Source organism: Lycorma delicatula, chromosome 11, assembly GCF_047948215.1.
Source record: "Lycorma delicatula isolate Av1 chromosome 11, ASM4794821v1, whole genome shotgun sequence".
Lineage (NCBI taxonomy): Eukaryota > Metazoa > Arthropoda > Insecta > Hemiptera > Fulgoridae > Lycorma > Lycorma delicatula.
In genome coordinates this window covers 29,871,230-30,015,408 of record NC_134465.1, presented here as the reverse complement: position 1 = coordinate 30,015,408, position 144,179 = coordinate 29,871,230, and the positions used below count along the sequence as shown (strand labels likewise).

Genomic DNA, 144,179 nt, shown 5'->3' with positions numbered 1-144,179 from the left:
CTCTTAACTAAAAGTATGAAAGTTTTAGATTATAATTATGTCAATATTCTTTGTGTTGTCATTAATAGTGGAGTTATTAAAGTGTAAAGTAGAATATTTACTTGTATTGGACAAAATTACATTAATTTAGGCATAATGTAAAGAAATGTTTCCACCTGGCTAAGAAGAAAAGTTGCCATAAACACCAGTGCGTCCACCATGATATATCCAGAATTTAAGATAAGGCAATAAAAGCATGTTTGCTATCATTTTTTTCTCCTACCCATTGATATGAAACTTTCCTATAAAATAAGTGATATTTTGCATAATTTACTACTTCATATATAGCTCCAATAGGATGGGGTTCGGTTTATTGAAATTACCATCTTGTCAAGCCTCAGTGGATTAAAACCTTTTGTTTTATAACAAGTATAAATATTATCTGTCGTATGATTTTATTATAGTGTTTACAGATTTATAATTATTGTTAATCAGTCAGGAGAAGCACAAAGACAAAGTAAGGAGTTAATAAAAAAATTATTCTTGTTAAAAGTTTATTTTCCTAAAACTCTAGTATGAAAATTTGGGACCCTTGATTGTAACTTTCACAGCAAAGGGTAAAGTTTAATTTCCAGTATGTATATTTTAGAATATACATAATAATTTATAATTTTAATTTATGTATATATATTTAGCGACACCATTTTTTTATATCAGTATTTTTAATATTAATTTTTTTTTTGTATTAATATATCCTCGATTAATTAAAAATAAAATTACAATAATGAAACATTGTTATTGTTATACAATTCATCCGCTCAGAAAGTTTTCCAAATATGTCTAATATAAATTACATAGAGTATAAAATTAATTTGGGTTTACTGGGAGACAAAAATTTTTCTTTGTTGATATTTTTACTCTTATTTTATAAATTCATGTTTTCATGATTTCCCTTTAAGTGTTTGGGTTTTCCTCTTTTTATACTGCAGATTTATATTTTTTTATTACATTCAATGTTTGTGAATATCTTAGTTACCCTTCACTGTATAATATTTATTTTCTTTTGTGATAATTAAATTAGTATATATGGTAATTCATTTAGTTTTTGGCCATTGTCTTTTGAAACTTATTTAAATTAATAGATTTATTTTTATTATTAATACACATTATTAACCCAAATTTTTAATTTTATAAATCAAAATTTGTTCTTAGTTCCTAATAGGAATGCACAAACTCCTTTCTGAAATGAAGAGATAAAATTTTAAGTATATTTAAGAAATGAATTTACATTTAAAAACATAATATTATATGTGTAGTTAATAAAAACATACCTATTGTATGTGATATTTGAAGGCATTCCTAATAGGTTTTCTTTTTCTTCATAATGTTTGGAAAAACAGTTTAACCAGTATTAGCAGTAAGGTACAACTGTATAAGTAGATATTATTCTGAGCGATTGATTAAACATCAATCTGAAGTTTTATAGAAACTAGACATTTATAGAATATCCTTCGTACTAATTTAAACAGTGTTTTATATGTTATTGTTACAAGTTTTGAACCATTTCTGAGTTTTTTTGTTTGTAGAAAAATTAATTTGGATATCATTGTTAAGAAGAAATTTACAGCTTTTATTATTTTCAAATAAGATTATTTTGTCTAGTTGGTTATTAATAATTCATGTTTTTGAGAATATTTTACATGTGCTTAATTTGTTTTATTTACATTATTCATGCTTTGCCGGTTTTTTCCAATAATATAAACTGAATTAAGCCATTCCACTAAATGAATTACCTTCGTTTTATAATTTTACTGATTATAACAATAATACAGTAATCCATTTTCCAGTCAATACTTTTTTTTTCAATTTATTTGTTAATTTACAGTGGGTATAATTTATTCGTAAAAATGTTTAAAAAAATTTTACTATAAGTAATCATTAAATGTACAATAATTAAAATTATACAATTTAAATTTTTTTGATTAGGTGGTGCTTTGTTTTATAAAACTATTCTTTAAAAAAGTATTATTTTGTTGATAAAGTTACTTTTAAATATAGTAGTGTTTAATTTTCAAGTTAGTTAATGTGGTAAAATTTAGCAAAATTAGAATAATCTAGGCAGAGCACATTTCAGTTACAGGAATATTTCAGACATAAGACATTTTGCTATATTAAAATTAGTATGTATATATATTTTTTATATAATTTAAATCATTCACCACTTTCATCAATGTTAATGTTATGATCGGTTTTTTTTCAACCTAATTGTCTATAAATTGCCTACTTTTTGTTTTCTCTTGTTGCTTGTGACCTCTCTGGACCATGTAAAATAACTTTTCATGATCTCATTTACTTTCTTTTTTTTCGCAGTATTCTTTCATTCTCTTGTTGCGCAATTTTTTTTTGTTCCTCAGTCCACACTCTAGATATTTTCTTTTCTTTCTCTCTCTGGAATCTTAAAAATTTAACATTATTTTTAAATTTATTTCTATCTTGTTATAGAGCCTTTGTAACTTTCATCTTCCCCATATTCTTCCTAACATTTTTAAATCAGTTGTGTTACATGTATTTACATTGTTACTGAAATGTTCAAGTAGCCTCTTTCAGTCTGTTGGACTGCAGATCTTTTAGTTTTGTGTGGACCAGGTGTCCTTAAGATCATTCATATCTTTAGAATGGCATTTTTTAGTTTTTCTTAGTTTAGATATAATTCCTTGTCTTTTCTTTATTCATTTTCTTCCTTTGTAGGACCCAATATTTTCCTTAAAATTTGTCTTATTTTGTTTCCATGTCTTTTCTAATTACCCTTTCTTGTTCAGTGTTACACTCAGATGCATATAGAACTTCTGACTTGTATTACAGAATTATGAGATATGTTCAGTAATTAGACAAATTGATGTAGAGAAAAAATGATTTATTCAATGGTACATAGTCTCTAGCAACATTTAGATACTTGTCTCACTGTACTGTGAGCTTTCTGATTCCTGCAGCGTAGAAGTCATTTACCTTGCTGTTTAACCATTTGTGTACCACTATTTTGACCACTTTGTTGTCGTAGAACTTCTTGCTGTGTGAAAAGTGTTTAAGCAAGCTGAACAAATGAAAATCAGATGAGGCAAGGTCGTGGCTGTAAGGTGGATGTGGCAACACCTTCCAAGCCAACTTCTGAAGCGTTTCTCCTGTTCTCTGAATGATGTGGGGATACATGTCATGCAAGAGAATCACACCTTTTGAGAGAGCACTGTTGGAGCATGGTTGTTCTAAATACGAGTCGCTATGGGCCTCACAAGTAACAGAAGACAGTCAACTTCATTCAATGTATTGGCTGACAAATGAGTTTTGTATTTCTTTTCCTGAAATTTCTTAGATTGATTTATTCCGTTGTTTCATCAGTGTTTTCTGAAACAGCCAAATTGTCTGCAGAAGCTAAGAAATTTCTAGATTTTCTTTTTTACATTTAATTCTTATTTTATTCAAATCTTTCTTTTTTATTTGTTTTTTCCATTTTTGGATTACCGTTTCTAAAACAAATAGAACCAATTGAGTAGGACTGGAAATAAGCTATCTCCTTGTCTCATATCTGTTTTGATGTCTAAAAGTTTAGCTGTCTCTTTTGAAAAATGTAATTTTAGATTTTGAATTTGTCAGTAGAAGTTTGTCTAGCAATAAAGTCAAAGGCTTTTCTGAAATCTACAAAGATTGTTACTACTCATGGCTTTTTACTTCTTATTTTCCTACCTTGAATTATTCATTTTAAATTAAGAATTTGCTGTAAGCAGGATCTTCCTTTTCTAAAACCCTCATATTGCTCTCCAATTTGATCTTCCAGTCTTTTCAAGAGAGCTATTAAAATATCTTTATGTAGTTCACATTCACTTCTTATGTAGCGGATGAATCAAAACCACTTTCCAGTTCTCTGATGTCTATTGTTTTCCATATTTTTTCCAATAAGGTTTTTAAATTCTGGATCATCTGACATTTTTCCACATTCCTGCAATATATACTACTTTTTTATTTATAATTTCAATTCTTTTTCTTTCTTGACACCTGAAAATCAAGTTAAGAAAAGAAACGTAGTGTACACACTGCAACTGAATGTATCTTTTTACATAGTAAGAGTCATTATGAGCAGAAATAAACAATAAAAATTTTCAGTTGGAGTTAGGGTTTTTAGAGTATATATTTGTGTATTTCTACTGATTTGTAGTCTATAACATAATTTTCAATAATAGACTTTTCGCACCTGAAGTTTTATTTATTTATATAATATATAGTACATTAATGAGATTTTGCTAATGTCATAAAATTAAAAAAATTTTATTACACACAAAACCTTCTGAATTATGCTTCAGTTCAATTTTTCTTTTGAGAATCTGGTTTTATTGTTTCTATGAATCTGGTTGTATATTTGAAAAATATATAGGTTTCATTGTTTTATTATAATTTGGCAAGATAACATTTTATATCCATAAAATTGATCTTATCCTAACTTTCTTTAATAAACTATAAAAAAGTATTAAAGTGCTGATATATCGTAACTATCATATCATTACAAAAAATTAAAGTCCACTGTTATTGTGGTAAAGGTTATGATATATGATGTGAATATAAATAGTCATTATAAAATTTCATGGAACATACATGATTTATATGTAACCTATAAAAATTAATTTGAAAATTCTGTAAGATTAGCAGAGGGAGTAGGAATAGGTGCGATTAAAATATAAATATCATCATGTTTTCTGCTTTTTTTTTATTTAAAGAATAATTGAAACTTGAAAACAAGTAGTTAAAAAATTTGAATGGTATGAACAGCTAATAATTTCTTGTTAGTATTTCTGGTTAAATTATGTATTATTTTTCTGGCAGTGTATTTCATTTGATGTATTTCGGTGGCTGTCAAAATTGTAATAAAAATATATACATATATTATAAAAAAAATATTTTTTTTCAAGGCATTATTATTATTTTATAAATCTTTAGCAGTAGTACTGTTAGCATTATTATCATTATTTTGCTGCATTCCTTTTTTGTTATTAGCCAATACTCCTAATTTTTTTGTTTAAATGAAAGGATATGATGAAACCTTTCAGGTTGATGTTGCTTAGTCTTTTAATTGTAAATTTGTAAAATTGATTCTAGCAGGTAAGATTTAAATTACAAATAATAGATTTTGAACAACGTGCAACGAACTGGTGACATCTCATAGTGTTACAATTCAGTGATGCTTTGATAAACAACGAATTTATAAACTTTGTTTCATTCATAATTTACCTTTTTAATGAAAAAACATTAATTATTAAATGTTGGGAAAAATCTTGTCTGATAAGATTGCTGTAGATATGTTATGTTTGTTAATTTTCATTATATTTTTATTTACTTTCGTTTATATGTTTTGCTCTTATTTTATTTTTTCTTATGATTGGATAATTTATTGTGTTGCGCAAAACATAAACGTAACTTGAAATAGGTGTTAAAACTAGTAACTTTTTATTAATCTAACTTAATGTAAATAAAAAACTATAATGGCTCTAAATAATACTGCTGTACTTATCTCAGCCATTACACATTCAATAAATACAGTTTTGAACATTCCAAACAGTTCAGGTTGTTAAATTATAATTGCTTGTATATGTATGTTGTAATTTAACAAGTTTTCCAGTATTTGACATGATATCCTTTGTTTTTTTAAATTTATCTGAATGCTCCTAATTTTCCTGTACTGTCATTCTTGTTTTATCATTGGAATCTTGTAGTCTTTCATCTATACCTCTTTATTAGAAAAGTTTTTTCTTCATTTTATTTTTCTTCAGAATAATGGCAAAAAAGTTCATTGTTGACTTTCTTGATGGTTACGGATGAATGACAATATCATTATATATTACTTTGAAATTTCTATAGCTTAATTACTTACAAAAAAAAAATTTCTAAACTGCATATGGTAAATTCATTTCCTTTTGCTGCAGGAACATATTTAGCACACTTTTTATCCAAGCCATTAGACCTTTTTTGTAGAAAGGATTATGCTGTTGGCAGAACTGACACTATTTGGTCATTTCAGTTGTTTCTGAATACTATATTAAAAAATTAAAACTTTTCATTTTTTATATTGTAAAACTAGCTCTCTTGATGAAAACAAATACACATAGTGACATTGTGATTAGTTAAAATAATTAGTTCTTTTTATCTAAAGAATTGTTTAGTTTTCTGGGTTTTTTTCATCAGGTAGGTTAATTTCACCATTATTTTTATGAGCAAAAAATGTATGGATTTAAAAAATAATTGTGCAGAAAGTCTTACCTTACTGTTTTATAAACCAGAATGCAAACATAAGCTAAGTAACTGGACATTGGTTTATGTTTTCTGTTATCAACAGTTGACTAATCTCTATCACAGTAGTTTAGAATCCAGACAATTTCAGTGTTTTGGAACTTAATAATTGAAAGGTTTTTTGTGTCTATTGATTTAGCATTCAATAAAATTACATTTTAACTTAACTTTGACTGTAAAACCCAGAAATAAAAATAGGTACTTATAACAACTCCCATAAGTACTTATAACACCAATTATAATTGCTAGGTAAGGACGCTGGTGTCATGATTTTCTTTATATTTGTTAATTATGTATTTAATAACCTGCGAGTGAGAATAATTTACTTTAAAACTTGTAAATATTAGCGCATACAGCATAAAGATGATTCTGGTTATTCTAATGCGATAATATTACACTAGAATGCATGTACTACAACAGGCCACACAGTTATTTTAGTTATCGCATCTATAAAACACTAATCTTCATGTAATTCTTAAAAGTAATCCACTTCTGTAAAGTCAATTGCCTTATCAACAGACATGAACACAATTGAATTGGTCGTCATGCGTGTTGAAAACTAATAGTTTAATATAAATCTATTGCAATTAAAAGAAATGGCAACTGCTAATTTTTTTTCTTTATCATGTCAGTAGAATTTAAAACCAAAATTAAGGTATTTTATTTTATTGATATAAAACCATGAAAAATATGGTAATTTGGTGAAGAATCTTTATTTGAAAAGTATTGGGTCAGTGTCTAATTTTTATAGTTTGGTTAAAAATTAAACCATCAGACAAATTTAATGTATTAAATTTTTTTTTTGGCAGCATAATTATTGAAGAATAATTAGATTTTTTTCTGTACAAATGGGTTACTGTATTTTTATTTTATTTTTTATTAAGATTATTTTTAGGTGCTTTTTTAAAAATTAATTTTATGTAGGAAGTAAATTTAAAAAGTATTTAATATAATTTTATTTATTATTAATATTGAGATGTATATATTTATATATTCGAATATTATTGTATTCGAATTTGTTGTTGAAATTTATAACATTATATAATATATATATATATAATAATTATATTCTATTTAATATGTATGTTGATATATATATATATATATATATATATATATATATATATATATATATCTCTTTGTAGAATTCCATCTTTAATCTATATTTTTTGTTTATTTTTTCAACATATATATATTTATATATATAACTTGGCTCTGTGCTGCTGCGCATGTTGAAATATATATTATAGCGAAAGATAATCATATATCTATATATTACTTTATCATTATTATTCAAAAAAATATTTTATTTCATCATATTAAATTCGGTAGCAATAATAAAAAAAATTAATAAAAATTATGTATGTACGAGTCGATGAAAATTATAACAAGAGTAGGGATTTAAGAAGCAATGTGAAATTTAAACATGTCTTTTTTTATTTTATTTTGTAATATATTATTGACAAATATTTAATTTATTTAAAATAGAGTAATTAATAATTCATTCCATCCACTTTTGTAATTAATATATATGTGTATATTCAAATTATTTTTATTTTCTTTATATGTTTATGTTCATAAACTTGTTTTATAAATTTATTTTATTTTTTATAAATTTGTTTGTTTACAGCAGAATGAATTAGATTTTTGTTATTGTTGAAAATGTCCAATGGACATATAATATGTCTGTGTGAGAATGAAAAAACATCTCAAATATGTGGATTAATTCCTTTTGAAAGCCTTGCCCTTTACAAATTGTGTTCAATAACGTATATCAAAATTCATCTGGGTAATCTTCATTTTGGAATGAACTTTTACTGCTTAGCATCAAATTATAATGAATTATTTATATAAAGATTTGCTTTTCAAGAGTTTTGCTAAACTGATTTTTTTTTATTTATTGAGTACATTGGTAATGTTCTTTGTTTTAACAGCATGAACCTTCTCTTACAACTTTTAGCATTTCAGATTTAATCTTTTTTATCAAGTTTCTAGTCCTGTTTCATAAATCTGTTATTTCAAATTAGCAAAAAAATTAATTCAGAGTTACATGCTGTAAAACATTCTCATATTTTTAGGATGCAGGACAATTCAAAGGTTTTACTTTGTATAAACTTTACTTTTTATAAACTGACTTTTACTTTTTACTCTTTTACTTTGTATAAACTGCCTTCTTGAATTAGTATGCTAATACGAGATTATATCAGAAACTTCCCAGACAGATCTAAAAAAAATAAGCTTTAAAAAAATATTGTCCCCTTTTCAAAATGGACTTCTCGAGAACATATTTGGCAATCTCAACATCTCTTCTATTGTTATCTTTTTGTCATTGTTTATAATAATTTTCATTGCCTTTGTAGTGTCAAATTGGCTGCCTTTAAGATCATTTTTGGAAATAAACCAAACCCATAAAGATTAAGAGTACAAAGGGATGCTACTTCCATCTTATTTTCTGTCAAAAACTGTCATTTTGAGGAAGATAAAGATCATGTTTTCATGGTGCTTCACACCCAATTTTGGTTTTTCAACACTACTAGATTTTTTATTGTCCATCATCACTCGAGCACCTCAAAACATTAGTCAAAAAGTCAAAATTAACTATAACACTAGGTATAACATTCTGTCAAAAAACACTAGCATGAACTTTGAACCTCTTTTTGGAGTGAAGCTGTAAACCCAACTTTCATTACCCATGACACAATATTAGATATGAAATCTTGTACATGTGAGTTCAGCTAATTTTATAATTTGAGCACATTCTTTGGATTGTGTCGTTACAGGTTGGTACTAATACAGGATTATAGAATTATATTTATTGACTGAGCAGTTTCAATAACGACCTTCAATATTCTGTTAGGATTCATTATAAAATACAGCCAAAGACCTTTGAAAACACCTCATAGGGTTTTTTTGTTTTTTTTTTAGAAAGGTGTCTGTAATATGTGAACCGACATCTTTTGCTTTTAAATTTATTATCTTTCTTTTGTCAGATTTATCTGTAGTTTTGTTTTATAAAAATTGCAATTCTGGGTCATCTCCTGAAAAAAAATTTCTATTCATTCTGTTGTATACATTTAATATGTTTTTACTTTTTATCTATTTATTTTATAGATATTTTTATAAACATTTTAAGTAAATTCTGCCAGAATTTATTTTTAAATGAAATTTTTTTATAGTAAATTCAATACTCATTTCAGTATATAAATAAATAAATAATTTGAAAAACCTTTTATAATGAGAGACTTTTAATATTATTATTAAATAAATATAAAATGGTTTATTTATATTTTATTATATACATCATTATTGTATTTTATCTTAAGAATAGGCTCAAAAATGTATTATTTTATAATATTTGTATTATTTTTTCCTCTTTATATACAAATATATGTACTGTATGTATATATATATATATATATATATATATATATACACACACATACAAACTAAATGTTAATTTATATATCTTAAAATATATATTATAAGCACAAAAACAATTAATATACATTATGTAGATTTTTATTAGCGATAAATGTTTTTGTGTGTAATTATGTATTTAAAAGATTTATTTCTGTATCATATTGCATGAACTATATAAATGTTATATATTATAAATATTTATTTAGAAAACTTTTTGCAAAATTATTACTGTACTGTATTGTATTATATAAAATAAACGTATAATTAACTTAATAACAATTCACATATAAATTAAAAATAAACATACAGTATTTCTTTGCCAGATCTCATTGTAATATACTAATGTTATAGTTATTATCGTATTACCTAATTGCCTTAGCTGTTTCTATATAAATATCCACTTTATTGTTATTTTTTATTAAAATTCTTTTAAAATTAATTAAATAAATGAAACCTGAACAGTGCAAATGATAATCATATTTTATTGAGCACGTTTTTTTTTTTTTTTTTTAGGTGTAATGTTGAATTGCTTAATGTTTATTATTCCTTTTATATTCTATTATTGTTAATTTTAAACAGTAATGTATTTCAAGACTTAAAATACTGGTCACCATGCATTATATTCATGTTAAGAGTTAATTTTTTTAAAAATAACAGCATTTTTATATTTTGACAAATTAGTGTCCGATTAACTTCCCCTATCCTCATATTTAATTCTTTCTTTTTTTTTATATAAAAAAAGATGTTTTGGTCAGTGGTCATTGTTGCCATCGGAAATTAGATTTAGGATATTGTCTTAAAAAACAAAATGTTTTAACTGATAAGTTAAAACCCAACTTGTTTTGAATAATGGCAATGCAGAAAATACTGCTTGATTTGTTTTACATGCCATTCCATGATGTATGAAAATTATTACTAATAGGAACAAACTATGATATTCTGAGTAATCTTTAATTGTTCAGTAAAATAAAAATATGCAATAATATACACACTTTGATACTTTTATGTCCTGCAGATGTTTTCTTTCCTAAACCTACATAAAATATAATAATTTATTTAACAGTCATGCAAAATTTTAATTACGTTTGTTATTCATGTAATTTACTCTACACTCTTCTTTATGAACTACCTTTTGCCACAATTTATGTTTTAAACAAAATTTTGATAAACTTGTAAGTTTTAAAATATAACCTGTATAACTTTCATTTATATTTTATTGGTTACTAAACATAAAAAAGGATAATTACTTAATAAATATTCACTTTAGTAAATTTAAACATAATTTTACTGTGGCATTTATAATAAGTTATTTGAAGAGAGTATTTGTCACTAGTAAAAAAAGATGCTTTTATTAGCATCAAACTGAAGAAAGCAGTAACATGGAATCATTTTTAAAAAATGCAGATTTTAATTTTATACAAAACTTGATTAGAAAAATTCTCTGCACAATTTACATATCTTGGATTTTTAAAATAAAATAAATTAAAAAAATAAATATTGCATAATCATTACACAAGTAAATACAATATTCATTACTTATATTTGGTTTCCTAAAATACAATAATTATATATAAATTAATGAAAAAAATATGCATTTTATTAGTTAATAAACTCATTTAATATGTTGCCTTATATTTATTGTTTGAAAATAAATAAAAAATTATTTTTGTGTTTAGTTAGTATAATTACATTATTTTGAATAAACAAAATTTTTGTCTATATATATTTTTGTATCATACATATTTGTATTAATTGTTCACGGATAAATTGGTTCAGCACGTTAAGGATTCTAAAAATCTTTGGTCAGTGGTTTTTAATATCCGATAAATAATTAAATATGTGTTCCAAGATGTGATCTGAAAGTATTGACTGATTAAAAAGATAGAAAAATATTTATTATGTATCGATTTTTGCAGTATTAATCTCTTTCAGAGAAGGCTCCTTATGAATCTATGCAGTGGTTCCTGCCATCAGTAGAAACTATTTGTGAATCTTGCAGCTGATAGCTGCTATGTCGTATTTTTTCTGCATTTTGAAAAATGCTTATCTAGTTTAATTTTCATTTTTAGGAAAATGTAAAAACCTCGCCTATAGCTACATCTGATGGTAAAAATTGAATTTTTTGGACTATGGGATGATGTCATGTTTGGATAGAATTTTTGTCAGAAAAAAATTAGTTGAATGTGTTGGAACATTGTCATAATAGAATTTCTAATCGCCTTGGTCATTAATTTTTATTTTTGCCATGCTTAAATGGGAGAGCACCTTAATGACTATTATTTGTCATTATAGTTGTCTCCTTAAAGCATACATAGATGAATAATTGCCCTCTGTCCAAAATAGTTTTTACCTGGCTGTGAACTTACCAACTTGTCGCTTATCACAAAGAGATTGTAGCCTTAGATAATTATTGATTTTCAAAAATATTCATTAAATTCAATGCAATTTGTTTTTGATTTTCCATTTGCTTCCCTGTCAGAAGTCTTGTTGTTACTTTTCTTTTCATATTTAAATTAGCAGTTATATAAATCAAGACGTTGACATTCCATTATTGTCAAGAGGGTCTATATCTAATGGTGTGTGTAAATTTTTCCTGTCGCATTGTCATTATGGTCTATTGAAGGATATCTTCACACACTTTAGTGTATGTAGGTCTGTTTTGTTCATAATGAAATCTTATGAGACAATTAAAACTATACACATATTGGCTGTCTTAGCCAAATTTGTTGGAAGTATCCTTCCAGCACTTCAAGCTTATACTGCACCCACCTTTTTACTGCAACCAGTTTTATTTTCAGTAGTCATTTTATACATTTTTTTGATTATTTTTCAATCAAAAAGTTAATAAAGACTGATGAATTCTGTTAGTGGAAAATAATGCAGACTTATATAAAATTATTAATTTTTAATATTTATGCAGTTCAGTTGAGTCCTGTTGGGTTGGGTTTTCTGAATGGCTTTTTAAATTTGTTTTTTATATTATTGAAAAAAAATTATTACTGTAATTTTCTGTGTATGTGGAAGAAATTTAAAAAAGTAATAAAATCTTTAAAATTGTATTGTGATATTAAAGCGAAGATGTATGATATTTCATTAAATTTAGTGAGGTGAAAAAACTATACTGATTATATATAATACAAAAACCATTGCTCTTACCTCAAAAACAAGCTCTTTCTGCCTACTTTCAAAAACTGGAAAGGGAAAGATAGTGAACTTTCAGAAATTATCAAATGAATTAATAGTTAAGTAGCCAATGATTATATTAATTTTATTTTTTCATGCAATTTTTTGGGTAAATGCTTTTTGTCTTATAAAGAGGGTTTTTGTTTAAGGTGTTTGGTTCTGAATTTTATTTTTTCTCACGCCGGTAAAGTTTCTAATACTGGTAATTCTTAACATGTGCTGAATTAAGATACTCTATAGTACAAGATTTGGCAGCTGATTTCTGCAGGTATCCACTTTTTCTTGTAATGAAACTCTATTTAAACGAATGATTAATGATAATTTAATACATTTCTGCTGGGTTGCTTATCAAAAATTAGCCGCAGTTACCTTTAATTAAGTATATTGTAATTAATTTATTTTAATGAATTGCAACTGTATTTTTTTAAGTGAATTAAATGTCATTTGAAAGAAAATGATGTGAAGAACATAAAAAAATAATGGTTGCCAGCTCTGTCAACTGCAACCTCCAAGTGACCAGGTGTAAAAATAGGTATGTTACTTAATTATCTACACTCATCGTGTTTAAAAAAAAAAATGATTTACCAAATTTTTAAAAAATGTTTAATTTTCTGTACATAACATATGGTTGCCTGTAAAAAAAAGGCCACAAGTAATGATTGCCATTATTTGAACTAATTACTTTCAGTCTGGATGAATGTGAACGAGATAGAAGGGATGCCAACTGTGTAACTGCTTCATGTTAAATTAAAAAACATTATTACTTTTAACTACACCAATTGTGTCCTTGTTTACAACATGAAGCAGCACATGCATTCTTGCTTGTTCACATTCATCCAGATTGAAAGTAATTAATTAAATTAATGGCAACCACTACTTGCAATCATTTTTTTACAGGCATCCATGTCATGTACAGAAAAAAATTAAACTTCGATTTAGTATATAATTTTCTTGAAAAACACTGTGAGCATAAATAATTAACAATATCATACCTGTTTACGCCTGGAAACTTGGAGGTTGTGGCTGACTGAGTGCTGGCTACCATTTTTTTTACATTCTTAACATCATTTTCTTTCAAGTGACGTTTAATTTACTTATAATACCTTAATTAAAGGTAATTGCAGCTAATTTTTGCTAGGCAACCTGGCAGTAATGTATTAAATTATGATAATTCATGTATTTAAATAAGTTTCATTAAAAAAAAAAAAACAGATGCCTGTAGAAATCAGCTGCTGGATCCTAAGACTACTAGTTTCTCTACATTACTGTTGAAATAACGTTTGTATATCCATCAGCTGTTTAGTTAATTAACATTAATTTAGGCCTAAATATATATATTATCTCATGAAAGTTTTTATTTATTTTGAGTTAATATTTTTTGTTTTCAAATAGTACTTTTAACATTTTGCCACTGAGGGTTTGAGTACAATAAGAAGTTTTAATGCTTCAAAATAGTCGTCCTGTTTGATAAAATTTATATACATATATTTATTTTACCATGATAAACTTTTTTAAAGTCTTATAACATTATTCAATAATTTATACAATCTATACCATAAAATTTACAATTGCACTGTGCCATTATTAAAAAATGTTGGATTAATGTTTTATTACTAATTTTATAATTTTCTGTTTTTTAACCACCTAATTCAACTAAATTTCTGTAATTTTCTCTCTGTCTGTGTGTGTGTGTGTTTGTGTGTGCGCACGCACATGTGAAAATTGTAAAAATAGATTATGTATTTCATTCAGTTCTAAGCTAGCAGATAAAACAATATACCTGTACCTCGTTAACATTTTTATTTTCTTAATAGCAGAGATTTATGTTAATTGTGGGTATTTTTTGTAATTAATTGCATGAACCTGAAGCATATGAATGGAAGTATCAGAGAACCCCTGTTTTTCAAATTAATTGGGATTTAAAAGGTAATTTAATAAAGTTATTAACCACTTAATAGTAGAATATTATTTATGGGTAAAAAATGATACACGCACACTAAAACTTCATCTGTTTTACTTTAACAAATGTATGGAAATAAAACTATTTATTTCCTTAATTATTTATTTATTACAAAGACCAAATTATATATTCTCCTTTACAATAGCCCGTAATCTGCGTATAAATGAATAAATGTTATCTACATTTACTAAATAATATTTAAACTTATAGTGTCTGTTAAAAATTCCATAATAATTAACAGGTAAAACTCTTGAGAATTTTAATTACTACCAGTAATAAATAAGCTTATTTTATAGAGTGATATTTTTGGGTATAATGTTTTTTAAATTCGTTTTAATTGTTTAATATTTATTTTAATCTTAAATTCAATAATAGTAACTAAAGTAATTCATGTTTTGGAAATTTTTTCTATGAGGCTAGAGATTAATGACATGCAATTCCAAATGTAAAAAAAAGAAAATACTGTAATGTTCTTGAAATATATTTTATTGATATATTTATAAAAATTATAACAATTAAAACAAATCTTTTCTTCTATATACACAATTTTTTCTAATCACTTATAAAATATTGTTAGATTTTACGCTTATTCACAAAATTATATTGTATAAAAATATATATTTATGTATTATAAAATAAATGAAAAAAAAAAAAAAAACAACAAAAAAAGCAGACTGTATACAATTATTTGTTTTTAGATATCTTTTTTTTTTGTTAATTCATATTATAATTATTAATAAAGTTATTTAGAAACCATTTTTAAATAATTATTTTAATTCTTGTACAATATTTACATGTATAATTATTATAAAATTTCTTCTAAGTCATTTACAACCAAAGTTATATTATATTATGAAAAACTATATATATACATAACTTATTTAAAATTTAAATCTAATAATAATAATACTAATAATTTGGTATATTATCTATTAAAAATAAATTTATTCCTACCATATATTATTATTAATAATAATGAAGATAGAATTTTAATTTAAAATGAAATATATAATTTTATAAATCTTGTTATGTGGCAAAAAATAAGGAATATAAAAAAAACTTAAATGTCTTCCTAGATATTAAGCATAAATAATATATTATTATACATGTATATCGTCATTATAATTATTAGAGATTTGTATATATTTATGAGCACATTTTTCTTTCTCTTTTTTTATCACTAGCAAGCACTTTGCTTCTGTATATATATATATGAATTTAAAAAGTATGATCATGATTGATGAGTATTTTTTAATATTGATAAATATTACTCCCTCCCTCTCTCTCCCATCCCCTCCTCCCCAAATCTCTCTCTCTCTCTCTCTCTCTCTCTATATATATATATATATATATATATATATATATATATATATATATAGAGAGAGAGATAGAGAGAGAGAGAAATATAGAAATTAAATAGTCAGTTTTGTTTATGGAATGGTTACTAATTCTAAAAATAAAATTTTGAATATCTAATGTAGGAGATATAATGAAATAATATTACAAATTTTATTCAGATTATTCTGTGCTTTAAAAGAACAATAGAAATTTTTAATTGGTAAAGCTATTCTTTAAAAAAAAATTCCTGTTATATTTTATTAGTTTATTTACAAATTATACTATTATATTTTGAGTCTAATTGTAGTTTTTTTTTTTTACTAGGATATGTAAGGTTAGATTTTGTAAAAAATAGGAGGTCTGGCTTTACCCAGTAGGCACCCTCATCTATTAGTTGAGATTTTTGTTCAATATTGTAATATTGCAGTAATTGGGCAGTTCCATAAGCTCAAAAAAGAGAGTTATAATCTTTCTGAGATTAAGGAACTAGTCACCTTCCAATTGCAGATATATCGTGTCATTATACAAGAATGGCAGAGTGGGCTGATGCATTTTCCATGGGACTCAAACAAGGAGAAAAGGATAAGCGAAGAAGAAGAGACATCAGTCATAGATGGACTTTGTCTCTGATTACGGTTTTACTGTCTAGTTCAGAATATTTAGGTTGTTAGTAAATCCAATAGAATTAGCCTATTCAAAATCTTTTAAGTTTGTTAAGAGGTTAGATGGTAAGTTTTTTTTTTGTAAAATCTTTTCCATATTTCCATCTACAATATAATCAACCTTCTGCTAAAAGACTTCTGTGTGTTTCCGCAAATGTTTGAGAGTATGACAGTACATGTGCTTCTCTGTGAGAGATCTACAGATGTAGTGGATAGAACAAAAGTTAAAATTACAGATACAAGTGTACACGGAGGCTGTTTTTACAAAATAATAAACGTATTTATCAAACAATTAATAAAATTTTTATAGAATTTGGGAAAAACTTATTTAATTTTTCTGCAGCTGTTAAATTTCTGTTTTTGCAGATAAGGACAATTTACTTGTAATGTATAATTTTGGTGTTTATTACTTGATATTTAGGCAAATTTCTTCAAGCATGATTTCTTCCAAAGTCATTAATTCATCAGTCATTATAGCAGTACATCAGCCTCTCTTATCTTTAGCAAGTTTATGTCTGTTTACAATTGATTCTGGAATCCGTTTATCTGTGCATAATCCAATGACCACTTTCTCTTTAAAAGTCATATCAGTTGGTTTACCAGTAATAAATTCATATAACAATTGTGCATTTACAATAGCAGTATTTAGTATTGATTCAAATGATTTGGTACCACTTGACAGTGTATCGAAATGGTGAGTTATATGATGCTACTTGACCTGACAAATAATTTGAAATAACTTACGTTGATTTTTATAATTGTTGATGGCTTTTGGACTACAGGTCTACACCTATTGGTGACTGAAACCATTTCTGGTACAGACTTGGTCATAAAGAAAAAAACATCTTGTTTGTCTTACCATTTTCCAATGATAACTTTGTTACTATTTTCTAAAGGAACCATCTCTCCTAATTGAGTTTCGTATTCAGTAAAGCTTTTGGAACGTGCTTTCTGTTTTTGCAAAGGATTCCTGTCAAACGGGTTCTTTGGCTATTTAATTTCTGTGCGTTACACAGAAGTATAAAAATTGCCTGTAACTAATTATTTTCTGGAATCGAGATATGGCTCCATTAATGTTGCATGTCCACCATTGGTGCACAACTTAAAATTTTAATGGCATATTTATATGTCTTTTTTTCCTTTACATATTGCCTGAATACAACTCTCCCTTTAAATGGCACCATAGATTCATTAATACAAACCTGATCTCCAAGAATAAAGGCATCAAAAAACAAATTTTATATAATTTGTAATAATAAAATATCTCCATATGTATTATAAAGTACCTCCACAATTGGAGATATTTGTGCAGTCTCTAAGCCCTTCAGGTTATAATTCATTGTCACTGAAATTTATCGTACTTAAAATAGCCTTTAATCTACATCTAGTTAAATTACATATATTGACGAAATCATTTTTGTATAACAAAACAAGACTAGTAATTTCTGAGTATTAACTGAGCCCATCCGTGTTAAAAGCTAACTTTTAGTCATTGTAGCATTGTTTTTAATATTACCTTCACAAATCCCTAAAATATTTTTTTGCACAGCATACTTATTTGTGTTCTCACAAATAAGTCAATAAATCGTCATTAAGAAATAATTCATAAAAATAATTGGCATTACACTTGACCGCTTTGAAATGAAATTATGATTAATATACCTGGCTGTCTGTAAAATATAAATTTATTTAGTTTACCGGTTGGTTCTTTCCAAATAACTCGCTACTACTCAGGTAATCTCATAAATTCTGTTTCATCTAAATCAACACACAATTCATCATCTTCATCTAAACATGATGAACTGGACTGTATTTGTGAAACCCTAATGTTAGTGTGTGCTAACATTAGGGTTGTACTACTCTGTTGATTGCTACATGATGGCCCAGCATCTATTGTTAGATTAGGAGCAGTACTAATACTTTTTATTTGTGGTTTATAATCTGTTATCATTACTATTACTAAAATCAGGATCATTGTCTGAGTTATCATTAAAAAGTCCAATTCACTGCCATCACTTTAGATTTCAGTATTTATAAAAAAATAATCAAACTAAATTATATAAACATTTTTAATTCTAATATGTTTTTAATAAAAAAGTTCTCTTCTGAATTAACTAATGAATTTCAAATTACTTATGTATTTTTTTTTTTTACATTAAAAATATAAATTTAAATAATTGAACTTGAATTTTTAATTCGCTGAAAGTCACTTGCATCTGGTCAGTTTTAAGAAGTAAACAATTAGGGTTGTCAACTGAACAAAAACTAAGATAATTTTTTTTTCTTCCACTTTCATTGCATGTAAATGTTCCAATATTCTTTAACTAGATTCCTCTTTTATTAATTTTTTTTTTTTAAATTAGTGATACAAGCTATCGTTTGCTTCTTTGTATGTAATGCTACTCCCTATGATTTTTTTTTTTAAATTTATTAGATTAAGTTTAAAAACTGCCTCATGAACATTCAAATGAAGAGTGGAAATTCCAGAAAAAGTACTTTTAGGTACGTAGTGTATGTTGTTTACCACATAACTTTGTTCAGACTCTTATAGAGTTTTTTTTGTGTCTTAACTAGTCAGTATTTTTCTAATAGCTATTTTATTTAGTCTTTCTTGATTTATATTGTAAAATAAAGTTTGAAAATCAATTATGAAAAATTATAGTTGCACGATTCTCGATAGGTAAATACATGAGATGTTAGTAAATATATAAGTATATTTTATCATATAATGTTAACATGTCTTTATTTAACATGAGCCCTGACCTCAAATGTTAAAAATGTGTATGGGAGATAGTTAAATTACATATTTGTTGCAGCGTTTACTTGTGCTGGTCAGCAACACCGAACCTTTTATTGAGAACATGTTGTTTCCATCTTTCCTAAAGATGTTCTGATTTTCCTAGGAATTTTGCTTAGGTTGAGATTCATTTTCCATATAGATCATATTTTTTTCATTACCCATCTATTTCTCATATTCATGTCCTATTCTCTTCACTAAGGGATTTTTTTGAGTGTTTTTTTTTTTTTTTTTTACTAGGTACCTACTGGATCTATTCCAAGGATCCAGGAACCCTTAAAAAGTTTTTTTTGTATGGTTTGGTAATTAAGGTCCATTTTGTGTATCTTATCTAGTGCCTATTGTCCACTACTGTATGGAAAGCCCGACCTGCAGTTAATATGTTTATCAGATAAAAAGCAGGCTTGCAAATTCATTTACTGCAAGTCATTTGTAATAATGTTAAAAAAATAAGATTCAGTAAAATTTTCAAATCTTATGAGAAAAAGATCCTTTATAATTTTCCCTACAAAATGAATGGCCTACGGATATATAAAATTATTGAAATATTTTTTTATTCAAAATTATTTAAGAGAATATTTTTTTTTATGTTTTTGGTTTTTTTATAATACTTTATTTCTCATCTTTTGATCTGAGAAATTTTATTACATCTATTATTACAATTTTTTTTATGTAAAAAGGATAATTTATTTTTAATTATTTTTTTATTTCAGTTTAATTTTAATCAAACCTATTTAACTTGAAATTTATACATTTTAGAGCTTTGAAAACTTTTATTAACTGGTTTTCCTTCCAGATTTAAATTTTACATATTTACTCAAATGATAATGGTATTAAAGAATTTTTAATGTTGTTTAAAGTCTTCCTTGAATTTATTATTTACATAATTTTTTGTTATAATATTAAAAGAAATCTTTACTGCCGTTAGGCCTATTATTGTTACTAATTTAATATTAGTATTATTATTATTTTTATCATTACTTTTTTCATTTAATTTATAATGTTTGTGAATCTGAAATAAAACTACAGGAATTATTTATACTGTGCATGCATGTAATGTGTTACAAGTTTATATCGTTACATTCTTTTTATTATTATTGTTATTATTGGAAAAAGAAAATGGTTGTGAAACTTTTTTTTTATGTGTATTGATTGAATTAATGTTGTATTATTATAATAATTATATATAAAAGATATTTATACCTGTGTATTTAATTATTAGATGAAGTGCAATAATAATAATAATAATGATATTAATGATATTAGAAAAGTTATATATATATATATATATATATATATATATATATATATATTATATTATATTATTTTATTCAATCCATTTAAGATATTTAAAAGTTATAGTGTATTTATATAATATTATATATATTATATTTTATAATATATATATATATATTATATTATATTATTTTATTCAATCCATTTAAGATATTTAAAAGTTATAGTGTATTTATAATATATATATATATATATATTATATTATATTATTAATACAATTTATTATAAATGTGGTGGGGATTGATACACATTTAGTATTATTGTACACTGTAAGTATGATATTCTAATAGTAATTAATTATTGCATTCCATTTATTTCTACGTAAATTGTTTTGTGCAAGAAGTATAGATGTATTGAGTGTAAGCAGATGTGTGAGGTGTGCGGGGATATACACACCTGTGTGCATTTGTTTGTGCTATTCTTAATTTGTTATCTATTAGTAATAATTATTTTTATTATTATATTAATCTTTATAATATGGCTTTATACAATTTTTGTGTAAGGCTATAATTTATAAGAAATGACAATATTTTAACAACCTTAAATATGTACTCTGTAATCTTTGTTTTAAATATAAATGATACTTGAATATGATTTTTTTCCATAATATATTTTTGTGTAAGTTATAAACCAGTTATTTCTTGGATTACCTAGATAAAATATTATTAAAACAGTGTTTGATCTGACAAGACAGTTTGTTATTTAGATTTAAGATATGAAATATGTAAAGTTGAATTTTATATTTAATTTTGATAGGGAAAAATTAAGTTTTCATTGTAAAGTCACTTCAAAGTCAAATTAAAATTTTCTCTTATTTTTTTCAATATTCACCAAATTGTATTTCAAATACATGGGTAGCTAGAGATAATTAATATTGAAAAAAATATAAAATATGAAATTGGGATTACTTTATTGGATAGATTGATGGAGATTAGTAGCTATTTAAAACAATTTTTTTAGTTGCCTCAATATTTAAATTGTTTCTGTGCGATATGTTGCTTATAACAGGGTGTTTTATTTTTAATTCTCTGGTGATCTTACTAAAAATAGTCTGAAGTAAACCGGAAATTCCAAGTTGTACCTGATAGGCATCTTAACTACTAGTAAGATTTTGTCTAACTCCTTTCATTTCACAGGCATTGTTAAACACCCCCTCACAGTAACAGTAAAGATAAAGTTGTCTTGCTAACTAATTCTCATGTACCTATCCCAAAACAGAAATAGTCTTGAGAAAGGGGATGTTCAAGGGAGGAGAAAAACAGTATGTAGTAAACGGCCTATTATCCTTCATCAGCAACAGGGAAAAGTTTCCCCATGTATGATGTTGAAAATAGTCAAATAATTTTTTTTTTGTTCAGTTTCTGTGTTGGAATTACTGGTATTAATTATTAATGCAGAAACAAATTTGGTTTTAGAATTGTTAATAAAATTTGAACAGATTAAGAATTAAAAAAAAAAATTTCTGTACATACATCTATTATTTATATGCACAAATTTCTGTTTTTTTGGGAAATTGTCAAATACGATTCATTTATTTTTTTCTTTACAAAACTGAAAATAATGAACTTGCTCTGACATGCGCAAAACAACTAAATGAATGACAAAATGTTTTGAAGAGATATATACATTATTATTATTATAACAATAAAATAGTTGATAAATTTCTGTTTAGGAATCTTTACTGAGCTTTGTTATCCTTAACTCTTCCTAAGAGAAATCTTTACCATTTTTTATTCATATTCAATATTTTTTCTGGTATGCAGTTAAACACATTTGCATTCGTAATTATGCTTAAACTGATCGCGTGACAGTGTTGATCTAGTTCATAAAATCAGAATGAACTGGTAGTCCTAGAATTATTGGTTTATATCATATTTTTTATATTATGTAAATGTAAGGTATGATTGTATGCTGTCATATTTTGATCATTCTTATTTATAATTTGATTTTGTTTCATACATATAATGTGTTTTTAAACATTATATATATGTTATTATTTTTACATAATTCATTTTATAAAATAATAGTCAGTAATAAGTACAAATATTATTGTATAATCATTAAAAAATTATCATAATTTGTTGGATTATTAGTTTAGGTACTATTATAAATATATAATGTGTGCTAATAAGTTTATATATGTATAAAATATGTATTTATAGAATATTGTTTTAATTTTTGTTTTGCTCAGTCATTAGTTACAATTGGTAATTCCCTTATTAGTAATACTATTTTTAATAAATATTGCTGTTTATATAAATTAATGTTAATATAAATCAATAATAATATGATATAGTCGTTTACTTTTTTAACGTATGTCAAATTATTACAACATATCAATTTAGATAGATAATAAAATATATAAATATAATTATTTATTAATATATTCTAATGTTGAATTATATATTTATATAATAATTGTAATTTGTGAGTTTTTATTTTTTAAAAATAGATTATAATTACATTATTTTTATCTTTTTTTTTTTAGTTTTACAGTTTTCTTCTATTATTATATTATTATAATACTAAATTATAAAAAATCCTAGACATTAATCTTAATGAAACTATTAATATAAAGTACGTTTATTAATTAGATGCATAGTTTACTAAGTATTATATTGTTAAAATACAACTAAATAAAATCCTTCTGAAAATGGAGGGTGATTAAAAGGGACGTCTTCAGTAGGCGTTAATAGACAAGATGTGAGGATGTTCATTAGCAGGAAATAAAAAAATGAAATAATTCAAATTTTAATTAAATATTCCTTTATTTAGAATTATATATATATATTACACTAAAATAGTGATAGATTTTTTTTTTTTAGGGAAAAACATTTACTGGCTAATAGATAAACAATATTAAATTAGTGAGTGTTATAATATGTACCTTATTTACCTTGTTCTTATATATATAAATATATACACACACATTATGTCGTATTATATTAACATAAATAATATTAATAGCCTAATATTTTTTAGTGAAATTTTTAATTATATATATATATATATAAATAACTATAATTGTGTCTTAGGCCATGTCACATTAAAAGGAATTAATTTTTTCTTTGTTAAACTATATTTATATTTATTCTAAATAATATCATATATCAGTTTTATCGTAGATCAGTTTTTTATAATATATGTAAATTTCATTTTTCATATGTAAATTTCTTTGCATATTCTCTTATAAAAGTGAATTATAATATAATTTTTGGCCAGACATCTTTTTTCTTCGAATATATTAAAAGTATTTTTATTCAATATACATATATATATATATATATATATATTTACTTTATATATGTATTTTTTTAATTAAAGACTTAATATTTTTGATTTGTAATAGTGGCATCACTGTTATTGTTTATTGTTGTTAATGGTGTGTTATGATGAATTACATATATACATGTATATGTATAATATATAAATATGTTATGTGATGTGTAAAATATATATTTAAATTTGTGGTATGTGTCATGCAAAATAATACTATTTGTAATTGTTTTGTAAGACTATGTTTTTTCTCTTTTTTTAATGGGTTGTAAAAATAATGTATTTTGAGTCAACAAAGTTTTTTTGTGAATAAATGTTTTAAATTATGTTTTATCTTTTTTTAAGAAAGTCCTGGATTTGTCATTATTTTCCTTACATCTGTTCTTTTTTCCCCTTTTGGTGTGCAATATTCTGCCAAAAATAGAAAATCTGCAGGCAATGATTTATAATTGCATTATTTTGTTTATTAACATAATTTGGATTTTTATGAGATGTTTTATGCCTATTTCTAATGTTCTTATTTTTTATTAACACTTTGACTGCGGAGTAATTTTGTGAAGGGAATACAATATGAGAGGGTATAAGTGTTCTTTACTGTTGTATGCCTTGCAAAACTTTGATTGCCTGTAAGAACTATTTTATGTTTGTATTCCCTTAGTAGGAAGAGGTTGGGTTAGTAAGTTGTTAGTCAGCACTGGTTTTATACCTTCTTGGTGGCATTTCGTTTTATACTTATCATATTCTGAGACCATTTCCTAGTTACTCTGAGCCCTCTATTTTAATTCAATTTTTTCAAATAATGATGCATTACCTCATCCATTACACTAAATAAATCTCATTCTAAATTTTCACAGTAATATGTTGACAATGTTGTGGAAAAAGTTAGTATTACCCAAAATAGAATTATACAAAAAGCAAATTATGTTTTGATGGATCAATGTTACTTTGGTGAGAAAGACTTCATTAATACATTCTTTATTTTCATTAATACATCTGCAATGTAAAAAAATAAGTGCTCTTAAAAATAATTTTAACAGCTGATTGGTTCTCTGTGCTTTTTTTGTATTGTGGATCTAAAGTTCCATATTCAAAAAGTTGTAAGAAAATTTTAAACAGATTTCACGGTTGTTGACCATTCATTCCATTTACTTGACAACATTTACAGTAGTTTAAAATTTACAATTTAGAATATATATAGTTGTCTGCTGGACAACTCTGTATATATATATAAACATACTCACAAGTGATTCAAAAAGTCTCATTTCATAGAAAAACAAGGTTTATCACCCAACATTCACTTTGGTTCAATATGTTTTCCATTTGTAATGCGAATACATCCCAAGTGAAGTCGATTTCATCCAGTCTGTAGCCAGCATGTTACAGCTGCAGCATTAATTCAAGGCCTCCTGGAAGAAGAATGGGCTGTACAGTCTTTGTTTCTCTGTCACTTATTTGGTAGTTATGGATGTTCACTTTGCCACGGATGTGAAATGTTGACTCATCACTAAAAATGTATTATCTGCAATTCTATCAGTTATTTCCACATAAAACTTCAGCTGTTTAATTTTTTTGTAATCTGTAATGTGTTAAAGCCATGATTAGTTTTATGGCTTAAACTGCAGTCATTTACGTAATACGCATGTCGAATTGATTTCTTCAAACTATATGCAAACCTTACTCTTGAGTTGTTACACAGCAGCTTCAGGGACATGTAAACATCCTTGGGATTTTGTATGTTTAACAGAGCAACCTGTCTCGAAAGTTTGGTACCAAGAGTAAATTATATGCTTACTAGGAGGCTTCCTACTGTAATCTATATATATATATATATACCATGAAAAAATTACAGTTGAACTGCATTTGCATATATTATCATACAGTTGTAAATCGTGAAACCAAAACACACAGTGAGCACATACCACACCAGTAAGTATATCCATTTTTAACTATACTGGTGTCTAAATTCGGTAGTAATGAACTATGTGAATCAAAACTTTTTGTTTTGCTATGAATTGAGACCTCAACTGAATTTGTAAGTTATCTAAATAAATTTTTATAAGTTGTGAAGTTCCTTTTGAATCACCTGATGTATGCATGCATATATATATATATATATATACACACATATGTATGTCACTATATATCACCTGATCTTTACAAAGAATGTGAAAAGAAAATTCCCTAGATGTTGTAAATAAAAGGAAACGAAAGAGGTGAAGTTCCTCACCACTTTGTCAACAAAGGTGTCTTTTTGTTCTTCAAATGGAACAAGAAAAGAAACAAAATTTGACTGTACCTTACAAAATTAAATATCAAAGGAAGAAACCATAGAAAGCCAGTAGCTGCGTTACACTATAGCAACATGTTTGAAATAGACAAAAATGATTTAGCATGCCATCTGTATGAAAGGAAACTACTTCGTTAATATGCAAACTTGTGTATTTTGTATGCCAAGATCATGAAGGATTACCAGAACTTTGACTGGAATCTTGTTTTAGGCATACCAGAAACATTAATACAAAAATATATAACAATATTTTATTTAGAAATTACTGAAGAAAAAAACAATGAAGGTTATTAAAGAGTCTGATTTGGGCGTAACAACTATTGTAGTGTGGCTACTCTACAGGGGTCAAATCACACTTGGTGTGGTCTAGTCTACTTTTTTCTGTTTCCTTTACAAAAGTCATCACCTGCAATATTTTAGAAGTCTTTTTAAATGTTTAAAGCTCTTCTTTTTCTAATTTGAAATGGATGATTTCTCTTTATTTACTGTGTAAAATTGTATTTAAAAAAAGCTGTTAAATGTATTTATTATCAAGCTGTGCTAATCAGAACAAAAAAAATTAACAAATTTGTGTAAATCTCATAATTCCATACTTAAAGTGAAACTTTTAAGTATGGAATGAGAAGGTTTTGTATGCAGTGGTAGTGTTGTGCAATTTCATGTATCTTAGAACGTACTAAAGAAAATAGTCTCTCAGAAGATTTAATGCAATTAATAATCTTATTTACTATTAACCTCCCCAATTACCTCTTTACTCTTTCTCTGCTAAATACCTCCAAAAGTATTCTACTAGGTTTAAAATTTAAATAATTTGTCCATTTTTGTTTAATACAAAATGTGTTAGGCTAAACAGTCATTTAGATGATGCATTTCAAAATACACTATTAAACACTTAAGTGCCACGTGAGTCCAACGTGGATTCACAGAGTAACAGATCTAATGGCTGTGTGAGTTGAATGTGTCACCACATGTTAGGTTTAGTTATATGGCCGTGTAACTCCACTTTGGTTTCATAGTTCCTATTAAAACAATGGCAAGTGAAAGAGCATGGCCAGTATGTCATGAAACTGTTATTGACCTGTTGATAGCGAGTCCACACTGATGTCACATGGCTATTACTGTATGATAAATGTAATGAAATAATGCAGAATATCAGTATTACAATATGATGTTATTTTTATTGACAAAAACTATACAAAAGCAACTGCAGAAAATCTGCTTGAAAATAAAATATAGATAATAAAATTTCAACTTGAAAATTACAAAAAAAATAACTTTTCAGACAAAATATTTATGTACACCAAAAAAACATTCCAAGCAAAAGTGTTTTTCACACACCACACATTTATATTTGGTTTGAGTAGTTTTTCGCATGGCAATCTTCCTGCCTTCGGCCTTTGACTTTTCTTCATAACATTTATGACATCGCCTTCTTCCTTGTCTGCCAACACTGACAAGGCGGTGAGGTTGGTCTACTGGTGTCGGAGGAGGAGCAACGGCACTAACGTTGATTCCTGTCAATTGTTTGACTAATTCTTTGAATGTGATGATTTGCATGTTCCATTTGTAAGCTGATTGTATAAGTATAGCGCATTTACTACATTGGTTCCAAGAAGCAATTCCACAGCAAGTTTTCTGTACCACTTCTCTCCACGTCTCAGAGATGAGCAATAACTCTTGATTTTATCCGAACTATCGATGAATGCCTTTCCTTTGTTGTATTCTATGACACACTTCGGTTTCTGAACAGGATTGTTTCGTCTCTGAATTTCTATCATATCAGTGTGTTTGGTTGTAAACATTAGGACATCTTTTCTGTCATGCCATTTTGCTTTCAACAGCAAAATTTTCCCCTTTTTGAAGTTTTCTTTTAATTACACTTGTGGATTATTCTTTCTGTTTCGTTTCAAAGTACCAACCAGGTGAGTGTTTTGTTTTAGTAGCTCATGGACTAGTGCTACTGAGGTGTACCGGTTATCAGTGCAGAGCGTACGCCCCTTATCTAGTAGATCGGTCATGAGAGCCATAATTACTTTAGTAGCAACAGAGCTTTGACCTTTATCATCTTCACAAATGATGTACTTGGAATCTGCGGAAGAGGGTGATTATTATTATCAATTTTGTCAGTAATACTAGGACTAGGCCTACCTGTTTTTTGAATAAACATTCTCTTTTTAGATGGTGGTTCATCTTCCTCTTCTTCAGACTCAGGCTGATATGCGCCGAAAATTTCATCATCTTTTTCTTTATCAGACAACAAATCCTGCCACAATTTTTGTAAATCGTTTTCTATTGATTCATAACTTCTACAGAATAATAAAGATTGAATACATAACCGATATGTAATATAAAAATTGTAAATGCAGAATAACACGGACTTGAACACAGAACTACTTGTAACTCAAACACTACTAACTCAACTGGTGAACATAAACTAAAACAGCAAATTATATTCGACAACATGCTGTGGTGACGCATTGGTATCACGAGGCCAATCATAATGTTTTAACTGTTACTGGCTGCGTGAAGCCAATGCGTCACCACCCAAAAAAACAATCGCTAAAAACGTATTTTTTACTCAAATGAGTGACCGTTATTACCAACTTTTTTGTGATACTGAATGAAATTATATGAAAAAAAACATTGGCCATTAAAATTGTTTTCCTTCCTGTATAGGAAGTAAAACAGCGTAAATTAACACTCAAAGTGTTAATTTAAGCTGTTATGTTAATTAATAAAATATATTCAGGCTGTTGATAGTTTTTGCACAATGCATGAAATTACAGTTGACCAACAGACACTGGATTTTCTATTCCGTACTAAAATATTCCATTTCTTGATATCGTAATACGGATTCAATATTTTGTAAAAATGTGTATATTAAATGTTTTTTACTAGCATTAAACAATTCGTGCTACTGCTGGAGATGACAAATTGTATTAAAGCATGTTTGAGATATGGCCGTACCTCCATGAAACTGTATCACAGTATAAGATATTTTTTTAGATATTCTGCCACACTTATTGAACAGCTGTTGAGATCTTAAAACGTTGTATGAAGATAATTTTTAAATGTAACTCAACCTAGGTAGAAACATATCTGCAAGAAGATAAGAATCTATTCTTGGTAAAAATCCACTTCCACTATTTGCTGTAAGTTGGTTTGTAGTGTTGGATTTCTTTTTCTCTGGAAGTAACATTTTGATAGCAGAGTAATAACTCTGCATATTTATACATATGATTTTAACTTTACACACCCATGTATTAAGATAATTATATGAAGTGTATTTTTGTTGCTTTAACAACACTATTAACTAAACTATTTTGTTTATTATTTGAACTAACATTTCTTATCCAAATTTACAGATGTAAAATTAAAAGAATCTTAAATTCAACTCCAAATACAATCATTCTTCAAAATACCCTTTTTTTATTACAAAAAAAAAACTGAAAAGCATAACACTGTGCTTGCATTAATGTAGGAACTTTTTCACGTAATTTTTATGTGAAAATGTTTAAAAAACTTATGGGGAGTTTATAGGTTATACTCATGATAGTTTGAGCTTGTTGATTATTGAACAGAATTGTAATAAGTATTAAGCTGTTACTTTAGCTACAAAAGAGAAATATGGTAAAAGTTAAAAAATAATGATAGTAGAAGTTAAGAGAGAATGATGTCTTTTTACAGCTAAGGTAATTGTCGTAATTATGTTGAACAAAGATTTTTAAACATGTGAATAGTCACTGTGCGGATTTGCACACAAATGATTTCGCATAACTATTTTCTTGGCATCAATAGAAAAAAAATTGATTTTTCAATACCTAACATGTGTGATCATCATTTGCTTGCTTATCTCTAAGAACTAAAAAAATTTGAAATAAAAATGTTAAATTTTTCCAAGCTTGACCTGGACATGCAAATAAAATAAGTTTAGAAATACCAGAGCTTTTGTCTTAAGTTCCATAAAAGTTAAACCAAAATAGTAGTTGATACACTATGACCAACCAGTCATACATGACATCCAGCTCATTTATTCTGGGTGTCATAGTAATGGAAAGACAAGATTACTTTGAGAGCAATTTCCTTGAAATATTAATTTAATGATTTCTTCTAAAGCAATTAGTTCCTTTGAAATATAGTTCATCAAATTTAATCTCACGACTGATAATTTGTATTTGATTTTTGGTCTATCCAAATTAAAATATTTTCCAATTGATGTAGTAGCTAGATCATGAATTTATCTTAATCTAATCTATTCATAGTTAATTCCATTACCATAATCAGTATATTCATAGCAGTCTTTTGTAGGCTTGGAAAACTCTGATTTGCACACAAATAACATAATAGTTTTATTAGTAGCTTGTCGCCAAATGGCTTTGATGGCATATAGTATTTTAAAACCTTATGGCAGCCTTGAAAAGGACTGTTTTAGGTTTCTAAGGTAGTAACCCTGAAAAGGTCCGTTTTTGCATTAGCCCCGATAAGAGCTGTTGGATCCGGAAGCTGGTCTCTAGCGATGTCGACTCGGCTGTAGTCTGGGAGTTGTACCTTGTGCATTGAAATTGGATTTCCCCTCAGCGGCAGTTGGGTCACCAATGACAAAAGCCAGTTTGGATTTTGGGTGATTTAACAAATCTGATCAACCAAAATTGCCAATAATTATATCTAAACGAATGGATTAAATAATTCTAGGAGCAGTTTAAAAAAAAAAAATGTTAAATCACCTATTGGTATTTGGTATGAAAATGAAGATGGTCAACTGCTTAAAAAAAGGTTTCTGGTGGTATATATTTTACCAAAGATGCTGCAGTGGTTGAGCAAATGTGGAAGATTTATTGTGTTAAACTTGAAATACAATGTCCCAAACATTAAAATTTATTTGCTTATAAAAAGAAACAACATGCACAAAGTTATAAATATATCCTTAATATCATTTATTTTTAGATTACAGCTATATTTTTATTTACTTTGTTTTATTTTTTGTGGCAGGATGCAAAAAATATCTTAATCGAATCCATCTGTGCTCTTCCTTTGAATCATTTTCATGCAAGTTATAAACACCTTCTCCTTGTACTGTGATATGACATCCTTAATAGTTGCTACATCAGTTATATTTTGGATTCCTTCCTGCATTGATTAATATATTTTTATTAATTCCTTCTTTTTTGCTTGTTTAGCTTTATAAAGAAATAATATAGCATATTGGTAAAAGAACAAGAAGATTATGATTTGAAAATATTTCAGTTTATTTGTATGGTTATATTTATTATAATTTATATTGTACTGATTGACTGATAATACATGGGCATAACTTTGATGATAATAATAATAATGAATAAAATAAATGTTTTATAAACATTTCTTTAAATGTTTTATAAACTAAAAGGTATGTTTATAATCTAAAAACAGTTACCAATTATAATTTTTTTTACACTGAGTTAGATGGATAATACATTTTAAAATTTTAACAATGTCTCCTTTGTTAAAAGAAATTATGTGTAGTTTCTGCATGAATTTTGGTAAAACTGTAAAAACCTAATTTTACCTAAACTAACCTTATTTATTTATTTTTTTAATATTTTTGGTTGCTAAATGTATGTGTTTATTAGATATGTATTTGCTTATTAAAACTAATGTTAGTTGAATACGTAAAGTATTCTTGGTTGTTTGTTAGAATGAAAAATCCATTGAACTAATTACATACGAATATATTTAATTATTCTTTTAACTTAAAATTTTATTTTAATTCCAGTGTTATTTCATGTTGTGTTTTTATTAAGCAATCATTTTGCAATGTATTTTAATACAGCAGTTCATTGTTGTATATATGCTGATGATAATCGTAAACATTTTACAAAATTTTTAAATATTTTCTCTTTTTAATATCGTAAAATATGCACCAGTCTATTTAATAAATATAATAATTTACTTTTTACAAATGTTAAATTGTCTGTACTTTTTATATTATAGTTTTATGTATTATATTGATTTATGTACAAAATAATAATTTTAAATTATTTCAAATATATCAACGTGGTAAGCTACAATTTTTCTTACTGCTTGGGGGTTAATAAGTTTCTGAAGTTATGTCCAATTGTTATTAGTAATCATTGTTTATTTATTATATACTGTATTTATTTTTACTATATATATTTTTTTTATATTGTTATATTCTTTCTACATTGTTTTCTTTATTTATTTATATAAAGCTATTTATTTAACTTATATTTATATATTTTCATATTATTATTGCAGTTTTTTCTTTCTTTATTTTTTGTATTGTGATTTAAAAAATATATTTAATATTCTTTTATAAAGCAGCCTGTAAATTTAAAATTTATATTTTTCCAGTCTCATAAAATAAGTAATGTATTTATATAATTTTTTTTTCTTAAAAATATTGAAATTATACATTTTTTCAAATATATTTGTATTTTCTTATATTGATAAAAAAATGTATTGAATTATTTCTTATATGAATTGTTTTTAATTATTTAAATATTAGCTACTATGGGGGCCGGCAAATCCGATCAGAGAGCCTGCTGTCGGGAGACCAAAAGAGGCACAGGCTGCGAATACCTGTGCTTCCAGGTTTGAGTGCCAACAGCCAGCAAGACCAGAGGAGCTCATTGCAGCTCTAAGGGAAGGGTGCTGTGGTGTGATGACTGCCACCGGAGGCCCAAGGAGAAGATGGGTTTACTGGTGGATAGACAGGATAACGACACTAAGGGTAGAAGCTGTAAGCACCAGAAGACTTCAGTGGTTAAGGACAAGACTGGACGCTGAGGATCCCTGCCTGGTGAGGGAGTTACTGGAGGCGAGGAAAGCCCTCCAAACAGAGATAAAGAAAGAGAAGAAGGCTGCTTGGAGGAAACTGTGTGAGGAGGTGGACAGTGAGAAATTGGGGAAGGTGTTCCAAATAGTCACAGGGAGATTTGGAAGGCGTCGCTCATCCTTTCCAAGGAACAGATGAAGAAGACTGTGGAGGTGTTTATCAGATAGGACGTCTGAGGGGAGGTAAGAAATGTGGAACCTAGACGTCTAACTATGGATGAACTACCAGACGTCTTAGCTATGGAACTGAGCAAGAAGAAGAGTCCAGGACCAGACATTGTGCAAGGGGATTTCATAAAGATCCTAATTAGATGACACCCTTGGCTAGTCCTGATAGTGTTGAACAGGATGCTGCAGCGAGGAGTGTTCCCGGCATGTTGGAAGGAAGCCAGGTTGGTTCTTCCAAAACTGGATGCTGGGTCAGGCAACCTGGGGGGGGGGTTACCACCCATTGTGTTTACTAAATGCAATGGGCAAGATGTTTGAAAACTCCTGGCTCACAGGTTAAAGGAGGAACTGGCTGCAGCAGGGGGCTTCTCACCCAATCAGTATGGCTTTGTTGGTGGAATGTCCATGGCGGATTCGATCAAGAGGGTGACTTCCTGGGCCAGGCACAAGGTGGCAGGAACCTGGCGTTGAAGGCGCATACCGACTGTAATACTACTCGACTTCAGGAATGCCTTTAATATTGTCCCCTGGAGGAAGGTCAGAGAGGCCCTGGAACAAAAGGGTGTCAGCGCCTACCTCAACATGGGGCTGTACTCAACAGCTACTTGAACAAGAAGAGAGTGCCAGCCCAGATAAAGCGAGTCTGCCACATCTTCCAACATGACTGTGGGGTGCCTCAGGGCTCAATTCTGGGGCCTCTCTTCTGGAATGTGGTGTTCGATGAGGTTCTCAGACTGGAGTACTCTGGAGATACAGAGGTTGTGGCGTATGCAGAGACCTGGTTGCTCCTAGTACGAGGAGCCAATGGAGTAGGCAGGGAATGCTGCAATTAGGGTTGCCAGTCGTTGGCTAGTGGACATGGGCAGACCCTAGGTGCATCTACTGTGGGGAAGTAGATACCCCAGATCACACCTTCTTTGGCTGTGAAAAGTGGGTACTGCTATGGGGAGTCTCGGGGTCCTCCAACTAATCGGACAATATGCTCAGGGGCAAAAGGGAGTGGCTTACAGTAGTAGAACTAGCCACAAGGATCCTAAGAGAGAAGGAACGAAGAGAACAGCTGAACAGACAGCGACAAAATGGGAGGCAGCCAACATGTCTAGGGTGCCTTGGCTACCCACACTTCAATAATGTGGAGTTGGGGCTCCCAGATGATTATATGTGGACTCTCTAGGAAAGCTCAGAGAGCCAGCAAAGACCTCAAGGAGTGAGGTAAAGGTAACCGGACCGAAGGGCGAGGGGGAGACAGACAACCCTCTGCAGAGCTGGCGTATGTGCTTGCATGGATGGGCGATTGTGATGATTCACAGGGACTCCTAGGGCTGACAAGTACTTAAATGCGGTTCTGGCCTCAGGAGGGGGCTGGTGAGGAGGAGGTTTAGTCGGTACGGTGCAGATTACATATGCAACAACATCTGCGGAACCTGTTAGTGAGCCCGACACTTTATATGTAAATGGGATTACTCCCCTCACAAAAAAAAGAAGTAATAATAAAAATTAAAGAGTTGGAGCTTAAAACAATATTTATTTGTTAGTGGCAAGGAATAAAGCTAAGAAAAATCTTAATAAAAGTATTCATATATAGGTTAAGCTTAACAAATTGCTTAAGTAAAGCACACCCCCTAAAATAAGAAAAAGAAAGTTTTCAAAAAACTGTTTTGTATATTGGGTCCAGGGTCAATAATGTTTAAAATTGCAGCCAATATTTTCCAGTAAAAATATTTACTGGAAATATTATATTTAAATCGAAGGGGAGTCTGAGCTAAAGAATAAAAACTTATTTAATAGATGGTGGGAGTTGAGTTTTTGAAAAAAAAAATTGGATTATTTATAACGCGTTGTAGTTAACAATTTGCTTCTCTAAAATGCCTCTGAAGTAAATCATAATTAGTTTTTCAATGATATCCTTCACTCCATTTATATATATAAAATCGATATTTTTGAGGCCCCCCCCAGAAGTTCCAATTGCCTATTATCCTACAAAATTTCATTTGATAAACATATAAGTTATGATAACAGAAATAATCAGACACAACCTGATACATTTTTTAATGAATTTTATTGACCTTAATTTTTTGTTTGAATTTTTAAATAATATGATTTGAATACATACCTTGTATCTTTGACTCAAGCAACAAAACAAGATGCTTCAAGAATCTCTGCCGATTTAGACAAAGACGAACAAAACATTTGACTAAGGCGCCATCTTTTGGAAATGATGCGTGGGAAAAAATGGTTAGCATGACAAACCAATTTTAAAATATACTGTCATTATGCTATAAATATAAATGAAGCTTTTACATAATTGAAGATAGCAATTAAAATTATACATAAGTTATAAAAGTAATACGTAAAGTATTATAAATATATTCTTTATTTTTTGTTAATTTTACTTTTATTTTTCAAAATTTTTTACTTCGAGGCCCCTGTCAAAGTGAGGCCTCAAGCAGCTGCTTGTTTTGCTTTATGGTAAATCCGTCATTGATATATATATATATATAGAAATATTGGAGTCAAAAGCAGTGCAACATACTTTTATGTACATATTTTTTTTTTGTCTAGATGAACTGGTTGGACCCTAAATCATAAGATTTGCAAAAAATCTGAAACCTCATTTCCTCATTTGTTTTATGATCACCATACCTTACCCTTTAATATAGCTGTATTTGCCGGAAAACTAAAAGGAACAGCGGAAGGTATTATGACAAGAATAGAATCAAGTCGTAAATGATATAAACAATTTAGTAGTAATGCATATTAACTAAAAAATTAAGATTGCTATTTTTTTTTTCTTTTGTTTCAACCACTATGGATCACATTTACATATTTTTGAGTTCCTTTTCTTTCCCTAAATGGTTTTCATTCTTTTGCTCTGTTGTTGTCACCTCTCTTCTATCCATGTACCCTTCTTTATGAAGGTTTATACCCTTCTTTTTCTTTCACTCTGGAAACTTAGATTCTCACATCAAAATTTATCTCTGTCTTTACACAGATCTTTAGATATGTTTATGTTTTTAGATTTGCTTCTTTTCTTTAAACCGGTTGGGCTTTGTGGCTCTGTTTTATGTAAAATTAAATATTTGTATTGTCAATCTTTGGTTGTTCATTCTACATAAATGTCCATAAAACTCTACATAAATGTAGAGTTTTTCTTCTTTTCCGGAGTCCCCTATTTTTTCTGTATGTCTATAAATTACTCTTTTCAGTTTGTAAATTCCATCTTTATATTTTGGTACATAGATTTTTCTTAAAATTCTTTTTTTTTTATTTTTGCTGTTTCATATTCTGAAAAAACTGCAGACATTCTACCATGTACATTGATTCTGGTCACGCTATAGTTTTATAGTGCTTCAATTTGGAATTATATGACGGATTTTTTTACTGTAAATGTTCTTTGCGAGATGATAGGCAGTTTCCATTTTTCATACTCTATTCTTCATCCTACTTTTTCAATTATATTTGGTGTTATTTCTCCCAATTATTTAAATTTTAAAACTTTACTTATTTTTTTTGTTGGGCACGATTAAAGAGGATCTAGACAATCCATCTACTTGCCTTAGTCCAGTTTTAATTTTGAATGGTTCTGAAAGTTCTAAGAATTTCACCTTTGATTTTGTGTTTGTTAATGTTTCTTTTATAATGTTTATTGTCTTTGGATCTATTTTAAATTCTTCTAAGGTTTTAAGTAGAGATTCCCTGTGGATGTAATCATAGGCTTTCTTAAAATCTATAAAAATTATAACTAATTTTGGGTTTTTAATTTTTTGGTACAGTAAAATTTTTCTTAGATTAAACATTTGCTCTGCATTACTTCTTCCAGGGCTAAATCCACCTTGATAATCACTGTTGTTGATTGCACTTTACTTAACAATATTTTGGACAAAACTTTGTATGTGACTAACAACAGTGAAATACCTCTGAAGGTGTTGATGTTTATTTCCTTTTTTGTTGAGCGAATATATTAAAGTCATAGACATTCAACCAAACTTGTTTTTTTCTTTTAAACTTTGGAGAATGTCTCTTCTGACAACTGTATAATTTTGTTTTTAAGTTTATTCCATTTTTTATCTTTGATCCCTGCATTTTTTTTTAATTTTTCAATAGTTTCCTCTTTTAAGTTTAGCTTTAGGATGTTAAATCTTTTAATATTGTTTAGTTTTCTTTTAATATGATAGTTATGATAATTAGGGAGAAATTTTAATTTAATTTGGGACAAATAATGGTCTAAATCAAATTCAGATTTTCTTATTTTTACAAGATTTCTGTTAGGTTATCTTTAGAGATCGCAACACAATCTACTTGAAAATCTCCAAGTATTTGGTTTGGACATTTACATGCTTTACATTTTTTAAAGATTTTCTTTAGCCTTGTTAACTTTTAATTTTAAGAAAAAAATTTTACAGGTTGCTATTAATCTTTTACTGTTTGGATTTATTTTCTTCTGGGCTGAGTATTTTTATTTAATTTTTTAGTATTTTCCTTTAAGATTTTTATGTTTTTTGTATATTTTATTTCTTTTTCTTAAGTTTCCCGGTATTGTTTTGCTTTTCCTTTATTTCTAAAGTTGTCTTTGTTTATTGGAGCATGACAGATAATTATATCATAATATTTATTTTTCCATTTTAGAGTTAAAATAGAAAGTGTATTATTTGGGGACTGAAAATTTATAATATTATTCTCATATTTTGTCAGTTAAAAAGGCTGTTATCAAACGTTTCAGGCCATTTGTATTTCTGTCACCTGTCTTTCCTTTTAAAACTTTCATAATTAAAATTATTTTCATCTTTGAATCTTGTTTCTTGAATTGTGCAGATTTTGATTTGGAATCTATTTACAGTTTGGTGAGTTCCATTAATTTTCCGATTTTTAAGAGTGAATTTAGTTTAAAGATCTTTTGAAATATTTCCTTTTAAAGCTCAGTTAATTTTAATTTTTGGTTTAAGTTTTCAGAGTCCTCTGATCGACTTGTTTTTTCTTTATCTGACCCTGCACAAACCAAGATGGCCAGTTGCACACTCTTTTGGTATGATGGATTTTTACTGCCTGTGCATTGATTTTTTAAAAAGAACTTCCATCTTTACTATGATTATTAGCAGACGCATGAAAAGTTTGTGATTTTCAAAATAAGACTACAATTGCAAGCTGTAGAATTCCCTTGCTTAGTTGACAGAGTCTCTGAGGAGCTTTGTAGTACCCAGCAGCATCACATGGAGGCAATATTATTATTTGCAGCATACTTGCTCTATTTTGTTCTAAGCATTTAATGCACCATTTAGTTTAGGCTACCTTACGTTTAAATATAATCCTAATGATTTTAAACTAAACATTATTACTAGTTGGGGAACATTATTACCTCATAAGGGTATGAGGTATTGTGTTTAAAATATCACTTGCAGGTTTCGTATTTCTTTATTCTTTCAGTGCATTTTTTTAGCCTCTGGGTTCACTGGGTTAGATGAAGTGACAATTTTGTAGCGTGTGAAAATGCCATACCTGATTGGGATTTGATCCTGGGATCTCCGGATGAAAGGCTGAGACACTATCACTCACGTCATGAAGACCAGTCTTTCAGTGCATCTAGTAGCTGAAACTCTGTATAAATTTCCTATATATAATTTTATTTGCTTATAAGGATATACAAATTCTTTTAGCAGGGAGTTTAATTACTATTCTTTATTTTAACAACAATTCTTTTCAACAAATAAATGCTTAATACAATAAATGAGCCCAAACATTAGAAAGGCGACAGTGTAATCTTAAAAAGTAATTTTACTAAAAGAAAAAAACAAGAGAAAAACAATATTGTAAAATTATACAACAAAAGCCATTACAACCATCTATTTAAATAATATAATAACCCTGAATCATTCAGGTTATGATAAATTTGGTAACTAAAAACATAACGTAGAATATCCAGTTATAGTTAAAAAACTAAAGAAAACCATTGAGTTGGTCTAGTGGTAAAATCGTCAAAGTAAATCAGTTGATTTGGAAGTTGAGTAGTCAGGTTCAAATCCTGATAAAGGTAGTTGCTTTTATATGGATTTGAATACTAGATAATGGATACCCAGTGTTCTTCAGTGGTTGGGTTTCAATTCAACACTCATCTTAGGAGTGGTCAGCATGAGTTTATTCAAGACTACACATTTACTGGTACAGTTGCACCAGTAAATGTGTAGTCTAGTAATGTAACTATTATTTTGATAAGTTGCTAATGACTAATTGTTGATGTGACTATACATAATAATTTTGGAATAAATAATAGCTATTCTTTAATAATAGAAGAGTGTAATTTAACAGCACCTACAGCGTAGAACAGCTGTGTTCAATCCAAAATACTGGGCCAATAAAATACTAGGAATGTGAAGTGAGCTGCAGTGCATTAAAAAAGGGTCGACCACCTGTTAAGTAAATTTTTAACTTTCTTTATAATTTTATTAATACTGTTTTCAGTGTAAAAAACAATAGTTTTCAAAAAAATCAAAAAGTTTTTATTTTTTAATATAATATTTTCTTTATAATGGTATTTTTTTTTATCAAATTCCCCAAATGTAACTAAACTTATTTATATTTTGTTTCTAACATAATTCTTTTTTTAATTTTTATTTAAAACATGTGTATTTTATTTTTAAATTGTATTATTTTAAAAATAAAATTCTTTTACAGTGTGTATCTTTGTCGTTGAAAAACTGGGCTGCATGCGGCCCACAGGCTGCAGTTTGGACATAGCTGCTATTGAAGCATTTTATTCTTTTACGGAAAATATATATAAATGATTATTGATAGCTAAATCTATGCTATTGCTGTATTCTTGTCTACTGAAATATTTATAATCTTCATTCAAACCCAGTGTACTGATGCTTCTAAATAAACAACCATAAAAAGAATTCCATTAAAATTGAAATAGATTTAATTAATTGCAATTGAAATAGATTTTTTTTGAGATTTGAGAACACCAGTTACTTCATCTATGCATCTACATTGATTCATCTTACATTGTTCTCATGCACTCATCTTACATTTATTTGTTTCAGTCTCTGAAAACAAATTTTCAGGTAGAAAATTTCAGGTTGTTGAATCAGGCATTTTCAATACGTCTATCCAATAATTAATTGGACATAGATATCCAGTAAAGGAGTTTACCCTAAAAAATGAAATTTTTAGATAAATGATTTTATTGTTCTATTTAGAAAAATGAAGTTTCACAATAGTGATTCAACCCAAATAAAGATACTAAGAAAAAAATATTCATTAAATCCTTTAACAAATTTATTTATTTATAGTTTTAGTGTTTTGGCAAAAAGGATTTGACCGCTAATAATAATAATCGTGTTTTTGAAAACCTGTTGCATCATGTTTTGTAAAAATGGTTAGTCTGCTTCTAACATTAGTTGATTTCACTAACAGTTAGTGAAATTCAGATTAAATGAAAATACGTTTTATCATATTATTAAAAAGGGTGAATTCCTACTAAAAATTCCCACACACCAAATTAATAAACATGATAAAACTGATCCTCACACACACTAAGTTGAAGAAGGTAAATTTAGAGGTGAGCTCTTGTAACTATTTCAGATCAAAACAGGACTGTGTCAAAGTGATGGACTCTCACTGCTATTAATCAACTGCGCTCTAGAAATGGTAATGAGGGAATGACTCAAAAAATGCTACCCAAAATAAAAGTAGGCTGAAAAATCAAAACAAACTGTCTTGGTTCTGCTGACGACTTGACACTGCTAGCTAATAACATTGACAAAGCTAAATCACAGTAACTTCAAAAAAATGCAAATAAAATTGGTCTCAAAATATCATTTGAAAATACAGAAATTATGTCCCAAAAACCAACATGATTAAAAGAAGTAAACAGTATTAAAATCAAAATAGTAACCAAATTTAAATACCTTGAACAAATAATAACAGATAACCCAAATGAAAAAACCTCCATACAAATAATAATAAAGCTCAAAAATTAACCTGGAACACTACAACGCATTTATAAAACCAGAAGCAGCAGAAACACTCTTTTACCTGAATGAACAATAAAAAGACAGGCAGATTCCAGAAAATCAAAAGAAAAATTAAAAGAATCTGCATCAATTAAAAAGTACCAGAAAGATGGACAGTGGTGGATCATGCTCGACAAAGTCATGTACAAAGAGTTAGTACCCATCACTGATACAATGTGTAAAAGACTAGGATTCTTGGACACATCATTAGGATGCAAGATTTAAGACTTCTGAAATGGCTAGTACAGTACAATCTCAACTTGAAAAACACAAAGACAGAATGCAGATGGATCAGAGAAATAAGAGAGTAAAATATGGATCTGAAGAAAATTGGCTTTACACAGAAGACACTACAGATAAGATTCAACACTAGAAAGGATACAAAAAATCGAAATGTATGAAAAAGTACTGGAAAGACGCAAGGCCCAAACAGTCCGTTCAAAGAGACCTTATGCAGTAATAGAAAGAGTGAAATTTCCATCTGCTGTTAACAATTAATATTATTTTCTTTACAATGTTTTGAAAAATAATTTTACTTTTTATAAATATTGTTTTTCTCTTTTTTTTTTAAATATTGTTTTATTCAAACTAAAAGAATTATATAATTATGGAGTCAGTTAGAAATATTTTAATACCGTTTAGTTTCAGTTTCATCGGTTAGCTAAAAATATATGGTTTACTGCTAATTATTTTTAAGTTACACTTTTTTAACTGTTTAAAAAAATTTAACTTATTACTCAGATATAATAAAAAAGTATAGTATTTTGAGATTAATTTCTAATATGTAGATTTAGATAAAATATTTAGGTTTTTTTTATAAATAAGTTTAATTTTTTATTTACATATTTTTGTTACAAAATTAACAGTTTTATAAAAATAAAATTATTTTAAAACATATTTCTATTGGTTTGAATCATTTTATTAAACTGTACCTCTTTTTATTATATTTCAGTTGCTGTAATTTTTTTTTGAAAGAAAATTAAATGTTTTCAGTTTTTTGTTAATACAAATGTATAAAAATAAAATAAATTTATTTAAATTTTTTTCTATCATTTATTTATAGTTGCATCAATGATCATAAATAATTAAACATCAAACACAAAATAGAACAAGAGGTAATAAATATTGGAATATCACCACTAGTGATCTCATGTAAGCAAAATTGGTAGATTAATTTTTTCATTCCACTATCACAGAGAAATTGTAAGTCTTTTGATGTATTTCTTCTTGTTGAGTAAACACTTCACATTTGAACCCAGGTTAATTGTTGTCGAATAAACCCGAACATCAGGCCAATCAGGCACATTGGGAACATTGGGTACATCTATGAGAAAGTGGTGTTTACAGACCATTTCACATTGCACACCTCACCACAGTTCTGCTGAGGAAAGTCAAATAGATGGGTATGGGTTAGCTTTGTGTATCCAATCCTCAGTTGAGTTAGGATCTCTTCTGTTACTTGGGATAAAAGGTTTCTCAAACACGTTTTTCTGGATGCTGTGGGAGGATTTAGCAGCCAGAACTTATTCCACTGAGTATGTAGTTTGACACAGACACTGTCTTCATAAAGTCGCTCTCGCATGTTAATTCTAATCAGAGGCCATTTCTTGCTGTTGTTCTCTTGGCAGCCTCATCAGCCCATTTGCTCTCGTGGATACCACAATGGCCTGGCACCCGTAAGAATACCACTATTTAAATTTTGATTTATTACTATTTCCACTAATATACAAGTATGAAAAATAGTTATAAAGATTTAAGTTTATTTTCTTGAAAACTGCTTATTGCATATCTAGGTCCAATTATCTTTGAAAATATATTTAAAATCAAAGAATTACTATCAGTTTCTCTATTAAAAAAAATCATTTGAAGTATATGTGATAATAAAAGGAACCTTTTCAAGTATGTAGTGAGTACTTATCTCGGTGTCCAGATTTCTGAACCGTACTAAACTTCATCTTTGGATCCCAAGTATTTGATTTTTCTGAGGCCAATAATATTTTTAACCACTATAATCGCACTGACACCTCCAATGTGTTAGTTGTTTTAGCAAAAATTTACTAGTCAAACTGAATGGGATGCCGAGAGTAAGTGAGCTGATCAACATATTTCATTAAACTCCCAGTATAAGTAAACTAGGGATATTTCCTCAGTTTACAGAAATGATGGATTATTTTTTTTTTTAGTAGTATTCAACTCTCGACAGATTAATTATGCATCCAAATTAATTAATTGATTATCCATGTTATAAAATATAAACAATGGAAGTAAATGCATATTTCAATGGTGAAGTCAAATAAAAATTACATCTCAAATTGTGGGTAAAATACATTTTAACATTTGACAATGCATAAATTGTTGCTTTATTAATAAACAATTTTTAGATGACAAATATATTTGATTTGTGACCGATATTTTATGAAAAATTAGGTGGTTTATTGAAATGTATTAAATTATTTTTTCACACAGTTACGCGATACATTTTTTTTGGTGAATTAATAACATTTATTAAATCAAATTTGTTTTACACATTATGAGATACTTTAAAAATAATATTGTACAATATTATGCTTCTTTCACAATTCGTTTTTTCATTTGATTTGCTTCCAACTCTTGTACGCCTGCCAAAAGAATTGCAAATTATAATTTGATATAAGAGTGATTCAAAACAAAGTGAGCTGTAATGATTGTTTAATTGAAAGGAAATAGATTGCATTAAAACATTTATATGAAATCATACTAAGAACTCACAAATATAGTTTAGTACATGCATTCCATTTGATCTGAACTGCTTTAGTTGCCATCAGAGAAAATCAAATTTGTATTATGATGAACCTAATGATAATTTAGTTAATAAATTAACAGGAAACATTTTGTTATATTCGAATGTAATTAGTTTTATTTAGGTGGACTTACATTACAATATCATTAAATAAGAATAGTATTAACAATTGTAATTAAACATAAACTGTTCTGCGGCCAAATGCACAATCTTTTATATATATGTATATGAACTTGAACATGCTTTACATGTAAGGAGAATAAAATGAGCATTGAAAAATTCAAATCCTTGTGGAGAAGTGGACTAAAGACCAGCTAATTTAAAAGTATTAACCTCATATACGCTAACCACTACATAATATGTACTGTCGCACATTCATGGCTCATGGATCAAGATATTGAGAGATTGACAAATGAAAATGTTTATATAATTACAATATATTAGTTTAAAAAAACTGTTAAGACAATATAATAATGACAAGAGTACTAGATAGACAAGAGACTAGAGCAGAGACATAGAAACTAGGTACTAGATAATAGATAATTATGATTATAGTAATCTAGTACTAGATAATAATAATAAACAAATGATAGTAATCACAACAACAGTAATAATAATAAACTGTCATTACATACAAAACAGAATTTAAAGAATTACAGGATTTATTTACAGGTAGTTAAATATTGAAAACGAGTATTCAGTCCCACTAATCTTAACACTTTTCACAACTAGTTTTGTTTTAATAACAATAGATAAGCCATAAAGTTCTTTTACAGCAAATACTTTTGCTGTTCACAAATAAAACTATCCTAACAATTTATGAATGAGATTTAGAAAATTATCCCTTTCACTTATTTGGTGAGTTTCTAACAGTAACTCACCAAACCATTTCTTGTTTTCATGTACTGTCAAAACTGTAATTATTTGTGACGTCACCTTAATCGCGTTGAATGTGTATGCATTAGAAATTCGCTCCTTCGCTGATCTCCTCGTAGAATACTCTCGCTTCAAACTCGTGTAATAACTCCTCGCTTAGAACTCTCGTAGAATGATTGTCAACTGGTCTTCACAGGAGTATTTATATCCCTATCGTCTTTACCTACAGGGCTGGACCCAACTTTAAGCGTGCGAATGATCGTCCGCCCTTACATTTTCCCTTGAGATTCCTACCTGGGTCCGGTAACTCTTCTCACGCAACAACATCTGTTTAGGTGTGTCGGTGGGCAGTATTACAACAGACGATTGTTAAACGGACCTGTTAGCTTTACTAAAAAGGTTTCTTTTAGCCCCTCTCTGGATTCTTCCCATTATTATATTTTCTACTACTTTCCTCTTAAGTAGCAGGAATCCGTTACTCATGTTCATTTTACCGGTCTTGTTACAGTATTTAAAAATTGCACCAGTTTAATCTTATTTTCTAATGAATAAACCTTTTAATTTAGTAATAAAAAAATTTTGTAAGGAATCTAAAAGAAAAGATTAAATGCTTAATCAATTCAAATTTTCAATTATTATGACCAAAGTTAGAATCATTGTAATAAGGATAAAATCAAAACCTAAACTGACAACGATTGTTAACATCTATATGCCTACAAGCGCCCATGATGATGATGAGGTAGAGTGTGTATACGAAGAGATTGATGAAGCAATTAAACACGTAAAAGGAGATGAAAATTTAATAATAGTTGGAGATTGGAATGCAAGCATTGGAAAAGGCAAGGAAGGAAATATAGTGGGTGAATACGGGCTGGGCAAAACATTGGAACCCTGGAGCAGACATTGATAGCGACCATAATTTGGTGATAATGAAATGTAGATTGGGGTTTAAAAACCTGAAGAATAGGTGTCAGATGAATCGGTGGAGTTTAGAGAAGCTTGAGGAAGAGGAGGTAAAGAAGATTTTTGAGGAGGACATCGCAAGAGGTCTGAGTAAAAAAGATAAGGTAGAAAATGTAGAAGAAGAATGGGAGAATGTTAAAAAGGAAATTCTTAAATCAGCAGAAGCAAACTTAGGCGGAATAAAGAGAACTAGTAGAAAACCTTGGGTTTCAGACGATATATTGCAGCTGATGGATGAACGTAATAAATATAAGAATGCTAGTGATGAAGAAAGTAAAAGGAACTATCGGCAATTAAGAAATGCTATAAACAGGAAGTGCAAACTGGCGAAAGAAGAGTGGATTAAAGAAAATTGTTCAGAAGTGAAAAGAGAAATGAACATTGGTAAAATAAACGGAGCATACAGGAAAGTTAAGGAAAATTTTGGGGTACATAAATTAAAATCTAATAATGTGTTAAACAAAGATGGTACACCAATATATAATACGAAAGGTAAAGTCGATAGATGGGTCGAATATATTGAAGAGTTATATGGAGGAAATGAATTAGAAAATGGTGTTATAGAGGAAGAAGAGGAAGTTGAGGAGGATAAAATGGGAGAAACAATACTGAGATCTGAATTTAAGAGAGCATTAAAAGATTTAAATGGCAGAAAGGCTCCTGGAATAGACGGAACACCTGTAGAATTACTGCGCAATGCAGGTGAGGAAGCGATTGATAGATTATACAAACTGGTGTGTAATATTTATGAAAAAGGGGAATTTCCGTCAGACTTCAAAAAAAGTGTTATAGTAATGATACCAAAGAAAGCAGGGGCAGATAAATGTGAAGAATACAGAACAATTAGTTTAACTAGTCATGCATCAAAAATCTTAACTAGAATTCTATACAGAAGAATTGAGAGGAGAGTGGAGGAAGTGTTAGGAGAAGACCAATTTGGTTTCAGGAAAAGTATAGGGACAAGGGAAGCAATTTTAGGCCTCAGATTAATAGTAGAAGGAAGATTAAAGAAAGCAAACCAACATACTTGGCGTTTATAGACCTAGAAAAGGCATTCGATAACGTAGACTGGAATAAAACGTTCAGCATTTTAAAAAAATTAGTGTTGAAATACAGAGATACAAGAACAGTTGCTAACATGTACAGGAACCAAACAGCAACAGTAACAATTGAAGAACATAAGAAAGAAGCCGTAATAAGAAAGGGAGTTTGACAAGGATGTTCCCTGTCTCCGTTACTTTTTAATCTTTGCATGGAACTAGCAGTTAATGATGTTAAAGAACAATTTAGATTCGGAGTAACAATACAAGGTGAAAAGATAAAGACGCTACGATTTGCTGATGATATAGTAATTCTAGTCGAGAGTAAAAAGGTTTTAGAAGAAACAATGAACGGCATAGATGAAGTCCTACGCAAGAACTATCGCATGAAAATAAACAAGAACAAAACAAAATGAATGAAATGTAGTAGAAATAACAAAGATGGACCACTGAATGTGAAAATAAGAGGAGAAAAGATTATGGAGGTAGAAGAATTTTGTTATTTGGCAAGTAGAATTACTAAAGATGGACGAAGCAGGAGCGATATATAATGCCGAATAGCACAAGCTAAACGAGCCTTCAGTAAGAAATATAATTTGTTTACATCAAAAATTAATTTAAATGTCAGGAAAAGATTTTTGAAAGTATATGTTTGGAGTGTCGCTTTATATGGAAGTGAAACTTGGAGAATCGGAGTATCTGAGAAGAAAAGATTAGAAGCTTTTGAAATGCGGTGCTATAGGAGAATGTTAAAAATCAGATGGGAGGATAAAGTGACAAATGAAGAGGTATTGCGACAAATAGATGAAGAAAGAAGCATTTGTAAAAATATAGTTAAAAGAAGAGACAGACTTATAGGCCGCATACTAAGGCATCCTGGAATAGTCGCTTTAATATTGGAAGGACAGGTAGAAGGAAAAAATTGTGTAGCCAGGCCACGTTTGGAATATGTAAAACAAATTGTTAGGGATGTAGGATATAGAGGGTATACTGAAATGAAACGACTAGCACTAGATAGGGAATCTTGAAGAGCTGCATCAAACCAGTCAAATTACTGAAGACAAAAAAAATGACCAAATTATAAACAAAATAACAAATAAATTATGTAGTATTGTAGCAGAAATGGCAGGCAGTACTATGTATTGTTACATTTTTAAAGAGTTACAGATTTCATTAAGCTATGGCGTAACTAGTCAACTACCAACTCCCGTTACTAACAACCCACAACAAAATTGTAATAGAGAAATTATCAAGTTAGAACAACCTTGACCTTTGATCCCTATGACGTCACAGAGATCAGACATTGTGACGTCACACCGTGGTGATCAAATCAACTTCCCTGAAAAAAATTAAGGTCACAAAAAAATGTTTGAGTTCATGGCAAATCTGTAGTCAATTTTTTTTTTAAATAATGAACTGCCTTATTCCGGCGACGGTTGGGAGTAGCGTGACGGGGCAAAGTCCGTCGTCATCTGGATGACGTAATTATCTTTTTTAAGGAGAAGGATACATCGTACAGATATACGTGAAAAAATTTAAACATATCACTGAATCGATCACCAAACTGGTAGAGAATTATTAACTACTATTTGAATTATTTCACGAGCGTGAAATAATTCAAATAGTATTCAAATCCGTATAAAAATAACTGACTTTACTAGGACTTGAACGCTGGAACTCTCGACTTCCAAATCAGCCGATTTGGGAAGACGCGTTCACCACTAGACCAACCCGGTTGCGCGAGCAAAAGACTGATAGAGAAAATAAGAACGTCGATGGTTTTTGATGAAACCCCTACACCTAATTATGTCTATTTTGAGGATCCGAACGTACTTTGTGAAAGACTGAAATTGTTGATAGCTACAAAAGTTCTGATGGCTACACCGGCCATCAGAACGAAAAGGTTTTGATAGTCGAAGACCTGGGAATTGTAAAAGGTGATAGGCGTTCATTACAGAGTTAATTTTCCTCGATGCCTTTGAACAGAGCGGTTCAATATATGTTCTCTGAAAGAAAGATGTTCTTTTGAAAAAAACCCTACAGAGTGATATCGATGTTAAAGAACGTCGCATCTGTAATTTAGACAGTGATGAAGATGCTGTTAATTTGAACGACGGTAAGAAGATTATCGACAAACGAAGAGAAATCGATATCGGAAAATATACAATAGAAAAAAACGTGATTCGATTTGATCGAGACAATTCACAACAGTACGCGTTCGATTTCATACTTTCAAGTATAACTGACAAATGTTGCAACGGTCATGACATGATCAAAGCGGTAAACGCAAGACAAATATTTAACTGTCTTTATTATTTATATCGTCAGTTGATGCGAGAAAAAGCGTTTAGAAATTACAATGAGTGGACAAATAATTTTATGAATTGTAAGTAATGAGCTTAAAAGAAAGAAATTAATCGTACTATTACCATTATCAGTTCTGAACTCGCTGGATATAGATTTAGAAAATGGCATGCATATACCTCAAAGAGAGGAAGCGGTCTCAAGAGTTCTCACAAACTACGCTGCGACTGATTTAGCTAAGAAAGCAATAATAAACAAAGGTATCGATTTATTGCTGATAGAACTTCGGATATCGGTGTATCTGATTGCGGACCAGAAACCAAACTTCAAGAGAAGTTAAAAGAGGTGACCGGGGAATAAATCCGCTGAACGCTGCGTGTAGAAGCACGATATCGCATATTCTAAGTACTCAGATTCGAAGAGAAAGGCTGAAGCGGACAGAATATTACCAGAAAAAGTTTGGGAACGAGTAAAGTCATCCGACGTTAGGTATCTGTGAAGAACCCACCGGGTTGGCCTAGTGGTAAACCCGTCATCGCAAATCAGCTGATTTCGAAGTCGAGAATTATAAGGTTCAAATCCTAGTAAAGGCAGTTACTTTTGTACGGATTTTAATACTAGATCTTGGATACACCGGTGTTCTTTAGTGGTTCAGTGGTGGTCTCAGGAATACTCGATCTAAGACATCGCTCTTAATAAAAAGAATTTCAACGCACCATGGTTGCTACAACATAAAATCTTATTTATATTATGTGGGGAAACGCAACCGAATAATAATGACAGAGAAATAAATGAGACTGTATTATCTGAATTCTTTTTTTGAGTGTAGATATTTTAAAGGCTCTTTTCAGAACTATAATGCAACATGCATACACAATTACACGCACACAACCACAAAACACACATACACAAACTTATTCGCAACAGCACTGGCGCGCGCGAGCGCAAACTTGCTCAGACTTAAAAATCTCTTATTCTTTTCCCTAAAAAAGATAATTACACATTCTCATGACGACGGATGTTACCCCGTCGCTGTACGCCCAACCATCGCCGACATATTTTAGTTCAAAATTACGAAAAAATTGTTCAGATTTGGCATGACCTTAAAATTTTTTTTGGTGACCTTGAATTTTCCTGTAATTTTTTTTTGAGTCACGTGATGAGCATGACACACGTCACGAGATCATGACGTCATAGGGGTCAAAGGTCAAGGCTGTCTTTGCTCATTGCTCTCCTACTACTCTACTCTTCTTAGATGACCTGACATTTGATACCAGTCAATTCCTAAAATGGTGTACTCATTCTTAAGAATAAAAAGTCTTATGCAAAGCTAATTAGGAAAAATGAGTAGTGAATTGAATTCCCTTTAATCAGTAGTACTGATTAGTTATGCTGCTTGCACCTCAGATCCTTTACATGGATCACAATCTAAATCAAAACTGAAACAGATTGAATCAAAACAACAAACAACTTTACTTATTTCAGTCATGGAACAACGCGTTATATTAACAATCTCCAGTAGGAGAGTTTATTTATTTAAATATTACCTTTTTGTTTCTTTGTAAAAAGTTTTTCTAAATTTAATGTTGGTGCTTCTACAGTCAGATGAAGTATAACAGCAAATATTACAGCAATAACTACATCACCAGCGAGCAACGAAAACTGAAAAAATATAACACCAAATTTGTTTTAATAATATATATATTAGTTTTTTAATATATATTAGTCCAATCAGTTTTCCAAAACTGATTGATCTTTAACTCTAGTTTCATAAAATATTTTACTACACTGCATTTACAACAAATAAAGACACTAACAGTTTATTTCCATGATAGTGAGTAGAAACTATTTAAAATTTGAAATAAAAAATACTCATTTTAAAATATAATAGATTCTTTGCAAGCAGAAAATTAAAACAAATTTAAAAACAATTTGGAAACAATGAAACATAATTTATATCCAAGATTATCTATTTTGATAGCGATCAAAGATTTGGTTTGAACCAGTAATCTAATAATACATGATCATGGCGAAAAATGGTTGCTTAAAAATTTATTGATTGAGTGCATTTTAATAGTTTACATCAGTTTCTTAATTTTACAAGAGCACAAAATGTTTATTTGCAGCAAAATTGTGTTAATGTACTGTAATTAAGTTTTAATTTCCCATGATACTGATCCTATTATACACCTACCTGACTTTGATGCTTATTAATAACAATTTTGAATACAACAAAAAATATATAAATTAAAATTATATTTTATTAATTTTAATTTATTTTTTGTAGGTTTTTAAACAAAAATAATGTTTATGTGCAAATTTTATAACAGCATGTGATTAAAAAAAAATCTATTGTTATCTTGTCTTTTATTGTCGTATGATTAGAATATGTAACATAAATATATCATTATAGAGTATTGTTTCCTTTAATTGTAATCGATATATTGCATTTTAGCTACTTTAATTCCTACAACTTATTTTTAAATGCTGCTTATGTTGTAAATTAGTCGTAAAAATATTAATTTGATTTAAATTACCGTAAACTTGTGAAAAAGTAATGTTATTAATTTCATTCAATCACTATATATAACGAAATAATATTTTCATGCACTATTTATCCAAAAAAATAAATAAATAACGGAGGAAAACTACAACTAAGACTGAATCTAACTCCAACAATTATCCCTGGAATCGAACGCACGATAAAATATTATCATGGTCAATAATATTTCTTTAAATCTTCATGATTGTTTGCATTTTAATGTTGTCTTTCATTTTCTGTTAGTATTTTGTACACACAATATTTTTATAAACACATATAAACAAAGGTCTGCAATTCGAAATCACAACACAGTGTAGCGACATCACGGGTTCACGCGATTTTAAATTAAATAATAGTTTCTCTCCAATAAAAACTCATGATAACATTGGTTTGCTATAAATGCTCACATTTTTATTTTGAATGAAGCGCTACCATCTAGCGAAAAAAATTGTACTAACTGTATGATAAATTGTATTGTGTACTATAAACAGTATATTGCTTACTTTAATATTTATTATCCTTATTATATTTTTACAATTTATTAAAAAACAAAATGTAAGTAAGTAAGTGTAGACTTAAGTTTTTTTGAAATTTTATAAAAATAAATATAGAAGCACCATGCTTCTTGATACAAACGTTGTATGTGTAGAAAATACTAATTACATAATATACTCTTATACTTAAGTTATGCGTACATGCTAACTTTACAGTAATAGGACGATACATGCATCGAATGAGTGCCGTACACGGACTTTACATCATGAAAGTCTAAGTGGAACTAATAATTATTACAATTAATGTAAGGAGACAAAGGCTGTCAGCTGCAATTCCGGGAATCTAGTTTCCGGGAATTTCCTGGAATCTAGTAATAGGCAACACACGTGACTTACGGAATGAAATGCTTCCTCTATTCTCAGTCATATAACTCATATAATATGTAAATGTATTAATCCTTCTACTTTATTATATTTTTGTCACCATGGCAACAGAAATATAATTAAATAATATTACTGATGAATATCTGTAAAATATTTAATATTCTTACAAACATGAGGATACAAACGCTTCGAGGGTCCAGGGGGCAGCGCCCTGACTGAAAAGTAAATATAAAAATAATATTTTCGTGCTCATTTTATATATGCATGAAAGTAACAAGTATGCTTGTAAACTAACAAATGTGCAGCTGTCTGATAAGCCACACATATCTTTAATTTCACCAGCAGGCAACTGATATTTTTTTATTAAGAAAGTTTTACGAGAACATTTTGAAACAGTTTTTACCTGTGTTATATCACTGTAATGTCGAGGCACATACACATACCGGTATTGTAGAAATTGTCCAATTATGTGGACCAAGTAAAATGAATATGATATTCTACTTAGAGGATGAAACATATATGATGATAGAAAATTGTTGACCCATCCTGGAAATCACCAAAATTTTAAATTAGCATTTAAATAAAATTACGGTAGCTATACCATAAATACTGGAACAAAAATTTTGGAAAATGAGATTAATATAATGATTGTTAAAATTATGCACAATAGTTAAATTGAAATAGCAGAACTAGACTTTTGGATTCATTCTTAGAGTTTTATAGGTTATATTTCGATTTTACAGAAAGTAGGAGATTAGTATTTTGAAAATGAAATTAATATATTGTCGCGTGTTCCGCGGCTCGATCAGGATATTGAGACGTTGAGAATTTAGAATGTTTATATAATTACAGTTTATTGATTTAAAATGTTCATAATTACAACCAGACAAATTAATAATAATAACAACAATGGTGATATTTTTATAGTAATAATAATAAAGCAATTAATGAACACAACTATTAATATAGTAATTACAACCACAATAATAATCAGCATAATAGTAGTGGACTCCTTGCAGTACTGCCCTTGCGGGACCGATGCCGTAACGCCTCATCGACTGCTTCTAATAGAACTCTTTTTTAGCTGGTCTTACTGGGTTATTTATACTTCTAGCCTCTTTACCTACCGGACCAGACCCAGGTAGAAGCGTAACAACAGTTGACCAAGGCTTTTGTTGCTCATGAATTCCAAACCTGGTCTCTTCTCACCGTACAGCAGGTGTTCATTGTGTATTAGCGGGCAATATAACAAAGGGCGATTTTAAACGGGCCTACACTTTACAAAAAAGGTTCTCCTTTTTTCCCTTTCTGGATTCCTGCAATTATTATACTTTATATTACTTTCATAATAAATGGTAGGAATCCGTTACTCAGCCCCGTTACACCGGTCTTGTTACAATATATATTTGTTACATACACAACAATACATTAATGTACTTTGCAGATACTACAATGGAATGGAGAGTAGGAAAACTTCATTAATTTATATTTTTTTTTGTTTTGTTGTCTTCATGAGATAGTGCTTATGTTGTGTTACAATTTTTTTTGCTTGATATCACTACATAAGCTTGAAACATGTGCTTGGGATATGGAAATGGAAAATGAAATACTATGGCATACTCTTACCGCATTGCCGTGGGAAGCTAACCCTGAGTATGGCTGACCACCAGCCAATTATTATGGCTTCAAGCGTTATAAAGTAGTGGGTAAGTACTTGCTGTCATTCAGTGACCTAGGCGTGGCAGCGGATTGCTGCCTAGACTAAATAAATTTTATTATGGATTGTTTAATTTAATTTATAAGTAATTTATTATTTTATCTTCAAGTAACACCTACTCGTTTCTGATGTGATATATATAATTTATTTATTGATCAGAATATAAAATTATTTTATTAAATGGTGTCCTCCTTGAATCAGGGTTTTACTACAAATCAATTCCTCCTTAACAAGGAGAAAACTGTTAAGTGTGTGTCGCTGAGTATGTGCATCTTCTTTAATTCCATCTTGCCTTTTAACTTACTTATAATGAGCGATAAAGTATCAAAAGATTTGTCTTGTATGGTTTTCCATTTTTGGAAACTGCATCAACTTGATCGTGTTATTTTGTGTACTCTTCAACTGCAGTATGAAACAGTATTGTCTACTGTTAAAAATATGAACATCTAGCTCCAGATATCTTTATGCTTCTGACTGAAGACTGATATATGAGTGATGTCTTTCAATGATTGATTGACTTATATTAATTTCAGTAATGATCTAGGGCCAATTTTCCTTTAAAAAAGAATTTATGTTAAAAAAAGGACTTCCACTTTTAAAAAAAAGAAAAAAAACTGCAAAATGTATCAAAGAAATGAGTTGGTATTCCAAGGTGTTTGTTAGAGAAGGTTGTGGTTAACTTTCTTGTTCTGGCCTTGAAAATTTAAAATATTTTATCCTCCTAAAGGTCAAGATTAACTTTTATGGTTTGCTGATTAAAAACTTTCATCTACAGATTGTCACAAATATTACCTTTTCGGAGGCTATTCAATGATATCCTGATTTTTTAAAATATTTTATCTTGCAATGGATCTATTCCATGCTTTGAGTTTATATTATGTAAATTTTATTTGTACATGATTTTATTTGTACATGACCTTGTTAAACATGAGAATATGTATTTGTTAAGTTGACAGGATCTGTCCTCGAATTTTTTATCAATGACTTTCAAGAAAATGATGAATCTTGGTATTTTTGTATACAAAGCTGATGATTTTTGCTGTATTTCCTTCCATTATCAAATCAATAAATCCTTGATTCTTCAATTTATTTTGATCATATATCTTAATATTTTATTTTATATTTATGTTTATATTTCAGACTTCCATAATCCAGTTTTCAAAAAAATTATATTACCATTATTCAAATATGACTATTAGTAATTTTTTTTTGTTATTTTTTTAGCTATCTGCTACAAGAAGCTAGTTATAAAATTGTGCCCCAAAAAGTTATTTTATTACTGTACTAATTTATCTACAACAACTTCAAAATAAACCCACAAATAAATATATTTCAATTGAGAAAATAAACACAGAAATGCACATACCTCCATGGCCAGTGTGACAAGCATATATTATCCACGCAAACCCAAGAGCCCAGAAATTACGGTAGAACGCTTTATAAAGTGGTTCAATTATAGGATATTGTAAATAATCCTGTTGTATAAACAGTGCTTCACCAAACATAGCTCCAGTACAGAATAAAACTGCTAATATCCATCCGAATATAACACAAATCTACAAAAATTACAGTTTAATATTAGTACTTTTTCAGTGGCAGTAAATATTAGAAGGAGGTATTTTTGTTTGTTTTCAACTATTTTTAAGTGTTCTAAACAATTTTCTATTCTTATTTGTTTTATTCATTATTTATTTTATTTTATAAAATAAATAAAAAATATTTACATTGTATAAAATAAATTTAATAAATAATTTCACTATTTTATTATTGTTATTGATAAAGCAAGCACATGCAGTATTTAATGTATTTCACAATATTTATATTCTGTTAAAAAAAAAGCGATAAGTGTTTTAAAATTACTACTATTTTATCTCAGGAATAAGGCACACTGAGAATGTAAATATTATTGAAAGAAATCAATAACATCTTGTGAATAGATTGATTTTATTTGTTTATTGTATTGATTAATTATTACTGTATCGCTTCATTTTATTTAGAATTATTCATTGTACAGGGTCTGTTAGGGAAATGGTACATTTTAAACCTAAGCTGTTATACAAATTATGTCCATAATTCTAAAGGAAAATACATGCCACTTATACTTAATTACATTACTTTGTCTTAAAAATTATGTCATCTAGGTGTTTCCATCGTAATTTCTATATATTGCATGTCTCACTTAAAAGTGGAATTACTACAATTTTATCTTTCAGTTCTTCAATTGTACTAATTTTTTAAATTAAAACCTTACGTTTGAGCTAGCTCTAGAGGAAGTTATTTACTGAAAAGGTAAAATAATGTTACTATGTGGTAGCAATTTCCTTACAACAGTCATTAAATAGCTTGTTCTGTAAATGTTGCTATGTCATGTTGAAACCATATAATACATAAATCTACGGTACATTTCATTCCCTATGGAGTTGGGAAATCATGCAAAAGTTGAATACGGTACAATAAACTGTGAGCTGATCTCAGTGACTTTCTACCCTTCTAAAAGAAAAAAGGCCCTATGCCATCATAAGTCTTTACCTTGCTGCACCAAACAGTTACATGGTCAAAATGAATAGGCTATTTATTAAGCACATGCAGTCTACCAATTGATTTAACTTCTTTTTCCTCTTTTTTATCTGTTTAGGCTCTGGAACAACCATTAAGGTATTACTTCAGAGGATGAATGAGGATGATATGAGTAAATATAAATAAAGTGTAGTCTTGTACAGTCTTAGGTTGACTATTCCTGAAATTTGTGGTTTATTGAAACCCAACCATCAAAGAATACTGGTATCCACGATTTAGTATTCAAATCTGTATAAAAGTAACTGCCTTTACTATGATATGAACCTTACAACTCTTGACTTCGAAATCAGCTGATTTGCAATGATGATGAGTTAACCACTAGACCAGCCCAATGGGGTGATTGATTCTTTTTTTTTTTCTTCTCTGCTATACTTGTGGGATAGATTTGCATTAAACCTTAGCATGGCCCAAGTGTTCCTTGACTCTAACAAGCCTCCCCACCCTCTGGCTGTATGTCTGGTAGAGCAGGTCAGCTCACTGGTTCTGATCTTTTGAAATTTCTTCTTTTGCCATGCCTGGTAACAAACCAGAATGGGGTAGTCTGGGCCTGACTTAAGTCGTTCTTGAGCCCCTCCCTGGCGGCCGGCACTCGATCTTTCCGATTTTTTTAAAAATTCCAATCCCTTTATATGTTTTTCCTCTATTCATCTCCTGATTTTCTGTCGTATTTTCTGCCTGAGTTAAAACTAACCATAGAGAGTTTCTTCTTTATCTACCATCAGTTTCTATTCATAAACTTATCAGGGTAAGATGATTGCTGTAGGTTTTCGTCTTTGTTTGCCACCGGCCAACCAGAGAGGAGTAATCTGGACCCGACTATGTCGTTCCCGGGTTCCTCTCCGCGTTGCCTTTTAATCTTGTATTAGTTCCTGGAGCTTACCCTTGCTATCTGATTCTTTCGTATCTAATATTACGGTAATCACATTCTCTATTTTTCTCCATTCCTGTGTACCACGTAGCATACAGCTTATTACGGTACCTGGGGTAATATTCGTGATTTGTTCTCTTACTCTTATGTCCAACCACTTATCACAAACAAAGAGTGTGTGCTGTGGCGAGTCAGATAAATCACAGTAAACACAATTATCAAATTCTCTTTTCTTGAATCTGTCACCTGATTCCAGGACGTTTTCTATTTTCTCTCTGATCTCGGCTCTGTTCGACCTTTGTTTATCTTCAAGGTTTTGTCCGCGTTTCGTTTGAGTATCACTGCTCTGGCTAAACATCGTGTTCGCTATTTTGTATAAGGTATGGTAGTTTCTACATCCTCAGCAAATTCTAGTATCCGATAAGCGCAATCTTTGATTTCGCGCTTTGTGTTCACGTTCTTTTTAATATGTGAAATGAACTTTTCAATTTCTTGAATCAAATGATCCATATCGGTACCATGGTTAGATCCCCATCGCTGCTATATTATACTGCATCTATTTACCTCTTGCGGACTCTAGCGTCTGTCACCTCCATCGTATTGCTCTCGTCGTCTTTATACCTTTCCCTTTTACTCCTTTTGCTTGAGTTTTATCGCCTTTCTCCTTATCACCTTTCGTTGAAGATGGTCCGGGGGCCGAAACATTAGGTCTTCTTTATCTTTGTTGCGTCTTCTTGCACAAACTTCTCGTCGCTTTGAAAGGCTGTTCTGCATTTTTCTCAAAAGGGGTTACGATAAACAAAAGGGAACCGCAGATTTGAGAGGGTTTTGGGGTAAGGGTTCAAACGGTCGGGGATGAAAAGGATTTTTCGGAGGGGGGTATTTTTGGGGATTTTTTGGGTTGGGGATCAGGAGATAGAGGAGGCCCAGATCGGTGGAGCTCCGGGAGGATTTAGGTCTAGAAGGAGCGGATAGTCTGAAAAATGTAAAAAAGGAATCCCCCTTATAATTGAGATGGCTAGGACTTAGAATATTTTCGCCTCGAATGCGAAAAATATTCAAAGTCCTTATTTAATTTGATCCTGTTTATTAAGTACTTGTTTATTTTGATTTGGGCAAAAAACAAAATGAATCAGAAATTAATGGAAAATCCATACATCGTATCTGCTTTGCAGATGATATTGTGTTACTGGGAGAATCATCAAGAAGAATGGTGATTATGTTAGTAACACTAACTAAAGTACTAACAAAACTTAAACTGAAGATTAATAAGAAGACAAAGATTATGACTGTAGGAAAAACAAAGGAAGGTACAAGGGTGGGTATTAAATAAGACGGTTCTGTTGTAGAGGAGGTTGACAGTTTTTGTTATTTGGAAGGTATCGTCACTAGCGATAATAAATGTGCAACACAAGTAAAAAGAAGAATAGTGCTGGCAAAACAAGCTTTCCAGCATAAAAAAAATATACTGACTGATAATCATATATAAGTATGCAAATAAAGAAACAGTTTGCTAAAACTTATGTCCGGAGTGTTCTAACGTATAGGTGTGAAACATGGACCCTTGGGAAAGCAGAAAGAACAAGACTGGAAGCAATGGAAATGTGGATTTGGAGGAAAATAACAAGAACAAATTGGATGGATAGGTAAAGAAATGATCAAGTGTTAGCAAAAGTGAGTGAGAGGAGGTCCTTGCTAAATGTTATACAAAGAAGAAGAGCGAAATAGATAGGACATGTAATATGACATGACCAGCTCTTGACAAATATATTTGAGGGCAAGGTTTTGGGTAAAAAACCTAGAGGTAGACCGAGAGCAACCATCATCAATAATGTTGAAGAAGAGATGGGCCTTGGTTCATATAATGACTTGAAGAGAGAAGCGGAGATGAGAATGTTATGGCTAAATCGAAAATGCGTAGCCTTTAGTGAATGATAATGATGTTTACTACAATTTAATGACGACACACACTTGTACTGTCTTGTCTTTCAACTTAGAATAATTTTATCTAATTACTAGGTTAAATACAACCAATTTTCGATACTACAGTGTAGAAAGAAACAAAAAATTGAAATAACTAAATAGTTCGTTGTCTGAAACTTACCAAATTACATGTTCATATCCATTAGTCATACACTAATAAAAAAATCCAAACCAAAGAACATTAAAGATCACCAAAAAACTACTCCAAAACACCAAAAACAGCAGAGCAAAACTACACACTTCTGATCATTTATGCAATCCCAACTTGAATGGTTGCTTTAACCTTTCTTTTTCCTGTTTAGCTTTTGGAAATTACCATTCAGGTATTACTTCAAAGGATGATATGTATGAATGTAAATGAAGTGTAGTCTTCTACAGTCTCAGTTCAACCATTCCTGAGATGTGTGGTTAATTGAAACCCAAGCACCAAAGAACACCGGTATCTACAATCTAGTATTATCCGTATAAAAATAACTGACTTTACTAGGACTTGAACGCTGGAACTCTCGACTTCCAGATAAGCTGATTTGGGATGATGTGTTCACCACTAGAACACCTGGCGATAAATTTAACCTGGCATGTGAAAGCATCACTCTTAATTATCACGTAATAAGCCGTGAAAAAATGTTGAAATATTTTCAAAAAGGCATGATTAGTTCAGTCGTGTACAGTTGATTGCTATATACATCATTTCATAAGTGTCTTAATGCCAGTACAAAAGCAAAATTCATTGAACATTACATTTAGGAACCTGTAACACCATTGATAGTTCAATGATATAAAAAATTTTTTTGACAATAATCTGTAGTTTACAGTTGATATATTCTGCTGGATCAACTTCTTATTCATTACTGCATCTCCTTCCTTTCATTACTACACCAGTTGTTATGAATTTTCAACCTTTGCAAGTTTGCCCTCTGAAAGAAACTTGTTCATGACAATCAGTATTGAAATGACAAGAATAGTGTGCTGTTTGTCCCACTTTTATTGGACAATAGCAGAGAATTATCCTGCTAATGACTACATACATTAACATAGGCAGTACTGGAACAACAGACTCTTAAAAAATATCCTCTTTCCATACGACCCAGTTCAATAATAGTTTATTTAGTTAATTTATTAGGCATGCAATTTAATAATGTAGATACCTATTAAATCTCAACAATCGGTTTGTGGTAAAACTCTAAATGTTTGTTTTTTGATTAAGTAATTGTAAAATCCATGATTTCACAATCGATATTCTATTGGTTTACATCCCTGTAAAATTCTGCAAATGCTATTGAGTATAAAGATTAAGTAATGACTAATTTTTTTTAAATACACATCATTTGAGAATAATTAATAACAGATAAAAATGAATTATATATTTTTTTTTACTTCTTGATTTTGTGAAGAAACTGAAGGATTGGATAGAAAAAAAATTCACTCTGAATTCTGCAGTTATTTACCTGAGCGAGAACTCAGTTATCTGCTTAGTTTTATTCTCAAAAACTTCACTTTCATATCCAATAATTGACAACAAAAATTATTGTTAATAAATAATGAAACATTTCCTTTTTTAATAGGTTATAAAAGAATGTTAGATTTTTTGTGGACTTCTGAGAGGAAAATAATTTTATCATGGGTCTTCTACACTAACATGTCCCTCTGCCATTAATGCCTACATTCATATTGTAGGTTAGCTACCAGCTTCATAGACAGGCGTAATTTCTGTCAATTACGCCTTATCCCACCAGCTGTTGTAAATTTTCCCATAAGTTTCAGTATTTTTGGTTGATCAGGATGACAAAATATGATAATTTAAAAATTATTACATTTATTTAAAAATATGAGTTGGTTGTAATAAATCTCTAGTAGTATAGTTAAATAACATAAGTGATCTTTGTTGAGTTAGTTCATTTAATATGTTTGTTTGTCAAATTTAATGTTTGTAAATTTCATATTGTTCCAGGATGTCGAAATTTGGCATTTAGTTAAGTGAAAAATTAAAATTTTGTGATTATCAACTTGTGTGTGTGCATGCATGCACATGTGCATCTGTGTTGTGTATTTCTGTGAAATGATTCTATTGTTGAGTTGTATATTTTGGATGAATGTACATTCAGTCTGGTCAATATACTATTTACTTCAGCTATTACAATTAATTTTGTGTACTCCTGAGATTCTGTGTTGTTAATTTTCTGATGATTATGTTTGTTTTAGAAACAATACAGCATCCTTCTTTCATATGACTGTTAATTGTTATATATTTGTGTTTTGTATCTGATGTTCATGTGGTTTTAATTTTAGTCTATATTTTATTCAACAAGTTTTTGTTATTCTGGATGGTCAGCCATTAATCTGTACTAGATATTTTATATTGTAGTTCATCAATATCATTTTTGGCTAATGATTTGTGTAACAGTTGATGTAATAGATGTAAGAAAACTAAAAATTTTTCTGTTGTGTGTAAAGTGGACTTGCAATGAATTTTATATGTATTTTAAAATTTAACTTGTCAGCTTCTTTGAAATCACCGTACTCAAAATAAATTGATTTGCTGTGTTCATATTGTCCATTAAATTGTAAGTTGAAGTGTAATTTGTTAATGTGTATGAGAGCTATATAACAATGCCGTACTTGAATTCTACTATTTTTGTTGAGTGTTGATTTGGTAATACAATAAACCCTCGATTTTATGGAATTTGATTATAATGGACAGTTCTTAAGTACTTTCCATTTGCAGATAATATTTGTCCTTACTAAATCATAATACCAAAGAATTTTTATTGAGGGAATGAACTTTCAATATTTCGTTGTAGTCTGCTTCCCACTCTACCTCTACCTCCCAACCACAAACAGTGGTTTTTGACCCAGCACCTACATTATTAAGTATTGTAAACTTTTCAATAATTTTTATGTTTATTCTCAGATCTTTATTGTTTTGACAGTAACCAACTGATAGATGACTATTATTTTGAGGTTTACTCAGAACATTAGTTAAAAATATACACCAGCATGATTTTAATTCTAAAACAAATCATCACACAGATGACTATATCCAGTTCTTTTGGCTGTTAAAGTAGAGTTTTTATATATATAGTTAGGTGTCATACACTGTTTCCTGCCTTATATATCATGTTATCTGTACTTTTTTATATATTTTTTTTTACTGAATTCATTTACATTAATATTATATTTCAAATAAGAAATACATTTTTATTGAACAATCATTTCATTTATTTTTAATGTTCTGTCATTAGAGGCAGGTCCTGTCATGGCAGCTGCTCTCCACCTTGTACTGTCCTTTGCTAACCTCTTTGTTTCAGCATATTTTCCCTTTTCCATAATTCCATCCATCATCTGAAATCTCTTCCTTTCCTTCCATTCACCAAGCCTTTTTCTATTGGATCCACTAATAAACACCTTTTCACATAATCTCTTAGCCAGTTCCTTTTTCTGTATGCAATTACATTTAGCATTTTCCTGTTCTCTCTGATTGAAATTTATTGAATAATTTAAATAAATTAATAAGTAATAAAAGATAAAAAATAATTGTTTTAATTTGAATTTAATTAAGATTATCTTTGCCATGTTATAAAATTTCCTTGTTATAAAAATAAGGATTTGATAAAACTGAGGATTTACTGCTTTATCAAATAAAAATTGGTGGTATTCATAAATGAAATGTTTAAAATCATTGTATTCACATATGTGTATGTTTTCCCCCTCAACCTTTTGGATGTAGAGGTATGTCAATAATCAATTTTAAATATATTATTTATTGTATTAAATTAAGTCAGATAATTTTAAATTTTGGACATATTTTACATAATACCTTTGGTAATTTTACTTTGGTTTCTTCAGTTGACTTGGGTAGTAGGATTCCAAGTGCAAATCCTATTAACCATGGACCTGCTCTTGCATAAAATTGGTTATAAATCATTTCTGCATCAGTTTTGTAAAAAATGTTCCTGTGTAGATGGAAAAAAAATAAATTGTGATTTTATTTATTAAAGTAGTTTTTGTAATTTTATTTGTTTTTGAAATTTTAGAAATTAAATGAAGAAAAGGAATGAAATGAACAAGTTAAATTAGAAGATAGAGATTTATGCAGAATTATTTAAAAGAACTATTTTGACAGGCTGTTTGGAGGCATATAGGAACAGTGCTGTTTAGATATAGGAGTAGTGCAAGTATATTAAGGTTAAAAGTTTGTACTTATAGAAGGGAATAGAGAAGAAGAGTAGAACTAGAATATTCTTGTTAATCTTAAAACACACAAGAAAAGTAATCTTTCTTGTGTGTTTAAAATTACTTTCATTTGATTTTTTTATTCTAAAATACCATTTTTTAAAGGCATATTTAGTCACATATTTTGTTTTTTTAATATTTTATAATTTTTCTGTAGGTACTCTTGATTAGAAGGCTAAATTGATAACACTGAAATAGCTTTTAATTGTTGCTTAAGATCTATAGATTAGCAGAAAAATAATGAAATTTTAATTCTATGCCTTTTCCTTTTTTTTATAAAGTGAAGCATTGTTATTCAGAAATTCAAAAATATCATTAATCAGAACTTAGTAATTTAGTAAAATTGAGTCTCAGTAACTTAGTTTTATGTAATAAATAATCATTTATTCATAAAAAAAAAAAAAAAAAATAGAATAAAATAATATCCACCTCTATCGAACCAGATAACAGGACTTTATGATTTGTGCAACAGCATAATACTTAAGCAAAGAAGAATATTATATTATTGTATTAGTTATTGGTCCACTTTTAAGAAGATCTTCACATTAATTTATGTTAAATAAGATAAAAACAATTCCTGTTAGAACCAGGATTATTATTTAATCGGTTTTAAATAGCACTAGTTAAAAAGAAAAATAGTTTATTAATCTTGAATTTATTTATTCATCATTAAATAAAATTAAAAAAAAAAAAAATTATTACAGAAAATAATTAATGTATTTGAAAAATATTCTAAATTAGTAATCTTAATAAAGTTATTTATTTTTTTTAACTCTTTTTAAAACTGAACCTTAGTATTTAAAATTTTAGTTTATTTAAATACGTTGTCCTAAATTTTCTCTGTGTTCAAACTCAATGTGACATTAACCTCCTTAATAAGAAAAAAATTGTTTTTTTTTTTAAATTATCCATAAAAATTTCAACTGAAATAAATACGTAAGTATTAGATTTTCATTCCATAATTCAGATTTGCATATAAATTGGGCATTGGTCTGTATAATATGCATCAAAACATTTAAAAAAAAAAAAACATTATTTAACTGTAGTCAATTCTTATTCTTAGTGAAAGAGTATTTTTCATAGTGACGTTTAATTTTATACTTTGACCAAGTTTATATGAAAAAAAAAATCAGATAAAATTAATTTCATTTTTGTTTTGTGATACTTTGAAAAATCTTTCAACTTTAAAACAGATACAAGAAACTGTTGTATGAATTGTTTTTTTTTTTTACTATTTTGTGAGGAAATCTATACATTGAATGTCTAGTTGTAGAATTTTTCTTCTAGGTTGTATAATTTTCAAGTTATAGGATGTTAAAAACTGTAGTGTAATGTGAAAAATGTAATAAGTTTTAATAATTTTAGTTTAGACTTAATGATTAAATGTTTTTTCTGTTGTTGGAAACATCTTTGGAATTCCTCAAGTAAATGTAGTTCATGACCAATTGCGAATTTCTTTCACTTATCTGTTACAAACATATTTTTTTTAAATCTTTTTTCATATGTGGAAACAAGAAAAGGCCACATGGAACAAGGTTGGGTGAATAAGGAGGGTCCTTACCCTGCCTTACCCCTTTGATAATGGCCATCTTCTTTTTTATATAAGAGGTGATATGAGCAGCGACATGGTGCAGAAATCAACTACTGCTCTTTTACATTTTTGGGTATTTTCATCTAACTCTCAAACATCTTTTCAATATATTCTGGTAAAAATGCTGATTCACTGTCTGTCTAGAAGGAATAAATCTCTGTAAACAATTCCTTTCATATTGAAAGAAAAATTTTATATTGAATAAAAAAATAATGGGTTATTTGACTGTTAGTAGTTTTAAACTTCATCACTATGGAGTGGTACGAGTGCTGTTCAGAACGTACCTTACGTTTTGAAATAAAATACCACCTAAATAAAAAAATAAATTTTATTGTATTCATTTGAAAGGGACAATCTTAAACTATTTTTCTACATAGTTACCATTTAAATTGAGGCACTTATAACAATGTGCAAGGTTTTCAATTTCTTCTCTGTAGAAACCTGCCGCCTTAGATTTTTGGCGTCCATCTTGCACAAAACTTGTGATAACCAAACTTCCCTGATACAATTTCATGCAGTAAACTTCGTGAAATTTGGGGGAAATGAAGCGAGAGTTCTGTAATCATAATGTGGCGATTTTCACAAATCTTATTGTTGATTTTCATCATCAGTTCATCAATCACAAGGCTAGGCCTGATCACTGCGATCCTCATCATGAACATTGGTGCAACCATTTTTAAACTGAATGCACCACTGCCCCTCACTCCACCTTCATTCATTATCTCCGTACACCTCACAAGAGTTGCTGATGAATTTCAATTGGTTTGAGGTTTTATGCCAGAAAAAACGTAATCACTGAATGCACCTCACAACTCGCGGTATTTTTCTATTGAAGTGAACATTTCTATAATTCATGATAAAGTAGAAAAATTAGTCCACACATTATAACAGCTTGATGGGTACTGAGTTTAGAAACAGTTTGACACAAAGATGGTGGCTCTTTCCCCACTCATCTCCATGTTAGGAACAAACGTAAGTTACTTTCTGGCCCACCCTCGTTTAATTTTAAGTGTTTAAATGCTATGAGAATTCAATAATATGAGTTATTGAACTTTTATTTATTATAGATTATAATTTATCAAAAATTTTAACATTTACATTTTACTTTTCTAACTTTTAAAGATATATGTTTACTTACGGTCCTATAAATGTTGGTCGTAATTCGTATATATATGCTACACAAAATACGTAAATTACTGTTGCTAAGAACATAAGTCCTACTTCAACAAAAATAAAACGTGGCCATCTCATTAGAGGATAAAGTAAAATTGGTGATAAGACATACATTTGCATATCAGCTGATAGGTACCAGCTTGTTATGATGCACTGCAACAGAAATTTTGATTGAAATTATAAAAATACTATGATTTTTTTTTTTTATACCTAATCAGATACATGCATCAGAATGGCAACATATTCTTACAAAACTGATTGATAGGGAGCTGAAATGAAGGTGAAAGGCAAACTCTAATTCCAGAATTCTTCCTGCAGGGAACTTTTTCTTTTATTCTATTTAAATCATACGTGAGGACAACTCCAGTATTGACTTGTGAAAAAAAAACAAAAGAAAAAACTGACAACAAAGTTTAATACTTTCCTGGCATTGGTTATTTGTTCTTATATAGTGGAAAAATAATTGTACATGAAAAACCTTACATAATATCTCTTTTTTGGGCTGAAGGCTAATTTACGATGAAGTTTTATTGTAAAATCATCATTATGCATTTAAATAAACAAAAAAAAAGCTTTAAATATTAAAAAAATTGGTATTTTATATTTTTCTGCGTTCCCATCTCCAAAATCACTTTCCAATAAAATGTTTTGATTTTTTTACATCTACTATATTGAGTGAAAGCAACTAAAAAAAAAATCTATAACCTAAAAAAATGCCATATAAAAGTACCTAAAATTAATTTTTTGTTGAGGGTGAATTATGATGAAATTTTATTGTAATGTTACTAAAAGTTTATTATGTACCAAAAACATTTTGAAAAATTCAACAAAATAGATATTTATAAACTTTTATTGGCTCCCCCACCACCAATATTGCTTCCAAAGTATCTTTTTTAGGGTCGCTTGCACTACTCCATGCCTAAGAAGACATTTAAAGAAGTTTAATTAAAAAATATGCAATAAATTAAAAGGTAGTTTTTCAGTTCCTGGGGAAAGGGGAATTTTGGGGTAAATTTTAAAAAATGCTAAGATAAACATGCACGCATGTATTGAACTTAATATAAAGTAGGGTAAATGTTTGCAAAAATTTTGAGAAAATGTCTTAAAAACCTATTTTCACATCCTTGGAGATATTGTAATTTCTAGCTTAATACATTAATATGTATTATTAAGTGAAATTAAAAAAAAAATGATTTTCAGTTTATTTAAAAATTTATTTTCCATATTACTGCAGATTTTCTTATCAATCTTCTTTAAGTTTTTATGAAAATATTTTAATTATTATAATAATATCAAAATCATTACACTAAAACAATTCAATAATAGGCAATAATAAGGAGGAACAATTAAAAAAATCATTATATAATTTAAAAAAAAATTAATTAGGCAATGTGAATTATATTTTATCAGTCATATCTATAAGTTAGCTATGTAGAAGAAAGTTGCATGACTTAAGAGCAAGTTCCACAATAAAATAAAAAATGAGTCATGAAAATCAATGCATTTGGTTGATAATAAAGGGTTGTACCTACATAAAAAAAAATTATCTGCAGGTGAAATTGAGAACCTTCGCAAAGACTTCAAGAACTTAACCTTGTCTTGAAAAATTCATTAAGAAATCCATTAATGAATTAACAATAAACCATGTGGAATTATTCTGCTTTAACCAATAGTCCCTCTTGTTGTCTTCCAACAGAACAAGACCAAAGCACTTTCTTAATTGTATTCAAAATTAAAAGTTTACTCAAAAATATTGGTTCACCTATTCTTTTTCTTAACATATATATATATATATATAATTATATAATTATATAAATATATATAAATGTAATTATATATTATTTATTAATATTACTATATTATGGTAAATTATATTTTTATATATTATAATATTGATCTTTATCCACTAATGTGAGACCAATCCTGGTCAGAATTCAAAAGCTTCTCTAAAATTGGGATGTACTCCCAGGTAAGTCTCTAAACCATTGACTCCCTAAAATATTTATTATCTTTTTGAATACATTTTTATATTTTTTCTATTAAAGCTAATGTAGCAATAATCTAATTACAAATTAATAGTTTATGATTATTAGTACATTATAATACAAACCATGTTGTGTTGATCATAAATATTGTTTATATATGTTAGTGTTGCCCACCAATTTTTCTCACATCCTTTTTTATACAATAAATTTAAATAATGGCATTGAGGACCATTACACATGTGATCTATCATTAATACAATTAATATGATAACCAATAGTGGTGGTGTTAATCTGTAAAATAAAATTATAATTTTAATTTATTAATATTATAATCATTGACACTTCATTTTAATGTGAAGTATTGTAATGTATAAATTGAATAATGAGTGATATTGTTTCTGTCTTTTATCCAACAGGTTCTGGTCTGAATTCAGGCAGGAATTTTTCACTAGTTTCAAAATTTCCATTCCATATTTCCAAGTGCAACCTTTGATCTTATGTAGGGAATTAAAAATACAGTTGTATTTTTTTCAACTGATAAATTAATTTAGCACAGAAGCTTACAAAAAGCTGTGTACATGGGAATGTGAAAATGGAAATTTGTAGCGTATGAAAAATACCATGCTTGACCGGGATTCGAACTCAGGACCTTCGGATGAAAGACTGAGATGCTATCACTCCACCATGGAGATAGGTGGAGTGCCACCTATCTCCATGGTGTATTTGCTTTACATATTTCACCTTTTTAAAGTACTTATAATTCCTTTTCTGTTCTTTATCATTTTTATATCTTTAACATAATGGTTATTTATTACATTTTAAAAAGCCTCATTGATTGTGTTGTGTATTCTATTACTATTTTTAGAAGTGTTACCAGTAGTGTACACTTTTTTCATTATTGTATTGAATAAACGAGGCTTCCAAAAAATAGAATTTATGCAGAATAGTAATGTATTTACATTCTACAAACTATAAGACTTATTTTTTCTCGCTAGAAGTTCTTGTTGACATCAGATTAGGAAAATGTTACGTCGATAATATTCAGTAATTCCACTTAAATTTAATAATTTCTGTTCGCAAAACCAAAAAATTACCTTCCTTGATCTGTTGAATGGAAGGTATTAAAATGTTAAATGTGATTCTTTTCTTTGGAAACTATGTACTTTATACCCTGGCCTCAGTATGACTTGCTGGTCAGTGAAAGTTTGTAAAAGTTTTAAAGCTTGTTCTTTATTTTTAAATTGATTCATGTACAATATTCTTTTAAATATGCTGTAACTTTATAACTGACTACTAAGGGAAAAAATAAAATATCAGGTGGTTCATCTAATTATTATTAATCTGCTTTCAAGTATGTTTTGTCTTTGTGAACATGCAGGAATGTACATTTTTTATTGTAAGAGATTGGCTCTCAAGGAAAATGCTTTACAGTGCACATGATTCAAAGATAGTTAAAAAAAAATTGTTTTTTCTATAAACAGTACAACATTCCAAGTTAAGCTGTAATGTATTTGTGTTTTTATGATGTTCAGTATTATTTCACGCAATCATAATATTATTTACCAACTGATGTTGCAAGATTCTGTGAAAGTTAACTATTGGAATTTTATTAAATCTTTCTTTAACTGTGCAATTTTTCTTTACAATATTATTTTGAGGTCACAGTGATAAGCATGCCAATGAAATATTTGAATTTTCAGAAAAAATTATTATGTTATCATATTATATGTAAATCTTATGGTATATTATATTATTTTTATTAGTAAGGTGGATGAATTGTTGGCTATAAAAATATCAAATGCCAATGATTGAATTAAAATCATATGATTTAGAAAGAAACTTAAAAACTGGTGTACTAACTTCCTCATTTATTGATATCCAGTCTCTTTGTTTCTCCTAGGCTGCCCTTCATGAATTTTCGAAAACAAATTTTTATGTAATTATTTGAAATATGTTATGGTTTTGGTTCAAATTTTAAGTAATTTTGATCAGATGAATAAGCATCTCATCTTTTTGAAAAACTGAGAGAAGCTAGATTTAGTTTTATAAAAAAATAACATTAGTTAATGCTAATAATTTAGTATATACTAAATCATTTTATATGTAAATTAAATGTAATTAAAATGTGTAATAATAAAGATATTATTAATGAGAAACTGATTTTGGATAAGAAATGGATCAGAAAAATTATAGAAAAGTTTAAAGTTTTGGATTAATTCTAAATTACACCACTAGGTCAATATTGTAATATACTGATAATACTAATTTACTTTTAATGAAGTGACTGAGAGAATAATATATTCTCTGAATTTTAACTTTTAATTCTTTACAAGTTAAAAGAATTATAGCAGTACTTTAAAGGTAAAAACATTTTAATATTTTAATTGTAATATTAAGTTGTTGTTAGGATGAAATTGCCGTTATATACAATAAAACATTTTAAAAATATATTTATGTTTGTCCTAAAAGTAAGTGTACTGATTTTATATTTAATTATCTATTGGATTTATCTGAAATTACATATCTCCTTCGAAGTATGCCCCTTGAGAAGTTACAAAGTGGTTCCAACGTGTCTTCCAAACTCATAGCAATATCGGTAGTCATTTTCCTTAAGTATGTGTAGCTCATTGTTTACAGTTTTTAATGTTTTCCATTGTCTCGAAATGCCCCTTCTACTTCAATTTAAACTTAGGGAAGAGGTAGAAATCACACGGAGCTAGATCTGGGCTGTGGAAGTGGAGGAATTTTTTTCTTCACCAGAGATTCTCGAATTGAAAGTAAAGTGTGGACTGGTGCGTTATCATGGTGCAGCATCCAATCATGTGCAATGTCCATTCAGATTTGCTGAACCCGTTTTCGAAGTCTTTCCAAAACATCTTTGTAATAGGCATTATACTGTCTGTCCTGGAGGTACAAATCCTTTGTGCACAATGCACAGCTTGCCCCATTTTCACACTTTCATCGTTTGTTGATGAGGTTGGTCTTCCAAAATGAGGGTTGTTTTTAACATTTTCTTGGCCCTCTTTGAAAGCTTTGTGTCACTTAAAACCATAATTCACGATAGATTGGCATCTCCATAAGCTTTAATTTAAGAATTAAATGCTTCTGTGGCATGACTTGATAGCATAATGTTGTTCAATATTTTCCTTTATAGTAAAAGTAACGAGGTTATAAAACATGTTCATATACGAACAGCAGTAGCGTGCGACTGACTCAACCGTCCAGTTGAAACATGTATACACTTGCAACCAAGGTCACTCCCTATGTGCTGTTATACATGAAGGACATTTTACATTACCTTTTCGTCCGTACGAAAATCAGTACACTTACTTTTGGGACAAACCTCGTATGTATATATATATATATATATATATATATATATGTATATACATCAGAAAAAAGTTTGGAAGTGAGAGCAAAATATGTTCTCTGAGCATGAATCCTTGTTAGTTGAAAAGAAAATACATTTTTTATTTTAGCTTTATATGTAATACAAATTCTAAAATCTATTGATCTCCGTGGTTCAGTGGTAGTGTCTTGCCTTTAATCTGGAGGTCCCAGGTTTGAATCTCAGTCAGGTATGGCATTTGTCATATGCTACAAATTTCCATTTTCATATACCCACAAGCTTCTTTGTAAGCTTCTGTAGTGAAATAATTCATCAGTCAGAAAAAAATAATGCTAAATCTCACAATTAACTGTTATGTTCTTTTATTATTTATGCTGTATTTTTTAAATTAAAATAGCTTTTACCATGATTCATTCTTATTTTTCTGCTAAAGTAGTTAGTTTTCAAGCATGAAAACTATACTTAGTAGTATTTTTATAATTAATATTTATTGTTTTTCCATTGTTTTTAATAATCTCATAGAAATAATTCTGTTATTATTAATTGTTGTTTTATTTTCTTGAACAAGTTAAGTTTAAGAACTTGTACAATGTTGTTTGTGTACTTATTGGAATATTTTCAGTTGCAATGTTTCATCTCATTCCTTTTAAACCTTTTCTGCCATTTTAATTGCTGTAATTATTTATTTTTTACAACAATCTATTTTACTATCTTTTTTTTGTAAAATTATAATATGTTTTATTTTTGTTTTGTAAAAATAATTTTTCTTTGTTTTTTCCCAGTTCTGTTGTGGCGAATAAGAAAATTTAAAGTGGACTTCATCTGATGATCAGACAAAAGAACAAAAATTTTTCAGATGAGGTTTGTAGGAATTTTTTTGTATGAATTATTCATCACATAAGCTCAAAGCTTGTGCTGTGAAAATATGAAATGGAAATTTTTTAGCTATGAAAAATGCCATGCCAGACTAGAATTTGAACCTAGGACCTCCAGATGAAAAGTTGCTATCACACTGCTACTGATTTGGCAGAGTATAATTAATAAATACACTTCTTTTAATTGATAAAGTGGTGTCACAAAAACCTTTACCATTGTCAGAGGGTACGTCACTTGTGGAAGATCATAACAAGAAACAAAGTGGGTAGTAATGTAAAATGAATGAAGTTGTTGACAAAGATAATGTTTTTGAACTTTACATGAGTGAAAAGTCAATAATTTGTACAAATGAGCCAGTAAATAAATCTCTTAACAAGAAATGGGTGGTAAAATGTGATGGTGAGAAATAAATTATCTAAAGACACTAATGAGTGTTGAAAACAGAAACAAACAAAACAATGAAACATTATAGACATTTTCACAAAATGCAACAAAAGAATCCAACACTTTTAGAAATAAAAAGTAAATGTGTAAAGATAATGTGGAAACTTAATTAAAATTATTTAAGCGTATAATTATTATTTGTACATGTTAACTGATGATACAGGCAGTTCAGTTTTTTTTAAAAATTAGTACCTTTATTTAAAAATTTAAGAAAGTAGTATTTTCTTCATAATTGTTTAGTTTAATTATAAATAAATTGGTGGGAAGACTTTTTAGGTAGATTAGTAACTTCTTAGAACGTCTTCCCATCAGAAACTATACAACTTTTCTGCTTCCCCTTCTTTCATATTTCACCTGCCTTCAATTGGTTATTTATTCAAAAAACTAATAAACTTGTAGAGATAATTTAATATATATTGGCTGAATATTTTTTTTATTAATATCCTAATTGTTATTATAATTTGTTGGTATTTATTGTTATATATTATTATTTATCTGATTATATTAAAATTTTAAGTTTTCACATTTTTCATACTGTAAAATATATTCTATAAAAGATTAATTGTGTACATAAATACCTTATGTAACGATGAAAATAAAATGTCAATAGATTTAATCTTTTCTTGTTATCTGTTCTCTTCAAAAAATTATATGATATAAGCAATCCACTCATTAGAAAAAACACATCGACCCAGAGATAAGCATTGAATACGATCAAACGATACCATTGTCGAATTTCCTAGAGTTAAAAAAATTGTGTAAAATATTAGCATAACTTTTTTAACAGATTAATGTGTAATATAGTTAGTTTTACATGTAAACACTATGATTTCATATTTGCGATTTTTCTTATATGAGCTGTAGAAACAAGATTACAAATACATTGAATAAATAAATATTTTGTTTTGATCAAATAATACATTATACAGAATAGTATATTATACAGATCACATCAGGAAAAAGTAGGTGGCATAATCATTCAATGAAAAACAGAACTGCTTCATCACTTTTCTGGATGGATCAAAGAATTCATGGCAGAACTGTGATCAAAGAAGTGGCATAAAATATTATTTCTTCGTAAAATATAAAACAGAAGTGTTTTGAAGTCCATGTTAACAATTAAAAATAAAAAATAGATGAAATAATAGTAAATTAAGTAAGTGAAGTTACTAAATAAATAACATAACTACAAAATAAATAATTCAGAAAGGTATTAATGAAAATTATTTGAAATTATATTTATTGTTTTACATATTAAATTGGAGAGTGGAAAATTCAGTTTTTTGTTTATTAGTATTATTTTTAAACTCATTGACTAAGTAACATATTGTTCCTGTTAAAGAAAATCATTTAATTTTAATTAAATTATTGTAATCTTTTTTAAATATCTGTTAATTTTTAAAAGTGGGTGTGGAAGAATAACAGAATGACTCCTTCTCATAAGCCAATGATATTGGGTTGTAATGACAATATATGCCGATTGGTTGGCTTATAATTCCAAGCTATTGGCTTATAATGATCCTGGATTGATAGAGGAGGATTATTTTGGTTTTTAGGTAACTTAAATTTTTAATTTTGCTGAATATTTGTCTGTTTTATATCCCTAAATTTTATTCATACTTATGTGTAATAAATAATGACCTGAGGGCCCAATTTTATACCATGAAAACTCGTTCTAAGTTTTTTAATGAGCCCTAAGAGAGGTAATATTGTATTTCACTCATGCCGATAGTAAACAGTCTCTTTTTTTATTTAGTCAATTACAGGTTCTTTTGTTTAATTCATACATTTTAATAAAAAGATATAAAAAAACTTACAACTATTTTTTGCTAAGTTAGCTGTTACATAGCAGTGTCTACTGTTTTGTATTAAATAATGTGATCATAAATTTTTTTTCTGACACTATACCACCTTTTAAGGTTATTAAGCAAACATTTTTATACTTATTGTAAAAAAAAATAAAAATAATTTTATTTCTAATTGTACGATAATGCATATAATATTGTAATTAAAACACAAAACACATACTGACATTAATAATTGCAAAAAAATTTGTGAAAGGTTGTGGGTCTATTAAATGCCTATGTACACATAATACACCACATGCTGAAAAAAATCTTAAACCATGAAGTGACTTTACAGAAGAATGATTTTCATCTTTTTGTAAAAGCTGGTTTGCATTACTGTATAATGAAAATGATTTGATAATTCCTGTAATACAAAAAATATTTTATTTAGAATAATTTTTATTATATTTTAAACCAAAGTACAATTAACATAATACTAATAGCCCCTTGCTGCCACGCAGTTTTACAAATTAATGTTATATATTTTTAAAAATTATCTAAAAACCTATTTTGGGTAAAAACTTAGACTCGTGGTGCTCCGCAGCATTATTACTATAATATTATATATTTAAAAAAATCATTTAAAAGCTTGTTACATTTATAATACATATTGTCCCAAATTCAGAATGGCTCACAGATATGTTATCAACATTGACAATCTTTCAAAAAGATTTTCCTGTGAATAATAACCTTGGAAAGTTCCTCAACTGAGTAATAAGTGATGATTTTTTGAGGAATTCTCAGAGGTAAGTTAGGAATCTGATGATGTGTCTGTAGGTCATTTCGAGTAGGATAAAAAAAATCAGCCAAATCCATCCAGTAGAATGCCCGCATGGACTGGAAATAGGTTTTCAGCCCAATTGTTTTAATATATAAAATGTGAAAACACTTACTTTCAATAAAATTCTATGAATAAAATAGCGTAAGAAAAGAGAGGGATAAGATCAGGATTCTATGATCATAAATCATAAGATAAAAACATTAAGTCTGGTAATACTTGTGAAATACCTCAGCTTGAATTTTTTAGCAACTATCAGACAGGAACATAGTCCTTGAATAGTTCTGCAGGAATAAAAAAGAGGACTGTCATCCTACTGGGAGCCCCAGTAAAGAAGATAAAGAAGTAATTGCTCGCTGGCTACTAGAAGTATTGGCACTAATACCATAAATGGAGCCAGGGCAATGGCTGTCCCAGGTTGCTTATCCAAGGAAGAAAAGAGGAAGAAAGAGAAAGTGGATTATCAACCTACAGAAGATATGCCATTGAATAGTTTACAATCTCATTCCCAGATTAGTCATAGTACCATGTATGAAGTCTTCAACTGCATCATATCTATAATCAGGATAATTAGACTGAGTGCATGTGATGGTGGTGGTTGTTCTCACCATTGAAATGTTTGTGGAATCCTATTTTTATTCTTCACTATGATAGTTGCATATGAATTATTTTTTAATTAATTTTCATTCTAATGATGCTTTTGAGTTATTATATTTTCAATGTTTAAATTTAAAGATTTCTAAAATTTTCTGTTCCTTCTTAATAAATTTACTAAATCTGTTTTTCATAGTGGTAAATTGTGGAATACATTTTAATCTCTTCCAAAGCAGATAAAATTGAGGTCTATAATAATTATCTTCATAGCAGGTATGTTAATATGAATAAAGTGGATATTGATTATTTTTTTTTTTGATAAGGCAAATGTATGGATATATCAGTATGTTTGTTCTTTAATAAGAAAGAAAGAGTTTACTACTTGAAAACACAGATTGTTGAAGGAAAGCTAATCTTACTGATCTATTGTAGGAATTTGAATGCCATCAAAGAAAAACAAAAGAGAACAGTATCTGACACTTTTAATATGTCATTGTAATGGCCTGTATTCATAAATGGAAAAGAACATATATTGAAAGAGAAAAATAAAAAAAGTTAATGATTATTTAGACAAGATTGATAATTTAGTTTTAAAAATACAACAAAGCATTTTTTAGATGATTAATTAATGCTAGCATAATTTTAATAATTATGCTAATGTGCATTCTATTTATTAATGCTAAAATACTAATTTAATGTTTCTTTTTAAAATAAATCATGAAATGAACTTAGTCTTTAGAAACAAGAGTTTGTATACTTTGTAATTTATATATAATTACTAATTTTAATTTTTTTTTTGTATTGTGACACTACGAGGGTTATTTTTTTTTCAAGGTCCGATCGGTCATGAAATTAAAACCACAGTGAAAATAAAAAATTTTTATTTGTAACAAGTACTTACATAGTTATGCTATTTCTCTACATAGTTGCCACTCCGATTTAGACATTTGTTGTAGTGTGGTTACAAACTTTCCAATACCCTCGTCGTAGAACGGAGCCGCCTTTGTTTTCAGCCATGTTTCTATGCTGGTCTGCAGCTCGATATCTGTACCAAAATGTTGTCTTCCTAGCCAGTGTTTCATGTGAGCAAAGAGGTGAAAATCGGATGAAGCCAAGTTCGGGCTGTATGGTGGGTGATCAAACACTTCCCGATGAAAACACTGCAGGAGCTTCTTTGTTACAGCTGCAGTGTGCAGCCGAGCATTGTCATGGAGAAAGACAATGCCTGATGACAACATTCCTCTCCGCTTATTCTGAATTGCCCCTCGTAGACGTTGAAGAGTTACGCAGTATGAGGTTGCAGTGATGGTCGTGCCACGTTCCATGAATTCCACCAAGAGAACTCCATTCCAGTCCCAGAACACAGTAGCCATACACTTTCTGTTGGAGAAGGTTCGCTTGAACTTTTTTGGTTTACTGGGAGAACGAGAATGCATCCGCTGTTTGGATTGTTATTTTGTTTCTTCAGTTTCGAAATGGACCCATGTCTCGTCCCCTGTGAGAATTTTGTTCAAAAAATCTCCTTCATTTGGTAGCACCGGAGAAACGTTAGGGAGGTGTCCATTCTCATTGTTTTGTGATGGTTGGACAGCATCTTGGAAACCCATCTTGCACATAGTTTGCGGTACTGAAGTCTCTCACTCACAACAATGTAGAGAGCTGACCTTGAAATTTCAGGAAACGAATCACTAAATACAGAAATTGTGTACCGAAGATTTTCTCGAATTGCCTCATCCACTCGCTCAACGAAATCATCGGTTGACACTCGCTTCCTTCCCTGGCCGCCTGCATCATGAACATCTGCACGTCCTGCTTTAAAGTTCCTGCACCATTGTCGCACTTTGCTGTCACTCAATGAAGTTTCACCGTACACATTACTTATTCGTTGATGAATTTTAACTGCATTACACCCCTCAGCCTGAAGAAATCGAATTACAGCACGCACTTCACATTTGGCGGAAGATGCTATTGTTGTAGACATGTTTACTTGCTAGCTGCGTGTTAAGAACTAAGCGAAGTTAAGCGGCGTGGACACTGCGCAACACATATGCGCAAAGGTCCAATTTTTGTGCGGGTTTTTAATTCACGATCGATCGGACCTTAAAAAATAACCCTCGTATAATAAATAAATATATATATATATATATATATATATATATATATATATATGCAAACAATTACATGTAATGTCAAAAATAAAATCATGACTTTTCGTACTGTTAGATGATAATAATGTTCTTTGCTTTAATGACCTGTTCAGAATAAAATTATTTAGAGAAAGAAATATGTATATAAGGATTTAACCCTGATGAATAGGTAGGTAACCTTTTCATGCAATTTCTTTCTTTTCCTTAACTGTGATTCCTTCTTCCCTTTTATCATTTCTGTACAAATTGGATCATTCTGAGATTCCATATGCTGAAGATGCCAAAACTTTGATAAGAGTTTTTACTCTGATATAACCCTTTCCAAAAATATATATTTATTGCAATTTATATTAATTGTAATATATATTTATTGGCATTGAATGTGGTGGATGGAATAGTTTACCATCTCATTCAAGATTAGTCATATTATCATGTATGAAGTCAAAGGTACTCCGAATGGTATTATTTTATTTTTTTTGTAAAACTAAATTTTATTTACGTAGCAGTTTCTTATACTATTTATAAACATAAACTAAATTATTTATAAATATAAACTTTTAGTAAACCTAGAAATATCTTTCTACATGAATACTGGACTTAATTTCTATATGTAATTCTGCATTTAGGAAATGGAAATTAGCTTCATGAACTTTTATGAACAAATTCTCTTGTCATTTATAATCTTCATTTATATCTTCATTCTTATTTAGGTTTTTTTTTTTACTTATTAAAAAGAAAACATCATTGTGTCCAGTATCTAACCTCTGGTTGTACACTTGAAACTAAAAGATTTGGCCAAAAAAATTTTCAAAATTAATTAATTTATTTGACTTACAACTTAATTATATTTTCTCCCTCAAAATAATGTCATTTTTTGTTAATATACAGTATTACTTCAAGAACTTTTCTACTTTTTTCAAATATGTTCTGGTGTGTGTTCTGTGAAATAACATTTTAAAGTTTTTCCGCAGGACATAGCTGTTAGAAACAATATAGTGTACTGATACATACTATCAGAAGAAATCCTATCAAAATTTGCTCTCTTCCATCATCAGCAAACATATCCTAGTAGAATGGGTTCATCTTCCACAACGGAAAGAAATCTGCAAATCATATGTTTGAAGAAAGACAAACATAAGTCAGGTGAAACAGTTTAGTAATATTTTATCAATATTCATAATTTTGTTATCTTTTTGAATAAATATCATAATCCTGCTGTTTATATCTTTAATTTTTTCTATTATTCTTTTTCTTTTCTTATTTAGTACACACTTTTCAACACCATTCAGCCATCTATCCTTCAGTCTCTCTTATTATTTCTGTCAAGAACTTGTAAAAGTAACTAGTTTTTGTTACTTTTATGTTGAGTATCATTACTCCAGATTAAATTCCCCTCATTTTTCAAGTTGTCATGATTATCATTTTTGAATACTTTTTTTACATTAAATGTCTTCCATGTTACCTTTAAATATGTTTCCTTTTACATTCAACTGCTCTTAAACTTACTTTGTCTTCCTTACATCACCGAGTTGTCTGTTGATACCGTTATCCTTATTAATCCTTGCATATTTTTTGTACTAACACCTACTTTATTGTATTTCCAATAACTGCAATTATTAACAAGGGTAACAGTTCACTTTTCTGTTTCAAGTCATCTTTATTTTTTGTTTAACCTGTTTACACAGTTCATGTAATTAATTTTTGTCATTTTGTTCATAAAATGAAAGAAATACACATAAATTTGTATTGTTTTTACTCAAAATTTTTATTCAACTTTTCTCACTCTCCTATACTATCCCTACCTACTTACTGTTCTTTTTGCCATTGTTATATATTACCGTACATCTTTTGGGTATGAACAAAGGCCATCAGCAAATCCTTATTGTATTTGTAATAACTTTCTTACAAACCATTAAGAAATAAAATCTATAATATTTTTGTTCTAGCAGAAACGTTGTTCATAATTTTTATTGTAGGATGTATCATCCTAATTTTATTATGGTGTGACTTTTATTGCTTCACTTATCATTTAGTTTTGATAAGCTAATATTGTTAACAAAATTATTAAAAACCACATTCAGTGTTCATAGCAATTATATTTAAGTGACATATAAAAAGGAACTGAGTATCCTGATTCAAGTTAGCACTATGGTAAGTCACATGCAATTTAGTAAACTGTTACATGTAAATTCATTCATAATTTGATATAATAGTTTGTTTAAATTTTACCTTCAAATGTAGAAGTTTCCTTATTTACTTGTATTAATTTTTCAGTTTTTTCTTCAGCAGTTTTAGTGCATACTTTACTTGCACATATGTCACATATAGTTGATATTATTATGATTGATATTAAAGTTATAAAAAATGTTCTGAAACAATATCAAATTATTATTAAAATATAATTTTACAACCAACATGAAATTTGAATAAAAAATAAAAACTTATTTTGTTTTAGCAGGTAAGTTACAAGATAAAAACTTTGCTGATGTGTTTGACACTATTTGAAATCACTTCTCCTACATTCATGTCTAGGAGAACAAGTTAGGAAACTTGAGAAAAATGCCACCAATAATATCACTAAATGCTAGTATGGATAATAGTAGCACAAGTGATGGGTCACAAAAGAATCTATATTTTTATAAGAATTTTTTTTAGAAAATAAAATGTCAGTCTTTTGTTTATAGCTGATTAATGATTGAACCAGTTTTAAGTAGCTCTTCCGATATAATAACTAACCCTTTGCATTAACAAGAAGTGCAGAAGGTTACATCAATAACTAACATATTTTAACCATTTAAATTTTTTTTTGGAAGGGGGTAAAAAAGTTTTTACCAATAGTTTTGTAAAATTTTTTACTTTGTATTAAAAAGGAAAGTATGGTGATTGTGCCAAAAATGGGATATCGGGATTTTTGCAAATCTTTAAGATCCAACTAATTCATCTAGACCAGTGATTCCCAAACTGCACTGTGGCTCCATGAGCAGCAGCAGCCTCTTCACAGGGGCACCGTGAAATATTGTAAAAACTTCATAATTAATTGAACCAAGACATTTATAATTATTAATTTAATGTTAATAAAGTAAAAAATAATGAAGATACACGAGTTTTATTTATTTTTATCTCTTACTTACGAGCAGTCATACTTTTACTTAGGGCAGGGTGCCATGGAAAACTTTTAATTGTAAAAGGGCATTGTGACTCGGAAAGGGTGTGGGAAACATTTGGGAACCACTGATGTGCATATGTAAGAACGTATGAGTCTCACTTTAGGCCTTATCTCATATCAAATCAATTTTCTTCAGATTTGGCTCAAGTATTTCGTCTATATAAGGGGCACTGATCATATTAATCTTTTTTTCAAAATTCATTCAGGGGATGGGATATTATAAAACAACCAGTTATCAGTTTTTTTCAGAGGGACTTCAGAGAAAACTTTACTTTGGCAAATTTGTTCCCTACAGTGCACATATAGTCAAAAAAAGGTTTCCCTACCTCTTCAAACTGAAATCTTTTTTTTTTTTGTTTTTTTGCTTTATCTCCCTTCAGTTTTTTTTTTGTTCCGACCAATATGGATCTGTAGTGGTCAGAAAAAAACAAGTTTTGACTTCTTTTTCTTTTCCCAAAAGGTTTTCATTCTTTTGCTCTGTTGTTGTTGCTTTCTTCCATCCATCTATTCATGTTTATACCCTTCTTTTTCTTTCTCTCTGGAAACTTAGATTCTAGAATCATTTTTCTAAATTTATCTCTGTTTTTACATAGAACCTTAGAAATGTTTAATGTTTTCTGATCTGTTTCTGTTTCTTTAAACCAGTTGGTCTTTGCTAGGAATTAAATATTTGTTTTGTCAATCTTTGGTTGTTCATTCTGCATAAATGTCCATAAAACTGTAATCTTCTTTTCTGGATTAAGTCCACTATTTTTTCTGTGTTTGTAAAGTTATTTTTTACTTTTCAATTTGTAAATTCCACCTTCATATTTTGATCCATAAAGTTTTTTTTAAAATTATTTTTTCTTTTTGTTATTTCTTATACTGAAAAAACTATAGACATTCTGCCCCCATACAGTGCTACTGGCAGAACTACAGTTTTATAGTACTTCAATTTGGAATTATATGACAGGTATTTTTTTTGTAAATGTTCTTCATGAGATGATAGACAGTATCCATTTTTTGTACTCTATTCTTCATAATATTTTTTCAATTATATTTGGTGTTATGATTTCTCCCAAATATTTAAATTTTTGTGCTGTAATTATTTCTTTGTTGTTGGAGATTTTAAAGGTTTCAATTCTGTTCTGTTTGTCATTGGAAGACCAATTAGTTTTTTCATAAGAAATTTGAAGATCAATTTTGTTTGCACATTCACTTGGTTTTTGAATTTTGATTTTAGCCTCATCTATATCTCTTATTTTGTAATATTTTCTGCAAAGGCCAGAATGTTTGTACTTATAAATTTAGTTTTAGTGTCCATTTTTATATTTTTATGTACATTTTAAGATTTTTCTCCCATTCCCTTATAACCTTTTCAAGGGCACAATTATAGAGGATTGGAGACAGTCCATCTTGCCTTACTCCAGTTTCATAATACACCCTTCAGTTTCATTATATTAAATTATTTTTTGGAATTTTTTAAATCATATATAGGCCAATCAAAAAATGTCTATAATTCTCCAACATTAATAACTCTGGACCTTCAACACAGAAAAGTTTTTTTTTGATAATTTTTAACCTCTAATGGAGGGGATGTTAGATTTAGAGAAAATTTTATTTAAAAAAATTGTTAAGATTAAACCTATATATGAATATTAAAAAAAATTTTGTAATTCTTTAACATTTTCATGGTAATTAGAATTTAAGTAGTTTTGACCCCTATAATATACCCCAAATACAAAATAAAAAGCAATATTTTTCATTACTATCATAAAACTACCTCATTTTTAAAATATTTTTAAACATCTTTAAACAATTTTTTTTTATTTTTTATTTTTTAAAATCTTTTTTAAAGAAGAATTTCTTCTTTATAAAAAAAATTACTGAACTGTCCCTATAGAGTAAAGGAACCCCCATAATCAAAAACTTTTTATTTGAAATTTTGATGGTTGAAGCTTTTTCTTGGTAACCATTATAATCAATAAAAAAATCCCTATTGTATGGAAGAGTACCAACATTTTAAAAAATCAATTTTTTTTTTCTGTTATTTACATTTAAAAGTTTTTTTTTTTTTTTTGTCTTCAGTCATTTGACTGGTTTGATGCAGCTCTCCAAGATTCCCTATCTAGTGCTAGTCGTTTCATTTCAGTATACCCTCTACATCCTACATCCCCAACAATTTGTTTTACATACTCCAAACGTGGCCTGCCTACACAATTTTTTCCTTCTACCTGTCCTTCTAATATTAAAGCGACTATTCCAGGATGCCTTAGTATGTGGCCTATAAGTCTGTCTCTTCTTTTAACTATATTTTTCCAAATGCTTCTTTCTTCATCTATTTGCCGCAATACCTCTTCATTTGTCACTTTATCCACCCATCTGATTTTTAACATTCTCCTATAGCACCACATTTCAAAAGCTTCTAATCTTTTCTTCTCAGATACTCCGATTGTCCAAGTTTCACTTCCATATAAAGCGACACTCCAAACATACACTTTCAAAAATCTTTTCCTGACATTTAAATTAATTTTTGATGTAAACAAATTATATTTCTTACTGAAGGCTAGTTTAGCTTGTGCTATTCGGCATTTTATATCGCTCCTGCTTCGTCCATCTTTAGTAATTTTACTTCCCAAATAACAAAATTCTTCTACCTCCATAATCTTTTCTCCTCCTATTTTCACATTCAGCGGTCCATCTTTGTTATTTCTACTACATTTCATTACTTTTGTTTTCTTCTTGTTTATTTTCATGAGATAGTTCTTGCGTAGGACTTCATCTATGCCGTTCATTGTTTCTTCTAAATCCTTTTTACTCTCGGCTAGAATTACTATATCATCAGCAAATCGTAGCATCTTTATCTTTTCACCTTGTACTGTTACTCCGAATCTAAATTGTTCTTTAACATCATTAACTGCTAGTTCCATGTAAAGATTAAAAAGTAACGGAGATAGGGAACATCCTTGTCGGACTCCCTTTCTTATTAGGGCTTCTTTCTTATGTTCTTCAATTGTTATTGTTGCTGTTTTGGTTCCTGTACATGTTAGCAATTGTTCTTCTATCTCTGTATTTGAACCCTAATTTTTTTAAAATGCTGAACATTTTATTCCAGTCTACGTTATCGAAAGCCTTTTCTAGGTCTATAAACGCCAAGTATGTTGGTTTGTTTTTCTTTAATCTTCCTTCTACTATTAATCTGAGGCCTAAAATTGCTTCCCTTGTCCCTATACTTTTCCTGAAACCAAATTGGTCTTCTCCTAACACTTCTTCCACTCTCCTCTCAATTCTTCTGTATAAAATTCTAGTTAAGATTTTTGATGCATGACTAGTTAAACTAATTGTTCTGTATTCTTCACATTTATCTGCCCCTGCTTTCTTTGGTATCATAACTATAAAATTTTTTTTGAAATCTGATGGAAATTCCCCATTTTCATAAATATTACACACCAGTTTGTATAATCTATCAATCGCTTCCTCACCTGCACTGCGCAGTAATTCTACAGGTATTCCGTCTATTCCAGGAGCCTTTCTGCCATTTAAATCTTTTAATGCTCTCTTAAATTCAGATCTCAGTATTGTTTCTCCCATTTCATCCTCCTCAACTTCCTCTTCTTCCTCTATAACACCATTTTCTAATTCATTTCCTCCGTATAACTCTTCAATATATTCCACCAATCTATCGACTTTACCTTTCGTATTATATATTGGTGTACCATCTTTGTTTAACACATTATTAGATTTTAATTTATGTACCCCAAAATTTTCCTTAACTTTCCTGTATGCTCCGTCTATTTTACCAATGTTCATTTCTCTTTCCACTTCTGAACACTTTTCTTTAATCCACTCTTCTTTCACCAGTTTGCACTTCCTGTTTATAGCATTTCTTAATTTCCGATAGTTCCTTTTACTTTCTTCATCACTAGCATTCTTATATTTTCTACGTTCATCCATCAGCTGCAATATATCGTCTGAAACCCAAGGTTTTCTACCGGTTCTCTTTATTCCGCCTAAGTTTGCTTCTGCTGATTTAAGAATTTCCTTTTTAACATTCTCCCATTCTTCTTCTACATTTTCTACCTTATCTTTTTTACTCAGACCTCTTGCGATGTCCTCCTCAAAAATCTTATTTACCTCCTCTTCCTCAAGCTTCTCTAAATTCCACCGATTCATCTGACACCTTTTCTTCAGGTTTTTAAACCCCAATCTACATTTCATTATCACCAAATTATGATCGCTATCAATGTCTGCTCCAGGGTAAGTTTTGCAGTCAACGAGTTGATTTCTAAATCTTTGCTTAACCATGATATAATCTATCTGATACCTTCCAGTATCGCCTGGCTTTTTCCAAGTGTATATTCTTCTATTATGATTTTTAAATTGGGTGTTGGCAATTACTAAATTATACTTTGTGCAAAATTCTATAAGTCGGTCCCCTCTTTCATTCCTTTTGCCCAGCCCGTATTCACCCACTATATTTCCTTCCTTGCCTTTTCCAATGCTTGCATTCCAATCTCCAACTATTATTAAATTTTCATCTCCTTAAAAGTTTATAATGAAAATAAAAATAAGACTTTCAATAATTGAATTGCAAAGACTTTTAAGTAAAGCCAGAAGGGTTTTTGCAATGAAAAAGTTGTGCAAGTTATTGTATGACTTGACTGGTGTAGCACTACTTAAAAGTCATGCAATACTTGCCACCTTTTATTAACATTGGTTAATGAATTAATTTTGGTCATGTTTTATTGTTTAAAAATCAGTTTTTCTTCTTTTGCTCTAAGTTATTATTTTACCTTTTGTTCATATTTTAATCAAAATAGGTTTAACATGTTGGATGATTACTTATCAAATCCAAACAAGTTTTTTCATGCAAAAGTAGGAGATGAAATAAAATAAAATGCTAGATTATAAGAACTTCTCTGCTTGCCTTATATTATTCATTATTTTAAACTTATTTCATATTTTTGAGTCAGTAATTTTTGCTGCAGTCTGCCACCTATAATTAGAAATTTCAATGAAGATGTATTATATAGGTAAAAGTTTTAATGTGGTTACCCATGCTATCAGTTGATTATGCTAATTCACTTTTTTCAATTAGTAATATAGGTGTCACTAAATCTAAAAAGTAAAATTTTATTTCTAATGTATATATTTAATTTTGTTTTTGGATTATTAGATTTCAAATTTGTTGTATATGCATGATTATTTCTTATTTTGTTATTGAAATTCTGAATATGGGTTAGGAGGTTCATGTTCAGATAAGAACCCTGAAGTCCTATTTATTTTACAAGTCTTATTTACAATAATTTTTTCCTTCATTTATGAATCTTAAATAACCATTATTTATTATGTATAATGTATTATTGGAGGAAAGTAAATTCATTAAGTTGTTAAACAAAACCTCCAAAGATCTGATCCAATACGGATAATATATTTAAGGAGCTATGATATCTTTATAAAATGATTGTAATATATGTGTTTGGATTAGATGATTTCATCTCTTAATGCTTTTAGTTGTTTTACAAAAGTTAAGCAAAATCACAGATAAAATGTTTTTGAATTGCAAAAGATTGCCGTATAAGCTATTTTGTATAGGTAAGAAGATGAATTTGTGACTTATGAAAAAATTTTCAACCTTAATCCAGAAATTGAATCCAATTACCTTATTATTTTAAAACTGAAAAATTATCTTTGCAGTAATTTTTTTTTTTAAATGTCAAGAGGTGTAATTTTGTATGGTTTCCAGTTAATTCTATTGTAGTTTTATACCTCTGAAAGTTTTTAAATGTCTTCAGTATTAGTTTTAATTTATTTAAATATAAATTATATGCACTAATTATAACAAAATTAATTAATAGAAAGAGTTCTTCAACAGCTAATAAAAATGTTATTTTTTTATCACGTAATAAATAAAGATGATGTGATTTTGGATGAATTTCATAAAAGTGGAGTAATGAGGAATCTGAAATTGATAGTGTAGAACATCATTCAAGCGCAAATAATTATCAAAACTAATTTTATCTAAAATCGTGCTTCTTTTTTAACTACAATTAATAATTTTAACACAGCTCTGAAATATGCTAAAATTAGCTAGTATCAGGTAAGTTCATTTAATTAAATTGCTGGCACTGAAGTGTTAATTTATTTAGGTTTAGTTTTTTAGATTATAAACTGAGTAGGAACAAGTAATTCTAATTATCTAATTTATTTTAATGTAAATGTAGATTAAACAAAAATACTGTTATAATACTTTACTTACATGATAGAATATTGTAAATAACTATATGATGGTATAAAATCATCTTTTGTTACACAATTACTAATATAGGTGTCCACAAAAAAATCAATACCTTGATGCAAAATATATGCTATACTGTCTTTGTGACAACTAGATGGTAAGCATAGTCCCATAGATATATATTGTCTTTTAATCATTATGGGTATATTTTCTTCTTCCGGTGGTATAAATAATACACGACACATTTGCCCGCTAAATCCATTTTGATGATTTTTTATATTAATGCATTCATCCATGTTACCATAATCTATAATATTTCCTTCTAAAAATCCTGATTGTAGCTGTGTAGATGAATCTAGCACTGGAAAATAAATAAATATTCAAAATGAATATCGAGGTTTTAAAGTTATATAATATTTATTACGTTTTTCTTAAATTGATAAATTATACTGAAATGAAAGTGCAACAATTTTTCCTATAAGTGTTCAATATGAGCCCATTTATCACATGGCATACATCCAGCCAATAGGAGAGTTCCCATATTTTAATCAGCAAGTCTGCAGTAACTGATGCGACAGCTGCTTCAATTCTGTGTCTCAAGTCAAGTGGGTCAGCTGGCAATTTTGGCATATACACTTGATTCTTTAAAACCCTCAAAGAAAAAAATCACACATGGTCATATCAGGTGAACATGGAGGGCTAGCAAACAAACCCTTTCAACTGGTCTTTGGCAGCCAATCCAGTGGTCGGGGAGAATTTCATTCAACCAATCACATACAGCGTTATGCCAGTGAGGAGGGACCATCTTGTTGCCAAATAAAATTTTGTGGTTCATTTTGCAGTTGAGAAAAATTTCCTAGGACTACGCACAAAAGACTCTCTTACATGTTCAACATTGTCTTCAGATATACTTGGTCGTTCTGTACTCTTCCCTTTGCTATTACAGCCAGTTGTTTCAAATTGTTTATACAATCTACGAATGTTTTATCACTTGGGGAGTCAACAACCGAATGCACGTTGATTGATAATTACAGATTTACACTTTGCAAACTGCAAAACAAAGAACGCTTTCTGTTAGGGTTGCCATCTTTGCTATTAGCACTTTCAAGCAGAAGGTATAGAAAAACTATACATGAACTTGTGAACAGCTGTAACTATTTGAGTTGCTCTTTCATTTCATGTATAATTAATCAATGTACATGAAACTTCAGAACTATTATATAGCTTTAAAGAAGATTGATTATTCATTTTGAGACCCCCCTGTACATTTAAAATATAAAATAATAAAAAAATAGAAAAATCATGAAAATAGCAAATAATTTAAGATGTAGTGGATGTAAAAATAATCTTTACACTGTAATGAATAAAACAATTCAAACATGTATTTGTACCTTCTGAGTTTCATCACAAGTTCATGTGCAATTTTTGAATTTTTTGTCCTGGAAATCTCCAGTTGTAAAAATTTACTGTGATGTTGATAAATCTGTCCTTGATATTTTATGATTTATTTTAGTATTAAAACCACAGACTTGGGGTTTTACATATTTTAAGAAAATTATGAATGAAATGATAGTTGGAAAATGTCTGTTCCATGCTGGAAATTGAACCTGAAATCAGTAATCCAGAAGGAAATGCTAATCACTAAACTAATTGGCTGGCCACCTGTTTATATGCCCATCAATGCTGGATGCATACTTTAAATATGACAGCCAGATTAATCTTAAGCTACGAAAGTTATGCTTGTTGTTTGGAATTTTTATAATGGAGAATAAGTTACATTATAATTTTTTATTGAAAAAAATTCAGTTGCTTAAGTAATTCGATATGTCTTAAAGGTTTTTGTCTAATCTAATATGCAGGAATGTGGAGTTCATAAATGATACATGTGATTGAATTGGAAGATGAGGCCAAATTAATGAATTATTTTGTTCACTAATTAAGGACGTTGCTGAAAAGATATTTTAACGATTTAATAAATAAAAATTTGGAAAGAAATTAAATATTAAAAAGGGGATATCTTTTACATAATATAATTATATAATTATATTAATTATAAAAGATAAATTATATAAAAGATTAATTATATTATGTAATATTATTTCTTTTATTATTACATAAAAGAAATCATATTATTTAAAATTATTTATTTATTTTTTTTTGTCTTCAATCATTTGACTGGTTTGTTGCAGCTCTCCAAGATTCCCAATCTAGTGCTAGTCATTTCATTTCAGTATACCCCCTACATCCTACATCCCTAACAATTTGTTTTACATATTCCAAACATGGCCTGCCTACACAATATTTTCCTTCTACCTGTCCTTCCAATATTAAAGCGACCATTCCAGGATGCCTTAGTATGTGGCCTATAAGTCTGTCTCTTCTTTTAACTATATTTTTCCAAATGCTTCTTTCTTCATCTATTTGTCGCAATACCTCTTCATTTGTCACTTTATCCACCCATCTGATTTTTAACATTCTCCTATAGCACCGCATTTCGAAAGCTTCTAATCTTTTCTACTCAGATACTCCGATCGTCCAAGTTTCACTTCCATATAAAGCGACACTCCAAACATATACTTTCAAAAATCTTTTCCTGACATTTAAATTAATTTTTGATGTAAACAAATTATATTTCTTACTGAAGGCTCGTTTCGCTTGTGCTATTCGGCATTTTATATCCCTCCTGCTTTGTCCATCTTTAGTAATTCTATTTCCCAAATAACAAAATTCTTCTACCTCCATAATCTTTTCTCCTCCTATTTTCACATTCAGCGGTCCATCTTTGTTATTTCTACTACATTTCATTACTTTTGTTTTGTTCTTGTTTATTTTCATGCGATAGTTCTTGCGTAGGACTTCATCTATGCCATTCATTGTTTCTTCTAAATCCTTTTTACTCTCGGCTAGAATTACTATATCATCAGCAAATCGTAGCACCTTTATCTTTTCACCTTGTACTGTTACTCTGAATCTAAATTGTTCTTTAACATCAGTAACTGCTAGTTCCATGTAAAGATTAAAAAGTAACGGAGATAGGGAACATCCTGTCAGACTCCCTTTCTTATTATGGCTTCTTTCTTATGTTCTTCAATTATTACTGTTGCTGTTTGGTTCCTGTACATGTTAGCAATTATTTATAAAAATATATATTTTAATTTTCTTGTCAATTGTTTATTAGAAATGCTGTATTATAACAAAATTGTGATGTGTACATTTTTTTCAAGACATATTTCCATGTTTTTTCACTATTATTGAAGAAATTGATACCTCATATAATTCAAACGTAGAAACTTTCATTAATATTTTTAACAATAAAAAGTGACAGCAAAATTTATTTTGAAATGCTTAAATTTTGACAAAAAATTGCATTGCCAAGATATTGCTGAAAACACGATAAATAAAGGAACCAGAGATTCTCCATTTTGTACTTCTTGTATCATTATGATTTAGAAAAAAATACGAGTACTTTCTTAAAAAGCTTTGTTGTACAAATTTACTGCAAAATTAAAGGAAGAAAATAAACAGCAAGAAATGGAAGTGAAAGATTAGACAGCATAAATTGGCATAGAATGATATTGTTTCTAGAGGCATTGTCTTATGTTTTGTAGTACATTGTATTTTTCTGTTATTGGACTTCTTAATTTTTGAGAAGATTTAGCGATTCTTCAGCTGATAGGATTTTGCATTGTGTAATACTATCTCTGAAAATCTGGATCCTAGGAGCTAGTGTGAAACTCTAAACAAGACTTATTTTCCACAATAATTGCATCACTTGGAAATGTATAAATGATGCCATTGCCCTGTAATTGTACGATCCAAGTTACTTGACCTGACTCACAGGTGAATGGCACTTTCTTCTAAATAATCGAAGTAGGTGTAGTTCTGCGGAGAGATTGAGTGTAACTTCTCCAGTATAATTAAACATTTTGATTCTTGGAATGTTTGATTGCAACTAGACAATAAAGTAAATTCTGAAACAATCAGGTAATGTTCTACATGTGAAGTTTCTTAGAACCTCCCAGCTATCCCTAAATTATCATTCTAATAAGGAATGGATTGATATTTAAATTTCTCAGATGACATTGGATAATTATATGATACTGTAGATATTTTCAAAACACTTCTGATCTACCATTTTTATTGGCTCTGGGTTTATAACAGGTCTGTGATTGCTATAATACAGATCTCATTGACTGTTGAAGATTTGTATATAAAACAGGCCTATGCATGGAGGTGTCTGTATTAGCTCATATGCCAGTGGATGATAAAAATATAAGTGTATCGTCATTAACAGGTTGACTGCTACATTCAGATTAGCTATACTTGACTACACTGCTGCAAAAAAGTTTTTCCCAAAGTCTTTTTTTTTCTTTTCAGTCTAAACATTCTTATACAAAATTTCATTATCTTATGTTCTATCTAATTAAAATAAAAAAAAAAAAAATATAAATTTGGGCCTCATAGCATTTCAATAAGAGACATATTAATGCTTCAAAAAAAGATAAATTCAAAAAATGAAGCTTAAATAGGGGTTTTATAATTACAATATACTGCTTTGTTTCAAGGGTGGAATAAGGAAAAAACTATTTCAGTCATCTGAAACAATGAGTCCAAAAAAGTAGGTTTGTATGATTCATATCACACACAGAAAAAGCTTTACATCAAATTTTTTTGTCGCTCAACTTTTTATTTTGTTATTACTTTGTAATAACAATTCAAAACGAACTTTGACATGGAAAAAATAAAATATTTCTAACTTATGAAGGAATCTGTAAAAATATTTATAAGAGTTTATGTACACTATTTTCAAGTTTTTTTTTATCTATAATTATTTCAATCTATTAGTGGTTTAGAAAAAAACAAATCCAGTAAAATATACATTGCATATCCCTGACACTATGTCTTACCTTACTTCTGACTCGAGTAACAAAATTATTCAACAGATTAAATTTATTTTGTAAAAATCAGCAGTTATTTTACAACAATAATGTCAAATTTATAATTTTGGGGAAATAGCCTAGTAACTTTTGAATGAGGCTATGCACGAAGAAGCTAAGTATACCTTTGGAATGGTAATTTGATCTATTAGTATATGATGTTTTTATTCTGAAAAATGATATACAATAAAGATCCTTAACAGTTGGGAGTTACTATTACATTGAAATATCAAAATGGGTCACACAGCCTAGCTGTATGTTCAAATGTAACTTAAGACCCAGAATTAGGTGTCATAGCAGTCAACCTGTTAATAAATCTAAAACTTGGCAAAGTTTCTTAATAAAAAGTGTTTTCTTTAGAATGAGAATTTGAGACCCAAGAAATATGATTGTTAAAAAAGTGCTTTGAATAAAATACAGTTAATAATTCTATTTTCTGTTTTTACATAACTTCATGGTATACGTTTCATTACAGAATTGTTGGACTAAACGATGATCTGTATAATAAACTAAAAAATATAAAATTTTGAATAGAATTTATTGAAAGTTGAATATTCCTAGTTTTACTTACTCTTCAATGCCCATTTTTTATTTTCAAATACACCATTTTTAAATGTAAGAGTATCATTATGACATTTGCTAATATTCACGTTTCGTGTAGTTCCTTCCCACAGCGAATTTACAATAAAACTAGGTGTTAATTTTGAACTACTGGTTTTTATTATATTATAGTAATAACTTCTGTATTGATCCCATGCTTTTACAACGTTGATATCTATTATTAAAAGATATATAATAAATATGATAAAATTCCATTTTGATGAACTCATATTAACTCTTGTAATATATTTTTATAAAACCTGTTTTTTTTTTTTTTAATTTATTTATAATTCAGACAAAATTCCTGCAATTCAAATGTTTCATATAGTTTTTTATTATATAGTAAATATTTTGTATTAAAATATGGCAAAAAATAAAAATTAATCATATTTAAAATTAAAACTGGAAAAAAAATCTTAGAATACAAATCAATAATTAAAAAATATATATATACACTTATTTGTTTGTACAGAAACAAAATTTTGATGACCAATAACAATTACTGATGGATAATGAATTATGTAGCGCGTAAAAAATTCCATACCTGACTGGGATTCGAACCTGAACTTCAAAGTGTAAGAGGCAACCACTCTGCCTCAGAGATTGGTGGCATAATATGTACTGTACACAAGATTATACTTGTATATACTGGCACTAGTTCAGGTGTTGTGTGCCATGCACTGTACATGCTAACAGATTTGGTGGAAAAAGTTTTATTACACCAAACTTTGAGTCAAAATTTCCTTCTTACATTTTGAAAATTGAAGCCCTTTCTATAGGAAATTATACACTTTCCTCTTCAGTGTAGTTACCGATCAGTGTTGTTAATGATTTTAATCTTAAACCTCTTTAATACATCAAATATAGTTGACCTCTGTGGTGGAGTGTTGGTTGGTCTGCTTTTGCTTTTCTGTTTTGAGTGGTGGCTGATATGTCATGTTGGTTGGTCAATCTTTCATCTGGAGATCCTGGGTTCAAATCCAGGTCAGGCATAGTATTTTTCATACGCTACAAAATTTCCATTTCATATTCCCACACACAAGCTTCCAAGTTTTACAGCGAATTAATATTAAATTATTAATTAAATAAAATAATTAATCTTTGTTTTGTTTGTAAAAAATAAGAAAGAATTGGAGCTCAAAAGTTATTGTAAATTTTGTGTTTTATGTATTCCAATGAAACAATAAATTTCTGGTAATTATTATCATATCTCCAGGAGTAGATAATGAAAGCAACCAAGCATTATATAAAAATAAAAAATAAATTTTTATGTTCCTATAATTTAACTTTAAATAAGGATAAAAATGTAAAAAAAAAAAAAAATACTACCTTAAGACTTTGTTCACATCAAATATTTATTTTGAAAATAATTAATCATAACTTATTAAAAATAATTATTTATAATACACCACAAACGTACTTGTTTTCATTACAAAAATGTGTTACAAATAGAAATATGAAGTAAACACAATTACACTATACTCAACTATACAATTCTTGTCCCATTCCCCACTCATTACAGGAGAGCTGAAAAGTTCAGAACAGCTTACAAAATAAAAAAAACTAAAAGTAAATTTGAAGTTTTTTATTTACAAATAATAGTCATAGTAGGATTTGGAAGAATTACCCAAACAGCTAAGTGTTATACGTACACAGTTAACAACTGATGTTATATATCTCATATTGGTTGGTTTTCAGCTGTTAAATATTTTTTGTAAATCTTTTATAAATTTTATTTTTATTTTGGATTATTTCTATAATATTTAGCCAAGAATTAAAGATCAGTGTTTTTTCTTCAATAAAAAAAAGGTCAAATGACGTTTTGTTTTTATTTAAATTTTAAAATTTCAAATTTGCTTTTTCTAATCAGACTGTGTAATTACAAAATTGTGTGGTTAGATTACCAAATTTATAATATTTAATGATTATTAATTCGTAAAAATTCCGGATCGTACAAAAAAAAAAATATTTCATGCCGTCATACGGAAGCGTATCGAACCGGGTACAATCGTAATTCCCAATTTTTGGAAGTCATAGAGAAATATTTCGGCCTTTCCAAACATTCATTTCAACTACTTAACAGTCAACCGCTCTCAGACTTTTGTTGATCGCATGACCGATGCTTACACACAAAATGTAGTATCTGCCGTCCTACGCATTTCGGCCTCTCAAACATTTCGGTTCGGAACTCGGTCAGGCATGGCATTTTCACGCGTTACAAAATTGTCACTTCATCTCATTCTCTGAAGCAATACCTAACGGAGGGTATAAAAAGAAAATTATGGTATCCACTATGATACTGGCATCAAACTATAATATGGCCGTCAGGGAAGCGAAGAAATCGAATAATGGACATTCCGTTGGTTGAAACTGATGGGATGTCAGATACTACTGATGTTATGACTTAAATAAAAAGCAAGCAAATAATAAAAAAAACCTAACAAAAATTTTTGTGCATTAAAAATTTAAAGTACAAGTTAGAAAACAAAAATCAAACTTTTAAAAACCATCTAAAAAGGATAAAAACAAATCAAAGGATATAAGTAAACTAAAATCAATTAATTAATCACCTAAAATAAATTTCAGATGTTCTACCAAGTGAAATTAGCCATTAAATCCAAATTCAATTTTTTTTTTCACTTTCCTGACATTGTATAGCTCCAGAGCTACGCTGCAAGAAAGAAAGTATGATAAAAGTAAAAAATTGAGGTATGGGTTTTTTGCATTTCTCGATGTTTGCATGACCCAGAAATCCCCATTAAACAAAAATAAGTGGGGGGTAAATATATTAGTATATATGTACTATACTGTACTGATGGCCTGTTTGAAGCTTAATAACTTTTGACTGGATAAATAGATTTTGATGAAACTATTTTATAGAGGCTTGTATATATGTGGTAAATAGTTTCTTTGGGGTCAATTTTTTAACAATTTCGCAAACATAACCCCACTTTTTAAGCTCAGTACATGCGTACATGCCTATCTTACCTTTTTAAGAAAACATTTTGCCCCTATATTCTCCCTTTCCCCAAAAATAGATTTAAAAAAAATGATTATTGATTATAATTATAAACAAATTTTTTTTTTTGATTTTTAGACTTTTTTCATGTATCAATATTATTCCACTTTATATATTAAAAAAAAAGTTTTAAATTTACTAAATAATCATTCTAGATGATTCAGATTTATTGGTCCCAAATAACTGTCTGGTAGCCCATTTTTCTATCTTGTAAACATATGATTGTTTGAAGACTTGTCAAGTATATTTATTTTGAATCATTGCTAATTTTGCACCTACTATATATTCTTAAAATACAGTAATGATATTGTATGACATAGAAGTTTATCTAAATAATTAATTATTTTATAATCTCTACATGCTGAACTGGTAAACATGTTCTACATATTATTTTATTAAAAAAAATAATTATTTTCTTACTGTATTAGTTTGTAACTTTACAGTGTTACTTATAACAATACTACAGCACTTTTTGATAACAATCAAAAGTAACTATTATTACTGTTGTTATTCTTATATACTGTAAGTTAATAAATCTAATTGTAACAACCCTTAAAAACATAATTTCCAAAGCGAAATTTAGAGTCAAACTTTCTGAACCATTCAAAATAAAATCAGGACTTTAACAGGGGGCTAGACTCTGAACTCTCCCCTTTACTGTTTACTGTTTAATTGTGCCTTGGAAAAGGTCTCATGACCTTTTCCAAGGCACACGCTTACAGGTCAGCTGTTAAGATTGGTACCGTCAATCTTAAGTGCCTTGTATTTGCTGATGACCTTGTTCTACTTGTGAACAATTTGGAAGAAGCTTAAACACAAATCGAAGAACTGGGAAAGATAACAGTGAAGATTGATCTCACTCGAGAAAACAGAAGTTATGCCCACTTTCGAAACAAAATCTCCAGTCCTCTAAGTAATAACAAGAAATTAAAAATAGTCCAAATTAAAAATAGATATTTAAATACCTTGGTAAAATAATAACTTGGAATTTTAAAGAAAAAACTAAAATTTAGAATAGAACAACCAAACTTAAAAAATTCATTTTGGTACGCTGGAAGGTGGAAATAGATTTCACCGGTGCTAAGTAGGGGATAAAAAAGATTTCCACCTTAAGAAAAACTTTGAATTTACTCAATACAACAATAGTTGCATATATTTAGCTTAAAAATCCAGCAATATTTTAGTTATCCCTTGCCGTAAGGGTTGGTTATATCACAAATTATTTCAAACAAAAGTTTTGGTAATGTTTAGAGGACTAACGACCACTTGAAATGATTCGATACTGTGCCTATGATTTTTTTGGAGGTATGATTTTTTTGTCTTTGAAACCCCATTTTTTCCACCCCATGGGCCAATGGTTGGCGATATCAAAAAACTTTACTTAGATAAGTTTTAGGACCTTATTGAAAGAATAGTAGGAACTTTAAACGGATTTGATATTTTACTTAATTAGAAAGTTATATTTTATTTTTTCACATTGAATGAAATTATTATTTAGTTCTTATTGCAGAGAAATCTAATTTAAACTGAAAAACAGTCCATAATTATTCAGTGAAGTGAAGTTAATTTTGTTCAAATCTGTAATTTATTTTATAATCAGTACGAATTATACTTTGATAATATTTACCTAAGTTTGATGGCTAGTTTGTTAGTTGTTGATATTTTTAAATTGTTGTACATCACAATCATGTTTTAACTGTAGTAAACATTTATATATATATTTATTTCTTGTGAAACTTGAAATTTAATAATATAAACTTATTTTTTTACTTTAAATTTCCGCAGGATGTAGTGAATATTATCTAGTCTGCCTTTAAATGGAGAGATAACATTATGTGTTATTAGCCTGCCTGTTAACTGAGGATTTATGCCTAAATTATTGTTTTTGTAATTTCTTTATTCCATATCTTTTGGCAATGATACAAATTATAAGAAATATATATTTCTTTTGAGTCTACGATGTTTTGTCTTTTGTTAAACAGTCAGTTAATTGAAGCACTTGTGTATATGAGGTTTACAGTTTTATGTAATTTCTTATTATGAAAATTTTAAGTACTTGGAATTAATTATGCTTCTAGATCTTTTCAGAACTAATTCCTGCTGCAATGGTTTATAAATTTACAATTATTAACATTTGTAATTTAAAATGGTTAGAAAAAATATACAGTATAATAAAATTATGCAGTGTTTGTTTTGTTTTTATTGAATTAATGTTTTAACATTTTATTTTATTCAAATATACTAAGATGGAACTTTGATTTCTATGTAAGTAACAAACATATTTTTTTTGTGGTGACCTTTAAAGGTTGATTCTGATATGTTTAATACTAGTAAGGCCTACAAACAGTATTAATATGTTGTATACATCCATGATTAAATGTACATTTGGTTTGCCTAATATTTGATTGTGATTTAATTTATGTACTAAGTTTTTGCGTGTCACTGTATGCTTTAACAGAATTGTATTTTAATTGTGGTTCTGAAAGTAATAAAGTAACTTTTTCAAAAAAAATTTTTGGTTTTGTTCAAATTAACCCAGATGTATCTGTAAAGTCATGTTTGAAATTACTGGAAAAATGGAAAACAAGTACCTAAATGGAGGCAAAACATTTTAAGATTTCTAAAAGTGTTTGATAGTATAATGCAGGAAAACACTCATGAGTAGTGTGCATGTAATATGGACAGTGTTATTTCCAGCTACTAGATGGCATACAGTGAAACAGTGAAAGGTTCAGCGCATATTCTAGCTAGCAAGATATGAATCCAAGACCTGGTACAATGAAAACATTCCATATCAAAACAACATCAGTCATTAGGGGAAAGTAACTGAATGAAACTGGATAAGAAATGTTCAGGTAAGCTATATTATTTGTCATGAACGCATTAGAAAAAAATTGAGAAAGTTATTTTAATTATCGCAAAAAATTGTGTAGAGAATGTACTTGTGAACTTGTCCTGAAACTGTAAGTTATTAAAAAAAATCTTGGTTTTATGGGGAATAAACTTAACAGTTATTGCTCAAGTTACATCAGGGGATTTACTTAAAGCGGTATTAACTGGTTATAGATATTTTGAGATTTACTACAGAGTCCGCCATATAAACCTGACGATTTTTGAGGGATAACAATTAAACTGTGTTTCATACTATTAAAACATTTAATATATCAAATTAAGACCAATTTTTGCAATTTATAATGAATTACTTACATAGATTGTTTTTTTATTTGAATATTATATCGTCCAAATGTTTTCCATTACTCCTCACACACTCACTTACCCTCATTCTAAAATTTGACATTGCTCGCTCAATCAGCACTTGTGGAACCGCTTCATTTTATCGTTGAATGGCCTCCTTGAGTTGTGCAATTGACTGTGGTCGACTACTGAAGACTTTATGTTTGAGATACCCACACAGAAATAAATCACAAACAGCCAGATCAGGTGAACGCGCTAGCCAAGGAATGTCGCCAAATCGGGAAATCAAACGTGTAGGAAAGGTTTCGCAGAACATCCATTGCTATTCTCGCCGTATGGGCGGTGGCACCATCCTGTTGAAACCAAATTTCATGTTCTTGAAAGGCATTCGGTTTCGGTCGCAGAAATTCATTCAACATGTTTACGTAACGATGAGATGTTACTGTTACTCAGCGATTTAACTCCTCAAAAAAATACGGGCCAATTATGCCGAACTTTGAGATCGCACACCACACTGTAACATATTGTGAAGTGGTTTTTTAAGAATTTGCCGTGGATTATGCGAAACCCAATAACAGTAATTATGTTTATTCACAAATCCTGACAGATGAAAATGCGCCTCGTCGCTTAAAAGAATAATGGCATCCTGGTGGATATTTTCGAGGATAACCTCGCAAGCTGCTTTGCGAGACGCCCAATCATTTGCATTAAGTTGCTGCACTAACATTATTTTATACGGATGGAATTTCAGGTCGGCATGAAGAATTCGTCGTACAGTTCGATCAGAAATGGCTAGCGCAGCAGCATGTCTCGCTGCTGAGACCGCGTAACAGCTAACCTTACAGCGTTAATGTTTTCAGGCGTTCTCACAGTCCGTTTTCGTCCGTTTTTTAATGGTAATGAAACAATTAAAAATGAAAAAAATGGTTTCATTTTTAAAGCTGACGATGTGCTCCTAAAATTCTTCATTCATAACAACATCGTATTCCTACTAGGAACAGACGCGTGTCGATTTAAATTGAAATGTCTGCGAAATAAACATTGTGTTACAATAACCGAGTCATTATTTTTTCACCAGACCACGACATACTGGCTACTGAAATAGCATGAATAGAACTGTCAACATTCCACCGTTCAGATATTACTTCAGAGGATGAATGAGAATGATATGTATGAGTATTAATGAAGTGTAGTCTTGTACAGTCTCTCAGTTCGACCATTCTTGAGATGTTTGGTTAATTGAAACCCAACCACCAAAGAACACCGGTATTCGCGTTCTAGTATTCAAATCCGTCTAAAAATAATTGACTTTATTAGAACTTGAACGTTCGACTTCCAAATCAGCTGATTTCGGAAGACGCGTTCACCACTAGACCAACCCGGTGGTTTTTTTTGATAATTGTCTGGAATTAGCTTACTTAACCATCAAAGTAATTGCTTTGAAGAATAAAAAAATAATCTTTGACGTAGATGTATTTTGTTAAAAGAGTATGTTCAAACTTACAAGAAATAAATATATGAGTCTAATTGAATCTATTTTTTTAATGAATTAAAGAAAATTTATTAAAATCAGTAATCTTTATTATTTTATGTATACTAAGGTGTAGCTATAGAAAAATTAAAATATCTTTCCTATGCCCTAAATTTTATGGTATGGTTTGTAAAATTATTATGTTTCTGACCCCCTACATTCATAATGCAAACAATAATTGTGTGAAATCACAGCAGCAGTTTAATTTCAATCACATGTAAAAAAAAAATTTATTTTCTTAAACATCTATAAAAAATTTAAATCTAATAAATAATTTTTTTGAGATTTATACATTGAGAATAAAAAATTAATTGAATGTTTATTCTAGATTTTTACCTGTAAGATGTAGAATATACACGTCGCTTCTTAGAAATGTCATAATTTTATGTGTACTTACTCAAGACGATACCTATTAATTTCACCATTTATTATACTATTACATAATAACATAACTAAGCATGTAAATTATTATATTTAACTCTTTTACCTGTAATAACTCTTAACAGTTTCTTACAAATGTGAGTCTACGATTCAATTTACAAGTTCTTTGATATATCACGCACTACTTTAGCACAATATTGACATATATATTTAAATATGGATATATCTAACTATTGTTGATGTACTTATTCTAAAATCAAAAGAGTACACGTATTTGATGTTATTTATTCAAGTGTGTGCTTTAGCATAATTATTTGAATAAATCATACATAGATTGAAATGTGTTTGTTCCTTTACTAATTCTACTGTTTGTTTTTTTTAAATTTTATACAGGCAATCTATTTTATTAATATTTTATTCTAAAAAATTGACTTTGTAATGAAAAAAAAATTATTACATGTAATGATTATTTTAAAAAAGTAAGTAATCCAAATTTAAATATGACAATAAATTTCAATCATTGTTTCGTATGAGTAACTTTCATCATGATAACATTTTAGATTTGGTTTAGTTATTCCCCCCAAAAAAACATATATTTTATTGCAGAATGTCAGATGTACGTAAATCTATGAAAAAAAATTATTGTTTTACTTATGATATTAATGCTCGTTTTTATACAATTTTTTTTATGTTTGAAAAGAAAAATCTCAACTTTGGAAAGTTTTTTTTAATACAATTTGTTGGGAAAAAAATTACTTTTATAAACTATTAGCAGACCCAGCAATGCTTCACTATTGCTAGATTTGATTAGTTATATATGTATAAATATATATGTACAGTATATATGTATATACAATATATATATATATTGAGTATATATATATATATATATATATATATATATATACATAAATTAAATGAATACAATTGAAAGTTTGATTAAACATTAAAAAACTTAACATTACGGAACTTCTCAAAATTTAACCTTTCATTTTATAAAAGACAGAATGTAAATAAATCCAATTGTCAAAACAGCACTACCTATCGGATTCTAAACCCAGTACTATTCTCTAAACCCAGTAGTCATAATACTTACTCCTAACTTTCTTTCTACTGGTCAGATCGAAGATTTCAATAGCTTTAAATATTCTCTGGACAATGTGGACTATTTTGCAAAAACCCGCACGTAAATTGATCTAGTAGTTTCTTAGTCTATAGCGGACACACATATGAACATTGGTTTTATATATATAAATATAAAACCAATATGTATATATAGAAGAAGAAAGTCTGTTTGTGTATTTTTTTGGTTTGTTTCGTAAATATCTCGACACTGGCGTCACCTTACGGGTTCATTTTTTGCAAAAATATTTCTTTTCATGTAACTAATATATTTTGAATGTGAGTCAAAAAGCACCAAAATAAAATTTTTAGAATATTCCAACCACAGCACCACCTAGTGGCCACGTGGTGGGTCCAAACTAATTCAGAAACCTTTGCTGGTAGTACAATTTAAATGTTCATTAAATCTGTTTAAAGATAGTATAAAAAAATGTAAGTGAATAAAATATAAGAGAATAATAATAAAAATATTATTGGGTATACTTTTTCAGCTTATTAAAGATTCATTCATAGTGTTCTGCCATTAGGGCCGGTCCTGTCATGGCTGCTGGTCTCCACCATGCTCTTTCCTTTGCTAACTTCTTTGTTCAGCTTATTTTCCTTTTCCTGTAATTCCATCCATCATTTGAAATCTCTTCCTTTCCTTCCATTCAACAAGCCTTCTATCACATGCATTAATAAACACCTTCTTCTCATACAATGAGGACATTGTATGAGAAAAGAAAGTGGCTAGGAAACCATTTCCTTTTCTTATATTCTATCACATTTAGCATTTTCCTGTTCTCTCTGATTGTTCTTAATACTTCTTCATTTGTTACATGGTTTTACCATCTGTCATTTATCATTTTGCGCCACACCCACATTTCAAAAGCCTCAATTTATTTTCTCATCGTTCACATTTCAGCTCCATACATTAACATTAAATTTAACTATCCACACAGCAGTCTTCCCTTCTTATTAAATTCCCGCTTACTTCTTGATATTCATGTTTTAATTTCTACTGTGCAAATCAGACCATCAGTTATAAAGCTCCCTAAGTACTGAAATTTCTTCACCTGTTCTAAAACTTCATTTCCTATCTTAAAAATTAAGATAGGAAGATGATAGAATTTATTTTTTTACTGATCATTACGCGTCATAGAACATAATTACATCTCAATTCCCCTTGAGAGAGAAGAACACCCGCCTTATGACATATCTGGTTGCCATACCACTCCCTCTGTTCCTAGCCATTAGTGGCTTAATTGGAGGACATCTTCTTGCCCTCCAACTGATCACATTCCACAGTTGTCAGTCAGCCTCAGTGAGATACAGAACATAATTACAGTGTATAGATAGTACTCCTGTTAAAGCCTATCAGGGCTAGGAAGGGAGGAGAGTGGTATGACAATCGGAAGCGTCACAAGGCGTGTGTCTTCCCCTATGGTGTTGGGAGTGCAAGATAGTTTTATAATTTGAAATAACAATTGGTTAGAGAAAAGATTGCGAAGGAACAAGAAAAAACTGCTGAGAATCTCAGCTGTCTGTTAGAAAAGATTACAGTTGTTTTGTACCGATTAGATTAAAAAAAAATAAACTGAATTAAATTTAAATTATGATAGCAGACAGCAAAACAGTTGTACAAAAGTTTGTACTATATTCTGATACATAAAGTAAACTATACTCGTTTCTTTGATAACAAATTTACTAGCAATTTTAATTGAAATTATTTTTCCTTTGCTACCTCTATTACATCCTTTCATTAATTAAAATTATGTAATTACACATGTATGAACACATTAAAAAATATATGTAATTATGTAATTACACATGTATGATTTCTAAGAAATCATACAGTTCAGTGGATAAAAAAAAAAAAATCTTACTTTACTAAGCCAAAGTAGCTGTTATAAAGAGATCACACTGAAATTAACCACTGGAACAATATTTTTAAATACTTAAATAATAAAAGAAATCTATCTATTCAATTATACTGAAAGTCATAATTTAATAATGAATTAATTTTTAATGTGGTATAAACTCATTTTTTTGTAAAGACTAATTCTAAAAATAATTTTTTTTTTCTGTAATGAGTTGCTAAAATAGAGCAACTGCAACTAATTTATTGAGTACATAAACACTGTCTTTGGAAAGTATCTAACACTAAGAATTGATTCTATTCAATTAAATCATTACCATTTTTCAGTTTGATTCTAAAACTTAATGATTAATGGCGGCTTGTGTATAGGTACTGTGAAACTGCAGCATTCCCTGTTTCCATTTGATATTATTGATAACATTTAATATAACGAGCCCTTTTTTCCTTAATTCTTGTTTTTTATACTTGTACAATATATAATCCTTAACCTTAATGTCAGTAGCCATTCCCCAGTTTATGAAAAAGATACAAAACAATTTGTATGGAACTGTGCGCATCATAGTTCCAGTGGCATGGTATTTGGCTGTTGTGTGCATGCACACATAGGAAGTTGTATAGAAGGTTGCGAGGGCAAGAGAACACTGTTGCTCCTGCAGTGCCGACTCCGTAGTGCTGATTGAAGCTAGTTTTTCTTTTACTCTGGCTGTGTATGGAACGTTCCTTGTTCGTTCCCTTTTCTAGTTCAGTCGGTGGAAGGAGTATGAAAGTGGTTTAGTTGTTTTCAGTAATGATCAGAAGATGGCAGAAAGGAATTACTTCTTGATTGCCAAATCTGTTCAAAAACATGCTGAAAGAGAAGGTAATTAGTAAAAACTAATTATGTATTAGTTTCTGTGAACATAGAAATTTAAATTAAGCACCGTTGAACTATAGTGTTTTTAAGTAGATATTTTATTAAGTTATTATCTAATAATATAAAAAAATATTATCTGTATTGACATTTTATTTATTTGATTAAACTGAATAATGTTTTTAAGCACAATGTGCTTAAAAACCATGTACCATATTCTTGAATGTGATAGTGTAGAATTAGATTATTATCCTGCTTTCAGCTATTCTATTTGATTCTTTTTTTTTTCAGTTCTTTTATTTTACAAAAAATTTTAACCGTGGCCTTGAAAAGACCCAGCAAAATGTAGCTATGAGCCGCCACTGTTAATTTCATACTATGGTAAAAAACAAAACTGAGGGTTGTATTTCTTAAACTTTTTCCATGTTTGTTGTATGATGCCCTATACGGAAGTAGTTTTTTTGTGTTTCTAATTCTTATAATACTGTAATACATGAAATGAAAACAAATTATTCAAAGTGAGAAAATACATTTATGTGTTTGATGAACAGTGCATAAAATGATATACCCAAGTACTGGATGATAATTGTCCTTCCACATACTTGTTCTGTTCCAGTAGCATTTTTTCAAATGTAAATAAATTAATATACATATTTTAAGAATAATGAAATTACAGATATCAACTATTTTTTTAATTATATACCTATATAATGATATGTCATTTTGCATCATTAAGCAGCATACAATAAATTAGTTTCAAAAACTGAATAGTCTGCATATATTAAGTTTAGAAGAAGTATTTAAGTATCTAAAAATTTTATTTTCAGCCAAACATGTTCGATTTATTGTAATTATATATAATATATTTTTGCTGCCTCAATAAATATTAAAAACGATTGTAATAATATACAAATTTTCAGTAAATCATGTTATTTAAACATATTTATTTTAATTAATATTGTTATTTATTAGTAAATAATAAACCCTATAAGAAATGATTTGTATTATCCAAAAATAATTATACAATTCAGAGCTAAAAGGTCAATGCACTGGTTGAAATAAAAGTAAGGCAGCAATGACTGCAATTCCCTTAACAAAAATGTATATTTTTGTATTACAAAGTTATGCATATAGCAAAATATACTGTCACTGTTCATTTATACCATTTGAAGTTTAAAAATTCTACATTTTAGAGACTCATATTATCAGTAAACACCAAGTACTTACTCGTTCCATTTGGAGGTGTAGAACCAGCAGTGAATGTGGTAATATACATAACTTCATTTCATTATTGACATTTGAATGTAAAAAAAAAACTTAAATTTAATTGAGGATATCTTGTTTTTTGTTGTTGAAAAAAGTGGTTTTGACTTCTTTTCAACCTAATTTCGGTTTTAATCAAATTTGCAAAAATTTTTAAAATTTATCCTATTAATCTGCCACGATCCTATTAATCCTTGGAAAAAGCCAGGCGATACTGCATGGTATCAGATAGATTATATCATGGTTAAATAAAGATTTAGAAATCAACTCGTTGCAAAACTTACCCTGGAGCAGACATCATTGATAGCGACCATAATTTGGTGATAATGAAATGTAGATTGGGGTTTAAAAACCTAAAGAAAAGGTGTCAGATGAATCGGTGGAATTTAGAGAAGCTTGAGGAAGAGGAGGTAAAGAAGATTTTTGAGGAGGACATCGTCAGAGGTCTGAGTAAAAAAGATAAGGTAGAAAATGTAGAAGAAGAATGGGATAATGTTAAAAAGGAAATTCTTAAATCAGCAGAAGTGAACAAAGGCGGAACAAAAAGAACTGGTAGAAAACCTTGGGTTTCAGACAATATATTGCACTTGATGGATGAATGTAGAAAATATAAGAATGCTAGTGATGAAGAAAGTAAAAGGACTATCGACAATTAAGAAATACTATAAACTGGAAGTACAAACTAGCAAAAGAAGAGTGGATTAAAGAAAAGTGTTCAGAAGTGGAAAGAGAAATGAACATTGTAAAATAGACGGAGCATACAGGAAAGTTAAAGAAAATTTTGGGCTACATAAACTAGAATATAATAATGTGTTAAACAAAGATGATACACTGATTTATAATATGAAAGGTAAAGTCGATAAGTGAGTGGAATATATTGAAGAGTTATACGGAGGAAATGAATTAGAAAATGGTGTTATAGAGGAAGAAGAGGAAGTTGAAGAGGATGAAATGGGAGAAACAATACTGAGATCTGAATTTAAGAGAGCATTAAAAGATTTGAATGGCAGAAAAGCTTCTGGAATATACCGAATACCTGTAGAATTACTGCGCAGTGCAGGTGAGGAAGCGATTGATAGATTATACAAACTGGTGTGTAATATTTATGAAAAAGGGGAAGTTCCGTCAGACTTCATAAAAAAATTTATAGTCATGATACCAAAGAAAGCAGGAGCAGATAAATATGAAGAATACAGAATAGTTTGTTTAACTAGTCGTGCATCAAACATCTTAACTAGAATTCTATATAGAAGAATTGAGAGGAGAGTGGAAGAAGTGTTAGCAGATAACACTTCTTTGGGATCAGGAAAAGTACAGGGACAAAGGAAGCAATTTTTGGTCTCAGATTAATAGTAGAAGGAAGATTAAAGAAAAACAAACCAACATACTTGGCATTTATAGACCTAGAAAAGGCATTCGATAACGTAGACTGGAATAATATGTTCAGCATTTAAAAAAAATTAGGGTTCAAATACAGAGATAGAAGAACAATTGCTAACATTTACAGGAACCAAACAGCAACAGTAATAATTGAAGAACATAAGAAAGAAGCCGTAATAAGAAAGGGAATCCTCCAATGATGTTCTCTATCCCCGTTACTTTTTAATCTTTATGTGGAACTAGTAGTTAATGATGTTTAAAAAAAATTTAGATTCAGAGAGTTACAGTACAAGGTGAAAATATAAAGATGATACGATTTGCTGATTATATTATAATTCTAGGTAAGAGTAAAAAGGATTTAGAAGAAACAATGAATGGTATGGATGAAGTCCTACGCAAGAACTACCGCATGAATATAAAAAAGAACAAAACGAATGTAATGAAATGTAGTAGAAATAACAAAGATGGACCACTGAATGTTAAAATAGGAGGAGAAAGATTACGGATGTAGAAGAATTTTATTATTTAGGAAGAAGAATTATTAAAGATGGACAAAGGAGGAACGATATAAAATGTCGAATAGCACAGGCTAAACGAGCCTTCAGTCTGAAATATAATTTGTTTACATCAAAACTTAATTTAAATGTCAGGAAAAGATTTTTGAAAGTATATGTCGCTTTATATGGAAGTGAAACTTGGACAATCGCAGTACCTGAGAAGAAAAGTTTAGAAGCTTTTGAAATGTGGTGCTACAGAAGAATGCTAAAAATCAGATGGGTGGATAAAGTGACAAATTAAGAGGTGTTGCGGCAAATATATAAAGAAAGAAACATTTGGAAAAATATAGCTAAACGAAGAGACAGACTTATAGGCCACATATTAAGGCATTCTGGAATAACCGCTTTAATAACAGAGGGTCAGGTAGAAGGAAAAAATTGTGTAGGCAGGGCAAGTTTGGAATATGTAAAACAAATTAATAGGGATGTAGGCTGTAAGGAGTATACCGAAATGAAACGACTAGCACTAGATATGGAATCTTGGAGAGCTGCATCAAACCAGTCAAATGACTGAAGACAAAAAAAAACCGATTTTAAAATGTAATACATTATGAGAGCCCGCTTATAACACATACAGTACTTACTATTTACAGAGTGCTTATGATCCCTCCGAAGACGTCTGCAATTAACAAAAGTCGAGACGTCCGACGTCTTAGCCACAGTAACAAGCAGGATATTCGAGATAAAGGGTCATACGGCGAATCGAAAACGTAATATATTCTATGTCCTCGAACAGACAATTATAAGGGCGATCAGCTTTTGTAATTTTTCTGACTTCTTGTTCGTCCCAGACCAAAACCACCCCGGATCTCCACCGATCCGGGCCTCGGCTATCGCCTGACCCCAATTCCAAAATACCCAAAATTACCCTCCCACCAAAAACTGTTCGCCAAGCCAATCATGCCGTTTCTAGGCGTTTCAATTTTTTTTTTGAGTTCTGTATCTTAGATCAGATGATCGGATAAGTCAAAAATGGCGTGCAACGTCTAGAAACGGATGGATATAACGAAATAAAGATTTTTACGGGTGGGGGGGAGGGGTAGTTTTTTGGGTTTTTTGGAATTGGGGTCAGGAGATAGCGGAGGCCCAGATCGGTGGAGATCCTGGGGGGTTTTGGTCTGGGACGAACAGGAAGTTAGAAAAATTAGAAAAAGTGATCTCCCTTATAATTGTCGCTGTGAGGACTTGAATATATTTTGTGTTCGAAACATCGATACGCCGACTGGCCACCTCACAGCAAAACGGACTTTGTGGAGCATCATCGAGTACTTTCCGAGCTAAAGAAGACTTATGTTGATGACCTTTTAGTTCGTGTATCCTGCATGCTTGAACGGCTTGTAAGTCGACCTCATTCCACGAGCCTCTCTCGTCCAGCCGGAGACCATCGTTAGCATAAGCAACGATGCATCACCCGCTGTGCAACCTCAGCCTCAGAAGTGAATCAAACTGCACCACTCACAATAAATGAACAACACACTTCCCTGCGGACAACTCTGCTACAGTACCTTCCCCAACATAATGCTTTCCATGTATTCGTTCAACCAAACAAAAATCCGACTTCCGTCACCATACCTGGTTATGTACAAAAAATATCAGGTACTTTATATACCTGCAGATTATGTTGTACGAAAAAGCTCTCAATGAATTCACCGCCATTATCGGTGAAGCCGGTGCGCTACAAATGTGACTTAGCCGAACAAAGGAAGAATCGACTGGCACCTGAGAAACGTACGATATTACAGCAGACAACAAGATGACGATCAACAAGTTCTCATCATCCGCACGGACAAAACCTGATAATCGTTTTTGAACTGTCAAATGAGATTCCTTTCTGCACAGTGCACTAGACACGCTATCAGAACCAAAATAAAATCTTTCCAGCGAGAAACACTGGCAGTTCACCGGACACAACATAGGATGCTGCAACAAAACATCATCCAAATCCCTACGCATGGCTATATCCCAAGTTCAAGTTCAATATGTGCAATGTAAGCCCCCTACGCAATTAATTGCCGAATTTTACCCATCTAACGATTTTATATTGAAGAGTTATACGGCGGAAATGAATTATAAAATGGTGTTATTGAGCAGGGGTGGCCAACAAGTCGATCGCTATCGATCGGTCGATCGTCGATCGCTTGCAATGTCTAGGGTGGAATTCCGTGTACCATGGACTTTGAAGCGGTTGTAGAAGACAAAATTTCTAGCAATAGATTAATCCATTCTGGGAATTTGCTAAGGTCATAAATTCCTAGAATTCTGACTGTAATCTACGCCCACCCAACACAATATATTTTGACTTTTGCGTTACACTTGTCACCGGACGCAACGCGTGAACGCAACAGTTATGACTCGACTCGTCGAAGAACACAGTCGGTTAGTTTGAATATTTGGTAGTGTAATACGGTAGCTTCTTTTCTTTTGTATTAACAGTATTATTATTATTAATCAATATTATTTATCCTACTATTATTTTACCTTTTCTTTGTTTTAAATTAAATTACTTTTCTTACCTATGTATTTACTTGATAAGTGAGCATTCTCGGCAAGAGATCTCTAAACTGCGGTCATTACACTGAGAGAAAAATAAGGGACAGTATTACAAATATATTAGGAATAACAATAATTCTATTTAAATTAAGAAGTCGGTGTTGTAAACCGTAATAACTATATTGTAACTTTAACATTCTTCTTGTAAATTTGAATATATCAATATTAGATTTTAGTATACTTGTATTGGTGTCCCCGATCGTAATACGCAGTATTGTTATTATCTCTCGCAATGTAACGGAGATAATTGACGTAGTTCATCAGTTTTTGAATTTTCTAGGAAAATATTTAATTCAATTTTTATTTTTTAAATTGTCATATTGCTTTGCATTCTAGTATACCCATGGACATGAGTAGTAAACCGAAAAAATCGAAAACTTATCACTTCAATGACGAATAGGAACACGATTACTTTTTTACAATGGTGAGTGATAAATGTTATCGTTTAATATGCCTTACCTCGGTAGCCATTGCTAAAAAGGGTAATCTGGAGAGACATTTTATAGCTTTACATAACAAGTATCAAACAGATTATCCAACAAATTTTGAACTGAGAAAACATAAAGTTAAGGATCTTAAAACTCAATTAACAAATCAACAAAGCGTTTTTGAAAAGCCAAGGTTGAAGTCACAATCAGTAACTACTGATTGCATCATTCAAAGTAAGCTATCTCTTAGCAAAAAAATGTAAGCCATTTTCCGACGGTGAATTTGTAAAGGAAATTTTTTTTGAAATGTCAGATTTACTTTTTAACGATTTTAAGAACAAGAGTGAAATTGTTGCTGCAATTCAATATCTACAATTGTCTCGAAACAGAGTGATGCGACGAATTATAAGGATGAGTGGGAATGTAAAAGAGAGGTGATATAATGATATTAATAGATGTTATTTTTTTTCCCTTCAGTGTCATGAATCGACAGATATAAGTGATACAACACAATTACTTGTTTTCGTTCTTATGGTTTTTAAGGATTTTACATCTAAAGAAGAATTGTTGGGCATGATTTCTTTGAAGTAAAGGACTAGAGGTGTAGACATATTCAATTGTAGCCTTTAAAAACTTGTTCAATGATTTGAAAGTACCACTTTTTAAATTAGTCTCAATAACAACGGATGGCGCAGCTGCAATGATACGTTGCAGAATTGGATTTAGAGTCCTATGTTAAAATGAAGATGAATTCCCAGCCTTTTTGAGCTATCACTGTATAATTCACCAGCAAGTGTAAGCTAGCAAGAGATTAAACACAAGAGGTAATGGACATAGAATTTAAAATTGTTAATTCAATTCGAGGAAGTTCCCTCAAACGGCATCTCTTCCAACTGCAGCTCGATGATGGCCAACCTAAATTATTACTACATATCGATGTCAGATGGTTAAGCAGAGGTAAATTTCTGTAGCGATTTCATGATTTGTTGTCTGAAATTATAGATTTTCTTCACGAACAAGATGGAAACTGTGAAAATTTAAATGATGAAACTTGCCTTAGCGACTTAACATTTCTTACCGATTTTACTTCAATAATAAGTCGTTTAAATTTAGAATTACAAGGTAAAAATAAAACAGTAATTGATATGATCAGCTGTATAGACGCATATAAAACAAAATTTTATTTGCTAATGGAAGATCTGCAACAAAATAATCTGAATCATATTCCAAATATGGTAGATAACCTACAAAAACATAAACATATTAATTATAATATCGATCAACAAATACGTCGCGGAAATCCAAAAAGTAATTGAAGATTTTGAGGTAAGATTCCAGGATTTTGAAAAAATTAAAGAAATTGTGGAATTTATATCTTTTCCTTTGAAAATATATTTAAGTGTGAAAAGCATTAGCAAAAAAATTTCAGACATATTTCATACGGATCAAAGTGCATTAGAAATTGAAATTATAATTTTACAAACTGACTTAATGTTACAAGCCAGAAAATCTGAAGAAGATTTTTGGAAATATGTCACCCGAGAATATTATCCTAGTATCACCAAATGTAGCGAATATATCTATTCTTGTTTTGGATCTACATACCTATGCAAATCGGCATTTTCATACTTGAAGTTAACGAAGACACCCTCTAACTTGAAACAACGCTCTATCCTGACTGATTCCCATACTGAAGACTCATTATTATTATCTCTGTCAGGATATACACCTAATTATGAATCCTTGGTTAGAGACATGCAAACTCAGTCTTTCCATTAATGCTAAGGCAACAAAGTAAATTCTAAATCTGTCTTTATCTGTAGCTACTTTGAATTAATAAATATTGTTAATAATTATCAATGTTCTTTTAATTCCCCTGGACGTGAGTTTTTTGGCCCTTTAAATAATTATTGTTGTTTTTTACGTAGATAGATAAGCCGTATATCTATATATCAGTACGAGGTGTACTCAGGGAGCTATAGATAGATTAGCAAAAAGTAAGTCATATTATTCTTTCATTATAAATTTTCCTGGCCCAAAAAACGCGAAAGTGAAATATTGAAATCAAATTATCAGCGGTACTGTGCATCTTTATTACAACTTTTTCATTTTTACGAACAAATAGTACAAGTTATACATTGTGGTTGATAAAAAAACATTAAATTGCATTTTAAGTTAGTAAAAATCTATCTTGAAAATGTCGGAAAATCGAATTTTTTAAGTACCGCATGTACGAAATGCTGCTATCAAAAGTTGGGTCTGGAAATTTATTTTCTTCATGTTCGAAAACTTAATAAGCGATTTAAAAAATAATATATTTTACTTATCTACCCATACCTCGCTGGAATGGACCTTATACTGAAACAGACTGTATAAACATAGTATGCATTTCACACCCCTTCTTCCCCTTTAGACGACGCCTACGACAAGTCGATCGCGACACACTTTTTATAAGATAAAAAGTTGATCTTATATACAGAAAAGTTGGCCACCCCTGCTATAGGAAAATGTTAAAAATCAGATGGCTGGATAAAGTGACAAATGAAGGGGTGTTGCGGCAAATAGGTGAAGAAAGAAGCATTTGGAAAAATATTGCTAAATGAAGAGACAGACTTATAGGCCACACATTAAGGCATCCTGGAATAGTCGCTTTAATATTGGAAGGACAGGTAGAAGGAAAAAATTGTGTAGGCAGGCCACGTTTGGAATATGTAAAACAAATTGTTAGGGATGTAGGATGTAGGGGGTATACCGAAATAAAACGACTAGCACTAGATAGGGAATCTTGGAGAGCTGCATCAAACCAGTCAAATGACTGAAGACAAAAAAACAAATTAATCTGCCTAATAACTTAATTTCTCAATTAGTATACAAATTTTAAGAATAATGATACTACAGATATCAATTATTTTTTTAAACAACTGCTATTTCAATCAGGAATGGTTACATAAACCGACTTTAACTTTTATATGATATAGAGTAAGAAAAAACTAACAGTAATAAAAAAAAAAAACTGTCACTAATACTTCACACATCAAATGGTAAAATTTGTAACTAAAAACGTGAAGTATTTTATGGTAGGACAAGTGTTTTACAGACACTTCTGCAAGAGTATGTTAATAAATATTTAGTCTTATGTAGCAGTCCATGATAGTAGCTATGTAGTCTTATGTAAATAAGTAATTTATATATTACGTTTATTTTATTTGTATACAACACATTTATGTACAATTTTTATACATATATAATACATAAATACATATATACATAAATACAATAAATAAATAAATATATTTATTAAATAAATATTAAACTATTTTTTACATCACAGAATATAACATAAATGCACACAAATAAAATAACTTAAAAAAGTTTATATTTTGCTTGTTTGCTGGAATCTATATAAATGAAAACGTAAATGTTCGTATGTTCAAAATCTTATATCTACGAAAGTTCTTCACCGATTGCTTTGAACTTTTGACACAACGTTACATTCGAATACGCGCGCGTTTTTATATACCTAATATGTCACATCTGTGACAGGTAAAAACATGATATTTTAAAAACAGCGCTAACTTTGGAAGTAAAAAAACATACGATGTACTAAATATTTTACGATTTAAAATTTCAATGTTTCCGATATGTGTGTCCGCTATAGACTAAAAAACTACTGGACCGATTTACACGCGGGGAAAAAGGGAGAAAGGAAAAAATCGGAAAAGGGAAATAGGGAAAATCGAAAAAGGTAAAGGAGAAGAAAGGGATTTTGAAAAAGGGAAAAGGGGAAAAACGGGGGAAACGGGAATGGAAAGGGGAAAGGAGAACAAATAAAAGGGGAAGATGAAGGGGGAAAATGCAAGAGAAACGGGGAAGGAAAGGGAAAGGGGGATAAAAACGGAAAACTGGGGAAAAGGAAAGGAGGAAAATGGAGGAAAGAGAAAGGGAAATTGTAAAAATGAAAATGGGAAAAAGGATAACGGGAAAAGGAAAAGGGGAAAAGGGAGAAAAGGTAAAAACCTTAACAATTGTGTTTATTTAATCTATATATACACTCAAATCTAGCAATAGCGAAGCTTTGCCGGGTGTCCTAGTATGTAATAAATAGGCCAGTAAAATAATTATATTTAATCAAAACTTAAATCGAATTTGTTCCTTTCTCATCTCAAACTCCATGAATTATTATTTATTTATTTAAATTTGTATAAACTTAAAAGTCGTACTAGAAAAAAAGTTGAAGGGGAAATTTGGTGGGATAAAATAGTTTGGCGGTTGGATGTAGAAGTCGGCCTTTATAGCTGTAAACAGTCGCCTAGAAGAAGATAAACTTTAAGTCCTTTAATAATTATTCTACTTAGTTTAACAACGTTAAAATTTTATTAATTTTAAATACATTGTGTTAAAAAAAAAAAATTACCCGATTTCAAAACCTGTGCAATCACGCATCGTCAGTGAATAAAAACTTGCACTATTTGAAAGTCCGAGTTTCAAATACCGGCAACCAGACTGCGGTATTAACATTCAAACATATGCTAACCTGAGTCATAAACCGCATGGTGTTTGTACAACAGAAGGCGTTTTGAGTTCTACAATTTATTAAGACAGTCCGTAATAACGTTTCAGAGTGAGACTCAGGATTGATTCACCATCTTCCAATATCAGCTTTTTTTATAAGGAATTGAATAATGGAAAATACGGAAATTATAAAACTTAACACGTCACATTAATTTTTTTTTTTGTTAATTTGTTGTACTAAGTTACTTATAAAACACGTACGGTTTTTGTATTTAATATTTTTTAATTGTAATATTTCGTTCGGCCCGTGAAAAAAGTTTTCTTTCCCATTCGACCCGGAGGCAAAAACTGTTGGCCACACCTGACCTTGCGGTCCATTTTTTTGCAAAAATATTTCTTTTCACGTAACTAACATATTCTGAATATGAGCCAAATCGGACCGTAAATACAATTTTTCGAAATATCTCGATCCCAGCGCCACCTAGCGGGTCCAAACTAATTTAGAAACTTCGCGGGCGAGTGCACACCAAATTTTCATCGCAATCGGATGAATGGTATAAGAACGCATATGGGACAAACAAACAAACATTCATTTTTATATACACAGCTTTTACCCTCAGCGAGCACATGCGACTCTCTCCGGAGAAGGAAGCGCATTGCTTCATCCAAAACAACTAGAGCCTCGGTAGGCGTATTCCTGCTAGTCCGAAAGGCGCTAGCACCGAAAGGACTTCAGTGAACGGACTGAAGGGGAATCACGCCGGGAGTACGAGGCACAAAAAGCTTAGTCTCCCACGGTTTGACCCAGTAAATAATTTCACGCTGATCCATAGGATAGAACGCAAATCACCAAATCCGCCCATAAATAAAACATAATAATTTATAACCTCCACTAAATAACCATCCCAATCCTTTAGGGGGAAGACCTTGCGACGTTACCGGTCACCATACCACCCCCTCCGTTCCAAGCCCTGACGGACTTCACCGGAGGTCGTCTTTAGACCCTCTAACAGATTACATCTCACAGTCATCAGCCAGGCCTCGGTCGGGATGTCACCGATGTAAATGCCTCGGCAGACATTTGGATCAGTAAAATACATATCAAATTTTGCCTTCACGTAGGCCTCAAACGGACATCTTAACATCCAACCTAACATGATTCCCTCAAACTAACTGACCGAAACCGCGGAAGCGCGAACCCCGCGCCTAATTAAGATTTGACAACACCGTTCGTGACTGTGAATGCCTCAGAGAACGAACGAGTTTAAAGTAAAATCAGTGTTACACTCATACCAATCAAAATTGTGTTTTACGCAACATAGAAATTCAGACCTACATCCAAATAAGTCGACCAGTTTAGGTCACCTAACAAGGGGAACGCAACCTCATTCCGGTCCGCGCGGGAGCCGGGGATAAACCCCGCACCACTACCCGGCCACATCATGGTGTTTCGCGTGGCATTACTAAGTCACGATCAAAACCGCCACCGGGGGAGAGAAGCCACATCACCGGTCGCACGAGTGTGGCGACTAAATAACCAATAATCCGCTCGGTAAAAGAAAGACACAGCAACAAGGGATTTTGTCCAGGCTCTGCGATCTGTAGGGATAAATAATTAAACTCCCGCCATTCTTGCGTTCCGTTCTGTTCTAGCTTCATATTTTACGACAGATCGCCATTCATTTTTTTTTTGTTTTTTTTTTTTTTAGTTATACATATAATTCTTTAGACTATTGAAGAAGACTGCTTGTTCCAGAAAATAAATCTAATAGATTTTTTTAGCTAATATCTCAGATTGCTGTAGTAAAATGTATGAAACAAGATAAAAAAATTTACATTTATTAAAAGCAGTTTTATAACTTAAGTTCAAAAAGACGAATAGTAAATTAAATGAAAAAATAATAATATAGAGAAAATTTATAATTGTAATAAAGTTTCCAAATATAATGGAATTATATTTGAGAAAAACTAGGATGAATCATGTCCGGGCTGATTATATGGATTTAAGACAATATTTTAACATATATTCATTAATAAAAAATATCAAATCAGATTATAGTACAATTTCACAATGCGGCCAACCGGAGAAAATTATTATAACTGTGTTATAAATGAAAAAAAAAGAAACAATGCCAATTCAGTTAATATTGCAATACAATTAAAATATTACCGAATGTTATAATAAAGATTTGAATTTTATGGAATGAAATAGAATAAAATAAAAATACAGCACTGAGTATAGTACGTACTTAAAAGTTTTTGTAACTGGATTTTATTTTGTCGTTGTTTTTTTTAGAACAGTAAACTACGGTAATTGTATAAACTTTTAAGCACCTTCTTTTATAGTCTAATTGAAAATAAAATACTGTAATAACTGATTTGAATTCAAAATACCGTTAACTAATATACAGTACTATTTTATTAGAATAGATTTCTACATTAACACAAAACATCTAAATGTATATATCAGACACTTAGATTTAAGACAGTTATTTGAAAAAGTAGAAAATTATTTTTATTTGCTTGGAGTTATATTTTTTTACAACTACGAATAATTTCACAGAGATAAATATATTAGCATATTTATTTATTCTGTTTAATTTATTACTAAATATATATAAGTAGTTATAATGTTTTTTTATACCTACTAAAAAGTAGACAAATTTCTTTTAATATTTGATAACATTTTTTTTTGGGGGAGAGAATATTGTTTTATCCACATTATAACTGTATCAGCGTTATTATGATACGCGTTACAACGGGGTTGTAATAAAATTACCCTTAAAGTGGGGATTCCTTTGAGATGCCACTGGGGGGAATGTAAGACCGTATCTCGATGGGGGTGGGGGTTCCCCACTAGAGGCGAGCCGTCAAGACCGGAGTCCCGGTGGGAAGTTTCCTTTTGGGAACTCCTTATTTGAGGCATGGGATGCAAAAAGACCGAGTCCCGGCTGCCTGAGCGGGGCCTTGCGTCCTTCCGAGGTAGTTTGAGGCGAAGGCACCCCCCCGTGGTTGAGTTTATGCTTAATTGTGTGTCCAGCTTCCGGAGGCGGGGAAACTACGGAAACTACTTTTATAACTTTTGAGTAATTTTTTTTTTATACAAGTATTACTGGTAGTTTCTTGACCTTTCATCCGGAGATCCCGGGTTCGAATCTCGATCAGGCATGGTATTTTTCATACGCTACAAAATTTCCATTTCATTTTCACATGTACAAGCTTCAAACTTTTCTAGTGAATTAATCAGAAAAAAATAATATTATACGAAATGATTTCATCTACAGTTTTTTATAAAGTATTTTTAATTGCCATAAACAAATGGAATTCGGTCATGTATAAAATATCAGAAGATCCAACTATTTGGTCGCAGTCTTACAGATGAATTTGAAACTTAATAACCCGTATCATATAATAGTAAAAACTTAACAGTAATCAAATTTTATTCCATAATAACTTTTTTTATTTGATGATTTAATTTTAATATTAAACATTTTCTTAAAATGATTAAAGAATTCAGTTCTAATTAACTGTTTGATAAATAATCCTTTCTCATATTTGAATATATCAGTATTTTTATTTTAATAAATAATAGACAATAATTTATCCCCATTTTAAATAACTATTTATTTTTTAAAAAAATCGCTAGTTTTCGATACTATTGTTTCAAAAATATTTAAATCTCTGAAGATTAGTTTGTTTCTTACATAATGAATAGGAAATATTTAAAAAAACCTTTTTTCCACGATTTACCACTTACGGTAATTATCTTATAAAAAAATATTTTTTTAATATTACAAAATCAAATAGTATTAAAATACAATAATAAAGCTTAGTTTTCCTTAATTTTCTCAAGTTTTAAGAATAATATTTGTAATAAAATGATAAACAGGTCAACAGAATAATGATAAACATGGTTAACATAGGTTAATAGAAGCATGATGAAAAAATAAAATAAGAAACACACGATTTTTTTAACGTTGTTCTAAAGAGAATTATTAAACTTTAAATCATCGGAAATAAAGGTGTAAATGATTAAATATTACATTGTAATAAATTAATAAAAGTATAATCAAACATTTAAAAAAATTTGATATACTTTTAATAATACGTTCTCGGAGTTTTCTTAGAATTTAAAACTGATTCTCTGTCGGAGACCACTCTTTAGTCTTCACTGTTCCCCAAATTAGATAACACTATGGAAGCACTGATTTTTAGTTCCTGGTGTCCTTAATGCGGAGGATCGAAAATACACTGGAGAAATATCGGGAGGAAGGAATTAAACATAAGTAAAAGAGATAAGAGTAGTGATAAAGGACAATTTACCATGGAAAGGATCATAATACGAGACAAACAAATCTGCCAAGAAGAACTTTAATAATTCATCCAGCAATGCTCATCCAGTAATGATTCATTCAGTCAGCGAACGCTGACTGGATGAATCATTCGAAGGTTTGAATGCTACATCTTCTTTCTTTTCCCTGCTTAGCCTCCGGTAACTACCTTTCAGATAATACTTCAGAAAATAATACTTCTAGAAAATATCAATAGATATTTCTAGAAAAACTAAGAATTTCAAGAAAAACAGGGATTTATTTGTTTTATAAAAATTTAATTTTAATTTTCTTTTAAGACATGAATTTTTCACTAATTTTTTGTACCTTCTAGAAAATTTCCCGAAATACTTATTTTTCTTTTAAATTTTATATTCTCAAAAATGATCCATATGATTAAATAAAATTTTTACACTTTTATTAAAAAAAAATTATTTTAGGGAAAATTCCAAGTTTAAAAAATAAAATTGTAAAAAAAAAATTATTGAGGAAATATTCAACATTATAATAACAACAGATCTTCATTAAATATCTATCGACATTTTCCAAATGATATGTCAACACATTGATCAAAATAACAAAAAAAAAATTTATTTTCATTATGAAATAACAAAAATAAGAAAACCATACTGTTTCTGATACTCTTAATTTTCCTGCCTGAAAATGACTGCAGGGTAGTTTTACTCTACTCTAACTCTAATTTTAGAATTCGTGATTTGACTTTCCGGATAACTATTTGGCAATTACTTCTTTTTATCTTTTCTTTTCTTTTTCCTGTATAGCCTCCAGGAATTACTGTTCACGTATTACTTAAGAGGATGAATGAGAATGATATGTATGAGTGTAAATAAAGTGTAGTTTTGTACAGTCTCAGTTCGACCATTCCTGAGATGTGTGGTTAATTGAAACACAACCACTAAAGAACACCGGTATCCACGATCTGGCATTCAAATCCGTATAAAAAAAACTGACTTTACTAGGATTTGAACGCTGGAACTCTCAACTTCCAAATCAGCTGATTTGGGAAGACGCGTTTACCACTAGACTAACCCGGTGGGTTTTCAATGCTAGATCTACATTTTTTTATAATTTCTACATGAATTAATGAATTATCGAGGAACAGGAATATTCATATAAAGGGAATTATCATTCTAAAGAAACAATCTCGATAAATGTGTGAGATGAGAAAGTACTCAATGGGTTTTCAAAAGGTGATGCACTTATGGAAAAATGATCTAAGGTTCAAATCCTAATAAAGGCAGTTATTTTTACACGGATTTGAATAATAGATCGTGGATACCGGTGTTCTTTGGTGGTTGGGTTTCAATTAAGCACATATCTCAGGAATGGTCGAACTGAGACTGTACAAGCTTACATTTCATTTACATTTATACATATCATCCTCATTCATCCTCTGAAGTAATATCTTGCGGTGGTTTCGGAGGCTAAACAGAAAAGGAAGTCTCTAATGATTTTAATTGCTGATGCGACTATAAATAAAAATATTAAAAAAAAATAATGATTTTGTATTAAACTGTAAGTAATGCGCACTATTTAAAAAACTAGTATTACTAAATATAAAAAAAATAAATCGACAAGAAGTAATTTAGACTTACAAAAAAAATTTCTTCCATTAAAATATATTGTTTATTGAATTCATTCAAACGCATACTAATGACATCATAATGGCCATTAAATCTTTATTTTATCACGCGTGCTAGTAACTCGTGTATATCGTAATGTATTACCTTATGGTTTTATAATCTATTTTTAATAATACAAAAAATTTACTTAGATTTTGGATACGATGGGGCAATCAGCGTATGCTCATACAAGGACTCTTATTAAAATTCAACTAACCTGTAACTAATCTCAATGTAAAATACATATTTGAATATATGACGTAAAAGAGGAATTTTTTTCGTTTTAAAAAAAATATTTTTTATGTCGGTAACCGAAAAAATGCAATTATTTAAAACTTGAGGTAATTAAAAAAATTATAATTAAATTTTTGTAAATGAAAATTTATATTTATGAAAGATAAAATAAGAGCTTATGTAATTAAATAAAAAGAAATAAAAATAAAGAAACGAGCAAAATTTGTTGTAAGTTTGTAAATTTGTTTTATACGTTATATACGGAAAGTGGTAGAACGCATTTATGCAAAATACATGACTAAGTAAAATCATATACAAAAACATCATTATAATATTTCATTGTTAACTTTCCCTCTATCTCTTTCATTTTTATGTTTCCCTTTCATTTTTACTTTCCCCTTTTTCATTTCCTCTTGCACATATAATATTATCTACCCTTCTTCTAACTCTTTTTTATGTTGTTATTTTTGTTACACATAGTATAACTTTAAGAACAATGATTTAATCTTTTATATATCACACAACGTTTTATTTTTAAAATTAATTTGCTTTTTACGTATAATTATTATTAATTAGAAAAAAACAACTTGTACACTATATTAAAATAATAATAATTAAGGTAGTAGAGTATATGTAGTATATACTAGTGTACTAAAAATAAAATACATGACAATTTTGCAGTGTTGAAAACTCGGTTGTGTAACTTTTGCTAATATTTATGAGAATTCTAGGTTCTCTCCCGATAAAAGCTAGAGATTTTGTCAGGAGGGTACTTAGAATCTCTACCTCTATTGTAGAGAAAGATACGTAGTATTTTTAAAACGTTTTTAGCATTAACTTATAATTTTTACAGAACTATTAAAAACGTTTTTATATTTAACTAATATAAATATATATATATACATACAGAATGTTTCTAAAATGTTCAGGTGACTATACGTTTTCGGATTCTACTTATAAAACTAAACAAAACATATCCTTAGGAAAAATGTCAGTTTTTCTTTTGTTTACCCCTTGTCCGCCATTTTGTTACTCTTATATAAAAACTTCTATCTCAAGTTCGGATAGATACATCACATTAATATTTGTTAAACGTCTTGGTAATATAGTTTTAAAATTAGCAAAAAATCAGGACTTAAATACGTTCGCAAATTACAAAATGCCGGCCATATCTATTTTTTAATCCGTTATATCTCCATAAATATTAATTTATCAAAATTTATATTATTTTCTAAAATATTAAGCTATTTTTGAAAAAAAAACTTTTTTTTAAAAATTGGTTAACAAATAGCCGAGTTATGGCAAAAAATTTATATAATTTTGTATCTGTTTTCATGTCCTCCACCTTTACGTTCAATTCCATGAAATATTATTTTTTGTTAATGTTAGTATTGTAAATTAGTATCAGACTAAGTAATAATTTTCTCTCAATTAATAATTAACACACTTAATAATTATGACACAAAATTACATCAATTTTCTGCCATAACTCGACTATTTGTTAACGGATTTTAAAAAATAAATTTCATTTGGTTCAATATAAAGGGCTTAATATTTGAGCATATAACATAAATTTTGATAAAACTAATATTTACGGATTGAAAAATAAACATGGCCGCCACTTTGTAATTTGCAAAGGTATATAAGTCCTGATTTTTTTGATAATTTTAAAACTTTATTACTAAGACGTTACCAAATATTAATGTGATTTATTTATCCGAAATAGACATATTAATTTTTATATAAAAATAACAAAATGGCGGACAGACAGAGGGAGAACGAAGGAGAAATTGCCGTTTTTCCTAAAGATATTTTATGTTTTACAATTTTTTGAATTTTACAAATTAGAATTACAATTACAATTAGAATTCGAAAAATTATATTCAGCCCACCATTTTAAACCAGCCGGGTTGGTCTAGTGGTCCAACGCGGCTTCTCAAATCAGCTGATTTGGAAGCCGAGAGTTCCAGCGTTCAAGTCCTAGTAAAGGCAATTACTTTGATACGAATTTGAATATCGTGGATACCGTTATTCTTTGGTGGTTGGATTTCAATTAACCCAAGAATGGTCGAACTGAGACTATACAAGTTTACACTTCATTTACACTCGTACATATCATCTTCATCCATCTTGTGAAGTAATACCTGAACAGTAATTCCCGGAGGCTAAACAGGAAAAAGAAAGAAAAGCCTACCATTTTAGAAACACTTTGTATATTGTGAATAAAATATTTAATATTAAAAAGAAAAAGAAAAGATTTTTTGAACATAAATAGACAAATTTATTGTCAGTAACAAAGTTATTGAGAATTGAAATTATCTTTCTCATACATTATCGGTATTTATTTTTATAATAGACTGGGAGATGATTTATTTCCATATTCATGTAATATCGAATTTTAATTTGAAAAATACATCAAATTAAAAAAGAACCCAAAATATTTAAATCGATGAAAATCGATTTAAAAGCATAGTTAGAAGAGTGGATTAATTCATTGAAATCTTCAAATAAAATTCGGAAAGTTTTGAAACATTCCAAACTATTTTTCTTTATTATTTTGAAAATTGATTTCAAGAAAATTACATTTTTAAGTCATATAATTTTTAAGTACCATAAACTTATATAGTAATTAAACCAGTAATACATGTTAATCGTATGTTAATTATTGTTTAGCCAGTATCGTTAAACTTGAATGATCTTCCTTCAGTATATTAAATATTTTCAGCTGTTTCATCATATTTTTCAATTTTCATAAATATACTATTTTAAATATTTGGGATTTTTCGTAATATCAAATTATAAGAAGTACTGTTAATATAATTAAAATAAAATAATAAAATATAATTAAATAGTAAATGTAATTAAATTATACTGTTAGTATAATTTTGCAAAAAGAAACAGTATTACTAATGTTAAAAATTGCATACTCATTAATTTTTCGTGTTGTTTAATGACATCATTTTTATTTCAATATAATAAAAAAGATAAATAATATAATTAAAAATAGATCAAAGTATAATTCAATAAAATTTTACTAAAATCAGTTCAGATTTGTTTAAGATCTTAAGAAACAAATATTTAGATAGATGTGATGAATAAAAGCACTAAATTTTATTTTAAATCTATTAAATTACTTATGTATAATTTATTCTAATAAATTAATAAAAATAAGAAATAAATAAAAAATTATAAATACTGGAATCATTTGTTACATTCAACTTGGTAAATAAGGATGTTACCGACTTTGTAGTTACGCATTCCCACTTTTATTTTTTCTTCTCCTTCAATTATATGTTGCCATAGAAACGTATGACGTCACATTAAAACAACGTGTTTAATTGGCTGAAAGTATGTTTTCTGTCCTATTTCTCATTATCAAGGCTACTACTACTTTTAGTGTTTTTGCTGAAGTGCTAGTAAAAATGTATTTTAGTATTTTTCATTGTTATTATTACGTTACGGACGACTTCTATGTTTTTATATCTTATTTTATTTTACATTGTTTAAAATAAAGTAACTACGACTGGAAATAAATGTGGAATTAGTTTTTGAAAATATTTCAGTTTAGAAAACTATTTCTTATTAATTTATAAAAACCTTTACAAAAAATAGTTGAGTGTTAATATATCTTAAATGTTTAAAAAATAAATTGAATTATTTTTTAAAATTATTTAAAAATTATAAGAATTAACTCAAATACAATTCTGGGCAAAGTAAAAAACTCCGTTAAATATATCATAAAGCCATATTAATTATAACACAAAGTTTTCATACATAATTAATTAAAACAAAAGTTAAAATTAATTTTTATATTTGCAAATAAGTTTTTTTTTTTAACCACCGGATCCACCGTTAGGAATTTTTCAGATGATGAATGATTTGCTGCGTGTGTGAAAATGTCGTGCCTGACCGGGATTCGAACCCGGGACCTCCAGATGAAAGGCCGAGACGCTACCACTCGCGTCACGCAGAGCAGCATTTTAACCCACCGGGTTAGTCTAGTGGTCCACACGTCTTCCCAAATCAACTGATTTGGAAGTCGAGAGTTCCAGCGTTCAACTCCTAGTAAATTCAGTTATTTTTGCACGGATTTGAATACTAGATCGTGGGTGTTCTCTGGTGGTTGGGCTTCAAATAACCACACATCTCAGGAATGTTCGAACTGAGACTGTACAAGACTACACTTCAAGACTATACTCATACATATGATCTTCATTCATCTTCTAAAGTATTATCTGAAAGGTAATTACCGGAGGCTAACAGGAAAAAGAAAGATTTGCAAATAAGTTGGACATATATATATATATATATATATATTCCTACTCTTACAATATCTCATAAAAAAAATTGCAAGTTGATGGTTAAAACAATAAAAAGGTTAAAAAAAGTATATGCCATAAAACTCTTCATTTTTTTTTTAATGATTGTATACATTATCTCCTAACGCTTTGATAAGGGTTGAAAAATACTGTTAGCTTAATTTCAGCTCATTTATAAAAAAAAACGTGTAATTCAATATAAATAGTTTGAACAGTTAATTTATCTCGGAATTTTAAGCGTAGAGATTGCATTATTATGTTATACAATAAAACGAAATAAAGAGACAACTTCCGTGCTTGAACTAAGATTCTTCAATGTGCAATTACTTGGATAAACTAAACCAGTTTTTATAATTTATAAAATTAGAAATTCTGATTGAAATTAGTAAATGAAAGATAATTTATAAATATCGTTGATCGAAAACGCTCAAATTTGTTGAGGGAAATGAAAAAGATTTTTATTAGGCAATTAATATGAAATATTTTTGAATTAATTTTCTGCGTTTCACATTGATCTAAATTCTAATAAGATTAAAAATAATCAAAAAGGGTATTTTGTTTTAACTTAAGTAATGAAATAGAATTAAATATATCAGGTTGAATAAAACGTATTGAGCATTTGGAGCCCAAAATAGAGAATACATATATTGTTATTGGAAAATAACATTACGAGACAACATATGCATCATGTTTTTTGACGACCTGCCATATTTTCGGCAATACAATAATCCTGTCGCTATGAACTTCTATGGTTTCTGATCAAAAAAAATTGTGACAAGAGGTTTTCACAGGCCTTTTTAAACTAACCTAACACCATTCATGGAATTCTGCAGGGATCGAAACAAATAATAGTCTGATGGTGTCAGGTCCATCATATGGACCAATTATATTGGACGGTTGGATGGATTAAAATCTCGCTGTCAAATTCTCTCAATTTGTTACGGATAGTTAAACATTTTTTGATGACTAGTGTCATCAGCGTGGAATACACACCCTTTCTGTTGACCACTTTAGGCAATTTGTTTTAAGTTGCCAGGAACAATCGCACTAATTATCGACAATACAGGTCTGAGTATCGTTCTTTTTTTCCTTTTTAGCATCCGGGAATCACCGTTAGGTATTACTTCAGAGGATAATATGTATGAGTGTAAGTAAAGTGTAATCTTGTACATTCTCAGTTCGACCATTCCTGAGATGTGTGGTTAATTGAAACCCAATCACCAAAGAACACCGGTATCCACGATCTAGTATTCAAATCCGTGTAAAAATAACTGACTTTACTAGGACTTGAACGCTGGAACTTTCGACTTCCAAATCAGCTGATTTGGGAAGACTCGTTCACCAGTGGATCAACTGAGTCTATCGTTCTTTTTTTTTTTTTTTTTTTTTTTTCCTCTCAGCTCCCCTGGGCCGGACCGACTTGTTGGTATTACGCCGCCCAGGGGAGTGTCTTTAAACTCAAATAGGCCTCCCCACCTACCGGCTATATACCGGCAAGGCAGGTCGGCCTACCGGTTAGCTCTTTTTGAGAGTTCTTTATCAATATTGGCCCCTTGGGGACCCAAAAGGGCAATACTAATACACCACGCCAGACCCAGTTCGCCGCGACGCGGTACCGGGTCCCTTCAGTATTCAGTGTGCTCTTGCCTGACTGTTACCCGTGGAGTCCTTGGTGGCTCATCAGTGCCAACACACCGCAGCATGCTGGACCTCACCAGCAAGGCTGTCCACCCAGTCCTATTCTAGCCAACACCTTGTCTTCTCTCATCGGAATATTTCTGTAGAACAACTTGTCTAACAAAACTAGCAAAATTATTCCAGTTTGACTCGCTTCTTAGCATGTAGTCTACTGTTGTCTCTGGAGTTATACCTGTGAGTGCCTTACTATGTCTAAGTGTGTCCCACCTATTGCACTCAAAAAAGGTGTGCTCAGCATCATCTATCTCGTTGCAGTAGTTGCAAATTGGCTCTTCTCTCTTGCCTATTTTGTGCAGGTAGTTATTGAAGGAACCATGTCCTGTAAAAAACTGCGATAGGTGATGATCAACCTCACCAAATCTTCTCGACAACCATGGCTTGATGTTGGGGATGAGGGTTCTCGTCCATCGACCCACAGCTTCCTGCGACCATCTTTCCTGCCAGATATTATAAACGGCATCCCTGACCTCTTGTTCTGGCTTGCCTTGTGCCCTCTCCACCCTCTTTTTTGCGATTAGGTCAATAGGAGGTGTACCCGATAACACGCACAGGGCGGCATAGGACACTGTCCTGTATGCGGACACAACACCTAGGAGCACACACCTGTGCGTCCTCGCCAGTCTCTCTTTGTTGCGCCTGATTGCGATAGAGCGCCACCAAGCCGGAACGGCATACATAAGCGAAGACACGACGGTGGTCGCCAGTAAACGGCGCTTTGATGCCCGAGGGGCATTCTGCGATGACATAATGATGTTTAGACTTTTTATCATCCTTTCTGCCTTGTTGCATACATTGACTATGTGCTCGGTGTATCTACCGTTTTTCTGAGTCTATCGTTCTGCCTGACGGCAACATCACTATGTACAATACCTTTTCAATCTCATAAAACCCAAAGCATAACCTTCCTGGACGTCAGTATAGGCTGTGTCACAGACCGTGGAGCTTCCCCTCGCTTCGACCACGATCTTTTTTGAATATTGTTGTAGTAGGTTATCCTACGAAAACACTCGCGATCAACCGCTTCAGAAACGGCTCGATTTCGTTAAGTTTCAAGAAAAGATTCGCCGATAGAAATTCGATAAGTAAATTTTTCCGAGTCAGATCATCTGGCACTTAAACGCCAAACTTCTTTTTGTATGCAGCTTTCTCCAAATGGTTTAACATTGTTTGGCGATGGTTGGTAATATTATGCCTGCTTACATGTCGGTTTTTCTCGACTTTTTCCAGAATACGCTAACACCGTTTCATTAGAAAAAGGTTCAATAATTTTCAGATTACCTTTTATTAAAAGAAAGGTTTTGGAAAACAAAATAAAACTATATTTATTATTCTATCATTTTTATGAAGCAAGTTATTAAGTTTCAAACTAATTTTTAATGATGTAGTACAATTTCTTTGATTTGCAAGAATATTTTCATAAAAAAACTAGATGTATTTCATTAAAGCCAATAAATAAACGAATTATTTGTATTTTGTTTATTAAATACAGTATTAATATAAGATAATGGTCGTTAAAGTTCTTGTTGACCTAAATATTTCTTCATGATAAATAAATTTAATGTTTAATGACGTAAATGATAGCTTTTATTTATCACAAATGTAATTAGTAGTAAATACCGCTAATACATTATTGGTAAAGCTTTTTCTGGAGTCAATTTAAAATCGTTATTACTTTCTAAATCCATCTACGTAATGATGTTAATAAAAATATTTTATTTTTATTTTCAACAGTCTTTTTATTTGTGCACATTAAGAAATTAATTTTTTTTTAAATTATTTTTACCGTTTTCAAAATTAAAAAAACAAGTAAATAACTATGAAAAAATTTACTTTTAATAAATGAAGCTTAAAATAAATAAATTAAAAAGTATAAGTCTGATATACTTTATTTATATGAGACCAGTAATTTGTTTTGTCTCTTTATTTTTTATTTGACGTTTTATATTTTATAGTATCACACTTAAAGTTCTTCAGCCGAGATTATATTTTATATTGATAATTAAAAACCAACAACAGATAGTGCTCGAAAGTCAAAAATGAGGAACAGATAACATTAAAATTTAATTAATAAAGCTAAGAACCGATCCGTCAATCTTCTAAATTGTAAACTTTAACCACTCCGCTATCCTGATTCCTGTAAAAAAAAGAAGAAAGATTGTTTAAACATTTTATAGTTTCATTTTATGTAAATTTCTAGATTTACTTATCAGAAAAACAACTGGTGTAAAATTGTGAGAAATTGGACAGCTCTTCTTTTTTGGATAACTTATAATCCAAAAAATCTTTTTATTATTTAAAAAAAAGTAAGAAATTCCAGTTTTAAACAATAAAAAATAAGTCAATAGAACTTACTTTGTAATCATATTCCTCTCTTCCCCACAATAAATCAGACCAAGGATTCTATGAAGATTCCGACAGCTTTACCACATAGATCTAACAAAGTTATATTCACTTCCAAAATCTAACCACTAAGGAACCGCAATGCGAAAACTAAAACCCAACTTAGAGGATTGATAAAGTTCATATAAATCCATAATCTATCAGAAGAACTGGGATTTTTACTTAGGATGGAAGTAGGATACTAACTAATAATATTTTTTTTTATATATGACGCAACAAAAACTGTATTTCTATACAAATAAAAGAATAAATCAAGAATAGGAGGAGGTTTCCTATTAGAATATATTTGCTCATTCAAGGAACCGAGCGGCACATTAGCAAAGTAAAAATAGATCAAAAACAGAATGTAATTTTTTTTTGTGAATGAAAATCGCTTTGGCATTATCATCGCCCGGAATAAAATTTTATACATAAAAAATAAATTGAAAAAACTATAACTACTTAAAAACTAAAAAAATTAAACAAAAACTTACAACTAATACCACAGCTAAGATTTATTTACGAAAAACACTTAAAACTAATTTTTTATTTATTTATTAAAATAAAAAAAACAATATCCCTCTCACAAAAATAAATGTTAGGTAACTTTTTACGTGACTACCCAAAAAAGGGGTGTAATGTATTAAAGGTGTATGTGTATGTATGTACGTTTGTTCCACCGTAGCAGCTCAATGGCCGAAGCGATTTAAATGTATGACCACGCGTTAGAATTCTTATGTTACCGGGAGTGTCATAGATTATATAAATATGGGTATATACAGAGTGTCCCATATAAAACGCAACACATGAATCACTCATCCATGAAATTTCAAAAGTCAAGCTTATTCCTCTACTCGTTACTGAAATGGACTCGTCCAACATCTGAACATTGCGGCGACGCAGTAGAACACTACCGATAGTAACAACAATGTAATCATAACGTTCAGTGTATTGGTAGAGACAGATGGTGTTTTCGCTAGATGAACGTGTTTTCATTGTTGAGTCGTACTTCAGTACGAAATCAGCGATTGCAGTGCAAGATTTGTTTCGCCATAAGTACCCAGATAAACCAGCTCCTAACAAAACATCAGTATTAAGGTTGTTCGCAAAATTTAGAGAAACCGGTTCTGTTAATAACAAGGAACACAAAAGATCTGAGTCAGTGTTGAATACAGATACGGTCGCTGAAATCAAAGACCGATTACTCGCCTCGCCAAATAAATCGAACAGACGTTTGTCTGCTGAAATTAATTCGTCTAAATCAACTGTTCATCGGGCGACCAAACGATTACAATTACGACCTTATCGCATTCAAACGGTTCATCGACTTCTCGAGCCAGACAAAGAAAAACGGCTACAATATTGTCAACGGTTCCGTCGATTTCTGCGTGAGGGAATTAATGTTATGGATTCGTTATTTTTCACAGATGAAGCACGGTTTCATTTAGACGGCTACATAAACAGCCAAAACAGTAGAATTTGGAGCGCTGAAAATCCCCACGTTTATCACGAAGAACAATTACACCCGCAGAAGTCGGGCGTGTGGTGCGCGATATAGCGGAAGAAAATAATCGGTCCTAAATTTTCGAGTACACCATTAATGCAGAACTATATCAGGATATTTTATTTCGGTTCATCGCACTCTTGGAAGAGGAAGACAGACACTGCTGGCTACAACATGACGGTGCGACATCGCACTACGCAGGTTCAACTTGTGATTTCGTCGAGGAATTCTTTGGTAATCGTGTTATCGGCCGAAGCTTGTGGCCACCAAGATCTCCAGATTTGACTGTGGCTGATTTTTTTGCTCGGGGTTACCTCAAAGATAAAGCCTACAGCAACAAACCACGAACACTTGAACGATTGAAAGTCAATATTGAACAACCTGTATTAAATATCCAGCCACAAACTTTGAAAAAAGTTGCAAGAAACGCTGTAAAAAGAATTGAAGCTTGTATTCAAGAAAATGGCGGCCACTTCCAACATTTACTCTAAATGTAAGGTAATGGATGGTAATAATAAAAATGACATTTACATTTACACATGCCTTTTTATTATTTCAATACCTACCAATATAAGGTTGGGTTGCGTTTTATATGGGACACTCTGTATATATATATATATATCCTTTTGTTTCTAGACGTTTCACGTCATCCACGATCGTTTGAACCCTTGCCCCAGAAACCCCAAAAAAAATTTCCAACCACATTTTTGGAATCATACAAATTACCTCCCCACCATCATACCCCTAAAAGTATTTTTCATCACCCCCCTGCCACAGCCACCCCAGAATTTATCGTGTGGGGTTGTTGATTTCAAGTGATTTTCGATCCTGAGTAAGAATATGCGGATACTTTTTTTTAATCGTAACCCGTTTTTGAGAAAATGGCAGTACAGCCTTTCAAAATGACGAGAAGTTTGACCCGTTCCCCAGTGCGCGGGGAGAAGTAACGAAGATCAAGAAGACGTAACGTTTGTGTCGCCCCCCGGACCGTCTTCAGAGAAAGGTGATACGGAGAAAGGTGATAAAACTCAAGAGAAGGGAGAAAAAACGAAAGGTATCAAAGGTGATAAATATACAATTCGGATTTATACAGGGTAAATCCACCGTTGACGCCTTGAGAAGAGTGGTGACGTGGGCGGATACGTATAGAGCGGGCACCTGCAGGACCAGAAAATTCTTTAATTGTCCTCTTCTAGGATGTTAGGAACGCGTTTAACAGCCTCCCATGGGCTGTAGTGGTGGACGAACTTGAACAAAGAAATATAAGCGCATATATCTGTGCAGTCATTTCGACCGTTTTTAGTAAACAGGAGTGGATTGTTACTGCTGAGGACGGTTCCAGATGCAAGGGGGAGTCCCACAGAAATGACTAACTGAATTTATTTTTTTAAGTAAGTTTTTTGTTAGTTGTTTATAAATTTGTATTTTTTTAAACGTTATAATCTCACTGAGTTGCACGTATTCCAATGTAATATTTATTGCTCTTTTCATTGGTAGGGTCAAAAATAGGTCATTTTATGAAAAACTCGTGTTAACCTTTAAATAAGATCAAGGTCATGTTCAAGGTCAAATGCAAGGCCATCATAAGGTAGGTGTTCTGAGTAATTTCTGTTAACATAATTATTTTTATTGTGCGTAGTTTACAAGAAAATCTCCTGGGGAGGTTAAGATGAAATACCCTTACTCTGTATATATATATATATTTTCACCCCCCCCCCACACACACACACACAAAGGAGTTTCATTATTATTCTCTAAACAAACATATGCTGATACCCAATTACAAATGATTCTACTTTTTATATAATGAAGATAAATAAATAAAAGTAATGAAATATGAAAGAGAACAGAATAATAAGTTAAAGAGATAAGGGGAAAAACGAAAAAGAAATATGATAAGGCAAAATATTTCCGAAGTGGGAAATTTTTTTTTTTTTAGTTAGTAAAATTACAACGAATATAATTATTAATAGCGATATCAAAACAATTTTGAGACAAGCAAGGAAACCTTTCATATACAGAAGAAATCTGATAATATTTTAAGATAAAGAAACCTGGAAAAAGGAAAAAGAGAAAGGAGAAGAAGAGAGGCCTTTGAAATGTGATTGTTACAGGAGGATGCTTAAAATCAAGTTGGTTAATACAGTTCAAAGTGAAAAAGTTATAAGACAACAAAAAAAGAAAAAAAATTCTTTGCAAAATCTTATAAAACAGACGAATCAGATTGATAAACCATCTATTAAGACATTCTGATTTAGTTAATTTTGCGTTATTAAAGAGACGTATTAAAATCAAGAAAAGACAAACATTAGAATATATAAAATAGAACATTGGGAATGTAGGATGTAATAAATATATTAATATTAAAAGATTAGTGCAGAAGAAAAATAATAGAAAATTAACAAGTCAAATTGTTGACATCAAACAAGTCAATTGAGGGAAAAATTATATTACAGAAAAACTTGTATCAGATGTAACTTGTTTTATTTAATATAATAATTTATCCACTTAGAAATAACTTAATGCCTGTAAAGTATAAAATAAGATTTCTTCAAGTTTAACTATAAACTTTGTAAGTTGACTGTTAAAGTGTGAAATAAAAAGTAAATTTCCTTCTTTTTTTCTCATTTTAGAAGTTAATATAAAAAAAAACAGACTTTATAAACTTCGATGAAGAAAGTTTATACTTTTATAAAAAAACAATTATTCTTTTTTTAAAACTTTATTTTATATTAAAAGAAAATACGCTGAAATATGATTTATGCAAGAAAATTTTAATTTCAATAAATTTAAACTAATATTGATCATCTGAATTTATCAGTTATACGAACGAGTTATTTTTAATTTAATAGTTTAAAAAACTTATATAAAATTCCTTTTTTTTTACTTATTCTACTATGGTATTTTTAATAGCGTTTGAACTATTTCAAAAGGAAAAACGATTGTTTTTTTTAATTATAAGTTTTTAATCACTTTAAATTACACGGCTGATAGTTTCTATTTAATTAAAAACAACTCTCCTTCTAATGGTAATGTTTTATATTTGAAATTCATATATTGTCTAATTTTATTTCCTTGATGATGAGCAGAAGAACAATAAACGGGTGTTTCAAAATGGATATCGGGATTTTAAAGTTATGTAATATTTATTAAGATTTACTTACATAAATTATAAATAAAATGAAAGAGAAACTCAAATAATTTTTTCTATATGTATTCACTGTACTATTAAGACCACACATACACTGTTTGAAAACCATTTGTCACACGGCACATATCCAGCCGATAGGAGAGTTCATCCCATCCTTTAATCAACAAGTTTGAAGTAATTGATGCGATACCTTCTTCAGTCCTGTATCTCAAGTCGCGTAAGTCGGCTAATAACGATAGCACATATACTTGATCCTTTATAAACCCTCACAGATAAAATTTCACGGAGTCAGATCGGGCGAACGTGGAGGTCACAGCAAACATCTAGTCCCTGGCGACCAATCCAGCGTCTGAGAGGATTTCATTCAATCATCGCGTAAAGCGTTATGCCAGTGAGGAGGCTGACCATCTTGTTGCCACTAAAATTTTTTGGTTCGTATTGAAGTTGAGAAAAGAGCCATGGTTATAGAATAGACTAGGGTTTCCTAGGATTATGGACAAAAGAATCTCTTTTACGTTCGACGTTGTCTTTGGACTCACTCGGTCGTTCTGTATTCTTCTCTTTACAAATAAAGCCAATGGTTTCAAATTGTTTATACCATCTACGAATGTTATTGTCACTTGTGGTGGATCACAATGGAACGTCAAACGGAAAGTACGTTGAACGGTAATTACAGATTCACACTTTGCAAATTGCAAAACACAGAACGCTTTCTATTAGTGGCATCTTTGCTACTAGCTCTTTCTAGCAGAAGGTAAGGAAATAGTTTATGAGCTTGCACACAGCTAAAATTGTTTGATTTGCTCTTTCATTTTATGTATAATTAATCAATGTATACGAAACTTCAGAAATATTACATAACTTTAAAACCCCGATATTCATTTCGAATCACTCGTATTATAAAACCATTGCTTTATTGTAGAAAGAGAGATATATTTATTCAGAATACATAACCAAGCCGAGGACTTTGTTATAGCTGTGATACATATAATGGCATCAGTCCATTCGGTTGTCTACGTTACAGTTATTCATAGACATATTCTTATTAGGAATGGTCTTACACGAGTTTGTCCTATTGAAAGTCTGTTCTATTGAAGTCTGGCTTATTTATGGAAATAGATAGGTCCCCTTTATTTTAATAAAATAACTATTATTGTCATGCTAAAGAAAGCTGATTGGGGTAGGAATATGATGATACGCATCGCAGAGTACTTAGAAACTGCAGATAGCATGGCAGAGGTACTTCCTGGATAAGGAGTCCCCCTTACCAAGTGCAATTAGCCTTTTCGAAGGTGAGATGAGCAAGTAGAGATCTGAACAATCTATTGCCCTTGAGGTGAGAAATTGCCTTCAAAGGTAGAGGAACTACACAAGATGGTAAACGGAATTGGAATGCAGAAGGCCATACAACAAATCACTGCATTAATGATCCAACGAATATTCCCAGAACAACCATGGCGCATCGTTAAATATTATCGCCAATATGATAGCCAACTTTCGCTGAGCGGATAAAGAACAAGAAGAAGTAATAAAGCAAGAGAAGATAAATTAGAAAAACTGTCGTATAATTTTAACTTTGTACGGTTTCATTAATTCTTAAAAGAATAGAACGCCAAGGTCATATTTTTCATCATATTTTTCTTACGAAAAAAAATTGTAATAGATAATTTAAACTTAGAAAGCGAATTAAAAATTTACATACGTAACATTTACAGACCTTGAAGATAATGGTTTTTTTTTTTTTTTACTGATGAATTACTTCACCACAGACGTTTAGAAAGAAGCTTGTAGTGGGAATATGAAAATGGAAATTTTTAGCGTATGAAAAATTCCATGCCTAATCGGCACTCAAACCCGGGACCTCTAGATGAAAGTTCGAATTGCTACTATTCTGCCACGGTGATGGGAATATTTAATAAAAAAATTTGATGTGGACACCACATAACTTCCTTCTACGCCTATTAAATTACATATTCACATCTTTTGTTGCATTTCATTTAAACTTATTTCATTTGAAAGAGGGATACGATCCTCCAATTTTTTAATAAAGTGGATAGTTACACAATTGCATTGTGATGAACACCACATTGCATCTCATGTTAATTTTGTTTCACGTCGGTCAAGTAGTTATGTACTGTAACGTGTCGAATCCGTAGCCAAGCACACATCAATTCGAATCCGACTTCATATACATATATCTTTTCTTAATTTTTTTTTTAAATTTAAATATATTGATTTATTCATAATTACTAACCTTTAAAAATTTTTTAATTAAAGTGAGAAATTCATCAAATTTTATTTCACTAATAACTTCTGAATTTTTCGTACTTTTTTTAAAATTATTTATTGTAAAGATTTTTTTACAATCAGAGGTTAGTAATTATTAATAAATCAATATTTTAAATTTAAAAAAAAGTTAAAAAAAAGTAGATGAAGTCGGATTCAACCCGATGTGCCTTTCCCTTGTAAGATCCAAATATTTCATTAATTAAAATTTTATTTGCTTATAACTGTGGAATCAATGAAAATAAGTACCACTTGTGATATATCGTTGAAAAGCTCTCAACCAGAACTTATTACTGCAGTTAAAAAAAAAGTCCAAAATCCAAAGTTTTTGGATTTTGGGCTTTCTTCGACACCTTTGGTTCACTTGATTGTAATCGAAACAGAAGGTGCACAACTAGATGTTACAACAGTCCTAAATCCAAAATTTCAACATCTTACGGCTAATCGTGTTTGAGTTATGCGAGATACATTTGTAAGTACGTACAGACGTCACGCCGAAACTATTAAGAATGGATTCAGGGATGGTCAAAATGGGTATCTCTGTTGAAATCTGTAAACCGAAATTTTCCCGATCCTTTATACTTCGTTCAAGGAAGTAAAAAAGAATGAAGCGTTTAAGGATTTTTTTTAAAAGAAAATTAGGATTGAAATGAAAATAAAGAAGAATTATTTATAATTTTTTACAAGAACTTGGTAATAATAATAATAAGGGGTAGAAAATAACCAAAGATGAACTGTGATAGAGAAAGAAATGATATAAAGATGTAGCCTATTATCCGTGTTGTTTTAATTTTTATAAAATAGAAATAAAAAAAAAAAGATAAAAATCAAGCAAAATATTCGTACAAGGAGAAAATTAAAAATATTTTTATTTTGGTTAAGATTAGATTAAAAGATGTGATGTATTGTTCGTATTGATACATTATTGGGGGAGAAATTAAAGATGGAAGTAAAAAAATAAAGACAAAAGTAAATGAAATATGGAGATTAAAACAAAATAATCAAAATACCACCGAAAGAACGATATTGAAGAGTTAAATTATTAAAGTATACAGATCATAAAAAATAAGGTTGTCCAATCTTTTTTCTTTTTTAACGGATTGGATTGTGATATTTTTATTCTCAACAAAATAAATAAATACAGAAATTTTATGTTGACTAAAATTCGAAGATGGTTGCCACTTTAATTGTTCACTCTACAATAGGTTCATGCTTCTAATGTTAGGAAGTAATTGTTCATTATTTAAAATTTTAAGCTTTTCATTATAAACAAACTTAGATTTCGTATAAGATTATAATGAAAAAGACTACTCTATATCCACGCTCAAAATTAAAAAAATTGATTTGAGTGTTATTTTCTTCGTTTCCTAGCATTGTCATTTTAACATCCGTAGATGATGCGTTTCAGAGTAGTTTTCAAAATTACTTTTAGCACCGAGTCTTTCTGAAACGGAACGAAACGCAATGACAGCGGGAGATTTAAGTATTTCCGTACTAATTGCAGAACCTGAACAAAAGTCCCTTACTGGTATGTCTTTACTTTTATCAGGCGGGTAATTATTTAATGGCGGTTATATTTCTGGGCGGAATTGATTATTGCGTTCCGATCCTTTAGACCGGTTGAGTATCACCGGGGCTGACCTTGGGAGACAAGCCGCATATGTACTTCGTTCTCCCGACGAAGTACAGTCCATTCCCTGAAGTCCTTTTGGTACTAAAGCCTTCCGACCCAGTAGAAATACGTCTCCTGGTGAGCTCAGTTGTTGGAGGGATGCAATGCACTTTCTTCGACGGAGGAAGTCGCATGTGCTAGCAGTGATATAATTGTAGCTCTCAAGATTAAAAGTTTAAAGCTAGTTGAAACACTCATCGGGTGTAAAACATCGTCGGTTCCCGGCGGTATTAACTCGTCCATATGCAATTCCTAAAAACGAAATAGAATAAAAGTGATTTTGAAATTTTTCAAAAGTTATATTATGAAATCTTTTTCAGAGCCACGGTGAAGGTTTAGGTGACCCGCCATAAATTCGAATCAAGAGGAGAAATTGGAACACTGACTACGAACATACCGACTTTTCGTCCATCGACATTTTTCTCTTCTTTAAGCTTTTCTTTCGACGATATAAGTATGCCCTTACTTGTATAAAGGGCTCTCTCTTTTTCTGTTTAGCTTCCGGAATCACCGTAAGGTAATACTGAAGAAGATGAATGAGGATGATATGTATGAATCATATCAATCAATGACGTGTAGTCTTGTAGAGTCTCAGGTTAACAATTCCTGAGATGTGTAGTTAATTTAAACCCAACCATCAAAGAACACCGGTACCACGATGTAGTATTCAAATCTGTATAAAAGTAACTACCCTTATTAGGACATGAACTTTAGAACGCTCGACTTTGAAATAAAGGGCTAGAATTTAAAAAAATAATTTTTTTTGTATAAAAAGTACAAAACGTTACTTTTATCGAAGTTTTGTTGTTTTTTTCGTAGCCACGGCTAGCTCTGAGAATTACCCGATATAGAGGCTCCCTTTCTTTTTCCTGTTTAGCCTCCGGTAATTACCGTTCAGATAGAGGATGATATGTATGAGTGTAAATTAAAATTACCGTTCAGATAATACTTCAGCGGATGAATGATATGATATGTATGAGTGTAAATGAAGTGCAAGTCTTGTAAATTCTCAGTTCGACCATTCCCTGAGATGTGTGGTTAATTGAAACCCAACCACCAAAGAACACCGGTATCCACGATCTAGTATTCAAATCCGTGTAAAAATAACTGACTTTACTAGGACTTGAACGCTGGAACTCTCGATTTCCAAAGCAGCTGATTTGGGAAGACGCGTTTATCACTAGACCAATCCGGTGGGTTGAGACTCCCGGAATGGTTTATCATTACTCGACTCTACGTGCCACCATTCACGGTGGTTCGTCTAACACGGCGTGAGGTCCTTACATTCTACGGAAATCAAATGATTCATTTTCATGAATCGTTTGATTGAAGGGATTTTTTTAAAGTTAATCTAGTATTTAAAAATCTAATTAAATTTTTTCCGGTATCAATATCAGAAAAGTGTATAAATAACTTTGATACGAATTCGTCATGAAAAAAAAATCAAGTTTTAAAATAAGTTAATTTTTTATTTAAAATGAATTTTCACTAATGAATTTTGCGGTTTTAATCAAGTTTCATTACGAAAATTATTTACGTTAAGTTTAAATGAAGTTAATTTAATTTTATTTTAACTTATATGTTTTAATTACAATTTAAATTACGGAATTAGTCAGCGTGATGAAATTTACATACTTTAAACCTCTTTGTATTTGCTACAAACTCTATGGCAAAGTGTAACTAATATACAGAGCACTAGAAACTTTTAAGTGCAACGGAATGGAAGAGACCTTATTGTCAAAAGGTTTCCTGTATTAACAACAGGATAGAAAATTATAGAGAAAGATAGATACGGTTTGAGTGTAAGAGAAAGATAAAGCAATATATTTATACATATACATAAGTATATGTATAAGTATACAGCTCTGACCAAGAGCACCTCAGTACTGCTAACGATCTAACCTCAACATTTGATCCAATCTTCAAGTTCAAAACTTTATCGTAAGTAGAATTCACTAGAGCAGAATAATGTTGTCCACTTGATAAAAGCGATACACTGTTCTTGTTCATTAGCTAATTTAATAATAATAATAATAAAAAAATAATATTACTTTTTTATTGTTCAAATACATATAAAAGAAATATAAAATTATCGAAACGTGTATCTCGTATGTCTAAAAAAAATAGAAATCAAAGTAGTCCTAACATGAATTAAAATTTCTTTTAAAAAAAAATCATTCGGAATTTTTATTTATCATGGGATACGTATTATTTCTTTTCTTACTGGGTACCCAAAGCTGAGCGAAATAAAATTGTATCGACTGCCCTATTTATAGCATGAGGTGGGTGTATGTTATCAATAAACTTAACGATATTTATTAGATTTATTCATATCTAAAGAATTTCCTTATTTCCAATAAGGACTTTCAGGGCAACATTTTAATCACTTAGTAGCATTTATTTCGTTGTTAAAGATATTTTAAAGATTTTGAATAGTATTATTAAAATTTGTTTTCTTTATAATTTATTGAAATATTTAGAATTAAATTTAAATATTAATTTTTTATAACTTTATTTTTATTTTTTCAGGTATAGCTCTATTTTTGGTACTACAGCACAGCTGTAGAGGAAAAATAAAAATCAACCAAAATTTTGGGTATTGTGGTTTTGATAATAAAAATGTAGTGTCTTACAGTTTTATTTATATTACAGAAATATTTGTTTTCTGAGCGGAAGAAATGATATCTGCGAGACTGTTACCGTACAGTTTATAATTTTATTGTAATTTTTTTGAGTAGCACTGCGTTTTGTTAGATTATTCTTTTATTTTTTATGAATTACTAATTGTTATCTTATAGATTTATTATTAAAATTTATTGCCTCAGAACAAACAAATTGAATTTTACGGCCAATTTTTTTTTGTTGATATATCATTCACTTCATATAATTTTGCTTGTTTAATAAAACGAGTATAATGAATGATCTTTACCCCAATCGAAAATCCGTGAAGTAATATTGTACTTATTACTTTGTTAGTATAACCCTCGATTATCGTTAAATTCGATTTTACCACTCGAATTAATTTCTGTTTTGTTTATTCCTTTTTTTAATAAAACTAGTATAATCTCTTGTAAATTAACACTTTAAAGAAGTGATGGGAATTTAAAAAATGTTTCATCTTTAGTAGTTTCATTTATATAACAACATTTACCATTAAAACAAGCTGTAGTATATTTTCTATCAAATTTTATTATTTCAAGTACATTATCAAGCTTTTGTATGCTACCTAGTACTATAAAGTATTGTTATCTAGCGGCGCAATTTGTAAAGATACATTAAAAAAATGAATAAAATGACATATTCGAGTCCCGCGGTTCATCAAATGGAAAAAAGTTGCCTAAGAAAATTCGAGGTATTTTTTGAACTGAAATATAATGTTTTCACGCTTATTTTTCCCCCATTTTCATTTCACTGTTAGGTTAGATAATATTTTGGCAGGCGGGTGGGACCGGGCCACGAAGGATAGGTGAACCCACCGCCTAATTGAGGATATCAGGGGGTGGTGCCGGAGGACCCATGACACGCTGAGTTTTGAGTTAACACAATTCCTGTCGGGTTATGGAGTATTCAGATCTTATTTGTATAGATTCGGGCTCGACATATCTAAAAATTGTCCGGAGTGCGAGGTGGAAGAAACTCCCCAACATGTATTCTCTCTGTGCCCTCGATTCGCCATAGAGCGTAGCGTAGAGAGATTCTCGGCAACCTGAGGTGTTTCGCCCTGAAGATATCCTACGAGTCCTATTACAAGGTTAGGCGCAGTGGAAGATTGTGGAAAGATTTGTCAGGACGGTCATGGGGAAACTGCATTTATATGAGGCGTCCCGCAGAGGAGAATGGCGCCGGCGAGTGGGGGCGAACAGGTTCCCGGCTGAGTGCCTAGGGGGTCCCCCATACGTGTGGGGGTCGCCTGGGTGCGATGAGGCCGGGAACACTCTGCTCGTGCGTCTGATGGTGGCCACTGGTAGGTGGTGCGACTATCTGAGATTTCTGTCTTGACTGTTGTGTGGGTGTGCATCGCGTGGGTGTTGTGGATGTTAGAAGCTTTGTCTTGTTTTCTTGTGCGATGTTGTTGTCGGTGTTTGTACTTGACGTGCTGTATGTGTTGCTTCCATTGTGTTGTTTGTGTAGGTACGACATTTGTTGGTTTGTTATGACTGTGTGTGCGGGCGATTCTCCCTTAAATTGTTTTTATAAGCAGTTCCAGGAAGGGGAAAGCCAGGGATGGAGGTTTACTCGGTACGACCTGGGTTATAACTGGCGGAACCTGTTAGCGAGCCTGATACTGCTTAGACGCCTGTAAATGGGGTTCCTCC

The 144,179-nt window shown here is 29.9% G+C and overlaps 2 protein-coding genes across 4 annotated transcripts in view; both read right to left on the bottom strand.

Annotated features, from left to right (window-relative positions):
* Window positions 1-43,940: 43,940 nt before the first annotated feature.
* Window positions 43,941-102,376, bottom strand: LOC142332232 (nose resistant to fluoxetine protein 6-like). Of its 3 annotated transcripts, none has more exons than XM_075378528.1 (13): window positions 102,233-102,376; window positions 93,972-94,304; window positions 88,485-88,824; window positions 81,310-81,449; window positions 75,747-75,925; window positions 74,293-74,453; window positions 69,171-69,336; window positions 67,026-67,213; window positions 63,881-64,016; window positions 56,002-56,191; window positions 53,322-53,464; window positions 51,046-51,160; window positions 43,946-44,154 (listed from the first exon to the last, which is right to left on the bottom strand). In XM_075378528.1, exons 2-13 carry the CDS (start codon window positions 94,228-94,230, stop codon window positions 44,099-44,101), a joined length of 2,073 nt encoding a protein of 690 aa, XP_075234643.1. In that variant the 5' UTR covers window positions 94,231-94,304; window positions 102,233-102,376; the 3' UTR covers window positions 43,946-44,098. The 3 variants fall into 3 exon arrangements, with proteins under 3 accessions (XP_075234644.1, XP_075234643.1, XP_075234642.1); XM_075378527.1 differs by having other exon boundaries at window positions 102,082-102,304; XM_075378529.1 differs by lacking the exons at window positions 63,881-64,016; window positions 67,026-67,213 and having other exon boundaries at window positions 43,941-44,154; window positions 102,082-102,308.
* A 27,997-nt stretch (window positions 102,377-130,373) lies between these two features.
* The window catches only part of LOC142332497 (neuropeptides capa receptor-like), a gene marked incomplete at its 5' end in the record, with an annotated part of 292,426 nt that continues 278,620 nt past the window's right edge, over window positions 130,374-144,179 (bottom strand). The window contains one exon of the mRNA XM_075378947.1: window positions 130,374-131,005. Within this exon, the coding sequence (XP_075235062.1) occupies window positions 130,994-131,005 (12 nt within the window). The remainder of the gene's footprint in view (window positions 131,006-144,179) is intronic.

What these genes read in the sequence shown, in the direction of transcription:
- LOC142332232 (XM_075378528.1), bottom strand. Translation starts at nt 94,230, where the DNA reads ATGAGTTCATCAAAATGGAATTTTATCATATTTATTATATATCTTTTA. An exon ending in TAAAAAATGGGCATTGAAGA is followed by an intron (nt 88,825 to 93,971) that starts GTAAGTAAAACT and finishes TTTATTTTCCAG; the next exon opens with TGCTAGATTCATCTACACAG. An exon ending in TTTTACAAAGAAACAAAAAG is followed by an intron (nt 44,155 to 51,045) that starts GTAATATTTAAA and finishes TTCTTTTGGCAG; the next exon opens with GCGTACAAGAGTTGGAAGCA.